At 53.9% G+C, this 121,896-nt stretch overlaps 17 long non-coding RNA genes across 25 annotated transcripts; 1 reads left to right on the forward strand and 16 right to left on the reverse strand.

Moving 5' to 3' along the window:
* Positions 1 to 4,405: 4,405 nt before the first annotated feature.
* LOC311432424 lies at positions 4,406 to 9,311 on the reverse strand. Of its 3 annotated transcripts, XR_014690055.1 has the most exons (4): positions 8,851 to 9,311; positions 8,275 to 8,420; positions 5,919 to 6,017; positions 4,406 to 5,495 (listed from the first exon to the last, which is right to left on the reverse strand). It is a non-coding gene; the product is annotated as an uncharacterized lncRNA (long non-coding RNA). The 3 variants fall into 3 exon arrangements; XR_014690056.1 differs by lacking the exons at positions 4,406 to 5,495; positions 5,919 to 6,017 and adding an exon at positions 6,578 to 7,205; XR_014690057.1 differs by lacking the exons at positions 4,406 to 5,495; positions 5,919 to 6,017 and adding an exon at positions 8,031 to 8,142.
* A 6,186-nt stretch (positions 9,312 to 15,497) lies between these two features.
* LOC311432645 lies at positions 15,498 to 49,560 on the reverse strand. 5 transcript variants are annotated; one of them, XR_014690205.1, is made up of 4 exons: positions 48,492 to 49,560; positions 42,467 to 42,629; positions 16,772 to 16,825; positions 15,498 to 16,671 (listed from the first exon to the last, which is right to left on the reverse strand). It is a non-coding gene; the product is annotated as an uncharacterized lncRNA (long non-coding RNA). The 5 variants fall into 5 exon arrangements; XR_014690206.1 differs by lacking the exons at positions 15,498 to 16,671; positions 16,772 to 16,825 and adding exons at positions 34,064 to 35,107; positions 36,498 to 36,679; XR_014690208.1 differs by lacking the exons at positions 15,498 to 16,671; positions 16,772 to 16,825 and adding exons at positions 34,065 to 35,107; positions 39,947 to 40,075.
* Positions 23,825 to 26,812, reverse strand: LOC311432650. Of its 2 annotated transcripts, none has more exons than XR_014690214.1 (3): positions 26,352 to 26,812; positions 25,776 to 25,921; positions 23,825 to 24,706 (listed from the first exon to the last, which is right to left on the reverse strand). It is a non-coding gene; the product is annotated as an uncharacterized lncRNA (long non-coding RNA). The 2 variants fall into 2 exon arrangements; XR_014690215.1 differs by lacking the exon at positions 23,825 to 24,706 and adding an exon at positions 25,532 to 25,643.
* On the reverse strand, positions 27,362 to 31,676 carry LOC311432653. Of its 2 annotated transcripts, XR_014690220.1 has the most exons (6): positions 31,637 to 31,676; positions 31,392 to 31,527; positions 30,549 to 30,678; positions 30,320 to 30,358; positions 29,497 to 29,642; positions 27,362 to 28,317 (listed from the first exon to the last, which is right to left on the reverse strand). It is a non-coding gene; the product is annotated as an uncharacterized lncRNA (long non-coding RNA). The 2 variants fall into 2 exon arrangements; XR_014690221.1 differs by lacking the exons at positions 31,392 to 31,527; positions 31,637 to 31,676 and adding an exon at positions 30,866 to 31,045.
* Positions 49,561 to 51,242: 1,682 nt separating the features above from the next.
* Positions 51,243 to 53,408, reverse strand: LOC311432658. The gene is made up of 2 exons (XR_014690226.1): positions 53,284 to 53,408; positions 51,243 to 52,588 (listed from the first exon to the last, which is right to left on the reverse strand). It is a non-coding gene; the product is annotated as an uncharacterized lncRNA (long non-coding RNA).
* Positions 53,409 to 55,041: 1,633 nt separating this feature from the next.
* LOC311432646 lies at positions 55,042 to 62,568 on the reverse strand. Its single transcript, XR_014690210.1, has 2 exons — positions 61,245 to 62,568; positions 55,042 to 55,629 (listed from the first exon to the last, which is right to left on the reverse strand). It is a non-coding gene; the product is annotated as an uncharacterized lncRNA (long non-coding RNA).
* On the reverse strand, positions 57,614 to 60,315 carry LOC311432660. The gene is made up of 2 exons (XR_014690228.1): positions 59,663 to 60,315; positions 57,614 to 58,967 (listed from the first exon to the last, which is right to left on the reverse strand). It is a non-coding gene; the product is annotated as an uncharacterized lncRNA (long non-coding RNA).
* A 1,439-nt stretch (positions 62,569 to 64,007) lies between the features above and the next one.
* On the reverse strand, positions 64,008 to 66,182 carry LOC311432657. The gene is made up of 2 exons (XR_014690225.1): positions 66,058 to 66,182; positions 64,008 to 65,362 (listed from the first exon to the last, which is right to left on the reverse strand). It is a non-coding gene; the product is annotated as an uncharacterized lncRNA (long non-coding RNA).
* A 1,647-nt stretch (positions 66,183 to 67,829) lies between these two features.
* On the reverse strand, positions 67,830 to 68,963 carry LOC311432654. Its single transcript, XR_014690222.1, has 2 exons — positions 68,719 to 68,963; positions 67,830 to 68,403 (listed from the first exon to the last, which is right to left on the reverse strand). It is a non-coding gene; the product is annotated as an uncharacterized lncRNA (long non-coding RNA).
* Positions 68,964 to 74,218: 5,255 nt separating this feature from the next.
* Positions 74,219 to 81,717, reverse strand: LOC311432648. The gene is made up of 2 exons (XR_014690212.1): positions 81,482 to 81,717; positions 74,219 to 75,111 (listed from the first exon to the last, which is right to left on the reverse strand). It is a non-coding gene; the product is annotated as an uncharacterized lncRNA (long non-coding RNA).
* On the reverse strand, positions 76,780 to 78,945 carry LOC311432659. Its single transcript, XR_014690227.1, has 2 exons — positions 78,821 to 78,945; positions 76,780 to 78,125 (listed from the first exon to the last, which is right to left on the reverse strand). It is a non-coding gene; the product is annotated as an uncharacterized lncRNA (long non-coding RNA).
* A 1,459-nt stretch (positions 81,718 to 83,176) lies between the features above and the next one.
* Positions 83,177 to 86,777, reverse strand: LOC311432652. Its single transcript, XR_014690219.1, has 2 exons — positions 85,228 to 86,777; positions 83,177 to 84,525 (listed from the first exon to the last, which is right to left on the reverse strand). It is a non-coding gene; the product is annotated as an uncharacterized lncRNA (long non-coding RNA).
* Positions 86,778 to 90,633: 3,856 nt separating this feature from the next.
* LOC311432656 lies at positions 90,634 to 93,151 on the reverse strand. The gene is made up of 2 exons (XR_014690224.1): positions 91,602 to 93,151; positions 90,634 to 90,891 (listed from the first exon to the last, which is right to left on the reverse strand). It is a non-coding gene; the product is annotated as an uncharacterized lncRNA (long non-coding RNA).
* Positions 93,152 to 95,280: 2,129 nt separating this feature from the next.
* LOC311432649 lies at positions 95,281 to 99,102 on the forward strand. Its single transcript, XR_014690213.1, has 2 exons — positions 95,281 to 95,447; positions 97,759 to 99,102. It is a non-coding gene; the product is annotated as an uncharacterized lncRNA (long non-coding RNA).
* Positions 95,935 to 98,114, reverse strand: LOC311432655. Its single transcript, XR_014690223.1, has 2 exons — positions 97,990 to 98,114; positions 95,935 to 97,283 (listed from the first exon to the last, which is right to left on the reverse strand). It is a non-coding gene; the product is annotated as an uncharacterized lncRNA (long non-coding RNA).
* A 658-nt stretch (positions 99,103 to 99,760) lies between the features above and the next one.
* LOC311432647 lies at positions 99,761 to 111,313 on the reverse strand. Its single transcript, XR_014690211.1, has 4 exons — positions 111,234 to 111,313; positions 108,760 to 108,872; positions 107,081 to 107,881; positions 99,761 to 100,653 (listed from the first exon to the last, which is right to left on the reverse strand). It is a non-coding gene; the product is annotated as an uncharacterized lncRNA (long non-coding RNA).
* On the reverse strand, positions 102,346 to 105,970 carry LOC311432661. The gene is made up of 2 exons (XR_014690229.1): positions 104,421 to 105,970; positions 102,346 to 103,694 (listed from the first exon to the last, which is right to left on the reverse strand). It is a non-coding gene; the product is annotated as an uncharacterized lncRNA (long non-coding RNA).
* Positions 111,314 to 121,896: the final 10,583 nt, after the last annotated feature.

The following is a 121,896-nucleotide window of genomic DNA, read 5'->3' on the forward strand; positions in this document are numbered from 1 at the left end:
CTTTCCTTTCCTTTCCTTTGTTTTTTAAAATCTGTTTTATCTCAAAAACATTCAGAGAGCAGACAAGAGACCTGTGGTGTTTCTAGAAGCAAAAATCCCCTTTTGCTTTTGCTGCAGCTTTTAATGTTGAACTGATAACGGCACCAAGCAAGTAACTGAAACTTCTTCAACTGGAATTAGTTTAAACACGCTCACCGTCATCTGCAAACACAGAGAACCAGCATTCACTAGCCCTAACCCTAACCCCAACCCTCACCCTAAACTCTAACCCTAGCCCCAGCCCTAGTCCCTAAGCCCAACCCTGGTTCCCGAGAACTTCATTTCCAGGCATGCTCTGGGCGCTCAACATGGCCTCCCGGAGGTCCGGAGGCCCAGAACTACATTGCCCGGCATGCTCCGGGCACCCAACATGGCCTCCCGGAAGTTCGGAGTCCCAGAACTACATCTCCCGGCATGCTCCGGGCAGTCAACACGGCCTACCGGAAGCCTGGTGCCGGAAAACTACACCTACCAGAATTCCCTGGACAGCCAGCACGGCCAATCAGAGGCCGAGTTTTCGAGAACTACATTTAACAGCACTCACTGTAACCCTAGCCCTTCCCGCCCTTACACAAAAAAGCCTCAAGCCCTATCCCTAAACATCCTCGAAACCCCTACGGACCTAACCCAAACTATTTACCACACTAAACCCCTGAAGTCCTATGCCTAAAACCCCTAACCCAATAAATTAAGACGCTCAAATCCCAAACCCGCAAAATTGAGATGCTCAAATCCCAAACCCCCTTCCAAAAAAGAAAAAGAAAAATCAAGAAGAAAAAAAAATCAAACAAAACAAAAACAACAAAAGGGGTAGATCTGGTGGCATCTGCCCTGTAACCCTGCAAAAATCACGAGGGACCTAGAACAACAAAGCAAACGCACAAAATAACATTGACATCCTATCCATAAATGTGCTATAACAATTAATCACCTCCAAAGAGCTTCAAGCAATAAATGCACATACTACTAGATCGGTTTCCTCTAAAAGATCGTACCAGACCCTGACCCACCAAAAGAACCCTGCATGTAGCTAACAGAAGCATCAACAAAGCACTGACCCCAAAGAGCAGCCCGGGCAGAAGGAGCTCTCTGATGCCGTGCCTGGGGCTCCTATACCATTTGGCCCCGCCCAGCACCCAAACCCAATCACCTGGGAAAGAGGAGGGGGCAAACCACAAGAAAGAGAGCAGGAGCAGCAGCAGCTGTGTTCTTTTATTTATTTATTTATTTGTTTTTTTTTGTGCCTATCCCTAGTTTACAGCATGCAGAGTGCAGACAAAAGAACTGGGGTGTTTCTAGAAGCAAAATTTACCGTATTTATGCCTCAGCTTTGAACATAGAAAGGACAATACAACCAAGAAAGTAAATGAAATATTTTCCACGGGAATTAGCTCAAACGTTAGTGTTAGGTCAGAGGTTGGACTCAATGATCTTGAGGTCTCTTCCAACCTAGAAGATCTGTGATTCTGTGTGATTTACATATGAAGAAAAATCTAGGAGCGTAGGAAATTACACAGCAAAAAAAACAACGACGTAATAAGCAACGCGCATGCACGGCCCCACGGCCGCCTGCAGTACTCGTTTTCCACCAGCAGGAGGCGGCAGAGGGCGCCCCCGGGCCCCACCGCGCATGCGCCCCCCTCGGCCGCCTGCAGTACTCGTTTTCCACCAGCAGGAGGCGGCAGAGGGCGCCCCCGGGCCTCACCGCGCATGCGCCCCCCTCGGCCGCCTGCAGTACTAGTTCTCCACCAGCAGGTGGCGGCAGAGGGCGCCCGCGGGCGTCACCGCGCATGCGCGCCCCCCGGACGCCTGCAATACCCGATTAAAACCAGCAGGTGGCGGCAGAGGGCGCCCCCGGGGCCCCACCGCGCATGCGCGCCCCCCGGCCGCCTGCAGTACCCGATTAAAACCAGCAGGTGGCGGCAGAGGGCGCCCGCGGGCGTCACCGCGCATGCGCGCCCCTCGGCCGCCTGCAGTACCCGATTAAAACCAGCAGGTGGCGGCAGAGGGCGTCCGCGGGCGTCACCGCGCATGCGCGCCCCCCGGCCGCCTGCAGTACCCGATTAAAACCAGCAGGTGGCGGCAGAGGGCGCCCGCGGGCGTCACCGCGCATGCGCGCCCCCCGGCCGCCTGCAGTACTCGCTTCCCACCAGCAGGTGGCGGTAGAGGGCGCACGCGGGCGTCACCGCGCATGCGCGCCCCCCGGCCGCCTGCAGTACTCGCTTCCCACCAGCAGGTGGCGGCAGAGGGCGCCCGCGGGTGCCAACGCGCATGCGCGTCCCCCGGCCGCCTGCAGTATTCGTTTTGCACCAGCAGGTGGCGGCAGAGGGCGCCACCGGACCCCACGGCGCATGCGCGTCCCCCGGCCGCCTGCAGTACTTGCTTCCCACCAGCAGGTGGCGGCAGAGGGCGCCCGCGGGCATCACCGCGCGTTGCGCGCCCCCCGGCCGCCTGCAGTACTCGTTTTCCACCAGCAGATGGCGGCAGAGGGTGCCCACGGGCGTCATGCGGCATTCGTGGCGCCCGGCAGCCTGCAGTACTCGCTTCCCACCAGCAGGTGGCGGCAGAGGGCGCCCCCCGGCTGCCTGCAGTACCCCTTCACCACCAGCAGGTGGCGGCAGGGGGCGCCACCGGACCCCCACCGCGCATGCGCGCCCCTCGGCCGCCTGCAGTACTCGTTTTCCACCAGCAGGTGGCGGCAGAGGGCGCCCGCGGGAGGCCTTGTCGGGCGGATCACAGCTCGCCTACTGTGCCATTCGGAGCTTGTGGCTGTATTTTTTCCAACGTATTTGCTACCCACACCCCGCGGGGCAGCTTGTCTTACAAAGAATTCTCTCTGTTAATATTCTCTTTAAGGCGGGCACGAAGCATCCACTGCTCTTCTAAGCAAGCAACCTTCCTTCTGTGCTCCCTTCGGGATGCAGGACTATGTGCACTCAGATTTATTCCACTCATTTTTCTTCCCCTTTTCATTGGCACAGTCTCCAAGGACGCCTGGCTTTCTTCTCACAGACTCGCGTCCGTTTCAGTGTAAGGCATCTTTTCCCTCCGCTGCTCTAATCCAAATTCAAATTATCCAGATAAAACAATAGAGATGTAAGAGAGAACTGTCTGAGTTAAAGTCACCATCTTTCTGTAACTAATTTAGCAGACAGCTGTACCACATCAGAGGAGGAGGTTTAGATGCTAACCAGGTCAGGCACATCACGGTCAAGTGAGCGCCCCCGGAATCACTAAAGAAACTTAAGGAAGAATCTACTAGAAGAAAGCTGTCTCCTCTTACCACCACCTATTTAAAAGATAGTGTAGTACAGGCAGTTCTACGTGCATAAAACCACATACACACAGTATACCTGACCCAAGTAAATTCCCTCTGAGAAGTCCACCATTAAGCAAAAGAGGTGTATTGTGGTGACATACAGCTGCCGTGTAATGATCCTGAAGGGATGAATCGCCCTATGTATTCCAAGGTACTCCTGTGGTTCGTTTGTTTTTTTTTTCAAGTACGTTCCCGCTAAGAAAAGAGTTCAGAATTGTTTATAACGAGTTCGTTCCAAGTGTCACTTTCTCACTTAACGTAGTAATAAAGATACGCTGCTGCTTTTGGATTTTATTTCCTTCTTGAATCTCACTGGTGTAATTCCAATGGTCAAACAACCTCTTCCAGAAAGACCAGCCCACTGCTTCACAGGAGAAGGAAAAGATGTCTCACACACGCTGGCTAGTACTAAAAAGAGTAATAGGAAGAGAAGTTCAGGCCATCAATGTAAGTATGTTTCCCTGCCTCTTCTGCTGGCTGGTCAAGTGGAATCCTCAGGACAGCCCCAGTACCTTGTGAAGAGCTTCTTAACGCCAGCACAACTTCAACCTGTCTTTTAAAAGAAAGCTGTTAAAGGAGCAGGAGACTGTTTTTAAATGAGAACAACCGAAAATAAAATTATCTGAAGAGCCACTTACTACTGGCATATTACCGTTTAAAAGGAAAATATTAATTACGTGCAGGTGCTCCAGTCTTCGTTGCATTTTCTGTGATTCACAACATTACCTTTGAACAAAAGAGTAAGAGGAACGGAAGGGAGGATATTAACTCGGGTAACCAAGGATTTGGTAAGCTGGAACTTGGTGTCTTTAACACTTTAGCCTTGGAGCAAAAATGTACACCCTGTACAGGCTGAGCTGACTGATGAGGCAGGTGCTCCAGGGTACGTGCTACCGGGAGGTAAGTAACAAACACATTCCGCAGCTATTACCAGAAGTGGGGTTTCAGGATATGCAGACTGGTTTCACAAAAAATATTAGCGGTCTGTTGGTGACAGACAATTTGAGGAATTCAGCGCTGCCCATTACAGACTCCTCAGATCGGCACTTAACGAGAATTAATAAAACGTTTTTTTTTTTTTTATATATATATATATACACACACACACACACACACACACACCTATGTTCAAAAAAATGCATACAGTTAAAATATCAAATTAGTGATCCGGTAACAACACTGTTCAAAACCAATCTCTTTTGTATGAACATTAAAATAAATGCACACTTTTAAAAGCATTTCTTTTTAGTGCTTCCAAAGCACAGCGTGTGCCAAGGCAAGGCCACCTGAAGAATCCCCGTCCTCCTCACGGGATGAAAGAGAACTGAAGTCAGGGACCTGGGAAGCCTCAGGTGCGCTTTCATAATGTCTGCAGATAAAAACAGAAGAGAGTCTGAGGTAGATTGTTTAGTAACCACCAAGTGGTAACAGTCACAGGGCTGTCTTTAGCTTTCATTAACACAACAGCAGTTTCTTTACTCTCGATCTATGCTGAATCTCAAGTTTAAAGGCATGGCTAGCAGTTCTCGGGAACAAGGCCCTCGTCTCTGTGCTGGCAACATGCAGTATTACCAGTGCAGGTGTTTCTGGGAGTTTTGGTTGGTTGGTTGGTTTTTTATTGGGGGGGGGGGGGGGGGGGGGGGGGGGGGGGGGACACAACAGATGGGATCTCTCCACAATGCAGACACTGTGTGCATTTGACAGTGCCCCATTTTAGTGCGATCCACTGCCTATTGCACGTAAAACGGCTAATGACAGTATTCAAGTGAGTAAATTCTCACCACCTGCAGGAGGGGCAGCAATGGTTATTTTTTTCAGCCTGTTGAGCAAAGAGCACCCTCCACAGGAAAAAAGCCACACCTTTCGTAGCACGTCCTTAAGGTTACAGCCCAGCTTCTGCCGATAGAGGTTCGTAAAGTTAAAGCTCTGCTGCTTCTTCTCGGACTCTGACAGTAAGATCACTTGACCGCCAGGATGGCGAGGGCAACAGCTACGTCCTCTTCCACTCTTCTGCGGCACAGCAAACTCATTCCCGGTCCGTATTCCTCTGGCTGGTACACTATTATCTACCGTTCACCTGATTAACTCTGTTGGGTAGGCTGTTGAACTCTAGCTCCTCTAGCGTTCTCTCTAAGTGCTGTATTAAGACACGATTTTTAAACCTAGGGAAGTAATTTCATTTCTTCTTCCAAAAACAGCAGTTAAATAACTCAGTATTATTTGGCCACGACAAACAGTATTAGCGGAGGCTCTCTGTTTCCAGCATGGAAGAGCTTCCCTCATTTCTGACATCAGAATGGCAAATTTAATTTGATACAGCCATCTTTCCCCAACCCACGCAAATTCTGGGTCTTTCTTCCATAACCACCCGTATCTTTCTATTTCACACTTCAGCTCTAGGTAACGACCATTTACTTCAGAAAATACAACGGCAGTTTGACCGCTGAAACTGTAATAATTTAAGTATGTCAAAACAAAACACTTGTTTTGGAAAAGACTGAGATTTGCTATCATGAACAACGTTAGCGTTTAACTCCGAATCATTCGTATCTATACAAACCTTGCTCCTTCCCTTATAGCAAATTCAATGAAATACTTCTGAGTTTCCATCCGTCCTTGTACGTACCTCCTCAAGAAGAGAGAAGATTTTTTTCACGATCTTAAACAAGAGATCCAAACAGATATTAGAAACAGATCTTGTAAATGCATTTTCAGTAAATCTCAACAGCCAAAGGAAAAACAACAAAGCCTAGAGTTTCCCATTTCTGCATACAGTAATGCACGTAAGAAAAAAAAGCCAGCATACCAATAATTTGAAGTGATATCGATTAGCTGATATTCAAATGTAACGCTGAATTTTCTTCTCTTAAAAGAGCAGTATCTAGAAACACCTGCCCTTGGAAAATGCAGACTAGGTTTAATCAGCAGAGAAGCCTTGTATCTCCACGAACACGCTGCCATGATCAGCAGTTAATAGAAACAAAGGGATACCGAGCCATGTTTCAACCTAGAGCTGTCATTTTTGAAAGCAGAGGTTTAAGATAACTACTCTTTACAAGATGACCGATCTATGTGGAGCATGAGCACGATTGTCTCGTATAAAGTTTAACAAAAAAAAAAAAAAAGTAGCGCAAAAGAATGAACCGGACACCTTAGATGTGAAACAACAGTATTTTTTCATTGGTTTCTGTGTTTTCTTCTCTGAAGCAACTATGAAAACACGAATGGTGCTGTGACTAAGCCTGCTTAAGAGTGCTGCAGTAAGGACGGTGAGGATATAAAGTTGGACTGTGAATACATGTACTTACTTTCTTGTTCTTCCACTACTTGTACACGAGTAATCAAAAATCATTCCAAATCTGAGGTTTTATTTTCAAAATAGATCCTCATTTCAAGAAAAAGTCTTCTGTACCCCTAGCCTATTTTTAATACACTAATAAAGAACTTACTTCTTCCACGTTTGCAAACCTCTTTCACCACTCTGATTTTAATACCAGCATCGCTTCCCTCCAACATTGTAGGTGTTATTTTAAATCAATTTGGCACAGATTCAGAAGTAGACTCCATCACTCGTTTTTGGTCATCTCCAGCCACGCTGTAATTTAGAGGCCCTCGAACAAGTGCATTGGTACCAGGTTTACGATCCAAGCCATCTTTGCATCATTTAAGCAATTGAACTCATCATGTAGAGAGTCTAAGTCACCAGGTGACATTTCATCCTCTCCCTTAACAGCTGGAACCGAAGAAGCCATTTGCACAGACAAGCCATCAATTTGCTCTTCCAGCAACTGACAGTTTTCTGCTTTCTTCTCTCCATTACCATCTTGGACAGTACTGATACCAGTGTCTGAAAATTAAGAAGGAGCTTAGTAGTGCATATAACTGCAGGATCAAAAAACACAGAAGGACATTATTCTGCATCCCTTCTTGTTGAAAGTACTGTGGAGAGAGTTACTCAGCACTGTCAGATCACTTCAGTAGTTTTATTCACCCTTTGACGCAACCACAGGAATACCTCCTTTTGGGCTGCTACCGTCTCATATGACTGTCGTGAAGTTATTTGCTGTATTCCCATTTCAGTGACTAAAGCAAACTAAAGTTTCCCCTCCTTCCCCCAGTTCCAGCAAATTTTTCTTTCGACTCTGCTGCAACAGGTGGGTAAATTACTATTTGTGAGAAATTTAAATTTTTTTTTTTTTTTTTTACACACTTTCCTTCCCCACTTCTCCCTTCCCCACTATAGAATACACAAATGAGAATTAAAAGCTGAAATGAAATCCTTGCTACCGCCAAACCATCGTGGTGAAAGGTTTCAGCACTTTTTAGAAACAGTTCCAAATTATTGCTCATTCAGGACTTCGTTACCTATAGCAACAGCCTGTTTGTCTAAGCCGACCAAAGAAATTCAGTCCCAATTAACTCTAAAACTTACGTGTCCTTTTGAATTAACACGGAAAGCACGGAGACCTTTTTTTTTTTTTCCTGCACACTATGTCCATTTATGACCACACAAGTTCCTGTACTACAACAACTCCAACACACCTTTATTTGTTGGCATGCCTTTGAGGTTCAGATATGGTGACGGAGATCCAGCAGCACAGGGTGGCCCTTTCCCACCAACATGGTTTGTCACAACAGTGACTGTGGCCGTCGCAATAGCGGCGACGTGCTACGCCTTCTCTCTTTAGTGATGCTGGAGTATTGGGCTCTCCAGGACGCTTGATCTTATTCTGAGGCCCAGCAACAAATTTATCTGCTTCATCTATCATCGTACCCTGAAAAGACTTTTTTTTTTTTTTTTTTAATATAAGTAAAAAACAATTGCTTCGTCAATTCACTACCAGAGTATTTGCCTCCGTGTTACAATTCAGTTACTTTTCAAATAATGATACAGCAGATAGCAAGACTTCTCCTACCTTCTCATCCTGTTTGAACAGACTGCCAAGTGTATGAAGAAGCCTTTTTGGTTGATCTGGATCAATCTCCCGAAGGGGTGAAGGCATCATTTTCAACTACTCCTGATGATTTCCCCTTTGAGCAACAGGAACGCCGTGAAGGCAGTCTGCAGCAGAACAAGGTATCTAAATTTAGTCTACCTTAAGACTAAGGAAATACAAGCCTCGCATGCTTCCATTTCCAGTGTTAGCATTTAAGATCTAGAAATCACTATTTCCTCCCTCTACAAAACAAAGGAAAAGCAAAAGGCAAATAAAGCCCCTCTTTCCTTTCACCATCACTATAAGAACATCTACTGCATCCTGTTGCACAGGAAAGCTCACCCATGAAACTGAATTTTCAAATTCCAAGCACGCACAACATGTTTTGTGACAGAAGGCAGAAATTTCATTCTTTTCCTTCGGAATCTAGGGAAGGACGACTGACCCAAGAAACGATGCAAAGTCTACTTCCTCTCCCACACCGAGGACAGAAACACTACTTAGGTGAATTAAATAGCTGTACCAGAATATTAATAAATAATTGTGTCCATTTACCTTCATCCTGCCCCACGATATCCCTGTGTGTTTTCAGAAGATTGGTTCTCATTCCGGTTAGCTGATCTAGAAGATTGTGACAAGACATATCATATGCATTTCTGAATGCCCGTGGCTTCAAATCCTAGTTTTATAATAAAACAAGTAACTTTCAGTTAACCCGCGAGTTCTCACGCACAAAGAAATTGCTCTGTGGGCTGTACTACCGTTAACTACTAAAAAAACAAAACAAAACAAAAAAAAATTCCAAAACAACTTCAGACATTCTGAACGTATTCTGAAACAACTTTCTTTCCATCTCTCCGGAAAGAGCTTTCCTCCTATCTGTGACAAAGGAAAAAAAAAAAAAAAAAGTTGTGATCGCGGGAGTCGTTACACAAAGCCACACTCTGTGAATTCACTACTACAGTTAAGATCATTTTTAGTCAAAAATACCTCGGCAGCAATGCTATCACTGCAAACATAGCGTTGCCAAAAAAAAAAAAAAAAAAAAGAAATTCAACTCAAGATATAGGAGAGGGCAAGCTAAAAGCACAAATAACATGACCGATGGAGGCTGCAACAACCACCTGGTAGATGGTTGTCCACAGCCCTCGGATTGCATGGTCGTCTTTCCTGACAAACGAATACTGGAAGAACAGAAAAGATACACCGTGTGTCCGCAAAAGCCTTCGGGGAGACTACTGAAAGGAAAACCAAACCAAAAAACTAGGAACAGCAAGTGGCGTATACGTCAGTTTTGTTAACAGAGCACCACTAATGTACCAGGAATTTCCACATTCTTCGCCCCTCCTCTACCTTGAAAATGTCACCCAATTCTGTCAGTGTCTTCACCATCAGCATTTATTTATTTATTTCGTTTTTCACGTGGACATCCGAGGAAAACATTGAGTACCCTGTCATCGAGGAAGAAGAGGAGAGGGGGGAAAAAAAAAAAAAAAAAAAAGAGAGATGAGGGGGGAAGAAGCACTGCCATTCCTTTCCTCGGTAATGCGAGCAAAAAGCTCAGGCGCTCAGCAACAATGTGCTTTGAAAGATAAAACACAGAAGAAACTGCACGTTATTTAGTCTCAGCTACAGAGTCACGTGTATTTGTACCTGCTCATTTATTCATCTGCCAGTGTATTTTAGTACAAACGCTACAGAACATAGAAACCGCAAGGTTACTACTACCTTTTGTGACCGACGCGATCTTTGGCAGGAACAGCTATCGAAAAAGAACCAACAAAATCCCCTTCGTCGACAGCCATCCGAACCTTTATCGTCTAACAGCAGTCCTACAAACATCCCCTGGGATGCTCAACTCCTGAAACTTTCTGTTCAACTTGAGGCAGAACAAGCCCTTACCCTGGGCACCTTCACCCAGCTCTCCACTGCTAGCAGAGTAGCACCCTGATACTGTCCAGGACGCGCTGCAGCAGCCTACTCGCTTACGCGTATTTACTGCAGCCTGGTTCGAGACGCGCACAGAGGGACCCACGAAAAATCCACCCTTTCCTTCAGAGAAGTAAATACATACATACATACGGACGACACGGTAAGGAAGAAAAGCTGAACACACAGCATGCGGTCCTTTACCGTGGGGCAGATCCAGCATCAGCACAAGGAGCTTTGGGGCACGTGAGCGATCATCTACACCGGCCATCGCGACAAGCCAAACTCACGCACACGAGCCTCGACCTAAAAACACAGAACACATTAAGTTCCTTTATAGCTTATGGAAGTAACAACCAGCATCTTAGATGCAGTTGGATAGTTGGATTGCATCAGCTTAGGGACTGCCTCCTTCAAAACGCACAGGGGGGTGGGGAAACCAGTCTTGGAAACCTGTTGCCTAACAGGAAGGAGACTGTTGTCTTCTCCTCCATAGGTGACGTTCTTCCAAGCATCGTCCTGCTCCTGGATTTTACCAGCCGCGACGGGATGGTCCTACCGGCGTGAGTCGGGAACGCTTCCCACGGGGTTTCTGTGACACTGAAGTAAGTTTTCCGCAGGTACAAGTAACGCAGCACGAGACGGCAAGGAAGCTAAGGCACCGTCTGCAGCACAGCACGTGTGCGATATTGGGCCTGAGGGGACCAGTCAAAGCCTGCAGTAATCGCTGAACAGGTGGGCAAGCAGGGAGCCCTACGGGAAACAAAGCTCACGTTCTGCAAAGCTCTTTTCCCGTCAAGAAGACGGCCTTTTCTATTCAGCGCATTTACTGAACTTTAGGCTACTTCCCATTCGCTTTGGCAAGTTAGCCTTTGCGTAAGCCAAGAGGTTTTAAACTGCCAAGCACCACTGATGGTTCTTGTTCTCCAACAACAGGGAATTTCAATCAGGGCACTCGTTAACAGGAAAGCCTGGCTCTGTTTCACACAAATCACGTACCTAAACCACGGAGACAGGAGTCTGCAGGAAGAACTCTTTAAAAGGTGAACTTAAAGAGAAGGATACTACTCATTTTTCCACAACTTCTGCAAGGACTGCGGCAAAAAAAGGCTGAACCAGGGACGTCTCTATCATCATCCCCTCTAGAATTCAGCAACTCCATACAGTTATGGGGCAAATACCACAGCTGCAGCGCAAGACAAACAAAGACCTCGAAGGTCACGTTTCTGCCTGCGTACCGAGTTCCGCTGGGAAGACCCCCCACCTCTGGAAAGACCCCCAGCCGCTCAACTCCCAAGCAACGTTGCCACGGCCAGTGCTTACGCAGAGTTTTGCTCTCTCTCGCTGCTCAGTACAGGCCCAAGGCCTCCTTTATTGCACACAGTTCAAGCAAAACTCTTGGGACATAACCAAGAGACAGACAGACAGACAGACAGAAATTGCCTCTCACGTCTGTCCTCACTGACCGCAACCAGCGTCCTGGAAAGCCCCGCAAGCACCGGTCTATTCCTAGGACAACTCCGAAAGCTGAGGCGGGACAAAGTTTAGCCTCTCGTACCAAAGACTGAGCAACAGACAGAGCCTGACAGGCCAGTTCATTCTAGGTCTAAGAGGCTACTACGACTCGGCAGGCACTACGTGCCTTCCTTCCCTTTGCGCTTCCCAGCGCCGAGCAGCTCGCGCTTCCGCAAATTCAATGAAGCCTTTGAGCCGGGGCTGCAGGAAGCTTACGAGCACGCCTTGATTCCACCCCGAGGTCGCTGCGACTTACCTGGGCAGTCGGGACGGACGGGCTGCTCTCTCTCCTGAGAACCCTGCGACCGCAGCACGCCAGCTGCGGCTTTCCTCGCTTTACCCGGTGCGCCACCTTCGCTCGGCAACAAACCCCGCAGGGGTCCTAGCGGCGGGGAGCTGCTTCTGCCCCGGTGAACCGCAGCACAAGGAGAGAGCCGGCTGTCAGGACGCAGGGAGAGGAAAGCCTCCGAGGCGCGGCGCGGCGCAGCCCAACGATCAAGCGCAGCGAGGACCCGCGCCCGGCCTCAACACCCCCCGCCCCTCCCGGCCCGACGCTCCGAGGAGGCACCCCCGGAGGCTCTCGCTCGCCTCACCGCCGGCAACCGCGCTCGCCGCCAGCGGCAACCTGCGCCTCCCGGCGCGCACGGCCCGGCCCCGGCCCGGCCCCGGCCCGGCCGCGCAGCCCGGAGCCCACGTGGCCGCCCGGCAGCGCAGAACTACAGCTCCCAGCATGCCTCGGGACGGAGCACTCCAGCCAATCCAGAGGGGCGTCGGCCACGCGCACGCAACGGCACCTCCTCCTGCTGCCCTCTCTGCCCCCCCCCGCCGCCGCAGCCGCCCCCCTCTCCCCTGTCCCCTCTCCCCCAGCCCCCCGAAGCCGCCCCAGCTCCTCTCGTGCTCCGAGCATCTCCAGCATTTCAGGAACTGGAACCCTGGAACCGCTGACGTCTGGCACGTGTCAGAAACGTGGCAGGAGACGTACTCTGCTGTCGCAAGGCACTTGCAAAGCCGGCCCGACAGCTGAAGCAGACTCACACAGTCCACCGAGCAACTCGGGGCCCCCACTGCTGTCCACTCACCCTCATGCTTCGTTCAAGCTTCCGTGCCTACGCCCTGAGCTACAAGAAACAAAGAGAGAAGGTCACATCCACAATGGATACGCAAACAGTGCGGCACATGCAGAGGACTCAAACACAGAGACCAGAGCCAGACAAATAAAACAAACAAACAAACAAACAAACAAACTGAAGTCCACAAATGCCACAAGGCCATGAATGCATAGCAGCCCCGGCAGGGGTAATGGCAGACATACCCTTTGCAGATGAAAAAGGTGACCCCGCTCAGTCTCTTGGTAATACTGCACCAACACGGTCAAGCCTCTTGTAGCATGTCATCAAGCTGGTTTTAGTCCTCTGGAGAGTTACACAAGTGGGTTGATTCATCTAGAGATTAAAATACAGATCAAACACAGGAGCGTATCCCACCATCCCAAAAAAAAAGTGAGCCAGCAACCTCTGCTACATATCCCTCTATGAAGTGAATTCCAAGCCCTTAGAATTCCAGAAATCCATAGACTCCAGCCTGCCTAGAGAACCCGGCAACTGACTGAAGGAAAAACAAAGCACTTACCCCCAAAGAGCAGCCCAGGCAGAAGGAGCTCTCTGACGGCATACTTGGGGCTCATATACCTTTTGGTCCCACCCAGCACCCAAACCCAATCACCTGGGAAAGGGGAGGGGCAAAGCACATGAAAGTAGAAAGAGGAGGAGCAGCAGCTGTGGTTTATTTACTTATTTATAAGGCTTAGCTCAACAGCATGCAGAGGGCAGACAGGAGAACTGGGGTGTTTCTAGAAGCAACAATCCCCATGCTTTTGCTGCAGCTTTGAATATTGAAAGGACAACACAACCAAGCAAGTAACTGAAGCTTTTTCAGCTCGAATTAGCTCAAACTTTTATTTACGCAGAAAGAAAAATCTAGGAGCAGAACAGATTATACGCCAACAAAATCAATTCCGTTCCACTCGCAGCAAAAATCACTTCCTTCAGCAGGCTATCTGAGAACCAAAAGGCTATGCTGATGGGTCAAAACACACTACAGGACACTGGGGCCGGGCCCTCCGCTGCACCCACTTAAAACCCATCCCTACACTCACCAAGGTGCAACCCCAACCCGAACACAGACGCAGCATTTCAGCCTCAACACAGTTTCCAGAACTGCTGGAAAGCAAGCTTCATCCTCAGCGAGGCGTGCTCAGGCTGCACAGGAGGGGGCTTCGGGCACCTCTTTGCCTACCGAAGAAGACCGCCATCAGCACCTGCTTTGTTCCGATCCTAAAGGCTAACATCACAGCCCACGTCGCCTGGGACACCTGATAAACAGAAGAGAAAGCAGCCATACCGTTTTCAAGCCGTCCCTGCACATGTCGCTCCTCGATGATCTGCAACCTCCTCTCAAATCCTCAACCGCTTCTGTGGAGAGCCTGCCATGGCACCTGCAAAGCAAGACCCTTCGCAGTCACCTCGTGCTACTTGGCAGTTCTGCTCCAATCCAGCTCACAAACAGCCCGCCCTTCCCGTGCTGCTCTTCAGAGTGCAGCTTGGCCCCTCTGAGCCTGTGCGACACACCTGTGAAACAAAAAGAAAAGCATAGGCTGAAGCAGCATCCAAAGCCACAGCACAGCTGGGACAGTTACTCTCATCTGCTCCCTAACCTCTGCTCCCTCACCTGCCCTCGAGGCAGATGCTTCCATCTGCTCTCTTAGGCCAGCTACAACACCCCTGAAATATCAACAGGATTTTTACTGTACTTTGTGCAGTTAAGTAACTGCAGTGACAACTGCACCCCTAAAGTACCTGCTACATCTGTTCATCGCTCACCTTGCCAAAAGCAGCTCCGGTCAAGTCCCGCGTTGTACACTGTGTTTCAGCTTTAACAAATGAAAACGGTCACAAGATAATCATTCAGCTGCCAGCATTAGCACCCATCCCTCAACAACACAAAGGGACCCCGCTTACAATATTATCATTTCAAAACAGCAGCCCCCATACCTCAGCACACCTCAGAAGTAGACCAAGCCAGTCACCGAGCTGCCTACGGAGCGCTGAACAGTTCCGGAAGGAGCTCTTTCCTGTGACAGGTTCCTCCAAAGGTTTACGCTCTACTGGGGACAGGAGAGAAATAAAAATAAAAGTTTCAAAAACCCCTTATCTGTAAGCTTTCAAGATTCCACAGACCTCCTCCTCAAGCACACCGTTCAAGCACTATGCGAGCAGCTGCTCACAAGCAGCTCAACTCTTCCCCCCCACACGCACATCTGACAAACACCACAGAGATGACTGTGCCTGCTGCCCTTCAGTACGTGCCCAGAGGCAGACCAGATGTCTTCGCCAACACAGTCCGGACAATGTATTAGCACACCCATGCACTGCCACGTTAGCTGTCATCACTAACTGCCAGGCAGGACAGCTCCAGACCAAACACATACACACACAGCCACGCCACAAACACTACAAACAAAACACACAACACAAGGCGCAAGAAAAAGTGACCCCCGGAGGGAAGCCCTATGGCAACAGCAAGTCACAACAGGTGCTCTGCACCAGACCCAAGGAGAGACTCAAATGTCACGACACGCGACTGGAAGACACTGCCAGAACTGGGGTGATGGAGGCCTAAAAAGCCTTCCTTCAAGACAAGAGACCAGAAGGATGGGGACTGAAAAACCCATATGATTCAAAGATCGAAGCCGAAATTCCTTTAAGCGGTATATTCTTTATTGCAGCGCTGGATGCACGGGGGGATCTCTCCACCTATCGTGCATACCCAAAGCAGAAAGCAGTCTTGAATTTATACAATCAATCTATCAATATTCTACCGGCGTCTATACATATTCATTGCCTACCCCCGCCTTCCCTCGCTTCTCATGCTAATTAGCCTTTTGGCACCTTGCGCCTGAGTAGAGCCTCCCAAGAACTGTGGGCAGGGGCCTTTGGGACGTGGGCAGGGGTCTTTGGGAGGAAGACCCCGAGTCTTCCTCACATTGTACTTTTCACCTTTGGTCAGGAATCCGCTGAGTTGGCATGTTTCTTAATCGCAAGAGCTGGCTGTTGCTAATTCTTCCCTTTGTTGTGTCTTTATAATGAATTCCAACGTCCAGTTTTGAGATTTATAGTCCTTACATTTGTTTCTCTGTCCGTCTGCCGCTTCCTTATCGTGAGTTCCGGTGTCTTGTTTCGAGATATACAGTCCTTGTCTGGGGACTGTCCTTGCCTCCCCAATACCTCCTTAATCACATAAGACGACGCTTAGGAAATCAATTCCCAAGCAAGAGCTCCTGATGCGGCCCAGATGACTTCCACAAGAGCGAGGATGGAAACAGATGCGATCTCAAACCGAATATGATGCACGAGACCTGAAACAGAACTGCACTTCAAGCAGCGACTGAAAGACAAGAAGTGCTCGGATCAGAGCCACGATGACAAAACAAGCACTGAGGCCCTTCAGCACCGCTACCAAGTCGCCTGTCTGGTCTGTCCAGTGTAAAAAGCTAGAAGGATATCAAGACCCGAGAAGCACAGAACAGACATTGCAGAAGCAACACTACAGGACAGACGAACAGAAGGAAACTGTCCTGCCTGGCGCACGCACTCACGCTACAAAATAATCCCGCTGCTTCTATTAGCCTGGTGACCCAACCACAAGCAGCCTGAACGTGACCCAGCCTGAACCACCCTCGCAGCGGCACCAAGTATTTTCAGCCAGCTGGCTCCACGCTGCTCTGGCTCCCAGCTCCCATTAGCCACCCCAGATATGCAAATACCAGGTGCCCCCCAACTTAGCTCTCAGGTTGCTGCATGGTAAATTCCCTCCGCCTCAAGAAATACACAGGCACTGGTCGTCATCTTAGTCAATTGCCAGGCTCATCATCAGCTGCAAAAACAGAGTACCAGCATTCACTAGCATGCCGGTCATGATGCCCACCTTCTCCACAACACTGACTACTGCTGATGCAACATACAACTATGCTCACCTGTTCCTCTCCAAATCCAAGCTCCAACAGTGCAACCAGTATCATCCACACCACCTGGGAAAACAAAGGGATTAAATGATCGTTGCGTTCACAACACATCACCCAATGGTGTGTTTTTTTTGTTGTTGTTGTTTTTGTTATTGTTGGTTTTTGTGTGTGTGTTTCCTGTATTTATTTATTTTTTAGTCTGCTTTAGCTCAACGGCATGCAGAGTGCAGACAAGAAAACTGGGGTGTTTCTAGAAGCAACAATCCCCACGCTTTTGCTGTAGCTTTGAATATTAAAAGGACAATACGACCCAGCAAGTAACTGGAACTTTCTTACCTGGAATTAGCTCAAACTTTTCTTCACATTGAAAGAAAAATCTAGGAGCAGAACAGATTATACACCAACAAAATTGAGTCCATTTCATCCCCAGAAAAAAAATCACATGCTCTCATCCCCTCCTGTACCTCAGCCGCTTGCCTACCCCACGTGGCACACGCTTCCATCTGTTCTCTTTACCCACTTATAGCACCTCTAAAAGGCAAACTGGAATTTTACTCTATTGGCTGTAGGAAAATAACTGCAGTGACAACCGCGCCCCAAACTGAGCCAGCAGCCCCTACTAAACATCCCTCTACTAAGTGAATTCCAAGCACTTAAAATCCAGAAATCCATAGACTCCAGCCTGCCTAAACAACCCTGCAACGGACAGAAGGAAAAACAAAGCACTGTCCCCAAAAGAGCAGCCCAGGCAGAAGGAGCTCTCTGATGGCATGCCTGGGGCTCATATAGCATTTAGCCCCGCCCAGCACCCAAACCCAATCACCTGGGAAAGGGGAGGGGCAAAGCACATGAAAGTAGGAAGAGAGCAAAAGGAGCAGCTGTGTTTTGTTTTGTTTTCCTTTCCTTTCCTTTCCTTTCCTTTGTTTTTTAAAATCTGTTTTATCTCAAAAACATTCAGAGAGCAGACAAGAGACCTGTGGTGTTTCTAGAAGCAAAAATCCCCTTTTGCTTTTGCTGCAGCTTTTAATGTTGAACTGATAACGGCACCAAGCAAGTAACTGAAACTTCTTCAACTGGAATTAGTTTAAACACGCTCACCGTCATCTGCAAACACAGAGAACCAGCATTCACTAGCCCTAACCCTAACCCCAACCCTCACCCTAAACTCTAACCCTAGCCCCAGCCCTAGTCCCTAAGCCCAACCCTGGTTCCCGAGAACTTCATTTCCAGGCATGCTCTGGGCGCTCAACATGGCCTCCCGGAGGTCCGGAGGCCCAGAACTACATTGCCCGGCATGCTCCGGGCACCCAACATGGCCTCCCGGAAGTTCGGAGTCCCAGAACTACATCTCCCGGCATGCTCCGGGCAGTCAACACGGCCTACCGGAAGCCTGGTGCCGGAAAACTACACCTACCAGAATTCCCTGGACAGCCAGCACGGCCAATCAGAGGCCGAGTTTTCGAGAACTACATTTAACAGCACTCACTGTAACCCTAGCCCTTCCCGCCCTTACACAAAAAAGCCTCAAGCCCTATCCCTAAACATCCTCGAAACCCCTACGGACCTAACCCAAACTATTTACCACACTAAACCCCTGAAGTCCTATGCCTAAAACCCCTAACCCAATAAATTAAGACGCTCAAATCCCAAACCCGCAAAATTGAGATGCTCAAATCCCAAACCCCCTTCCAAAAAAGAAAAAGAAAAATCAAGAAGAAAAAAAAATCAAACAAAACAAAAACAACAAAAGGGGTAGATCTGGTGGCATCTGCCCTGTAACCCTGCAAAAATCACGAGGGACCTAGAACAACAAAGCAAACGCACAAAATAACATTGACATCCTATCCATAAATGTGCTATAACAATTAATCACCTCCAAAGAGCTTCAAGCAATAAATGCACATACTACTAGATCGGTTTCCTCTAAAAGATCGTACCAGACCCTGACCCACCAAAAGAACCCTGCATGTAGCTAACAGAAGCATCAACAAAGCACTGACCCCAAAGAGCAGCCCAGGCAGAAGGAGCTCTCTGATGCCGTGCCTGGGGCTCCTATACCATTTGGCCCCGCCCAGCACCCAAACCCAATCACCTGGGAAAGAGGAGGGGGCAAACCACAAGAAAGAGAGCAGGAGCAGCAGCAGCTGTGTTCTTTTATTTATTTATTTATTTGTTTTTTTTTGTGCCTATCCCTAGTTTACAGCATGCAGAGTGCAGACAAAAGAACTGGGGTGTTTCTAGAAGCAAAATTTACCGTATTTATGCCTCAGCTTTGAACATAGAAAGGACAATACAACCAAGAAAGTAAATGAAATATTTTCCACGGGAATTAGCTCAAACGTTAGTGTTAGGTCAGAGGTTGGACTCAATGATCTTGAGGTCTCTTCCAACCTAGAAGATCTGTGATTCTGTGTGATTTACATATGAAGAAAAATCTAGGAGCGTAGGAAATTACACAGCAAAAAAAACAACGACGTAATAAGCAACGCGCATGCACGGCCCCACGGCCGCCTGCAGTACTCGTTTTCCACCAGCAGGAGGCGGCAGAGGGCGCCCCCGGGCCCCACCGCGCATGCGCCCCCCTCGGCCGCCTGCAGTACTCGTTTTCCACCAGCAGGAGGCGGCAGAGGGCGCCCCCGGGCCTCACCGCGCATGCGCCCCCCTCGGCCGCCTGCAGTACTAGTTCTCCACCAGCAGGTGGCGGCAGAGGGCGCCCGCGGGCGTCACCGCGCATGCGCGCCCCCCGGACGCCTGCAATACCCGATTAAAACCAGCAGGTGGCGGCAGAGGGCGCCCCCGGGGCCCCACCGCGCATGCGCGCCCCCCGGCCGCCTGCAGTACCCGATTAAAACCAGCAGGTGGCGGCAGAGGGCGCCCGCGGGCGTCACCGCGCATGCGCGCCCCCCGGCCGCCTGCAGTACTCGCTTCCCACCAGCAGGTGGCGGTAGAGGGCGCACGCGGGCGTCACCGCGCATGCGCGCCCCCCGGCCGCCTGCAGTACTCGCTTCCCACCAGCAGGTGGCGGCAGAGGGCGCCCGCGGGTGCCAACGCGCATGCGCGTCCCCCGGCCGCCTGCAGTATTCGTTTTGCACCAGCAGGTGGCGGCAGAGGGCGCCACCGGACCCCACGGCGCATGCGCGTCCCCCGGCCGCCTGCAGTACTTGCTTCCCACCAGCAGGTGGCGGCAGAGGGCGCCCGCGGGCGTCACCGCGCGTTGCGCGCCCCCCGGCCGCCTGCAGTACTCGTTTTCCACCAGCAGATGGCGGCAGAGGGTGCCCACGGGCGTCATGCGGCATTCGTGGCGCCCGGCAGCCTGCAGTACTCGCTTCCCACCAGCAGGTGGCGGCAGAGGGCGCCCCCCGGCTGCCTGCAGTACCCCTTCACCACCAGCAGGTGGCGGCAGGGGGCGCCACCGGACCCCCACCGCGCATGCGCGCCCCTCGGCCGCCTGCAGTACTCGTTTTCCACCAGCAGGTGGCGGCAGAGGGCGCCCGCGGGAGGCCTTGTCGGGCGGATCACAGCTCGCCTACTGTGCCATTCGGAGCTTGTGGCTGTATTTTTTCCAACGTATTTGCTACCCACACCCCGCGGGGCAGCTTGTCTTACAAAGAATTCTCTCTGTTAATATTCTCTTTAAGGCGGGCACGAAGCATCCACTGCTCTTCTAAGCAAGCAACCTTCCTTCTGTGCTCCCTTCGGGATGCAGGACTATGTGCACTCAGATTTATTCCACTCATTTTTCTTCCCCTTTTCATTGGCACAGTCTCCAAGGACGCCTGGCTTTCTTCTCACAGACTCGCGTCCGTTTCAGTGTAAGGCATCTTTTCCCTCCGCTGCTCTAATCCAAATTCAAATTATCCAGATAAAACAATAGAGAGGTAAGAGAGAACTGTCTGAGTTAAAGTCACCATCTTTCTGTAACTAATTTAGCAGACAGCTGTACCACATCAGAGGAGGAGGTTTAGATGCTAACCAGGTCAGGCACATCACGGTCAAGTGAGCGCCCCCGGAATCACTAAAGAAACTTAAGGAAGAATCTACTAGAAGAAAGCTGTCTCCTCTTACCACCACCTATTTAAAAGATAGTGTAGTACAGGCAGTTCTACGTGCATAAAACCACATACACACAGTATACCTGACCCAAGTAAATTCCCTCTGAGAAGTCCACCATTAAGCAAAAGAGGTGTATTGTGGTGACATACAGCTGCCGTGTAATGATCCTGAAGGGATGAATCGCCCTATGTATTCCAAGGTACTCCTGTGGTTCGTTTGTTTTTTTTTTCAAGTACGTTCCCGCTAAGAAAAGAGTTCAGAATTGTTTATAACGAGTTCGTTCCAAGTGTCACTTTCTCACTTAACGTAGTAATAAAGATACGCTGCTGCTTTTGGATTTTATTTCCTTCTTGAATCTCACTGGTGTAATTCCAATGGTCAAACAACCTCTTCCAGAAAGACCAGCCCACTGCTTCACAGGAGAAGGAAAAGATGTCTCACACACGCTGGCTAGTACTAAAAAGAGTAATAGGAAGAGAAGTTCAGGCCATCAATGTAAGTATGTTTCCCTGCCTCTTCTGCTGGCTGGTCAAGTGGAATCCTCAGGACAGCCCCAGTACCTTGTGAAGAGCTTCTTAACGCCAGCACAACTTCAACCTGTCTTTTAAAAGAAAGCTGTTAAAGGAGCAGGAGACTGTTTTTAAATGAGAACAACCGAAAATAAAATTATCTGAAGAGCCACTTACTACTGGCATATTACCGTTTAAAAGGAAAATATTAATTACGTGCAGGTGCTCCAGTCTTCGTTGCATTTTCTGTGATTCACAACATTACCTTTGAACAAAAGAGTAAGAGGAACGGAAGGGAGGATATTAACTCGGGTAACCAAGGATTTGGTAAGCTGGAACTTGGTGTCTTTAACACTTTAGCCTTGGAGCAAAAATGTACACCCTGTACAGGCTGAGCTGACTGATGAGGCAGGTGCTCCAGGGTACGTGCTACCGGGAGGTAAGTAACAAACACATTCCGCAGCTATTACCAGAAGTGGGGTTTCAGGATATGCAGACTGGTTTCACAAAAAATATTAGCGGTCTGTTGGTGACAGACAATTTGAGGAATTCAGCGCTGCCCATTACAGACTCCTCAGATCGGCACTTAACGAGAATTAATAAAACGTTTTTTTTTTTTTTTATATATATATATATACACACACACACACACACACACACCTATGTTCAAAAAAATGCATACAGTTAAAATATCAAATTAGTGATCCGGTAACAACACTGTTCAAAACCAATCTCTTTTGTATGAACATTAAAATAAATGCACACTTTTAAAAGCATTTCTTTTTAGTGCTTCCAAAGCACAGCGTGTGCCAAGGCAAGGCCACCTGAAGAATCCCCGTCCTCCTCACGGGATGAAAGAGAACTGAAGTCAGGGACCTGGGAAGCCTCAGGTGCGCTTTCATAATGTCTGCAGATAAAAACAGAAGAGAGTCTGAGGTAGATTGTTTAGTAACCACCAAGTGGTAACAGTCACAGGGCTGTCTTTAGCTTTCATTAACACAACAGCAGTTTCTTTACTCTCGATCTATGCTGAATCTCAAGTTTAAAGGCATGGCTAGCAGTTCTCGGGAACAAGGCCCTCGTCTCTGTGCTGGCAACATGCAGTATTACCAGTGCAGGTGTTTCTGGGAGTTTTGGTTGGTTGGTTGGTTTTTTATTGGGGGGGGGGGGGGGGGGGGGGGGGGGGGGGGGACACAACAGATGGGATCTCTCCACAATGCAGACACTGTGTGCATTTGACAGTGCCCCATTTTAGTGCGATCCACTGCCTATTGCACGTAAAACGGCTAATGACAGTATTCAAGTGAGTAAATTCTCACCACCTGCAGGAGGGGCAGCAATGGTTATTTTTTTCAGCCTGTTGAGCAAAGAGCACCCTCCACAGGAAAAAAGCCACACCTTTCGTAGCACGTCCTTAAGGTTACAGCCCAGCTTCTGCCGATAGAGGTTCGTAAAGTTAAAGCTCTGCTGCTTCTTCTCGGACTCTGACAGTAAGATCACTTGACCGCCAGGATGGCGAGGGCAACAGCTACGTCCTCTTCCACTCTTCTGCGGCACAGCAAACTCATTCCCGGTCCGTATTCCTCTGGCTGGTACACTATTATCTACCGTTCACCTGATTAACTCTGTTGGGTAGGCTGTTGAACTCTAGCTCCTCTAGCGTTCTCTCTAAGTGCTGTATTAAGACACGATTTTTAAACCTAGGGAAGTAATTTCATTTCTTCTTCCAAAAACAGCAGTTAAATAACTCAGTATTATTTGGCCACGACAAACAGTATTAGCGGAGGCTCTCTGTTTCCAGCATGGAAGAGCTTCCCTCATTTCTGACATCAGAATGGCAAATTTAATTTGATACAGCCATCTTTCCCCAACCCACGCAAATTCTGGGTCTTTCTTCCATAACCACCCGTATCTTTCTATTTCACACTTCAGCTCTAGGTAACGACCATTTACTTCAGAAAATACAACGGCAGTTTGACCGCTGAAACTGTAATAATTTAAGTATGTCAAAACAAAACACTTGTTTTGGAAAAGACTGAGATTTGCTATCATGAACAACGTTAGCGTTTAACTCCGAATCATTCGTATCTATACAAACCTTGCTCCTTCCCTTATAGCAAATTCAATGAAATACTTCTGAGTTTCCATCCGTCCTTGTACGTACCTCCTCAAGAAGAGAGAAGATTTTTTTCACGATCTTAAACAAGAGATCCAAACAGATATTAGAAACAGATCTTGTAAATGCATTTTCAGTAAATCTCAACAGCCAAAGGAAAAACAACAAAGCCTAGAGTTTCCCATTTCTGCATACAGTAATGCACGTAAGAAAAAAAAGCCAGCATACCAATAATTTGAAGTGATATCGATTAGCTGATATTCAAATGTAACGCTGAATTTTCTTCTCTTAAAAGAGCAGTATCTAGAAACACCTGCCCTTGGAAAATGCAGACTAGGTTTAATCAGCAGAGAAGCCTTGTATCTCCACGAACACGCTGCCATGATCAGCAGTTAATAGAAACAAAGGGATACCGAGCCATGTTTCAACCTAGAGCTGTCATTTTTGAAAGCAGAGGTTTAAGATAACTACTCTTTACAAGATGACCGATCTATGTGGAGCATGAGCACGATTGTCTCGTATAAAGTTTAACAAAAAAAAAAAAAAAGTAGCGCAAAAGAATGAACCGGACACCTTAGATGTGAAACAACAGTATTTTTTCATTGGTTTCTGTGTTTTCTTCTCTGAAGCAACTATGAAAACACGAATGGTGCTGTGACTAAGCCTGCTTAAGAGTGCTGCAGTAAGGACGGTGAGGATATAAAGTTGGACTGTGAATACATGTACTTACTTTCTTGTTCTTCCACTACTTGTACACGAGTAATCAAAAATCATTCCAAATCTGAGGTTTTATTTTCAAAATAGATCCTCATTTCAAGAAAAAGTCTTCTGTACCCCTAGCCTATTTTTAATACACTAATAAAGAACTTACTTCTTCCACGTTTGCAAACCTCTTTCACCACTCTGATTTTAATACCAGCATCGCTTCCCTCCAACATTGTAGGTGTTATTTTAAATCAATTTGGCACAGATTCAGAAGTAGACTCCATCACTCGTTTTTGGTCATCTCCAGCCACGCTGTAATTTAGAGGCCCTCGAACAAGTGCATTGGTACCAGGTTTACGATCCAAGCCATCTTTGCATCATTTAAGCAATTGAACTCATCATGTAGAGAGTCTAAGTCACCAGGTGACATTTCATCCTCTCCCTTAACAGCTGGAACCGAAGAAGCCATTTGCACAGACAAGCCATCAATTTGCTCTTCCAGCAACTGACAGTTTTCTGCTTTCTTCTCTCCATTACCATCTTGGACAGTACTGATACCAGTGTCTGAAAATTAAGAAGGAGCTTAGTAGTGCATATAACTGCAGGATCAAAAAACACAGAAGGACATTATTCTGCATCCCTTCTTGTTGAAAGTACTGTGGAGAGAGTTACTCAGCACTGTCAGATCACTTCAGTAGTTTTATTCACCCTTTGACGCAACCACAGGAATACCTCCTTTTGGGCTGCTACCGTCTCATATGACTGTCGTGAAGTTATTTGCTGTATTCCCATTTCAGTGACTAAAGCAAACTAAAGTTTCCCCTCCTTCCCCCAGTTCCAGCAAATTTTTCTTTCGACTCTGCTGCAACAGGTGGGTAAATTACTATTTGTGAGAAATTTAAATTTTTTTTTTTTTTTTTTACACACTTTCCTTCCCCACTTCTCCCTTCCCCACTATAGAATACACAAATGAGAATTAAAAGCTGAAATGAAATCCTTGCTACCGCCAAACCATCGTGGTGAAAGGTTTCAGCACTTTTTAGAAACAGTTCCAAATTATTGCTCATTCAGGACTTCGTTACCTATAGCAACAGCCTGTTTGTCTAAGCCGACCAAAGAAATTCAGTCCCAATTAACTCTAAAACTTACGTGTCCTTTTGAATTAACACGGAAAGCACGGAGACCTTTTTTTTTTTTTCCTGCACACTATGTCCATTTATGACCACACAAGTTCCTGTACTACAACAACTCCAACACACCTTTATTTGTTGGCATGCCTTTGAGGTTCAGATATGGTGACGGAGATCCAGCAGCACAGGGTGGCCCTTTCCCACCAACATGGTTTGTCACAACAGTGACTGTGGCCGTCGCAATAGCGGCGACGTGCTACGCCTTCTCTCTTTAGTGATGCTGGAGTATTGGGCTCTCCAGGACGCTTGATCTTATTCTGAGGCCCAGCAACAAATTTATCTGCTTCATCTATCATCGTACCCTGAAAAGACTTTTTTTTTTTTTTTTTTAATATAAGTAAAAAACAATTGCTTCGTCAATTCACTACCAGAGTATTTGCCTCCGTGTTACAATTCAGTTACTTTTCAAATAATGATACAGCAGATAGCAAGACTTCTCCTACCTTCTCATCCTGTTTGAACAGACTGCCAAGTGTATGAAGAAGCCTTTTTGGTTGATCTGGATCAATCTCCCGAAGGGGTGAAGGCATCATTTTCAACTACTCCTGATGATTTCCCCTTTGAGCAACAGGAACGCCGTGAAGGCAGTCTGCAGCAGAACAAGGTATCTAAATTTAGTCTACCTTAAGACTAAGGAAATACAAGCCTCGCATGCTTCCATTTCCAGTGTTAGCATTTAAGATCTAGAAATCACTATTTCCTCCCTCTACAAAACAAAGGAAAAGCAAAAGGCAAATAAAGCCCCTCTTTCCTTTCACCATCACTATAAGAACATCTACTGCATCCTGTTGCACAGGAAAGCTCACCCATGAAACTGAATTTTCAAATTCCAAGCACGCACAACATGTTTTGTGACAGAAGGCAGAAATTTCATTCTTTTCCTTCGGAATCTAGGGAAGGACGACTGACCCAAGAAACGATGCAAAGTCTACTTCCTCTCCCACACCGAGGACAGAAACACTACTTAGGTGAATTAAATAGCTGTACCAGAATATTAATAAATAATTGTGTCCATTTACCTTCATCCTGCCCCACGATATCCCTGTGTGTTTTCAGAAGATTGGTTCTCATTCCGGTTAGCTGATCTAGAAGATTGTGACAAGACATATCATATGCATTTCTGAATGCCCGTGGCTTCAAATCCTAGTTTTATAATAAAACAAGTAACTTTCAGTTAACCCGCGAGTTCTCACGCACAAAGAAATTGCTCTGTGGGCTGTACTACCGTTAACTACTAAAAAAACAAAACAAAACAAAAAAAAATTCCAAAACAACTTCAGACATTCTGAACGTATTCTGAAACAACTTTCTTTCCATCTCTCCGGAAAGAGCTTTCCTCCTATCTGTGACAAAGGAAAAAAAAAAAAAAAAAGTTGTGATCGCGGGAGTCGTTACACAAAGCCACACTCTGTGAATTCACTACTACAGTTAAGATCATTTTTAGTCAAAAATACCTCGGCAGCAATGCTATCACTGCAAACATAGCGTTGCCAAAAAAAAAAAAAAAAAAAAGAAATTCAACTCAAGATATAGGAGAGGGCAAGCTAAAAGCACAAATAACATGACCGATGGAGGCTGCAACAACCACCTGGTAGATGGTTGTCCACAGCCCTCGGATTGCATGGTCGTCTTTCCTGACAAACGAATACTGGAAGAACAGAAAAGATACACCGTGTGTCCGCAAAAGCCTTCGGGGAGACTACTGAAAGGAAAACCAAACCAAAAAACTAGGAACAGCAAGTGGCGTATACGTCAGTTTTGTTAACAGAGCACCACTAATGTACCAGGAATTTCCACATTCTTCGCCCCTCCTCTACCTTGAAAATGTCACCCAATTCTGTCAGTGTCTTCACCATCAGCATTTATTTATTTATTTCGTTTTTCACGTGGACATCCGAGGAAAACATTGAGTACCCTGTCATCGAGGAAGAAGAGGAGAGGGGGGAAAAAAAAAAAAAAAAAAAAGAGAGATGAGGGGGGAAGAAGCACTGCCATTCCTTTCCTCGGTAATGCGAGCAAAAAGCTCAGGCGCTCAGCAACAATGTGCTTTGAAAGATAAAACACAGAAGAAACTGCACGTTATTTAGTCTCAGCTACAGAGTCACGTGTATTTGTACCTGCTCATTTATTCATCTGCCAGTGTATTTTAGTACAAACGCTACAGAACATAGAAACCGCAAGGTTACTACTACCTTTTGTGACCGACGCGATCTTTGGCAGGAACAGCTATCGAAAAAGAACCAACAAAATCCCCTTCGTCGACAGCCATCCGAACCTTTATCGTCTAACAGCAGTCCTACAAACATCCCCTGGGATGCTCAACTCCTGAAACTTTCTGTTCAACTTGAGGCAGAACAAGCCCTTACCCTGGGCACCTTCACCCAGCTCTCCACTGCTAGCAGAGTAGCACCCTGATACTGTCCAGGACGCGCTGCAGCAGCCTACTCGCTTACGCGTATTTACTGCAGCCTGGTTCGAGACGCGCACAGAGGGACCCACGAAAAATCCACCCTTTCCTTCAGAGAAGTAAATACATACATACATACGGACGACACGGTAAGGAAGAAAAGCTGAACACACAGCATGCGGTCCTTTACCGTGGGGCAGATCCAGCATCAGCACAAGGAGCTTTGGGGCACGTGAGCGATCATCTACACCGGCCATCGCGACAAGCCAAACTCACGCACACGAGCCTCGACCTAAAAACACAGAACACATTAAGTTCCTTTATAGCTTATGGAAGTAACAACCAGCATCTTAGATGCAGTTGGATAGTTGGATTGCATCAGCTTAGGGACTGCCTCCTTCAAAACGCACAGGGGGGTGGGGAAACCAGTCTTGGAAACCTGTTGCCTAACAGGAAGGAGACTGTTGTCTTCTCCTCCATAGGTGACGTTCTTCCAAGCATCGTCCTGCTCCTGGATTTTACCAGCCGCGACGGGATGGTCCTACCGGCGTGAGTCGGGAACGCTTCCCACGGGGTTTCTGTGACACTGAAGTAAGTTTTCCGCAGGTACAAGTAACGCAGCACGAGACGGCAAGGAAGCTAAGGCACCGTCTGCAGCACAGCACGTGTGCGATATTGGGCCTGAGGGGACCAGTCAAAGCCTGCAGTAATCGCTGAACAGGTGGGCAAGCAGGGAGCCCTACGGGAAACAAAGCTCACGTTCTGCAAAGCTCTTTTCCCGTCAAGAAGACGGCCTTTTCTATTCAGCGCATTTACTGAACTTTAGGCTACTTCCCATTCGCTTTGGCAAGTTAGCCTTTGCGTAAGCCAAGAGGTTTTAAACTGCCAAGCACCACTGATGGTTCTTGTTCTCCAACAACAGGGAATTTCAATCAGGGCACTCGTTAACAGGAAAGCCTGGCTCTGTTTCACACAAATCACGTACCTAAACCACGGAGACAGGAGTCTGCAGGAAGAACTCTTTAAAAGGTGAACTTAAAGAGAAGGATACTACTCATTTTTCCACAACTTCTGCAAGGACTGCGGCAAAAAAAGGCTGAACCAGGGACGTCTCTATCATCATCCCCTCTAGAATTCAGCAACTCCATACAGTTATGGGGCAAATACCACAGCTGCAGCGCAAGACAAACAAAGACCTCGAAGGTCACGTTTCTGCCTGCGTACCGAGTTCCGCTGGGAAGACCCCCCACCTCTGGAAAGACCCCCAGCCGCTCAACTCCCAAGCAACGTTGCCACGGCCAGTGCTTACGCAGAGTTTTGCTCTCTCTCGCTGCTCAGTACAGGCCCAAGGCCTCCTTTATTGCACACAGTTCAAGCAAAACTCTTGGGACATAACCAAGAGACAGACAGACAGACAGACAGAAATTGCCTCTCACGTCTGTCCTCACTGACCGCAACCAGCGTCCTGGAAAGCCCCGCAAGCACCGGTCTATTCCTAGGACAACTCCGAAAGCTGAGGCGGGACAAAGTTTAGCCTCTCGTACCAAAGACTGAGCAACAGACAGAGCCTGACAGGCCAGTTCATTCTAGGTCTAAGAGGCTACTACGACTCGGCAGGCACTACGTGCCTTCCTTCCCTTTGCGCTTCCCAGCGCCGAGCAGCTCGCGCTTCCGCAAATTCAATGAAGCCTTGGAGCCGGGGCTGCAGGAAGCTTACGAGCACGCCTTGATTCCACCCCGAGGTCGCTGCGACTTACCTGGGCAGTCGGGACGGACGGGCTGCTCTCTCTCCTGAGAACCCTGCGACCGCAGCACGCCAGCTGCGGCTTTCCTCGCTTTACCCGGTGCGCCACCTTCGCTCGGCAACAAACCCCGCAGGGGTCCTAGCGGCGGGGAGCTGCTTCTGCCCCGGTGAACCGCAGCACAAGGAGAGAGCCGGCTGTCAGGACGCAGGGAGAGGAAAGCCTCCGAGGCGCGGCGCGGCGCAGCCCAACGATCAAGCGCAGCGAGGACCCGCGCCCGGCCTCAACACCCCCCGCCCCTCCCGGCCCGACGCTCCGAGGAGGCACCCCCGGAGGCTCTCGCTCGCCTCACCGCCGGCAACCGCGCTCGCCGCCAGCGGCAACCTGCGCCTCCCGGCGCGCACGGCCCGGCCCCGGCCCGGCCCCGGCCCGGCCGCGCAGCCCGGAGCCCACGTGGCCGCCCGGCAGCGCAGAACTACAGCTCCCAGCATGCCTCGGGACGGAGCACTCCAGCCAATCCAGAGGGGCGTCGGCCACGCGCACGCAACGGCACCTCCTCCTGCTGCCCTCTCTGCCCCCCCCCGCCGCCGCAGCCGCCCCCCTCTCCCCTGTCCCCTCTCCCCCAGCCCCCCGAAGCCGCCCCAGCTCCTCTCGTGCTCCGAGCATCTCCAGCATTTCAGGAACTGGAACCCTGGAACCGCTGACGTCTGGCACGTGTCAGAAACGTGGCAGGAGACGTACTCTGCTGTCGCAAGGCACTTGCAAAGCCGGCCCGACAGCTGAAGCAGACTCACACAGTCCACCGAGCAACTCGGGGCCCCCACTGCTGTCCACTCACCCTCATGCTTCGTTCAAGCTTCCGTGCCTACGCCCTGAGCTACAAGAAACAAAGAGAGAAGGTCACATCCACAATGGATACGCAAACAGTGCGGCACATGCAGAGGACTCAAACACAGAGACCAGAGCCAGACAAATAAAACAAACAAACAAACAAACAAACTGAAGTCCACAAATGCCACAAGGCCATGAATGCATAGCAGCCCCGGCAGGGGTAATGGCAGACATACCCTTTGCAGATGAAAAAGGTGACCCTGCTCAGTCTCTTGGTAATACTGCACCAACACGGTCCAGCCTCTTGTAGCATGTCATCAAGCTGGTTTTAGTCCTCTGGAGAGTTACACAAGTGGGTTGATTCATCTAGAGATTAAAATACAGATCAAACACAGGAGCGTATCCCACCATCCCAAAAAAAAAGTGAGCCAGCAACCTCTGCTACATATCCCTCTATGAAGTGAATTCCAAGCCCTTAGAATTCCAGAAATCCATAGACTCCAGCCTGCCTAGAGAACCCGGCAACTGACTGAAGGAAAAACAAAGCACTTACCCCCAAAGAGCAGCCCAGGCAGAAGGAGCTCTCTGACGGCATACTTGGGGCTCATATACCTTTTGGTCCCACCCAGCACCCAAACCCAATCACCTGGGAAAGGGGAGGGGCAAAGCACATGAAAGTAGAAAGAGGAGGAGCAGCAGCTGTGGTTTATTTACTTATTTATAAGGCTTAGCTCAACAGCATGCAGAGGGCAGACAGGAGAACTGGGGTGTTTCTAGAAGCAACAATCCCCATGCTTTCGCTGCAGCTTTGAATATTGAAAGGACAACACAACCAAGCAAGTAACTGAAGCTTTTTCAGCTCGAATTAGCTCAAACTTTTATTTACGCAGAAAGAAAAATCTAGGAGCAGAACAGATTATACGCCAACAAAATCAATTCCGTTCCACTCGCAGCAAAAATCACTTCCTTCAGCAGGCTATCTGAGAACCAAAAGGCTATGCTGATGGGTCAAAACACACTACAGGACACTGGGGCCGGGCCCTCCGCTGCACCCACTTAAAACCCATCCCTACACTCACCAAGGTGCAACCCCAACCCGAACACAGACGCAGCATTTCAGCCTCAACACAGTTTCCAGAACTGCTGGAAAGCAAGCTTCATCCTCAGCGAGGCGTGCTCAGGCTGCACAGGAGGGGGCTTCGGGCACCTCTTTGCCTACCGAAGAAGACCGCCATCAGCACCTGCTTTGTTCCGATCCTAAAGGCTAACATCACAGCCCACGTCGCCTGGGACACCTGATAAACAGAAGAGAAAGCAGCCATACCGTTTTCAAGCCGTCCCTGCACGTGTCGCTCCTCGATGATCTGCAACCTCCTCTCAAATCCTCAACCGCTTCTGTGGAGAGCCTGCCATGGCACCTGCAAAGCAAGACCCTTCGCAGTCACCTCGTGCTACTTGGCAGTTCTGCTCCAATCCAGCTCACAAACAGCCCGCCCTTCCCGTGCTGCTCTTCAGAGTGCAGCTTGGCCCCTCTGAGCCTGTGCGACACACCTGTGAAACAAAAAGAAAAGCATAGGCTGAAGCAGCATCCAAAGCCACAGCACAGCTGGGACAGTTACTCTCATCTGCTCCCTAACCTCTGCTCCCTCACCTGCCCTCGAGGCAGATGCTTCCATCTGCTCTCTTAGGCCAGCTACAACACCCCTGAAATATCAACAGGATTTTTACTGTACTTTGTGCAGTTAAGTAACTGCAGTGACAACTGCACCCCTAAAGTACCTGCTACATCTGTTCATCGCTCACCTTGCCAAAAGCAGCTCCGGTCAAGTCCCGCGTTGTACACTGTGTTTCAGCTTTAACAAATGAAAACGGTCACAAGATAATCATTCAGCTGCCAGCATTAGCACCCATCCCTCAACAACACAAAGGGACCCCGCTTACAATATTATCATTTCAAAACAGCAGCCCCCATACCTCAGCACACCTCAGAAGTAGACCAAGCCAGTCACCGAGCTGCCTACGGAGCGCTGAACAGTTCCGGAAGGAGCTCTTTCCTGTGACAGGTTCCTCCAAAGGTTTACGCTCTACTGGGGACAGGAGAGAAATAAAAATAAAAGTTTCAAAAACCCCTTATCTGTAAGCTTTCAAGATTCCACAGACCTCCTCCTCAAGCACACCGTTCAAGCACTATGCGAGCAGCTGCTCACAAGCAGCTCAACTCTTCCCCCCCACACGCACATCTGACAAACACCACAGAGATGACTGTGCCTGCTGCCCTTCAGTACGTGCGCAGAGGCAGACCAGATGTCTTCGCCAACACAGTCCGGACAATGTATTAGCACACCCATGCACTGCCACGTTAGCTGTCATCACTAACTGCCAGGCAGGACAGCTCCAGACCAAACACATACACACACAGCCACGCCACAAACACTACAAACAAAACACACAACACAAGGCGCAAGAAAAAGTGACCCCCGGAGGGAAGCCCTATGGCAACAGCAAGTCACAACAGGTGCTCTGCACCAGACCCAAGGAGAGACTCAAATGTCACGACACGCGACTGGAAGACACTGCCAGAACTGGGGTGATGGAGGCCTAAAAAGCCTTCCTTCAAGACAAGAGACCAGAAGGATGGGGACTGAAAACCCCATATGATTCAAAGATCGAAGCCGAAATTCCTTTAAGCGGTATATTCTTTATTGCAGCGCTGGATGCACGGGGGGATCTCTCCACCTATCGTGCATACCCAAAGCAGAAAGCAGTCTTGAATTTATACAATCAATCTATCAATATTCTACCGGCGCCTATACATATTCATTGCCTACCCCCGCCTTCCCTCGCTTCTCATGCTAATTAGCCTTTTGGCACCTTGCGCCTGAGTAGAGCCTCCCAAGAACTGTGGGCAGGGGCCTTTGGGACGTGGGCAGGGGTCTTTGGGAGGAAGACCCCGAGTCTTCCTCACATTGTACTTTTCACCTTTGGTCAGGAATCCGCTGAGTTGGCATGTTTCTTAATCGCAAGAGCTGGCTGTTGCTAATTCTTCCCTTTGTTGTGTCTTTATAATGAATTCCAACGTCCAGTTTTGAGATTTATAGTCCTTACATTTGTTTCTCTGTCCGTCTGCCGCTTCCTTATTGTGAGTTCCGGTGTCTTGTTTCGAGATATACAGTCCTTGTCTGGGGACTGTCCTTGCCTCCCCAATACCTCCTTAATCAATCCCCCTTTTTCTTTTCCCATGCAAATTCTTTTGCATCAGATGCTTTCATTATTTACAGTAACACAACAAAGCAGGCATCTAAACAACATGCACACAAATATTCCTAACACTACTAATGCGATTAGAGCAATGAACACTTGTTTCAACCATTGGAAATCGGGCAACCAGGAGGTTAACTTATTCCATATTTCACTAAAACTAAACTAAATATGAAAGATCATCTTTACTGATCTCATGTAGGATCCTTGTCTGCTTCCATATTTCTTCCAGGTCACTAGAGATCCTTCCACTCTGACTGCTTTCTTGCTTTTCTTTGGCTCCCATAAAAAGTAAAATGTGACAGATCAATAACAAAGCTCAGCTTCTTTGAAAGCATTTGAAAAAAGAATTTTAGATGTAGAGCTTAGGGATATGGTTTAGTGGGGACTGTTAGCGTTAGGTCAGAGGTTGGACTCGATGATCTTGAGGTCTCTTCCAACCTAGAAATTCTGTGATTCTGTGATCTACATACATACAACAACTTGTGTTTATTACTGTACAGACTCCCCCTTGAGTGGCCAATCACAAGTCTAGGGCCATCCGGTTTTGTAATACTACCTGTGATAAACTAGGTCTCTCTTCTTGTTGAGCCTTTATAGCATCCAGAATTTTGTTTTCTAACTTCTCTATAATTGCAGAAATATTAACTGTTGCCTTTTCCAATTCACTCACTCCTAACCATGTGATAAACCATCGCACAAAACTATGAAAAGGGGTGTGTCTCTCTATCAATGGATTGTTAATTTTTCCTCTGATTCTCCGGATATGATTTCTCAAGTAGGCTCGAGGCACTACATCGTGTACTGTCATACTGGGGACTACCGCTCCAAGAGTGCAAGTTCCCTTCCAATTCTCGGGCAAGACCTTATGGGCTGTATCATTGCATAGCCAATACCACCCTTTTCCTTCTGGTACTGGCCAGCTGGTTGAATTTGCCCAACTGCTAGTTGTACTAATATCAATTGTTCAATTACAAGATGTCTGATTCCCCACGTAAGTAGTACCTGTATTTATACAATCCTGTTTTCCCATACCCTTAGGCGGGTTACACCTTTGTACGCATACATAGTAAGATTCCAACGGCACAAAGCTACTAACTTCTAGTTCCAAAACTTCTTCGTATTTTCGACCCCAAGATGCGTTTTCCCACAAATTAGTCCAAGATAAGTTTGCAGGCGAGGGTATCCCGATTAACGATACACCCTTATTCCCATGCTGTGGCAGATGGGTGCATACCCAACAGTTCGTCTTATTGATTACTTGAGATATTGTTTGTATCAGGGACAGGTGTGAGTTCTCATCCCAAGCTGCCCACCCCAAATCCAAGAACCACACCCCTGCAATCATTAGGATCTGGAAAACCATAATTTTGTTGGTCCAATTGGAGTGGTGGTCCATATCCTCGCCGGGGCCTTCTTTACCCTTGAATTGTGGATCCAAACTGCTTGCTCCTTAATCTTAATGGCCGTGTGTGTTGTCAGTAATACCTGGTATGGTCCCGTCCACTTTCCTTCCATTTTTCCTCTAGGGGTTGTCCTGAAAAAGTCTTTTTATTTATATATACACACACACACACACACACACACATATATATATATACACACACACATATACACACACACAATCCCCGAGCTTAAAGGGGTGGATTGGTTGATCCAACCCTCTAGCCTTGGTCCCTAAAACAAATTTATGTACTTTATTTAATTGTTTCTGAAGTTCAGTTATATAAGCATATAAATATTCTGATCCTAACTGTGTTAGGTCCTCTCCACTAAATAGAAATTGATACGGCCTTCCATATAAGATTTTGAAGGGACTCAAATTACCTTTTATTCTAGGTTTAACTCTGATTCCAAGTAATGCTAAAGGGAGGGATCGAGGCCGTGACAAGTTAGCTTCTTGTCCAATTTTAGCTGTTTAATTAAATGGTTACCTGTCTGCGGTCTATAAGAGTATGCAGCTGTCTTCAGAATCTTACTTGTCTGTTGTACTACTTGCACACAAAAATGTGAAACTCTGTCAGAAGACATTGCTACTAGAATCCCAAAGCATGGTATTATTTCGTTTAACAAGACTTTAACCACCTCTCTTGCTTTGTTTGTTCAACAGGGAAAGGCTTTGGGCTTTCCTGAAAACGTGTCAGTCAGAACCAGTAAATAACGATACCCCCCTTTTCTAGGGAGTTCTGAAAAATCAATTTGCCACTGTTGCCCTTAATAATTTACTTTACCAATTATTCCCAATTTTATTCTATTCTCGGTATTGGGGTTATCGTGTAAGCAAATGCTACGTTGTTGAGTTACTTGTTTTATTGTTGTATATAAATTTCGTCCCACTAATGTCTGACTCAGGCTCTTATGCAGTGTGCCAGCTCCCCGGTGTGTTTTATCATGTTCTGTTAAGAACTATGGGCCATGTCAAATTAGAGGGTATTATTATGCGGTTATCGTTTAAATATACTCATCCATCTGATTTCGTTTTACCTTTCAAATCTTCAATTAATTTTAAGTCTTCTTTTGTGTAATTTGGATATAGTTTGGATTTTACTGTCTGGTATCAAAGACAATGCCTTCACCTCGGTTATTTCAGCTGCCTGCTTAGCCTCTGCCAATCGATTTCCAATTTCAAAATCAGTGTTCCCCTTTTGGTGTCCCCGACAATGCATGATAGCTACCTTTTCTGGTTGTTTTACAGCCTCTAACAATTTTAAAATTTCTTCAGCATACTTTATGTGTTTTCACTGAGCAGTCAGCAATCCATGTTCTTTCCAAATTGCTCCATGAGCACGTACCACGCCAAATGCATATTTAGAATCTGTCCAAATATTTATTTTCCTTCCTGCTGCTAGTTCCAGTGCTCATGTAAGAGCAATTATCTCTGCTTTCTGGGCGGACGTCCCAGGGGGTAATGGTTTGGACTCAATTACCTGTTGAGTGGTTGTAACGGCGTACCCTGCCTTATGTTGTCCTTTTTACACAAAGCTGCTTCCATCAGTATATCAAGATTCGTCAGCATCTTCTGAAGGTCCTTCCTTAAGATCAGGTCGACTAGAATACAGTCTCCATTGTTTTTATGCAATCATGGGTTATGAGTTCATCCAGAGTTCTGCTAAGGAAAGAAGCTGGATTTACGATGTTAGTGACCACAATTTCCACATCATCTTGTTCTACTAATATTGCTTGATATTTTAAAAACCTCTGTGGTGAAAGCCAATGGTTTCCTTTTTGTTCCAAAACTGCTGAGACCTTATGGGAGACTAACACTGTCATTCTCTGTCCCATTGTAAACTTCCAAGCTTCTTGTATATTGATAACAGCTGCAACAGCCCAAAGGCATCCGGGCCATCCTTTACTTACTTCATCTAATTGTTTAGAGAAGTAAGCTACTGCTCGTTTATAGGGACCCAATCTTTGTGCTAGTACACCCAAAGCTATCCCTTGTCTCTCATGAGAGAACAACCAAAAGGGTTTTGAGAGATCCGGTAATCCCAAAGCCAGAGCTTGCATCAATTCTCATTTAAAGGCTTTTCGTGCTTCTCCAGTCCAGACTAACTTTGACTGATTACTCTTTATCAATTCATATAGAGGCTTTACCATTAGTCCATAATTATAAATCCAAAGGCGACACCAACCTGTCATTCCTAAAAAGGTTCATAGCTCCTTTACCGTTTGGGGTTCTGGAGTCCAGCAAATGACTTCCTTACGTTCAGTTCCTAGTTCTCGTTGTCCTCCCGAAATTTCAAATCCCAAATAGGTCATGCATTGTTGAACTAGCTGGGCTTTCTGTTGAGAGACTCGATATCCATTTAAACCCAGAAAATTAAGGAGACTTATAGTCCATTGAATACAACTCTCTTTAGTTTCAGTAGCTATTAAGAGATCATCTACATATTGTAACAAAGCCCCTTCAGTGTCCAGAGGCATCCAAGTCTCGAGTTCCTTTGCTAATTGGTTTCCAAAAATGGTGGGGCTATTCTTGAATCCTTGAGGTAGTACTGTCCACATAAGCTGTGTCTTTCTGCCTGAGTCATGGTTTTCCCATTCAAAGGCGAATAGGTTTTGGCCTTCTGTGGCTAAGGCTAGGCAGAAGAAGGCATCTTTTAAATCCAGTACAGTAAACCAAACTTGACTATTCTTTAATTTAGTTAGCAAAGTATAAGGGTTTGCCACTACTGGATGTATATCCTCGGTGATTTTATTTACGGCTCTCAAATCCTGAACTTGCCTATAGCTTTTTCATCTGCCTGTTAAAAAGGCAGATATGGGTGTATTGTATTCCGATTCACATTCAACCAATAATCCATACTGTAGAAATCTATCAATTATTTCTTTAATTCCTTTCCTATCTTCCATCCTCAAAGGATATTGCTTAACCTTAACGGGTTTCTCTCCTGGCTTTAATTTAATAATTATTGGGGTCACATTTTTAGCTCTTCCAGGGACTTTGGTGGCCCAAACTCCTGGATATACTTGATCTGTGATCTCTAAGGGTATTTCACTTTTAGGGTCAGTTTGTATTAGTGACAAGCTCAACACATTCATTAGTTGTTCTTCTCCTATCCTTAATTCCATTTTCCCTTTTTCAAAGACAATTTCTGCTCCTAATTGCTCTAATAAATCTCTACCTAAGAGTGCCCATGAGGAGTTAAGCATATATAGAAATCTGTGTATGCCCCATTGTTTCCCTAACTTGTACTTCAAAGGTTCACAAAAATATGCCTTTTCAGGTTGATCAGTTGCACCTTTTGCCCTAACATAATCATTCCATAAAGGCATTAATACTTGATTTAGAACCGAATACGTTGCCCCCATATCAACAAGAAATTTCACTTCCATTCCGCCCCTAACTTCATTATAACCAGTGGAGGATCTGCTAGGGTAGATTCCCCAGGTCCCCGTTATTCCTGTTGAAATCAGGGGCCGATGATTACCCTAGGAAAAGGCTAGTCAATTTGTCCTACAAAGCTAGGTCCAAATCATTTTTTTGCTTGTTTTGTTTTTCTTCCATTACATTTCAGAGTTGGTCCAAAAATTCCATAGGGGTTTCTTTTGGACCTTGTCGGAAGCATATTCTCAATTCCCAATTCAACCAGATTTTAGTATTTACTTAACTGTTCATAATTTTCAGGATGATTAGGGTCTCAGTAGGGGTCTGTCAGGGGAATGCAGTTGTTCACAATTCCCTGAGCAGTCCCATTGGCAATCTGAGCTCGCACATGAACTCCGGTTTTCTGTTTCCATGACAACTGTCTTGGACCCATCATGATTCCTTTGCCCCAGAGGGCTAACACCCCTGATTTTGAGATCTCAGCCTCGGGCTGAGGCAGAACTATTAACATTCCTACATCCTCTTTCCCTGCTCATTCAACTTCAAACACCTTTAACACTTTCAACAACCCTTTTAACAATTCCTTTATCTTTCTCCAGCCTGTACTTTTCTAATGCCAACATCAAAGGCTCAGTCAGGGGCCAACTTAATTCCGTACCTTTTCCCTCCAAGATGCTGAAACAACATCAGTATCCAACATTTCATCCTGTTCTCCTTCTCAAAAACAACATTGACTATAATATGGTATTATAATTATTAGTTCCATTTAGGGGCCACTTTTCTCCACATTCCAGCTTATAAAGCAGCCACCATTGATAACAATATTTTATCAATGTTTACCTGTTCACGTTTCCAGCAGCAGATCCTCCAATATCCTTCCAATGACTCAAAACACGTCCTAAAGGGCTTTTCTTTAAAATCCCACCACTTTGCTGTTCTCCCATTTTCCCAGTTCACACTTTCAGAATACACTTATCACTTATCATAGAATCATAGAATCATAGAATCATAGAATATCCTGAGTTGGAAGGGACCCTTAAGGATCATCAAGTCCAACTCTTGACACCGCACAGGTCTACCCAAAAGTTCAGACCATGTGCCTAAGTTCACAGTCCAATCTCTTCTTAAATTCAGACAGGCTCGGTGCAGTGACCACTTCCCTGGGGAGCCTGTTCCAGTGTGCAACCATATGCACTTATGAAATGCAGCATGCAGGTATCTTTCTATAGCAACGCCAAGAACCTACTATTATTTCCAAGAATATAGCCAAAATCACAATAACAATAATCAGAGTCAAATTCCATATGCGATGAGTCAGAAAACCAAAATAAGTAACACTATAACAAATGAACCTTATAAGCAAATTTACCAGGTTCCAAATGGCAATTGAATGCCAACAAAATCAAACGTACATGTATACTTAAGGTGGTAGCCACAAAAGTATACACCACTCTGCAGACCTTTTATCTTCTGACTTATGGGCGGTTTCAAATGACCGGTCTACCAAACAAACAAACCAAAACCAAAATAAAGAATACTGTCACTTACAGCAATGGGGTCCTTGTCTGCCTCCACAGCGATCCGTTGAGTCAAGGAGTCCCTCCGAGAAATCCCAGAGGTACCCTAGGGAGTCCCATTCCCAGCAGGTCCTGCAGTCCGGCAGAGTGGGTGTCCCATCTGGGGTGCCAGATTGATTCAAAGAACAATGCCAAAATTTCAAAGTGACAAGGTATCTTTTATTATCAGCACTGGATGCATGGGGGATCCTTCCGCCTAATGTGCATGTTCAAAGTGACAAACTATCTTGTATTTATACAGCAAAACAATAACCGTAGGTCTTCCTCATGGTGTACTTTTCACCTTTTGCTAAAGAATGCCGAGTTGGCTGAATTGGTTGTTTTTCCAAGCCGCAGGAATGCCAAGTTGGCTCAAGTTAGCTCAAGTTTCAGCATAACTGAAGGTCAACAGATAACAAGATGTTATATATTTTGTTCTCATTACATTTTTAGCTACAATCACAGAATCACAGAATTTCTAGGTTGGAAGAGACCTCAAGATCATCGAGTCCAACCTCTGACCTAACACTAACAAGTCCGCCACTAAACCATATCACTAAGCTCTACATCTAAACATCTTTTAAAGACCTCCAGGGACGGTGACTCCACCACTTCCCTGGGCAGCCTGTTCCAATGCCTAACAACCCTTTTGGTGAAGAAGTTCTTCCTAACATCCAACCTAAAACTTTCTGGGCACAACTTAAGTCCATTCCCCCTCGTCCTGTCACCAGGCACGTGGGAGAACAGACCAACCCCCACCTCGCTACAGCCTCCTTTTAAGGTACCTGTAGAGAGCGATAAGGTCACCCCTGACCCTCCTTTTCTCCAGGCTGAACAAGCCCAGCTCCCTCAGCCGCTCCTCGTAAGACTTGTTCTCCAGACCCCTCACCAGCTTTGTCAGCCTTCTCTGGACTCGCTCGAGCACCTCAATGTCCTTCTTGTAGCGAGGGGCCCAAAACTGAACACAGTACTCGAGGTGCAGCCTCACCAGAGCTGAGTACAGGGGAACAATCACTTCCCTAGACCTGCTGGCCACACACTGTCAACCATCACTCCCAGGTCCTTCTCCACCAGGCAGCTTTCCAACCACTCCTCTCCCAGCCTGTAGCTCTGCTTGGGGTTATTGCGCCCCAGGTGCAGGACCCGGCACTTGGCCTTGTTGAACTTCATACAGTTGACCTCAGCCCATCGGTCCAGCCTATCCAGATCCTCCTGCAGAGCTTTCCTACCCTTGAGCAGATCAACACACGCACCTAACTTGGTGTCATCTGTGAACTTACTGAGGGTGCACTCAATGCCCTCATCCAGATCATTGATGAAGATATTAAAGAGGACCGGCCCCAGCACCGAGCCCTGGGGAACGCCACTAGTGACCAGCCTCCAACTGGATTTGACTCCATTCACCACAACTCTTTGGGCCCGGCTATCCAGCCAGTTTCTAACCCAATGAAGTGTATGCCAGTCCAAGCCAAGAGCAGCCAGTTTCTTGAGGAGAATGCTGTGGGAAACTGTGTCAAAAGCCTTGCTGAAGTCAAGGTAGACCACATCCGCAGCCTTTCCCTCATCCACCAAGCACGTCACTTTGTCATAGAAGGAGATCAGGTTCATCAAGCAGGACCTGCCTTTCATAAACCCATGCTGACTGGGCCTGATCACCTGCTTGCCCTGAAAGATTTATTCTATCCTAAAATGAGTTTATACAATGTCACCATAAACTCCTCCCAACTGTGCTTGCACAGTGCCTTCTGGTGGTGGTCGTTGGGGAGTCATGGGGATGAAGTCCGATAACTCCCCTTCATCACCACTAGCTGACCCCCTGCCTTGTACAGACTCAGCTGCTCCTTGGCTCTTGTCCAATCCACAAGGTTGGTCTCAAGTGGTTTTTGAGACAGGTTCCCCATTCTGTCTGGAATCATCCTCTGTGAGGGGCCCCGAGACTCCTTGTTTCAGTTAATTTGCACAGTGGTAAGCAAAGACACTTAGCAGTATCTATTTTAACGTGATTAAGCGAGCCCCCATTCTTCCATTCCTGGCTTTAATAATTACAATTGTTTTATTCAGAAATCATTAATGTGATTAAACAAGCCCCCATTCTATCCCTAGCTTCACTGTCATGACTAGAGGCTCTGTGGTTTTTGTTTTTACTGATTTTGCATTGCTCATCCTGTTTTTCTTACCTATCCTCCTTATTTTAGGACAGCAGGACCTTCCCCTTATCTTCTTAATATATTCCCTGCTGCTATTGAGATGGGAAAGATGCTAAAACTTATCCGAATTAGTATTTAGCTACATATATGGTAAAATATCCCAGTTATCGGGGATGTAAATGAGAACCTAAAAATATCATAATTATCCGGGATGTAGATGAGAACCTTACGAGAAGCACATGTAAAAAGCAGATATCACTCAAGGCCAACAGATAAGGGAAGAACAAACATCTCGTTAGGGAAGGATGAACAACTTGTTGGCAGAAAACAAGGCAAAGATAAGCAAAAAAGGCATAAATACCTACCAACAGAAGGTCAAAGTCCACAAAGGTAAAAAGTTGAACCTCCTCTTCCTCATTGCCTTCATCCTGAAAGACCCCTGCCCACGACCACCAGACTACATTGCACAGGCGCAACTGGGAGGAGATAAGGGAGGAGTATGGAAATGAGTATTTGGAAGAGGTCCACCTGTTCAGGGAAATTAATGAATATGCATTAGAGCTCATGTAAAATGGAATAGTATTCATGTATAACACTGTGAGAGATGACTGAGAAGGTGCACATTTTTTGAGGGAAGCTATTCCCCAGGCTGGTGCGCACTTTTGGAGGGAAGCTATTCCCAGTGCACCACAATAGGGGCCAGCAACCCCCTCCAGCCCCCCCCGCCCCCGACATCTCTGTCGGCCAGCGACCCCCCACCCTCGACATCTCCATCGAAGCAAGCCAAAGAAAACCTTCAGAACCATGCTGCCCCCGCCGCGCCCCGGGCCGCCCCGGCCACTGGAGGCGGCCGCTTCCCCAGCGCAAAGGGGCGGCATGCGCTGGCGGGAGCGCGAGGGGGCAGAGAGCCGTTCCGCCCCGTGCAAGGGGCAGCGAGGCGGGAAGCGAGCGCACGCGCTGCGCTGGGCCGGGCCGGGCCGCGCCGAGCCCCCCGCGGAGCCGGGAAGCCTGCGGCGGCCGGGCGGCGGCTGCTCAGGGGCCGCTGCCCCGTCCCGCGCCGCGGAAGCGCCGCGCGAACCCCCGCCCAACACCCGCCTGCCAGCTCTGTCTTTGCACAGCCACAGCAGCCTCCCGAGGGAGGTGCACCGTTCCCGGAGGTACTGCAATACCGGGACGATGCGCGGAGCGGAGGGAGCAAGCTCCGGATCCAACTCCCGAGCCCAAAAATCCGTTTAATATAAAGTCCTCTCATCGAGGACGTATCAGATATTAAACTGATAAGAACAGATACTACACTTGATCTTAGCCAAAAGGCCGAGAAGCGATGCCGACCGCCGCCTCCCCCGCGACACCCGCTCCCGCGCCCACCACCCCGACCTCACGGCCACCGCTCCACCGCCCGCCCCCGCCCTCCCGGGCCTCAACCCGCCGCCCTCGCCCGCCCTCGCCGACGCTCCGCTCGCGGCCGCGACCCCCAAGCGCCCCGCCGCCGCGTCGCCGGGGCCTCCCAGCGGCCCGTTCGGGCCCCCAAGCGCCCGATTAGCCGGGCCCCGCGACCGATTTGCATGCCCCGCCCCGCGCACCGCCTCTCCCTCCCCGCGCCGCGCCTCGCCTCGCCTCGCCGGCCGCGGGCCCCGCCCACGAAGCCTCTGCGCCCGGCCTTCGCTCCGCGCTCATTGGCGCAGCTCCGCCTCTCCTCGCAGTCGCCCCGCCCCTTACCTTCGCCCGCCCTCCCGCCCCCTCCCCTCCGGCGGGATTTGCATGCCCCGCCCATCTCCCCGGAGCCGCGCCGCTAGCTGCCGCCTCATTGGCCGGGGCCCCAGGCCGCCCGCCCCGGCGGCACCGAGCAGCGCCGCGGGAGCTGCGCGCGGCCGGCCGGCCGGCCGGGGAAGCTGTGGCCGGGAGGGCCCGGCCGGCCGGGCGCGGCACGACGCTGCCGCCGGCGGGGGTCCTCCGCCCTGCCGTTCAGCGCCTGCGGACGCCTCCGGAGCGAGGCACGGGGCCGCGGGGCTCGGCCCGGCGACCGGGGGACCGGCGGAGCGGAGCGGAGCGGAGCCGCCGCACGAGGAGGGGCCGCGAGCTCTGGGCGCGCTCGAGCCGGAGAGGAGACGCTGTGTGTGCCCCGGGAGCCGGGAGGAGACGCGAGCGGGACAGCGACCCGAGCTGGCCACAAAGGGCTGTCCGGAACGCACGCCATCACGCGGAGCACCGGCCGGGAAGGATGGCCGGGGGGCGGCTGCTGCTCAGGAAGCGGCTGGGCCGTCGGACACGCGTGTGGTGAGCAACTGCAGCGTGCATCAGGAGTTCGGTGCCTGCGTGCACGTTGTTGTCATTACTTTCTCTTAATTTTCTGTCCTATTGAACTGTCTTTATCTCAGCCGGCACGCGTTACCCACCCCACCCCACCCCCGATTCTCCCCCCTTTCCCGGAGGGGTGAGATTGAGGCAGCGAGGAAACGGCTGCGTGGCGCTGAGCTGTGCTGAAGCTCGGCAGCTGCAGGGGCTCCCCCTGCCCCGGCATCGCGGCCAGGCCCTGTCGCCTTCCCCTCCTCCCCCCCCACCCCCCCGCTACAGAACCTGCTCCCGTGAAGCTGGCGAGCGCCGTGTGCTTGGGGTGCTGGAAGCAGCCACTGCACGGCTGGAGACGTAGCTTTCCACCCGGAACACCGTCCTGGGCTTCGAAAGGCAAGTCTTGTGAGGGGAGGAAAAAAAGAAAGAATATAATAATTATAAATCAATAAAGAAATAACTTGCTCGGACGGGGTCTTCTGCAAAGCTGTTTTATTCACGATTGCAGCGGCGGGGGTCCTGCAAGCGGGAGCAACCAGCAAAAGTATATCATAACCTTATATTATAACCCTCTTACCCAAGGCTTGATTCCTCCCGTTTCCTCCCTGGCTGAGTGCAACAGGTTCACGAGCTACTCAACGCTTGTCACTGTACCGCACAGGTCCAGTTTTACTTGACCAACCGTTAATTTCTCCTTCCGCCCCATCTTCTCTTGTGACCACAGGGCCCACGATCTTTTGCTTTCAGTCATTTTGCACTGCTCGCCCTGCTTTTCTTACCCGTCCTCCGTATTTTGGGACAGTGGGAACCTTCCCCTTATCTGCTTAGCGTACTCTCCACTGCTGGGCTGCTGTCGTGCCTGCACAAGCACTTCTGGATATGCAAGCCTAGTGGAATTTTCCACTGCAAAAACACATTCTACTGCAAAGACGCAACGTTTTCTCACAGTCCCATGTCAACCCGGCACGCCAGAAATAATTGAATCAGGCAATGGGATTCATTTCCACAATGACCTCATAAACACCTGGACCAAAGAGCATGGCATTGAATGGGTATACCACATCCCTTCTCCTGCACCAGCGTCCAGGGAAAACAAACAAACAAACAAACAAACAAACAACAACAGACTGACAAAGAGTACGCTGAAAGCAATGGGTGCTGAGACATTCAACCGTTGGGGTGCTGTACTGGGTGTGGCTGGGACGGAGATAACTTTCCCCGCGGCAGCCCACACGGTGCTGTGCTCTGCACTTGTAGCTAGAACGGCACTGGTATCGCACCAGAGTTGTGTCTACTGCTGAGCAATACTGGCACAGGGTCAGGATTCCCTCAACCCCCGCCCCGAGCCAGCAGGCCTGGGGGTGGGCGAGAGGGGAGGAAGGAACATCAGCAGGGCAGCCGACGTAAAGCAACCGAAGGGCTATTCCATACATACCGTATGGCGTCACACTCAGCAATAAAAGTGGAAGAAGAGGGGAGGGGTGGGCTCTCGTGGGGAGAACATCTGTCCTCCCGAACAACGGCTATGAGCATTGAGGCCCTGCTTCAAGGACGTGCTCAAGCATCGCTCACTGGGGGGAAGTAGAGAGTAATTTCTTTCCTCTGCACTTCCACACAGCCTTTACTTCTGTTTTCCTTTTTTTTTTTTTCCCCCCTTTCCCTTTAGGGGAATTATTTAATAACAGTTTTCCCTTGATATTTTTTTTTTCCTTTACTTAAATTATCCTTATCTCAACCCGCGAGTTGTTCCTTTCCTTTTCTTCTTCCCCTCCTCTTCTGAGGAAGGGGAGTGAGAGAGCTGTTGCGGTGGAGTTCGTCAGCTGCCTAGAAAGGTAAAGCCACCACAGATCACAGAATTGTAGGGCTTGGAAGGGACCTCGAAATATCATCGGGTCCAACCCCCCTGCCAAAGCAGGTTCCTTAGAGCAGGCTGCCCAGGTAGGATGCACATGTAGCAACAGCCACCTGGTTAGTCTGCCAATCGAGCTAGCCCTGCCCAATGAAAACTCCTACACACGGAGAAAGGGATAAAGTTCTTGCAGTGCATATTAAAAAAAAAAAAAAAAAAAAAAAAGCCATGCTGGTGAAGACGGTCTGACTTACGCCTGCCTCAGGCAAAGGCAAAGCCGTCCATGGGGCTGCTTTTGCTCAAGGACGTGGGTGCGCTTGGCAGCTGATGCAGAAGTATGGGGCAGTGTGAAAACCCTCAAGAGCATCTGGGGTGAGAACAGGCAGTCCTTTGGGTCGTACAATGTTAGTTGCTGTATAATGCTGCATGTCGTCTGCAGTTGCCGTGTGTCGACTCAAGGGCGTTACAGGAAGAGTCGCTCAGATTCATGAGGAATGACAGCACGTGCACAGACGTGCGGGGCTTTCCTCGCATACGGGGCTCGCTGTGCCTGCGCGCGCCCAGCCGCCCACCCCAGCTTTCGGCGAGTCCTCCCCCACCCAGCCTCAGCACACAGGCAGCCCTGCTGCCCAGGACTTCCACGATCCCAGGAACTCCTGCTTGCACGCACCTTCTTCCTTGCCACGGTCCCAGCAACGCTCAGTAAGCTCACCGTGCTCCGAGGTTTCTCTAAAGACCTTTCCGGACCCAGCTTGGCTGCCCCAAGCAGCAGAGGGGCCGCAAGGCAGACAAACTGCAACTACAGCCCCCTCATCGCCTTCCTCCTCCACCAGCCCCGCAGCTGCCACCCCCGCCCAGGTGCAGCCCTTTTATGAGGAGGGGCTGCCCAGATCACTACCCACCCTCATTAGCCGCACCTGGGGCTCCAGTGACTGGGGGTCCAGCGACAGGTTTTCACTCTCTTTTCCTAATCTTCTTCCCAAATGTCCCAGTTCTCTGGGATTCAACTCTTCTGTCCACGTACAAACGTTACTATTTCAGATGATTGATGAGCCCCGTTCCAATGAGAAATCCACAGGACTTCGGGAGGACACCTGAAGCACTCAGCCCTCCGTCTTCTAGACAAACAATACCACCTTTTCCACAAAATTTACATTTCAGCAGGACCGAAATTCAAGCCGAGTGCCAGTTTTTCTCATGCACTTTGTTAGCAAGCTCACACAAAACAAGGAATCACTCCTACGGATCCATCGATATGGGGGTTTGAAAAGGTATTGAGGCCTAAATAAATTCGCTCTCCCCCTTCTAACCAAATTCCCAAGGGCTCAAGCCCAAACCACCGCAGACGCGACTCCCTCCGTTCTGCCTCTTTGATAATCGGTCAGCCCCTCTCCCCCGATACCCGGGAAACCGACCGAACACCACAGCGAATATATCCAAACTTCTAAACTGTCACTTAGATAATGCCGCCACCTTCCTCCTTGTCACGCTCCAAACATTTAAGAACAAAAATGGGATTACGAGATGCACCGCCGGGCGCATAGATTGGGCACCACCAGTCAACCCTTGGATAAAACAGCACTTCCTTTCGGTCTGTCGTGCGCTTCGTTCGTCCCCGGCCGCTCCCCTCGCGGAGGATACGGGACCGCGGATCGGAACGCCGCACTCGCTTCGCGGCGATGCTGCGTCTCGCTCACCCAGCACAATCACGCCGTCACGCAAAGAGGCCCCCTGCGCTCCTCGCTCATGCCACAAGAATATATCACTTAAAACAACCACCAAACGTGTTCGTAAGTCACTTCACAACAGCACTTTGTCTCAAACACACACACTGACGCCAATGCTTTCGACATGACATACCCAGACATCTACAAAGAAGACACGCAGTTATTACCACTCCACTTAACATCCCTCCAGCAGCTGCTACTATTACCCAGGTAACCTTGTCACAATTGTGAGAGGCCCGCTTCCCCTTCTCCTGCTTCTTATGCGGTCTTTAGCAGGTCCGTCCTGGCTCCCAACACTGGGACGCAGCGGTAACCTCGCATTTGCTCCATCTACTCCCAAGATCTCTAGCGGCCGCTCTAGCGGCCAGCAACCCCCCCCCCTCCCCGACATCTCCATCGGTCAGCCTGTAGCGTACCCTCCTCCCACACGGGGACTCTGCTGCACGCCAGACGTCTCTGCGCGACTTACCAGCCGCCCCGGCCACCCGCACGACTTACAGGCCCTTCCTGTACCCTAAAACTTACCGTTTGTCCGCGGCCTCAGGAGGTCTTTGTCTGCTCCCGCGGTGAGCGGCTCAGAGCGGAGGCTCCCCCGAGGAAAATGCTCGGGGTGCACCTAGGGGCGTCCGCTCCGCAGCCGATCCCGCAGCCGAGCGGAACGTCTCTCCCGGCCGGCTCGCCAAACTGCCTTGCGGCAAACAGAGTCCACAGTCAGTAAGACTGCAAAAGTAGGTCTGTTTATTCAGCGCTGGGCAGCACGGGGGGATGGTCCCGCCAAAGTCGTGTGCAGCGCACGCGGCAATTTGCCGCGGTTATACGCAGCCAGCAAAGAGATACATTTGCACGAAGTTTCACAGCGCGCCTATACGTATTCACAACCCGTCCCCGCCTCACGGTAAAAGTAGTTCAAGAAGTCATTTCCACAGGCACCCCCCACCCGCGCTTGCGCAGTGTCTCCCGGTGGCGGTCGTCGGGGGTCATGGGGACGAAGGTTGGTGGCTCTTCCTCGTCCCCGCTAGTTGACCTCTTGTCTTTGCGCAGAGTCGGTTGCTCCTTGGCTCCTGCCCATCCGCAGGACCGGTTTCTGCCAGTTTCTTAAGGCAGGCTCCCACTCTTATTAATAAGAGACTGACCTCGGTAAGGGGCCCAAGGCTTCTGGCTTTAGTTATTTTGCACAACGCAGCGTAGTTGGCAGAGACACCAGGTAGCATCCTAGTGGCATGCTATGCTGTCAGCGCTCTCTCTCTACCTGATGCGATTCTCCTAAGTGCCTCTGTCGCCAGCGCCAGCTGCAAGCCAAAGAAAACCTTCAGAACCATGCTGCCCCCGCCGCGCCCCGGGCCGCCCCGGCCACTGGAGGCGGCCGCTTCCCCAGCGCAAAGGGGCGGCATGCGCTGGCGGGAGCGCGAGGGGGCAGAGAGCCGTTCCGCCCCGTGCAAGGGGCAGCGAGGCGGGAAGCGAGCGCACGCGCTGCGCTGGGCCGGGCCGGGCCGCGCCGAGCCCCCCGCGGAGCCGGGAAGCCTGCGGCGGCCGGGCGGCGGCTGCTCAGGGGCCGCTGCCCCGTCCCGCGCCGCGGAAGCGCCGCGCGAACCCCCGCCCAACACCCGCCTGCCAGCTCTGTCTTTGCACAGCCACAGCAACCTCCCGAGGGAGGTGCACCGTTCCCGGAGGTACTGCAATACCGGGACGATGCGCGGAGCGGAGGGAGCAAGCTCCGGATCCAACTCCCGAGCCCAAAAATCCGTTTAATATAAAGTCCTCTCATCGAGGACGTATCAGATATTAAACTGATAAGAACAGATACTACACTTGATCTTAGCCAAAAGGCCGAGAAGCGATGCCGACCCCCCCCTCCCCCGCGACACCCGCTCCCGCGCCCACCACCCCGACCTCACGGCCACCGCTCCACCGCCCGCCCCCGCCCTCCCGGGCCTCAACCCGCCGCCCTCGCCCGCCCTCGCCGACGCTCCGCTCGCGGCCGCGACCCCCAAGCGCCCCGCCGCCGCGTCGCCGGGGCCTCCCAGCGGCCCGTTCGGGCCCCCAAGCGCCCGATTAGCCGGGCCCCGCGACCGATTTGCATGCCCCGCCCCGCGCACCGCCTCTCCCTCCCCGCGCCGCGCCTCGCCTCGCCTCGCCGGCCGCGGGCCCCGCCCACGAAGCCTCTGCGCCCGGCCTTCGCTCCGCGCTCATTGGCGCAGCTCCGCCTCTCCTCGCAGTCGCCCCGCCCCTTACCTTCGCCCGCCCTCCCGCCCCCTCCCCTCCGGCGGGATTTGCATGCCCCGCCCATCTCCCCGGAGCCGCGCCGCTAGCTGCCGCCTCATTGGCCGGGGCCCCAGGCCGCCCGCCCCGGCGGCACCGAGCAGCGCCGCGGGAGCTGCGCGCGGCCGGCCGGCCGGCCGGGGAAGCTGTGGCCGGGAGGGCCCGGCCGGCCGGGCGCGGCACGACGCTGCCGCCGGCGGGGGTCCTCCGCCCTGCCGTTCAGCGCCTGCGGACGCCTCCGGAGCGAGGCACGGGGCCGCGGGGCTCGGCCCGGCGACCGGGGGACCGGCGGAGCGGAGCGGAGCCGCCGCACGAGGAGGGGCCGCGAGCTCTGGGCGCGCTCGAGCCGGAGAGGAGACGCTGTGTGTGCCCCGGGAGCCGGGAGGAGACGCGAGCGGGACAGCGACCCGAGCTGGCCACAAAGGGCTGTCCGGAACGCACGCCATCACGCGGAGCACCGGCCGGGAAGGATGGCCGGGGGGCGGCTGCTGCTCAGGAAGCGGCTGGGCCGTCGGACACGCGTGTGGTGAGCAACTGCAGCGTGCATCAGGAGTTCGGTGCCTGCGTGCACGTTGTTGTCATTACTTTCTCTTAATTTTCTGTCCTATTGAACTGTCTTTATCTCAGCCGGCACGCGTTACCCACCCCACCCCACCCCCGATTCTCCCCCCTTTCCCGGAGGGGTGAGATTGAGGCAGCGAGGAAACGGCTGCGTGGCGCTGAGCTGTGCTGAAGCTCGGCAGCTGCAGGGGCTCCCCCTGCCCCGGCATCGCGGCCAGGCCCTGTCGCCTTCCCCTCCTCCCCCCCCACCCCCCCGCTACAGAACCTGCTCCCGTGAAGCTGGCGAGCGCCGTGTGCTTGGGGTGCTGGAAGCAGCCACTGCACGGCTGGAAACGTAGCTTTCCACCCGGAACACCGTCCTGGGCTTTGAAAGGCAAGTCTTGTGAGGGGAGGAAAAAAAGAAAGAATATAATAATTATAAATCAATAAAGAAAGAAATAACTTGCTCGGACGGGGTCTTCTGCAAAGCTGTTTTATTCACGATTGCAGCGGCGGGGGTCCTGCAAGCGGGAGCAACCAGCAAAAGTATATCATAACCTTATATTATAACCCTCTTACCCAAGGCTTGATTCCTCCCGTTTCCTCCCTGGCTGAGTGCAACAGGTTCACGAGCTACTCAACGCTTGTCACTGTACCGCACAGGTCCAGTTTTACTTGACCAACCGTTAATTTCTCCTTCCGCCCCATCTTCTCTTGTGACCACAGGGCCCACGATCTTTTGCTTTCAGTCATTTTGCACTGCTCGCCCTGCTTTTCTTACCCGTCCTCCGTATTTTGGGACAGTGGGAACCTTCCCCTTATCTGCTTAGCGTACTCTCCACTGCTGGGCTGCTGTCGTGCCTGCACAAGCACTTCTGGATATGCAAGCCTAGTGGAATTTTCCACTGCAAAAACACATTCTACTGCAAAGACGCAACGTTTTCTCACAGTCCCATGTCAACCCGGCACGCCAGAAATAATTGAATCAGGCAATGGGATTCATTTCCACAATGACCTCATAAACACCTGGACCAAAGAGCATGGCATTGAATGGGTATACCACATCCCTTCTCCTGCACCAGCGTCCAGGGAAAACAAACAAACAAACAAACAACAACAGACTGACAAAGAGTACGCTGAAAGCAATGGGTGCTGAGACATTCAACCGTTGGGGTGCTGTACTGGGTGTGGCTGGGACGGAGATAACTTTCCCCGCGGCAGCCCACACGGTGCTGTGCTCTGCACTTGTAGCTAGAACGGCACTGGTATCGCACCAGAGTTGTGTCTACTGCTGAGCAATACTGGCACAGGGTCAGGATTCCCTCAACCCCCGCCCCGAGCCAGCAGGCCTGGGGGTGGGCGAGAGGGGAGGAAGGAACATCAGCAGGGCAGCCGACGTAAAGCAACCGAAGGGCTATTCCATACATACCGTATGGCGTCACACTCAGCAATAAAAGTGGAAGAAGAGGGGAGGGGTGGGCTCTCGTGGGGAGAACATCTGTCCTCCCGAACAACGGCTATGAGCATTGAGGCCCTGCTTCAAGGACGTGCTCAAGCATCGCTCACTGGGGGGAAGTAGAGAGTAATTTCTTTCCTCTGCACTTCCACACAGCCTTTACTTCTGTTTTCCTTTTTTTTTTTTTTTTTTCCCCCCTTTCCCTTTAGGGGAATTATTTAATAACAGTTTTCCCTTGATATTTTTTTTTTCCTTTACTTAAATTATCCTTATCTCAACCCGCGAGTTGTTCCTTTCCTTTTCTTCTTCCCCTCCTCTTCTGAGGAAGGGGAGTGAGAGAGCTGTTGCGGTGGAGTTCGTCAGCTGCCTAGAAAGGTAAAGCCACCACAGATCACAGAATTGTAGGGCTTGGAAGGGACCTCGAAATATCATCGGGTCCAACCCCCCTGCCAAAGCAGGTTCCTTAGAGCAGGCTGCCCAGGTAGGATGCACATGTAGCAACAGCCACCTGGTTAGTCTGCCAATCGAGCTAGCCCTGCCCAATGAAAACTCCTACACACGGAGAAAGGGATAAAGTTCTTGCAGTGCATATTAAAAAAAAAAAAAAAAAAAAAAAAGCCATGCTGGTGAAGACGGTCTGACTTACGCCTGCCTCAGGCAAAGGCAAAGCCGTCCATGGGGCTGCTTTTGCTCAAGGACGTGGGTGCGCTTGGCAGCTGATGCAGAAGTATGGGGCAGTGTGAAAACCCTCAAGAGCATCTGGGGTGAGAACAGGCAGTCCTTTGGGTCGTACAATGTTAGTTGCTGTATAATGCTGCATGTCGTCTGCAGTTGCCGTGTGTCGACTCAAGGGCGTTACAGGAAGAGTCGCTCAGATTCATGAAGAATGACAGCACGTGCACAGACGTGCGGGGCTTTCCTCGCATACGGGGCTCGCTGTGCCTGCGCGCGCCCAGCCGCCCACCCCAGCTTTCGGCGAGTCCTCCCCCACCCAGCCTCAGCACACAGGCAGCCCTGCTGCCCAGGACTTCCACGATCCCAGGAACTCCTGCTTGCACGCACCTTCTTCCTTGCCACGGTCCCAGCAACGCTCAGTAAGCTCACCGTGCTCCGAGGTTTCTCTAAAGACCTTTCCGGACCCAGCTTGGCTGCCCCAAGCAGCAGAGGGGCCGCAAGGCAGACAAACTGCAACTACAGCCCCCTCATCGCCTTCCTCCTCCACCAGCCCCGCAGCTGCCACCCCCGCCCAGGTGCAGCCCTTTTATGAGGAGGGGCTGCCCAGATCACTACCCACCCTCATTAGCCGCACCTGGGGCTCCAGTGACTGGGGGTCCAGCGACAGGTTTTCACTCTCTTTTCCTAATCTTCTTCCCAAATGTCCCAGTTCTCTGGGATTCAACTCTTCTGTCCACGTACAAACGTTACTATTTCAGATGATTGATGAGCCCCGTTCCAATGAGAAATCCACAGGACTTCGGGAGGACACCTGAAGCACTCAGCCCTCCGTCTTCTAGACAAACAATACCACCTTTTCCACAAAATTTACATTTCAGCAGGACCGAAATTCAAGCCGAGTGCCAGTTTTTCTCATGCACTTTGTTAGCAAGCTCACACAAAACAAGGAATCACTCCTACGGATCCATCGATATGGGGGTTTGAAAAGGTATTGAGGCCTAAATAAATTCGCTCTCCCCCTTCTAACCAAATTCCCAAGGGCTCAAGCCCAAACCACCGCAGACGCGACTCCCTCCGTTCTGCCTCTTTGATAATCGGTCAGCCCCTCTCCCCCGATACCCGGGAAACCGACCGAACACCACAGCGAATATATCCAAACTTCTAAACTGTCACTTAGATAATGCCGCCACCTTCCTCCTTGTCACGCTCCAAACATTTAAGAACAAAAATGGGATTACGAGATGCACCGCCGGGCGCATAGATTGGGCACCACCAGTCAACCCTTGGATAAAACAGCACTTCCTTTCGGTCTGTCGTGCGCTTCGTTCGTCCCCGGCCGCTCCCCTCGCGGAGGATACGGGACCGCGGATCGGAACGCCGCACTCGCTTCGCGGCGATGCTGCGTCTCGCTCACCCAGCACAATCACGCCGTCACGCAAAGAGGCCCCCTGCGCTCCTCGCTCATGCCACAAGAATATATCACTTAAAACAACCACCAAACGTGTTCGTAAGTCACTTCACAACAGCACTTTGTCTCAAACACACACACTGACGCCAATGCTTTCGACATGACATACCCAGACATCTACAAAGAAGACACGCAGTTATTACCACTCCACTTAACATCCCTCCAGCAGCTGCTACTATTACCCAGGTAACCTTGTCACAATTGTGAGAGGCCCGCTTCCCCTTCTCCTGCTTCTTATGCGGTCTTTAGCAGGTCCGTCCTGGCTCCCAACACTGGGACGCAGCGGTAACCTCGCATTTGCTCCATCTACTCCCAAGATCTCTAGCGGCCGCTCTAGCGGCCAGCAACCCCCCCCCCTCCCCGACATCTCCATCGGTCAGCCTGTAGCGTACCCTCCTCCCACACGGGGACTCTGCTGCACGCCAGACGTCTCTGCGCGACTTACCAGCCGCCCCGGCCACCCGCACGACTTACAGGCCCTTCCTGTACCCTAAAACTTACCGTTTGTCCGCGGCCTCAGGAGGTCTTTGTCTGCTCCCGCGGTGAGCGGCTCAGAGCGGAGGCTCCCCCGAGGAAAATGCTCGGGGTGCACCTAGGGGCGTCCGCTCCGCAGCCGATCCCGCAGCCGAGCGGAACGTCTCTCCCGGCCGGCTCGCCAAACTGCCTTGCGGCAAACAGAGTCCACAGTCAGTAAGACTGCAAAAGTAGGTCTGTTTATTCAGCGCTGGGCAGCACGGGGGGATGGTCCCGCCAAAGTCGTGTGCAGCGCACGCGGCAATTTGCCGCGGTTATACGCAGCCAGCAAAGAGATACATTTGCACGAAGTTTCACAGCGCGCCTATACGTATTCACAACCCGTCCCCGCCTCACGGTAAAAGTAGTTCAAGAAGTCATTTCCACAGGCACCCCCCACCCGCGCTTGCGCAGTGTCTCCCGGTGGCGGTCGTCGGGGGTCATGGGGACGAAGGTTGGTGGCTCTTCCTCGTCCCCGCTAGTTGACCTCTTGTCTTTGCGCAGAGTCGGTTGCTCCTTGGCTCCTGCCCATCCGCAGGACCGGTTTCTGCCAGTTTCTTAAGGCAGGCTCCCACTCTTATTAATAAGAGACTGACCTCGGTAAGGGGCCCAAGGCTTCTGGCTTTAGTTATTTTGCACAACGCAGCGTAGTTGGCAGAGACACCAGGTAGCATCCTAGTCGCATGCTATGCTGTCAGCGCTCTCTCTCTACCTGATGCGATTCTCCTAAGTGCCTCTGTCGCCAGCGCCAGCTGCAAGCCAAAGAAAACCTTCAGAACCATGCTGCCCCCGCCGCGCCCCGGGCCGCCCCGGCCACTGGAGGCGGCCGCTTCCCCAGCGCAAAGGGGCGGCATGCGCTGGCGGGAGCGCGAGGGGGCAGAGAGCCGTTCCGCCCCGTGCAAGGGGCAGCGAGGCGGGAAGCGAGCGCACGCGCTGGGCCGGGCCGAGCCCCCCGCGGAGCCGGGAAGCCTGCGGCGGCCGGGCGGCGGCTGCTCAGGGGCCGCTGCCCCGTCCCGCGCCGCGGAAGCGCCGCGCGAACCCCCGCCCAACACCCGCCTGCCAGCTCTGTCTTTGCACAGCCACAGCAACCTCCCGAGGGAGGTGCACCGTTCCCGGAGGTACTGCAATACCGGGACGATGCGCGGAGCGGAGGGAGCAAGCTCCGGATCCAACTCCCGAGCCCAAAAATCCGTTTAATATAAAGTCCTCTCATCGAGGACGTATCAGATATTAAACTGATAAGAACAGATACTACACTTGATCTTAGCCAAAAGGCCGAGAAGCGATGCCGACCGCCGCCTCCCCCGCGACACCCGCTCCCGCGCCCACCACCCCGACCTCACGGCCACCGCTCCACCGCCCGCCCCCGCCCTCCCGGGCCTCAACCCGCCGCCCTCGCCCGCCCTCGCCGACGCTCCGCTCGCGGCCGCGACCCCCAAGCGCCCCGCCGCCGCGTCGCCGGGGCCTCCCAGCGGCCCGTTCGGGCCCCCAAGCGCCCGATTAGCCGGGCCCCGCGACCGATTTGCATGCCCCGCCCCGCGCACCGCCTCTCCCTCCCCGCGCCGCGCCTCGCCTCGCCTCGCCGGCCGCGGGCCCCGCCCACGAAGCCTCTGCGCCCGGCCTTCGCTCCGCGCTCATTGGCGCAGCTCCGCCTCTCCTCGCAGTCGCCCCGCCCCTTACCTTCGCCCGCCCTCCCGCCCCCTCCCCTCCGGCGGGATTTGCATGCCCCGCCCATCTCCCCGGAGCCGCGCCGCTAGCTGCCGCCTCATTGGCCGGGGCCCCAGGCCGCCCGCCCCGGCGGCACCGAGCAGCGCCGCGGGAGCTGCGCGCGGCCGGCCGGCCGGCCGGGGAAGCTGTGGCCGGGAGGGCCCGGCCGGCCGGGCGCGGCACGACGCTGCCGCCGGCGGGGGTCCTCCGCCCTGCCGTTCAGCGCCTGCGGACGCCTCCGGAGCGAGGCACGGGGCCGCGGGGCTCGGCCCGGCGACCGGGGGACCGGCGGAGCGGAGCGGAGCCGCCGCACGAGGAGGGGCCGCGAGCTCTGGGCGCGCTCGAGCCGGAGGGGAGACGCTGTGTGTGCCCCGGGAGCCGGGAGGAGACGCGAGCGGGACAGCGACCCGAGCTGGCCACAAAGGGCTGTCCGGAACGCACGCCATCACGCGGAGCACCGGCCGGGAAGGATGGCCGGGGGGCGGCTGCTGCTCAGGAAGCGGCTGGGCCGTCGGACACGCGTGTGGTGAGCAACTGCAGCGTGCATCAGGAGTTCGGTGCCTGCGTGCACGTTGTTGTCATTACTTTCTCTTAATTTTCTGTCCTATTGAACTGTCTTTATCTCAGCCGGCACGCGTTACCCACCCCACCCCACCCCCGATTCTCCCCCCTTTCCCGGAGGGGTGAGATTGAGGCAGCGAGGAAACGGCTGCGTGGCGCTGAGCTGTGCTGAAGCTCGGCAGCTGCAGGGGCTCCCCCTGCCCCGGCATCGCGGCCAGGCCCTGTCGCCTTCCCCTCCTCCCCCCCCACCCCCCCGCTACAGAACCTGCTCCCGTGAAGCTGGCGAGCGCCGTGTGCTTGGGGTGCTGGAAGCAGCCACTGCACGGCTGGAAACGTAGCTTTCCACCCGGAACACCGTCCTGGGCTTTGAAAGGCAAGTCTTGTGAGGGGAGGAAAAAAAGAAAGACTATAATAATTATAAATCAATAAATAAATCAATAAAGAAAGAAATAACTTGCTCGGACGGGGTCTTCTGCAAAGCTGTTTTATTCACGATTGCAGCGGCGGGGGTCCTGCAAGCGGGAGCAACCAGCAAAAGTATATCATAACCTTATATTATAACCCTCTTACCCAAGGCTTGATTCCTCCCGTTTCCTCCCTGGCTGAGTGCAACAGGTTCACGAGCTACTCAACGCTTGTCACTGTACCGCACAGGTCCAGTTTTACTTGACCAACCGTTAATTTCTCCTTCCGCCCCATCTTCTCTTGTGACCACAGGGCCCACGATCTTTTGCTTTCAGTCATTTTGCACTGCTCGCCCTGCTTTTCTTACCCGTCCTCCGTATTTTGGGACAGTGGGAACCTTCCCCTTATCTGCTTAGCGTACTCTCCACTGCTGGGCTGCTGTCGTGCCTGCACAAGCACTTCTGGATATGCAAGCCTAGTGGAATTTTCCACTGCAAAAACACATTCTACTGCAAAGACGCAACGTTTTCTCACAGTCCCATGTCAACCCGGCACGCCAGAAATAATTGAATCAGGCAATGGGATTCATTTCCACAATGACCTCATAAACACCTGGACCAAAGAGCATGGCATTGAATGGGTATACCACATCCCTTCTCCTGCACCAGCGTCCAGGGAAAACAAACAAACAAACAAACAAACAAACAACAACAGACTGACAAAGAGTACGCTGAAAGCAATGGGTGCTGAGACATTCAACCGTTGGGGTGCTGTACTGGGTGTGGCTGGGACGGAGATAACTTTCCCCGCGGCAGCCCACACGGTGCTGTGCTCTGCACTTGTAGCTAGAACGGCACTGGTATCGCACCAGAGTTGTGTCTACTGCTGAGCAATACTGGCACAGGGTCAGGATTCCCTCAACCCCCGCCCCGAGCCAGCAGGCCTGGGGGTGGGCGAGAGGGGAGGAAGGAACATCAGCAGGGCAGCCGACGTAAAGCAACCGAAGGGCTATTCCATACATACCGTATGGCGTCACACTCAGCAATAAAAGTGGAAGAAGAGGGGAGGGGTGGGCTCTCGTGGGGAGAACATCTGTCCTCCCGAACAACGGCTATGAGCATTGAGGCCCTGCTTCAAGGACGTGCTCAAGCATCGCTCACTGGGGGGAAGTAGAGAGTAATTTCTTTCCTCTGCACTTCCACACAGCCTTTACTTCTGTTTTCCTTTTTTTTTTTTTTTTTTCCCCCCTTTCCCTTTAGGGGAATTATTTAATAACAGTTTTCCCTTGATATTTTTTTTTTCCTTTACTTAAATTATCCTTATCTCAACCCGCGAGTTGTTCCTTTCCTTTTCTTCTTCCCCTCCTCTTCTGAGGAAGGGGAGTGAGAGAGCTGTTGCGGTGGAGTTCGTCAGCTGCCTAGAAAGGTAAAGCCACCACAGATCACAGAATTGTAGGGCTTGGAAGGGACCTCGAAATATCATCGGGTCCAACCCCCCTGCCAAAGCAGGTTCCTTAGAGCAGGCTGCCCAGGTAGGATGCACATGTAGCAACAGCCACCTGGTTAGTCTGCCAATCGAGCTAGCCCTGCCCAATGAAAACTCCTACACACGGAGAAAGGGATAAAGTTCTTGCAGTGCATATTAAAAAAAAAAAAAAAAAAAAAAAAGCCATGCTGGTGAAGACGGTCTGACTTACGCCTGCCTCAGGCAAAGGCAAAGCCGTCCATGGGGCTGCTTTTGCTCAAGGACGTGGGTGCGCTTGGCAGCTGATGCAGAAGTATGGGGCAGTGTGAAAACCCTCAAGAGCATCTGGGGTGAGAACAGGCAGTCCTTTGGGTCGTACAATGTTAGTTGCTGTATAATGCTGCATGTCGTCTGCAGTTGCCGTGTGTCGACTCAAGGGCGTTACAGGAAGAGTCGCTCAGATTCATGAAGAATGACAGCACGTGCACAGACGTGCGGGGCTTTCCTCGCATACGGGGCTCGCTGTGCCTGCGCGCGCCCAGCCGCCCACCCCAGCTTTCGGCGAGTCCTCCCCCACCCAGCCTCAGCACACAGGCAGCCCTGCTGCCCAGGACTTCCACGATCCCAGGAACTCCTGCTTGCACGCACCTTCTTCCTTGCCACGGTCCCAGCAACGCTCAGTAAGCTCACCGTGCTCCGAGGTTTCTCTAAAGACCTTTCCGGACCCAGCTTGGCTGCCCCAAGCAGCAGAGGGGCCGCAAGGCAGACAAACTGCAACTACAGCCCCCTCATCGCCTTCCTCCTCCACCAGCCCCGCAGCTGCCACCCCCGCCCAGGTGCAGCCCTTTTATGAGGAGGGGCTGCCCAGATCACTACCCACCCTCATTAGCCGCACCTGGGGCTCCAGTGACTGGGGGTCCAGCGACAGGTTTTCACTCTCTTTTCCTAATCTTCTTCCCAAATGTCCCAGTTCTCTGGGATTCAACTCTTCTGTCCACGTACAAACGTTACTATTTCAGATGATTGATGAGCCCCGTTCCAATGAGAAATCCACAGGACTTCGGGAGGACACCTGAAGCACTCAGCCCTCCGTCTTCTAGACAAACAATACCACCTTTTCCACAAAATTTACATTTCAGCAGGACCGAAATTCAAGCCGAGTGCCAGTTTTTCTCATGCACTTTGTTAGCAAGCTCACACAAAACAAGGAATCACTCCTACGGATCCATCGATATGGGGGTTTGAAAAGGTATTGAGGCCTAAATAAATTCGCTCTCCCCCTTCTAACCAAATTCCCAAGGGCTCAAGCCCAAACCACTGCAGACGCGACTCCCTCCGTTCTGCCTCTTTGATAATCGGTCAGCCCCTCTCCCCCGATACCCGGGAAACCGACCGAACACCACAGCGAATATATCCAAACTTCTAAACTGTCACTTAGATAATGCCGCCACCTTCCTCCTTGTCACGCTCCAAACATTTAAGAACAAAAATGGGATTACGAGATGCACCGCCGGGCGCATAGATTGGGCACCACCAGTCAACCCTTGGATAAAACAGCACTTCCTTTCGGTCTGTCGTGCGCTTCGTTCGTCCCCGGCCGCTCCCCTCGCGGAGGATACGGGACCGCGGATCGGAACGCCGCACTCGCTTCGCGGCGATGCTGCGTCTCGCTCACCCAGCACAATCACGCCGTCACGCAAAGAGGCCCCCTGCGCTCCTCGCTCATGCCACAAGAATATATCACTTAAAACAACCACCAAACGTGTTCGTAAGTCACTTCACAACAGCACTTTGTCTCAAACACACACACTGACGCCAATGCTTTCGACATGACATACCCAGACATCTACAAAGAAGACACGCAGTTATTACCACTCCACTTAACATCCCTCCAGCAGCTGCTACTATTACCCAGGTAACCTTGTCACAATTGTGAGAGGCCCGCTTCCCCTTCTCCTGCTTCTTATGCGGTCTTTAGCAGGTCCGTCCTGGCTCCCAACACTGGGACGCAGCGGTAACCTCGCATTTGCTCCATCTACTCCCAAGATCTCTAGCGGCCGCTCTAGCGGCCAGCAACCCCCCCCCCTCCCCGACATCTCCATCGGTCAGCCTGTAGCGTACCCTCCTCCCACACGGGGACTCTGCTGCACGCCAGACGTCTCTGCGCGACTTACCAGCCGCCCCGGCCACCCGCACGACTTACAGGCCCTTCCTGTACCCTAAAACTTACCGTTTGTCCGCGGCCTCAGGAGGTCTTTGTCTGCTCCCGCGGTGAGCGGCTCAGAGCGGAGGCTCCCCCGAGGAAAATGCTCGGGGTGCACCTAGGGGCGTCCGCTCCGCAGCCGATCCCGCAGCCGAGCGGAACGTCTCTCCCGGCCGGCTCGCCAAACTGCCTTGCGGCAAACAGAGTCCACAGTCAGTAAGACTGCAAAAGTAGGTCTGTTTATTCAGCGCTGGGCAGCACGGGGGGATGGTCCCGCCAAAGTCGTGTGCAGCGCACGCGGCAATTTGCCGCGGTTATACGCAGCCAGCAAAGAGATACATTTGCACGAAGTTTCACAGCGCGCCTATACGTATTCACAACCCGTCCCCGCCTCACGGTAAAAGTAGTTCAAGAAGTCATTTCCACAGGCACCCCCCACCCGCGCTTGCGCAGTGTCTCCCGGTGGCGGTCGTCGGGGGTCATGGGGACGAAGGTTGGTGGCTCTTCCTCGTCCCCGCTAGTTGACCTCTTGTCTTTGCGCAGAGTCGGTTGCTCCTTGGCTCCTGCCCATCCGCAGGACCGGTTTCTGCCAGTTTCTTAAGGCAGGCTCCCACTCTTATTAATAAGAGACTGACCTCGGTAAGGGGCCCAAGGCTTCTGGCTTTAGTTATTTTGCACAACGCAGCGTAGTTGGCAGAGACACCAGGTAGCATCCTAGTGGCATGCTATGCTGTCAGCGCTCTCTCTCTACCTGATGCGATTCTCCTAAGTGCCTCTGTCGCCAGCGCCAGCTGCAAGCCAAAGAAAACCTTCAGAACCATGCTGCCCCCGCCGCGCCCCGGGCCGCCCCGGCCACTGGAGGCGGCCGCTTCCCCAGCGCAAAGGGGCGGCATGCGCTGGCGGGAGCGCGAGGGGGCAGAGAGCCGTTCCGCCCCGTGCAAGGGGCAGCGAGGCGGGAAGCGAGCGCACGCGCTGCGCTGGGCCGGGCCGGGCCGCGCCGAGCCCCCCGCGGAGCCGGGAAGCCTGCGGCGGCCGGGCGGCGGCTGCTCAGGGGCCGCTGCCCCGTCCCGCGCCGCGGAAGCGCCGCGCGAACCCCCGCCCAACACCTGCCTGCCAGCTCTGTCTTTGCACAGCCACAGCAACCTCCCGAGGGAGGTGCACCGTTCCCGGAGGTACTGCAATACCGGGACGATGCGCGGAGCGGAGGGAGCAAGCTCCGGATCCAACTCCCGAGCCCAAAAATCCGTTTAATATAAAGTCCTCTCATCGAGGACGTATCAGATATTAAACTGATAAGAACAGATACTACACTTGATCTTAGCCAAAAGGCCGAGAAGCGATGCCGACCCCCCCCTCCCCCGCGACACCCGCTCCCGCGCCCACCACCCCGACCTCACGGCCACCGCTCCACCGCCCGCCCCCGCCCTCCCGGGCCTCAACCCGCCGCCCTCGCCCGCCCTCGCCGACGCTCCGCTCGCGGCCGCGACCCCCAAGCGCCCCGCCGCCGCGTCGCCGGGGCCTCCCAGCGGCCCGTTCGGGCCCCCAAGCGCCCGATTAGCCGGGCCCCGCGACCGATTTGCATGCCCCGCCCCGCGCACCGCCTCTCCCTCCCCGCGCCGCGCCTCGCCTCGCCTCGCCGGCCGCGGGCCCCGCCCACGAAGCCTCTGCGCCCGGCCTTCGCTCCGCGCTCATTGGCGCAGCTCCGCCTCTCCTCGCAGTCGCCCCGCCCCTTACCTTCGCCCGCCCTCCCGCCCCCTCCCCTCCGGCGGGATTTGCATGCCCCGCCCATCTCCCCGGAGCCGCGCCGCTAGCTGCCGCCTCATTGGCCGGGGCCCCAGGCCGCCCGCCCCGGCGGCACCGAGCAGCGCCGCGGGAGCTGCGCGCGGCCGGCCGGCCGGCCGGGGAAGCTGTGGCCGGGAGGGCCCGGCCGGCCGGGCGCGGCACGACGCTGCCGCCGGCGGGGGTCCTCCGCCCTGCCGTTCAGCGCCTGCGGACGCCTCCGGAGCGAGGCACGGGGCCGCGGGGCTCGGCCCGGCGACCGGGGGACCGGCGGAGCGGAGCGGAGCCGCCGCACGAGGAGGGGCCGCGAGCTCTGGGCGCGCTCGAGCCGGAGAGGAGACGCTGTGTGTGCCCCGGGAGCCGGGAGGAGACGCGAGCGGGACAGCGACCCGAGCTGGCCACAAAGGGCTGTCCGGAACGCACGCCATCACGCGGAGCACCGGCCGGGAAGGATGGCCGGGGGGCGGCTGCTGCTCAGGAAGCGGCTGGGCCGTCGGACACGCGTGTGGTGAGCAACTGCAGCGTGCATCAGGAGTTCGGTGCCTGCGTGCACGTTGTTGTCATTACTTTCTCTTAATTTTCTGTCCTATTGAACTGTCTTTATCTCAGCCGGCACGCGTTACCCACCCCACCCCACCCCCGATTCTCCCCCCTTTCCCGGAGGGGTGAGATTGAGGCAGCGAGGAAACGGCTGCGTGGCGCTGAGCTGTGCTGAAGCTCGGCAGCTGCAGGGGCTCCCCCTGCCCCGGCATCGCGGCCAGGCCCTGTCGCCTTCCCCTCCTCCCCCCCCACCCCCCCGCTACAGAACCTGCTCCCGTGAAGCTGGCGAGCGCCGTGTGCTTGGGGTGCTGGAAGCAGCCACTGCACGGCTGGAAACGTAGCTTTCCACCCGGAACACCGTCCTGGGCTTTGAAAGGCAAGTCTTGTGAGGGGAGGAAAAAAAGAAAGACTATAATAATTATAAATCAATAAATAAATCAATAAAGAAAGAAATAACTTGCTCGGACGGGGTCTTCTGCAAAGCTGTTTTATTCACGATTGCAGCGGCGGGGGTCCTGCAAGCGGGAGCAACCAGCAAAAGTATATCATAACCTTATATTATAACCCTCTTACCCAAGGCTTGATTCCTCCCGTTTCCTCCCTGGCTGAGTGCAACAGGTTCACGAGCTACTCAACGCTTGTCACTGTACCGCACAGGTCCAGTTTTACTTGACCAACCGTTAATTTCTCCTTCCGCCCCATCTTCTCTTGTGACCACAGGGCCCACGATCTTTTGCTTTCAGTCATTTTGCACTGCTCGCCCTGCTTTTCTTACCCGTCCTCCGTATTTTGGGACAGTGGGAACCTTCCCCTTATCTGCTTAGCGTACTCTCCACTGCTGGGCTGCTGTCGTGCCTGCACAAGCACTTCTGGATATGCAAGCCTAGTGGAATTTTCCACTGCAAAAACACATTCTACTGCAAAGACGCAACGTTTTCTCACAGTCCCATGTCAACCCGGCACGCCAGAAATAATTGAATCAGGCAATGGGATTCATTTCCACAATGACCTCATAAACACCTGGACCAAAGAGCATGGCATTGAATGGGTATACCACATCCCTTCTCCTGCACCAGCGTCCAGGGAAAACAAACAAACAAACAAACAAACAAACAACAACAGACTGACAAAGAGTACGCTGAAAGCAATGGGTGCTGAGACATTCAACCGTTGGGGTGCTGTACTGGGTGTGGCTGGGACGGAGATAACTTTCCCCGCGGCAGCCCACACGGTGCTGTGCTCTGCACTTGTAGCTAGAACGGCACTGGTATCGCACCAGAGTTGTGTCTACTGCTGAGCAATACTGGCACAGGGTCAGGATTCCCTCAACCCCCGCCCCGAGCCAGCAGGCCTGGGGGTGGGCGAGAGGGGAGGAAGGAACATCAGCAGGGCAGCCGACGTAAAGCAACCGAAGGGCTATTCCATACATACCGTATGGCGTCACACTCAGCAATAAAAGTGGAAGAAGAGGGGAGGGGTGGGCTCTCGTGGGGAGAACATCTGTCCTCCCGAACAACGGCTATGAGCATTGAGGCCCTGCTTCAAGGACGTGCTCAAGCATCGCTCACTGGGGGGAAGTAGAGAGTAATTTCTTTCCTCTGCACTTCCACACAGCCTTTACTTCTGTTTTCCTTTTTTTTTTTTTTTTTTTCCCCCCTTTCCCTTTAGGGGAATTATTTAATAACAGTTTTCCCTTGATATTTTTTTTTTCCTTTACTTAAATTATCCTTATCTCAACCCGCGAGTTGTTCCTTTCCTTTTCTTCTTCCCCTCCTCTTCTGAGGAAGGGGAGTGAGAGAGCTGTTGCGGTGGAGTTCGTCAGCTGCCTAGAAAGGTAAAGCCACCACAGATCACAGAATTGTAGGGCTTGGAAGGGACCTCGAAATATCATCGGGTCCAACCCCCCTGCCAAAGCAGGTTCCTTAGAGCAGGCTGCCCAGGTAGGATGCACATGTAGCAACAGCCACCTGGTTAGTCTGCCAATCGAGCTAGCCCTGCCCAATGAAAACTCCTACACACGGAGAAAGGGATAAAGTTCTTGCAGTGCATATTAAAAAAAAAAAAAAAAAAAAAAAAGCCATGCTGGTGAAGACGGTCTGACTTACGCCTGCCTCAGGCAAAGGCAAAGCCGTCCATGGGGCTGCTTTTGCTCAAGGACGTGGGTGCGCTTGGCAGCTGATGCAGAAGTATGGGGCAGTGTGAAAACCCTCAAGAGCATCTGGGGTGAGAACAGGCAGTCCTTTGGGTCGTACAATGTTAGTTGCTGTATAATGCTGCATGTCGTCTGCAGTTGCCGTGTGTCGACTCAAGGGCGTTACAGGAAGAGTCGCTCAGATTCATGAAGAATGACAGCACGTGCACAGACGTGCGGGGCTTTCCTCGCATACGGGGCTCGCTGTGCCTGCGCGCGCCCAGCCGCCCACCCCAGCTTTCGGCGAGTCCTCCCCCACCCAGCCTCAGCACACAGGCAGCCCTGCTGCCCAGGACTTCCACGATCCCAGGAACTCCTGCTTGCACGCACCTTCTTCCTTGCCACGGTCCCAGCAACGCTCAGTAAGCTCACCGTGCTCCGAGGTTTCTCTAAAGACCTTTCCGGACCCAGCTTGGCTGCCCCAAGCAGCAGAGGGGCCGCAAGGCAGACAAACTGCAACTACAGCCCCCTCATCGCCTTCCTCCTCCACCAGCCCCGCAGCTGCCACCCCCGCCCAGGTGCAGCCCTTTTATGAGGAGGGGCTGCCCAGATCACTACCCACCCTCATTAGCCGCACCTGGGGCTCCAGTGACTGGGGGTCCAGCGACAGGTTTTCACTCTCTTTTCCTAATCTTCTTCCCAAATGTCCCAGTTCTCTGGGATTCAACTCTTCTGTCCACGTACAAACGTTACTATTTCAGATGATTGATGAGCCCCGTTCCAATGAGAAATCCACAGGACTTCGGGAGGACACCTGAAGCACTCAGCCCTCCGTCTTCTAGACAAACAATACCACCTTTTCCACAAAATTTACATTTCAGCAGGACCGAAATTCAAGCCGAGTGCCAGTTTTTCTCATGCACTTTGTTAGCAAGCTCACACAAAACAAGGAATCACTCCTACGGATCCATCGATATGGGGGTTTGAAAAGGTATTGAGGCCTAAATAAATTCGCTCTCCCCCTTCTAACCAAATTCCCAAGGGCTCAAGCCCAAACCACTGCAGACGCGACTCCCTCCGTTCTGCCTCTTTGATAATCGGTCAGCCCCTCTCCCCCGATACCCGGGAAACCGACCGAACACCACAGCGAATATATCCAAACTTCTAAACTGTCACTTAGATAATGCCGCCACCTTCCTCCTTGTCACGCTCCAAACATTTAAGAACAAAAATGGGATTACGAGATGCACCGCCGGGCGCATAGATTGGGCACCACCAGTCAACCCTTGGATAAAACAGCACTTCCTTTCGGTCTGTCGTGCGCTTCGTTCGTCCCCGGCCGCTCCCCTCGCGGAGGATACGGGACCGCGGATCGGAACGCCGCACTCGCTTCGCGGCGATGCTGCGTCTCGCTCACCCAGCACAATCACGCCGTCACGCAAAGAGGCCCCCTGCGCTCCTCGCTCATGCCACAAGAATATATCACTTAAAACAACCACCAAACGTGTTCGTAAGTCACTTCACAACAGCACTTTGTCTCAAACACACACACTGACGCCAATGCTTTCGACATGACATACCCAGACATCTACAAAGAAGACACGCAGTTATTACCACTCCACTTAACATCCCTCCAGCAGCTGCTACTATTACCCAGGTAACCTTGTCACAATTGTGAGAGGCCCGCTTCCCCTTCTCCTGCTTCTTATGCGGTCTTTAGCAGGTCCGTCCTGGCTCCCAACACTGGGACGCAGCGGTAACCTCGCATTTGCTCCATCTACTCCCAAGATCTCTAGCGGCCGCTCTAGCGGCCAGCAACCCCCCCCCCTCCCCGACATCTCCATCGGTCAGCCTGTAGCGTACCCTCCTCCCACACGGGGACTCTGCTGCACGCCAGACGTCTCTGCGCGACTTACCAGCCGCCCCGGCCACCCGCACGACTTACAGGCCCTTCCTGTACCCTAAAACTTACCGTTTGTCCGCGGCCTCAGGAGGTCTTTGTCTGCTCCCGCGGTGAGCGGCTCAGAGCGGAGGCTCCCCCGAGGAAAATGCTCGGGGTGCACCTAGGGGCGTCCGCTCCGCAGCCGATCCCGCAGCCGAGCGGAACGTCTCTCCCGGCCGGCTCGCCAAACTGCCTTGCGGCAAACAGAGTCCACAGTCAGTAAGACTGCAAAAGTAGGTCTGTTTATTCAGCGCTGGGCAGCACGGGGGGATGGTCCCGCCAAAGTCGTGTGCAGCGCACGCGGCAATTTGCCGCGGTTATACGCAGCCAGCAAAGAGATACATTTGCACGAAGTTTCACAGCGCGCCTATACGTATTCACAACCCGTCCCCGCCTCACGGTAAAAGTAGTTCAAGAAGTCATTTCCACAGGCACCCCCCACCCGCGCTTGCGCAGTGTCTCCCGGTGGCGGTCGTCGGGGGTCATGGGGACGAAGGTTGGTGGCTCTTCCTCGTCCCCGCTAGTTGACCTCTTGTCTTTGCGCAGAGTCGGTTGCTCCTTGGCTCCTGCCCATCCGCAGGACCGGTTTCTGCCAGTTTCTTAAGGCAGGCTCCCACTCTTATTAATAAGAGACTGACCTCGGTAAGGGGCCCAAGGCTTCTGGCTTTAGTTATTTTGCACAACGCAGCGTAGTTGGCAGAGACACCAGGTAGCATCCTAGTGGCATGCTATGCTGTCAGCGCTCTCTCTCTACCTGATGCGATTCTCCTAAGTGCCTCTGTCGCCAGCGCCAGCTGCAAGCCAAAGAAAACCTTCAGAACCATGCTGCCCCCGCCGCGCCCCGGGCCGCCCCGGCCACTGGAGGCGGCCGCTTCCCCAGCGCAAAGGGGCGGCATGCGCTGGCGGGAGCGCGAGGGGGCAGAGAGCCGTTCCGCCCCGTGCAAGGGGCAGCGAGGCGGGAAGCGAGCGCACGCGCTGCGCTGGGCCGGGCCGGGCCGCGCCGAGCCCCCCGCGGAGCCGGGAAGCCTGCGGCGGCCGGGCGGCGGCTGCTCAGGGGCCGCTGCCCCGTCCCGCGCCGCGGAAGCGCCGCGCGAACCCCCGCCCAACACCTGCCTGCCAGCTCTGTCTTTGCACAGCCACAGCAACCTCCCGAGGGAGGTGCACCGTTCCCGGAGGTACTGCAATACCGGGACGATGCGCGGAGCGGAGGGAGCAAGCTCCGGATCCAACTCCCGAGCCCAAAAATCCGTTTAATATAAAGTCCTCTCATCGAGGACGTATCAGATATTAAACTGATAAGAACAGATACTACACTTGATCTTAGCCAAAAGGCCGAGAAGCGATGCCGACCCCCCCCTCCCCCGCGACACCCGCTCCCGCGCCCACCACCCCGACCTCACGGCCACCGCTCCACCGCCCGCCCCCGCCCTCCCGGGCCTCAACCCGCCGCCCTCGCCCGCCCTCGCCGACGCTCCGCTCGCGGCCGCGACCCCCAAGCGCCCCGCCGCCGCGTCGCCGGGGCCTCCCAGCGGCCCGTTCGGGCCCCCAAGCGCCCGATTAGCCGGGCCCCGCGACCGATTTGCATGCCCCGCCCCGCGCACCGCCTCTCCCTCCCCGCGCCGCGCCTCGCCTCGCCTCGCCGGCCGCGGGCCCCGCCCACGAAGCCTCTGCGCCCGGCCTTCGCTCCGCGCTCATTGGCGCAGCTCCGCCTCTCCTCGCAGTCGCCCCGCCCCTTACCTTCGCCCGCCCTCCCGCCCCCTCCCCTCCGGCGGGATTTGCATGCCCCGCCCATCTCCCCGGAGCCGCGCCGCTAGCTGCCGCCTCATTGGCCGGGGCCCCAGGCCGCCCGCCCCGGCGGCACCGAGCAGCGCCGCGGGAGCTGCGCGCGGCCGGCCGGCCGGCCGGGGAAGCTGTGGCCGGGAGGGCCCGGCCGGCCGGGCGCGGCACGACGCTGCCGCCGGCGGGGGTCCTCCGCCCTGCCGTTCAGCGCCTGCGGACGCCTCCGGAGCGAGGCACGGGGCCGCGGGGCTCGGCCCGGCGACCGGGGGACCGGCGGAGCGGAGCGGAGCCGCCGCACGAGGAGGGGCCGCGAGCTCTGGGCGCGCTCGAGCCGGAGAGGAGACGCTGTGTGTGCCCCGGGAGCCGGGAGGAGACGCGAGCGGGACAGCGACCCGAGCTGGCCACAAAGGGCTGTCCGGAACGCACGCCATCACGCGGAGCACCGGCCGGGAAGGATGGCCGGGGGGCGGCTGCTGCTCAGGAAGCGGCTGGGCCGTCGGACACGCGTGTGGTGAGCAACTGCAGCGTGCATCAGGAGTTCGGTGCCTGCGTGCACGTTGTTGTCATTACTTTCTCTTAATTTTCTGTCCTATTGAACTGTCTTTATCTCAGCCGGCACGCGTTACCCACCCCACCCCACCCCCGATTCTCCCCCCTTTCCCGGAGGGGTGAGATTGAGGCAGCGAGGAAACGGCTGCGTGGCGCTGAGCTGTGCTGAAGCTCGGCAGCTGCAGGGGCTCCCCCTGCCCCGGCATCGCGGCCAGGCCCTGTCGCCTTCCCCTCCTCCCCCCCCACCCCCCCGCTACAGAACCTGCTCCCGTGAAGCTGGCGAGCGCCGTGTGCTTGGGGTGCTGGAAGCAGCCACTGCACGGCTGGAAACGTAGCTTTCCACCCGGAACACCGTCCTGGGCTTTGAAAGGCAAGTCTTGTGAGGGGAGGAAAAAAAGAAAGACTATAATAATTATAAATCAATAAATAAATCAATAAAGAAAGAAATAACTTGCTCGGACGGGGTCTTCTGCAAAGCTGTTTTATTCACGATTGCAGCGGCGGGGGTCCTGCAAGCGGGAGCAACCAGCAAAAGTATATCATAACCTTATATTATAACCCTCTTACCCAAGGCTTGATTCCTCCCGTTTCCTCCCTGGCTGAGTGCAACAGGTTCACGAGCTACTCAACGCTTGTCACTGTACCGCACAGGTCCAGTTTTACTTGACCAACCGTTAATTTCTCCTTCCGCCCCATCTTCTCTTGTGACCACAGGGCCCACGATCTTTTGCTTTCAGTCATTTTGCACTGCTCGCCCTGCTTTTCTTACCCGTCCTCCGTATTTTGGGACAGTGGGAACCTTCCCCTTATCTGCTTAGCGTACTCTCCACTGCTGGGCTGCTGTCGTGCCTGCACAAGCACTTCTGGATATGCAAGCCTAGTGGAATTTTCCACTGCAAAAACACATTCTACTGCAAAGACGCAACGTTTTCTCACAGTCCCATGTCAACCCGGCACGCCAGAAATAATTGAATCAGGCAATGGGATTCATTTCCACAATGACCTCATAAACACCTGGACCAAAGAGCATGGCATTGAATGGGTATACCACATCCCTTCTCCTGCACCAGCGTCCAGGGAAAACAAACAAACAAACAAACAAACAAACAACAACAGACTGACAAAGAGTACGCTGAAAGCAATGGGTGCTGAGACATTCAACCGTTGGGGTGCTGTACTGGGTGTGGCTGGGACGGAGATAACTTTCCCCGCGGCAGCCCACACGGTGCTGTGCTCTGCACTTGTAGCTAGAACGGCACTGGTATCGCACCAGAGTTGTGTCTACTGCTGAGCAATACTGGCACAGGGTCAGGATTCCCTCAACCCCCGCCCCGAGCCAGCAGGCCTGGGGGTGGGCGAGAGGGGAGGAAGGAACATCAGCAGGGCAGCCGACGTAAAGCAACCGAAGGGCTATTCCATACATACCGTATGGCGTCACACTCAGCAATAAAAGTGGAAGAAGAGGGGAGGGGTGGGCTCTCGTGGGGAGAACATCTGTCCTCCCGAACAACGGCTATGAGCATTGAGGCCCTGCTTCAAGGACGTGCTCAAGCATCGCTCACTGGGGGGAAGTAGAGAGTAATTTCTTTCCTCTGCACTTCCACACAGCCTTTACTTCTGTTTTCCTTTTTTTTTTTTTCCCCCCTTTCCCTTTAGGGGAATTATTTAATAACAGTTTTCCCTTGATATTTTTTTTTTCCTTTACTTAAATTATCCTTATCTCAACCCGCGAGTTGTTCCTTTCCTTTTCTTCTTCCCCTCCTCTTCTGAGGAAGGGGAGTGAGAGAGCTGTTGCGGTGGAGTTCGTCAGCTGCCTAGAAAGGTAAAGCCACCACAGATCACAGAATTGTAGGGCTTGGAAGGGACCTCGAAATATCATCGGGTCCAACCCCCCTGCCAAAGCAGGTTCCTTAGAGCAGGCTGCCCAGGTAGGATGCACATGTAGCAACAGCCACCTGGTTAGTCTGCCAATCGAGCTAGCCCTGCCCAATGAAAACTCCTACACACGGAGAAAGGGATAAAGTTCTTGCAGTGCATATTAAAAAAAAAAAAAAAAAAAAAAAAGCCATGCTGGTGAAGACGGTCTGACTTACGCCTGCCTCAGGCAAAGGCAAAGCCGTCCATGGGGCTGCTTTTGCTCAAGGACGTGGGTGCGCTTGGCAGCTGATGCAGAAGTATGGGGCAGTGTGAAAACCCTCAAGAGCATCTGGGGTGAGAACAGGCAGTCCTTTGGGTCGTACAATGTTAGTTGCTGTATAATGCTGCATGTCGTCTGCAGTTGCCGTGTGTCGACTCAAGGGCGTTACAGGAAGAGTCGCTCAGATTCATGAGGAATGACAGCACGTGCACAGACGTGCGGGGCTTTCCTCGCATACGGGGCTCGCTGTGCCTGCGCGCGCCCAGCCGCCCACCCCAGCTTTCGGCGAGTCCTCCCCCACCCAGCCTCAGCACACAGGCAGCCCTGCTGCCCAGGACTTCCACGATCCCAGGAACTCCTGCTTGCACGCACCTTCTTCCTTGCCACGGTCCCAGCAACGCTCAGTAAGCTCACCGTGCTCCGAGGTTTCTCTAAAGACCTTTCCGGACCCAGCTTGGCTGCCCCAAGCAGCAGAGGGGCCGCAAGGCAGACAAACTGCAACTACAGCCCCCTCATCGCCTTCCTCCTCCACCAGCCCCGCAGCTGCCACCCCCGCCCAGGTGCAGCCCTTTTATGAGGAGGGGCTGCCCAGATCACTACCCACCCTCATTAGCCGCACCTGGGGCTCCAGTGACTGGGGGTCCAGCGACAGGTTTTCACTCTCTTTTCCTAATCTTCTTCCCAAATGTCCCAGTTCTCTGGGATTCAACTCTTCTGTCCACGTACAAACGTTACTATTTCAGATGATTGATGAGCCCCGTTCCAATGAGAAATCCACAGGACTTCGGGAGGACACCTGAAGCACTCAGCCCTCCGTCTTCTAGACAAACAATACCACCTTTTCCACAAAATTTACATTTCAGCAGGACCGAAATTCAAGCCGAGTGCCAGTTTTTCTCATGCACTTTGTTAGCAAGCTCACACAAAACAAGGAATCACTCCTACGGATCCATCGATATGGGGGTTTGAAAAGGTATTGAGGCCTAAATAAATTCGCTCTCCCCCTTCTAACCAAATTCCCAAGGGCTCAAGCCCAAACCACCGCAGACGCGACTCCCTCCGTTCTGCCTCTTTGATAATCGGTCAGCCCCTCTCCCCCGATACCCGGGAAACCGACCGAACACCACAGCGAATATATCCAAACTTCTAAACTGTCACTTAGATAATGCCGCCACCTTCCTCCTTGTCACGCTCCAAACATTTAAGAACAAAAATGGGATTACGAGATGCACCGCCGGGCGCATAGATTGGGCACCACCAGTCAACCCTTGGATAAAACAGCACTTCCTTTCGGTCTGTCGTGCGCTTCGTTCGTCCCCGGCCGCTCCCCTCGCGGAGGATACGGGACCGCGGATCGGAACGCCGCACTCGCTTCGCGGCGATGCTGCGTCTCGCTCACCCAGCACAATCACGCCGTCACGCAAAGAGGCCCCCTGCGCTCCTCGCTCATGCCACAAGAATATATCACTTAAAACAACCACCAAACGTGTTCGTAAGTCACTTCACAACAGCACTTTGTCTCAAACACACACACTGACGCCAATGCTTTCGACATGACATACCCAGACATCTACAAAGAAGACACGCAGTTATTACCACTCCACTTAACATCCCTCCAGCAGCTGCTACTATTACCCAGGTAACCTTGTCACAATTGTGAGAGGCCCGCTTCCCCTTCTCCTGCTTCTTATGCGGTCTTTAGCAGGTCCGTCCTGGCTCCCAACACTGGGACGCAGCGGTAACCTCGCATTTGCTCCATCTACTCCCAAGATCTCTAGCGGCCGCTCTAGCGGCCAGCAACCCCCCCCCCTCCCCGACATCTCCATCGGTCAGCCTGTAGCGTACCCTCCTCCCACACGGGGACTCTGCTGCACGCCAGACGTCTCTGCGCGACTTACCAGCCGCCCCGGCCACCCGCACGACTTACAGGCCCTTCCTGTACCCTAAAACTTACCGTTTGTCCGCGGCCTCAGGAGGTCTTTGTCTGCTCCCGCGGTGAGCGGCTCAGAGCGGAGGCTCCCCCGAGGAAAATGCTCGGGGTGCACCTAGGGGCGTCCGCTCCGCAGCCGATCCCGCAGCCGAGCGGAACGTCTCTCCCGGCCGGCTCGCCAAACTGCCTTGCGGCAAACAGAGTCCACAGTCAGTAAGACTGCAAAAGTAGGTCTGTTTATTCAGCGCTGGGCAGCACGGGGGGATGGTCCCGCCAAAGTCGTGTGCAGCGCACGCGGCAATTTGCCGCGGTTATACGCAGCCAGCAAAGAGATACATTTGCACGAAGTTTCACAGCGCGCCTATACGTATTCACAACCCGTCCCCGCCTCACGGTAAAAGTAGTTCAAGAAGTCATTTCCACAGGCACCCCCCACCCGCGCTTGCGCAGTGTCTCCCGGTGGCGGTCGTCGGGGGTCATGGGGACGAAGGTTGGTGGCTCTTCCTCGTCCCCGCTAGTTGACCTCTTGTCTTTGCGCAGAGTCGGTTGCTCCTTGGCTCCTGCCCATCCGCAGGACCGGTTTCTGCCAGTTTCTTAAGGCAGGCTCCCACTCTTATTAATAAGAGACTGACCTCGGTAAGGGGCCCAAGGCTTCTGGCTTTAGTTATTTTGCACAACGCAGCGTAGTTGGCAGAGACACCAGGTAGCATCCTAGTGGCATGCTATGCTGTCAGCGCTCTCTCTCTACCTGATGCGATTCTCCTAAGTGCCTCTGTCGCCAGCGCCAGCTGCAAGCCAAAGAAAACCTTCAGAACCATGCTGCCCCCGCCGCGCCCCGGGCCGCCCCGGCCACTGGAGGCGGCCGCTTCCCCAGCGCAAAGGGGCGGCATGCGCTGGCGGGAGCGCGAGGGGGCAGAGAGCCGTTCCGCCCCGTGCAAGGGGCAGCGAGGCGGGAAGCGAGCGCACGCGCTGCGCTGGGCCGGGCCGGGCCGCGCCGAGCCCCCCGCGGAGCCGGGAAGCCTGCGGCGGCCGGGCGGCGGCTGCTCAGGGGCCGCTGCCCCGTCCCGCGCCGCGGAAGCGCCGCGCGAACCCCCGCCCAACACCCGCCTGCCAGCTCTGTCTTTGCACAGCCACAGCAACCTCCCGAGGGAGGTGCACCGTTCCCGGAGGTACTGCAATACCGGGACGATGCGCGGAGCGGAGGGAGCAAGCTCCGGATCCAACTCCCGAGCCCAAAAATCCGTTTAATATAAAGTCCTCTCATCGAGGACGTATCAGATATTAAACTGATAAGAACAGATACTACACTTGATCTTAGCCAAAAGGCCGAGAAGCGATGCCGACCCCCCCCTCCCCCGCGACACCCGCTCCCGCGCCCACCACCCCGACCTCACGGCCACCGCTCCACCGCCCGCCCCCGCCCTCCCGGGCCTCAACCCGCCGCCCTCGCCCGCCCTCGCCGACGCTCCGCTCGCGGCCGCGACCCCCAAGCGCCCCGCCGCCGCGTCGCCGGGGCCTCCCAGCGGCCCGTTCGGGCCCCCAAGCGCCCGATTAGCCGGGCCCCGCGACCGATTTGCATGCCCCGCCCCGCGCACCGCCTCTCCCTCCCCGCGCCGCGCCTCGCCTCGCCTCGCCGGCCGCGGGCCCCGCCCACGAAGCCTCTGCGCCCGGCCTTCGCTCCGCGCTCATTGGCGCAGCTCCGCCTCTCCTCGCAGTCGCCCCGCCCCTTACCTTCGCCCGCCCTCCCGCCCCCTCCCCTCCGGCGGGATTTGCATGCCCCGCCCATCTCCCCGGAGCCGCGCCGCTAGCTGCCGCCTCATTGGCCGGGGCCCCAGGCCGCCCGCCCCGGCGGCACCGAGCAGCGCCGCGGGAGCTGCGCGCGGCCGGCCGGCCGGCCGGGGAAGCTGTGGCCGGGAGGGCCCGGCCGGCCGGGCGCGGCACGACGCTGCCGCCGGCGGGGGTCCTCCGCCCTGCCGTTCAGCGCCTGCGGACGCCTCCGGAGCGAGGCACGGGGCCGCGGGGCTCGGCCCGGCGACCGGGGGACCGGCGGAGCGGAGCGGAGCCGCCGCACGAGGAGGGGCCGCGAGCTCTGGGCGCGCTCGAGCCGGAGAGGAGACGCTGTGTGTGCCCCGGGAGCCGGGAGGAGACGCGAGCGGGACAGCGACCCGAGCTGGCCACAAAGGGCTGTCCGGAACGCACGCCATCACGCGGAGCACCGGCCGGGAAGGATGGCCGGGGGGCGGCTGCTGCTCAGGAAGCGGCTGGGCCGTCGGACACGCGTGTGGTGAGCAACTGCAGCGTGCATCAGGAGTTCGGTGCCTGCGTGCACGTTGTTGTCATTACTTTCTCTTAATTTTCTGTCCTATTGAACTGTCTTTATCTCAGCCGGCACGCGTTACCCACCCCACCCCACCCCCGATTCTCCCCCCTTTCCCGGAGGGGTGAGATTGAGGCAGCGAGGAAACGGCTGCGTGGCGCTGAGCTGTGCTGAAGCTCGGCAGCTGCAGGGGCTCCCCCTGCCCCGGCATCGCGGCCAGGCCCTGTCGCCTTCCCCTCCTCCCCCCCCACCCCCCCGCTACAGAACCTGCTCCCGTGAAGCTGGCGAGCGCCGTGTGCTTGGGGTGCTGGAAGCAGCCACTGCACGGCTGGAAACGTAGCTTTCCACCCGGAACACCGTCCTGGGCTTTGAAAGGCAAGTCTTGTGAGGGGAGGAAAAAAAGAAAGAATATAATAATTATAAATCAATAAAGAAAGAAATAACTTGCTCGGACGGGGTCTTCTGCAAAGCTGTTTTATTCACGATTGCAGCGGCGGGGGTCCTGCAAGCGGGAGCAACCAGCAAAAGTATATCATAACCTTATATTATAACCCTCTTACCCAAGGCTTGATTCCTCCCGTTTCCTCCCTGGCTGAGTGCAACAGGTTCACGAGCTACTCAACGCTTGTCACTGTACCGCACAGGTCCAGTTTTACTTGACCAACCGTTAATTTCTCCTTCCGCCCCATCTTCTCTTGTGACCACAGGGCCCACGATCTTTTGCTTTCAGTCATTTTGCACTGCTCGCCCTGCTTTTCTTACCCGTCCTCCGTATTTTGGGACAGTGGGAACCTTCCCCTTATCTGCTTAGCGTACTCTCCACTGCTGGGCTGCTGTCGTGCCTGCACAAGCACTTCTGGATATGCAAGCCTAGTGGAATTTTCCACTGCAAAAACACATTCTACTGCAAAGACGCAACGTTTTCTCACAGTCCCATGTCAACCCGGCACGCCAGAAATAATTGAATCAGGCAATGGGATTCATTTCCACAATGACCTCATAAACACCTGGACCAAAGAGCATGGCATTGAATGGGTATACCACATCCCTTCTCCTGCACCAGCGTCCAGGGAAAACAAACAAACAAACAAACAACAACAGACTGACAAAGAGTACGCTGAAAGCAATGGGTGCTGAGACATTCAACCGTTGGGGTGCTGTACTGGGTGTGGCTGGGACGGAGATAACTTTCCCCGCGGCAGCCCACACGGTGCTGTGCTCTGCACTTGTAGCTAGAACGGCACTGGTATCGCACCAGAGTTGTGTCTACTGCTGAGCAATACTGGCACAGGGTCAGGATTCCCTCAACCCCCGCCCCGAGCCAGCAGGCCTGGGGGTGGGCGAGAGGGGAGGAAGGAACATCAGCAGGGCAGCCGACGTAAAGCAACCGAAGGGCTATTCCATACATACCGTATGGCGTCACACTCAGCAATAAAAGTGGAAGAAGAGGGGAGGGGTGGGCTCTCGTGGGGAGAACATCTGTCCTCCCGAACAACGGCTATGAGCATTGAGGCCCTGCTTCAAGGACGTGCTCAAGCATCGCTCACTGGGGGGAAGTAGAGAGTAATTTCTTTCCTCTGCACTTCCACACAGCCTTTACTTCTGTTTTCCTTTTTTTTTTTTTTTTTTCCCCCCTTTCCCTTTAGGGGAATTATTTAATAACAGTTTTCCCTTGATATTTTTTTTTTCCTTTACTTAAATTATCCTTATCTCAACCCGCGAGTTGTTCCTTTCCTTTTCTTCTTCCCCTCCTCTTCTGAGGAAGGGGAGTGAGAGAGCTGTTGCGGTGGAGTTCGTCAGCTGCCTAGAAAGGTAAAGCCACCACAGATCACAGAATTGTAGGGCTTGGAAGGGACCTCGAAATATCATCGGGTCCAACCCCCCTGCCAAAGCAGGTTCCTTAGAGCAGGCTGCCCAGGTAGGATGCACATGTAGCAACAGCCACCTGGTTAGTCTGCCAATCGAGCTAGCCCTGCCCAATGAAAACTCCTACACACGGAGAAAGGGATAAAGTTCTTGCAGTGCATATTAAAAAAAAAAAAAAAAAAAAAAAAGCCATGCTGGTGAAGACGGTCTGACTTACGCCTGCCTCAGGCAAAGGCAAAGCCGTCCATGGGGCTGCTTTTGCTCAAGGACGTGGGTGCGCTTGGCAGCTGATGCAGAAGTATGGGGCAGTGTGAAAACCCTCAAGAGCATCTGGGGTGAGAACAGGCAGTCCTTTGGGTCGTACAATGTTAGTTGCTGTATAATGCTGCATGTCGTCTGCAGTTGCCGTGTGTCGACTCAAGGGCGTTACAGGAAGAGTCGCTCAGATTCATGAAGAATGACAGCACGTGCACAGACGTGCGGGGCTTTCCTCGCATACGGGGCTCGCTGTGCCTGCGCGCGCCCAGCCGCCCACCCCAGCTTTCGGCGAGTCCTCCCCCACCCAGCCTCAGCACACAGGCAGCCCTGCTGCCCAGGACTTCCACGATCCCAGGAACTCCTGCTTGCACGCACCTTCTTCCTTGCCACGGTCCCAGCAACGCTCAGTAAGCTCACCGTGCTCCGAGGTTTCTCTAAAGACCTTTCCGGACCCAGCTTGGCTGCCCCAAGCAGCAGAGGGGCCGCAAGGCAGACAAACTGCAACTACAGCCCCCTCATCGCCTTCCTCCTCCACCAGCCCCGCAGCTGCCACCCCCGCCCAGGTGCAGCCCTTTTATGAGGAGGGGCTGCCCAGATCACTACCCACCCTCATTAGCCGCACCTGGGGCTCCAGTGACTGGGGGTCCAGCGACAGGTTTTCACTCTCTTTTCCTAATCTTCTTCCCAAATGTCCCAGTTCTCTGGGATTCAACTCTTCTGTCCACGTACAAACGTTACTATTTCAGATGATTGATGAGCCCCGTTCCAATGAGAAATCCACAGGACTTCGGGAGGACACCTGAAGCACTCAGCCCTCCGTCTTCTAGACAAACAATACCACCTTTTCCACAAAATTTACATTTCAGCAGGACCGAAATTCAAGCCGAGTGCCAGTTTTTCTCATGCACTTTGTTAGCAAGCTCACACAAAACAAGGAATCACTCCTACGGATCCATCGATATGGGGGTTTGAAAAGGTATTGAGGCCTAAATAAATTCGCTCTCCCCCTTCTAACCAAATTCCCAAGGGCTCAAGCCCAAACCACCGCAGACGCGACTCCCTCCGTTCTGCCTCTTTGATAATCGGTCAGCCCCTCTCCCCCGATACCCGGGAAACCGACCGAACACCACAGCGAATATATCCAAACTTCTAAACTGTCACTTAGATAATGCCGCCACCTTCCTCCTTGTCACGCTCCAAACATTTAAGAACAAAAATGGGATTACGAGATGCACCGCCGGGCGCATAGATTGGGCACCACCAGTCAACCCTTGGATAAAACAGCACTTCCTTTCGGTCTGTCGTGCGCTTCGTTCGTCCCCGGCCGCTCCCCTCGCGGAGGATACGGGACCGCGGATCGGAACGCCGCACTCGCTTCGCGGCGATGCTGCGTCTCGCTCACCCAGCACAATCACGCCGTCACGCAAAGAGGCCCCCTGCGCTCCTCGCTCATGCCACAAGAATATATCACTTAAAACAACCACCAAACGTGTTCGTAAGTCACTTCACAACAGCACTTTGTCTCAAACACACACACTGACGCCAATGCTTTCGACATGACATACCCAGACATCTACAAAGAAGACACGCAGTTATTACCACTCCACTTAACATCCCTCCAGCAGCTGCTACTATTACCCAGGTAACCTTGTCACAATTGTGAGAGGCCCGCTTCCCCTTCTCCTGCTTCTTATGCGGTCTTTAGCAGGTCCGTCCTGGCTCCCAACACTGGGACGCAGCGGTAACCTCGCATTTGCTCCATCTACTCCCAAGATCTCTAGCGGCCGCTCTAGCGGCCAGCAACCCCCCCCCCTCCCCGACATCTCCATCGGTCAGCCTGTAGCGTACCCTCCTCCCACACGGGGACTCTGCTGCACGCCAGACGTCTCTGCGCGACTTACCAGCCGCCCCGGCCACCCGCACGACTTACAGGCCCTTCCTGTACCCTAAAACTTACCGTTTGTCCGCGGCCTCAGGAGGTCTTTGTCTGCTCCCGCGGTGAGCGGCTCAGAGCGGAGGCTCCCCCGAGGAAAATGCTCGGGGTGCACCTAGGGGCGTCCGCTCCGCAGCCGATCCCGCAGCCGAGCGGAACGTCTCTCCCGGCCGGCTCGCCAAACTGCCTTGCGGCAAACAGAGTCCACAGTCAGTAAGACTGCAAAAGTAGGTCTGTTTATTCAGCGCTGGGCAGCACGGGGGGATGGTCCCGCCAAAGTCGTGTGCAGCGCACGCGGCAATTTGCCGCGGTTATACGCAGCCAGCAAAGAGATACATTTGCACGAAGTTTCACAGCGCGCCTATACGTATTCACAACCCGTCCCCGCCTCACGGTAAAAGTAGTTCAAGAAGTCATTTCCACAGGCACCCCCCACCCGCGCTTGCGCAGTGTCTCCCGGTGGCGGTCGTCGGGGGTCATGGGGACGAAGGTTGGTGGCTCTTCCTCGTCCCCGCTAGTTGACCTCTTGTCTTTGCGCAGAGTCGGTTGCTCCTTGGCTCCTGCCCATCCGCAGGACCGGTTTCTGCCAGTTTCTTAAGGCAGGCTCCCACTCTTATTAATAAGAGACTGACCTCGGTAAGGGGCCCAAGGCTTCTGGCTTTAGTTATTTTGCACAACGCAGCGTAGTTGGCAGAGACACCAGGTAGCATCCTAGTGGCATGCTATGCTGTCAGCGCTCTCTCTCTACCTGATGCGATTCTCCTAAGTGCCTCTGTCGCCAGCGCCAGCTGCAAGCCAAAGAAAACCTTCAGAACCATGCTGCCCCCGCCGCGCCCCGGGCCGCCCCGGCCACTGGAGGCGGCCGCTTCCCCAGCGCAAAGGGGCGGCATGCGCTGGCGGGAGCGCGAGGGGGCAGAGAGCCGTTCCGCCCCGTGCAAGGGGCAGCGAGGCGGGAAGCGAGCGCACGCGCTGCGCTGGGCCGGGCCGGGCCGCGCCGAGCCCCCCGCGGAGCCGGGAAGCCTGCGGCGGCCGGGCGGCGGCTGCTCAGGGGCCGCTGCCCCGTCCCGCGCCGCGGAAGCGCCGCGCGAACCCCCGCCCAACACCCGCCTGCCAGCTCTGTCTTTGCACAGCCACAGCAACCTCCCGAGGGAGGTGCACCGTTCCCGGAGGTACTGCAATACCGGGACGATGCGCGGAGCGGAGGGAGCAAGCTCCGGATCCAACTCCCGAGCCCAAAAATCCGTTTAATATAAAGTCCTCTCATCGAGGACGTATCAGATATTAAACTGATAAGAACAGATACTACACTTGATCTTAGCCAAAAGGCCGAGAAGCGATGCCGACCCCCCCCTCCCCCGCGACACCCGCTCCCGCGCCCACCACCCCGACCTCACGGCCACCGCTCCACCGCCCGCCCCCGCCCTCCCGGGCCTCAACCCGCCGCCCTCGCCCGCCCTCGCCGACGCTCCGCTCGCGGCCGCGACCCCCAAGCGCCCCGCCGCCGCGTCGCCGGGGCCTCCCAGCGGCCCGTTCGGGCCCCCAAGCGCCCGATTAGCCGGGCCCCGCGACCGATTTGCATGCCCCGCCCCGCGCACCGCCTCTCCCTCCCCGCGCCGCGCCTCGCCTCGCCTCGCCGGCCGCGGGCCCCGCCCACGAAGCCTCTGCGCCCGGCCTTCGCTCCGCGCTCATTGGCGCAGCTCCGCCTCTCCTCGCAGTCGCCCCGCCCCTTACCTTCGCCCGCCCTCCCGCCCCCTCCCCTCCGGCGGGATTTGCATGCCCCGCCCATCTCCCCGGAGCCGCGCCGCTAGCTGCCGCCTCATTGGCCGGGGCCCCAGGCCGCCCGCCCCGGCGGCACCGAGCAGCGCCGCGGGAGCTGCGCGCGGCCGGCCGGCCGGCCGGGGAAGCTGTGGCCGGGAGGGCCCGGCCGGCCGGGCGCGGCACGACGCTGCCGCCGGCGGGGGTCCTCCGCCCTGCCGTTCAGCGCCTGCGGACGCCTCCGGAGCGAGGCACGGGGCCGCGGGGCTCGGCCCGGCGACCGGGGGACCGGCGGAGCGGAGCGGAGCCGCCGCACGAGGAGGGGCCGCGAGCTCTGGGCGCGCTCGAGCCGGAGAGGAGACGCTGTGTGTGCCCCGGGAGCCGGGAGGAGACGCGAGCGGGACAGCGACCCGAGCTGGCCACAAAGGGCTGTCCGGAACGCACGCCATCACGCGGAGCACCGGCCGGGAAGGATGGCCGGGGGGCGGCTGCTGCTCAGGAAGCGGCTGGGCCGTCGGACACGCGTGTGGTGAGCAACTGCAGCGTGCATCAGGAGTTCGGTGCCTGCGTGCACGTTGTTGTCATTACTTTCTCTTAATTTTCTGTCCTATTGAACTGTCTTTATCTCAGCCGGCACGCGTTACCCACCCCACCCCCGATTCTCCCCCCTTTCCCGGAGGGGTGAGATTGAGGCAGCGAGGAAACGGCTGCGTGGCGCTGAGCTGTGCTGAAGCTCAGCAGCTGCAGGGGCTCCCCCTGCCCCGGCATCGCGGCCAGGCCCTGTCGCTTCCCCTCCTCCCCCCCCGGCAGCTGAAGGGCCGCCCCGCTACAGAACCTGCCCCGCTACAGAACCTGCTCCCGTGAAGCTGGCGAGCGCCGTGTGCTTGGGGTGCTGGAAGCAGCCACTGCACGGCTGGAAACGTAGCTTTCCACCCGGAACACCGTCCTGGGCTTCGAAAGGCAAGTCTTGTGAGGGGAGGAAAAAAAGAAAGAATATAATAATTATAAATAAATAAATAAATCAATAACTTGCTCGGACGGGGTCTTCTGCAAAGCTGTTTTATTCACGATTGCAGCGGCGGGGGTCCTGCAAGCGGGAGCAACCAGCAAAAGTATATCATAACCTTATATTATAACCCTCTTACCCAAGGCTTGATTCCTCCCGTTTCCTCCCTGGCTGAGTGCAACAGGTTCACGAGCTACTCAACGCTTGTCACTGTACCGCACAGGTCCAGTTTTACTTGACCAACCGTTAATTTCTCCTTCCGCCCCATCTTCTCTTGTGACCACAGGGCCCACGATCTTTTGCTTTCAGTCATTTTGCACTGCTCGCCCTGCTTTTCTTACCCGTCCTCCGTATTTTGGGACAGTGGGAACCTTCCCCTTATCTGCTTAGCGTACTCTCCACTGCTGGGCTGCTGTCGTGCCTGCACAAGCACTTCTGGATATGCAAGCCTAGTGGAATTTTCCACTGCAAAAACACATTCTACTGCAAAGACGCAACGTTTTCTCACAGTCCCATGTCAACCCGGCACGCCAGAAATAATTGAATCAGGCAATGGGATTCATTTCCACAATGACCTCATAAACACCTGGACCAAAGAGCATGGCATTGAATGGGTATACCACATCCCTTCTCCTGCACCAGCGTCCAGGGAAAACAAACAAACAAACAAACAAACAAACAACAACAGACTGACAAAGAGTACGCTGAAAGCAATGGGTGCTGAGACATTCAACCGTTGGGGTGCTGTACTGGGTGTGGCTGGGACGGAGATAACTTTCCCCGCGGCAGCCCACACGGTGCTGTGCTCTGCACTTGTAGCTAGAACGGCACTGGTATCGCACCAGAGTTGTGTCTACTGCTGAGCAATAGTGGCACAGGGTCAGGATTCCCTCAACCCCCGCCCCGAGCCAGCAGGCCTGGGGGTGGGCGAGAGGGGAGGAAGGAACATCAGCAGGGCAGCTGACGTAAAGCAACCGAAGGGCTATTCCATACATACCGTATGGCGTCACACTCAGCAATAAAAGTGGAAGAAGAGGGGAGGGGTGGGCTCTCGTGGGGAGAACATCTGTCCTCCCGAACAACGGCTATGTGCATTGAGGCCCTGCTTCAAGGACGTGCTCAAGCATCGCTCACTGGGGGGAAGTAGAGAGTAATTTCTTTCCTCTGCACTTCCACACAGCCTTTACTTTTGTTTTCCTTTTTTTTTTTTTTCCCCCCTTTCCCTTTAGGGGAATTATTTAATAACAGTTTTCCCTTGATATTTTTTTTTCCTTTAATTAAATTATCCTTATCTCAACCCACGAGTTGTTCCTTTCCTTTTCTTCTTCCCCTCCTCTTCTGAGGAAGGGGAGTGAGAGAGCTGTTGCGGTGGAGTTCGTCAGCTGCCTAGAAAGGTAAAGCCACCACAGATCACAGAATTGTAGGGCTTGGAAGGGACCTCGAAATATCATCGGGTCCAACCCCCCTGCCAAAGCAGGTTCCTTAGAGCAGGCTGCCCAGGTAGGAGGCACATGTAGCAACAGCCACCTGGTTAGTCTGCCAATCGAGCTAGCCCTGCCCAATGAAAACTCCTACACACGGAGAAAGGGATAAAGTCCTTGCAGTGCATATTAAAAAAAAAAAAAAAAAAAAAAAAAAAAAAAGCCATACTGGTGAAGACGGTCTGACTTATGCCTGCCTCAGGCAAAGGCAAAGCCGTCCATGGGGCTGCTTTTGCTCAAGGACGTGGGTGCGCTTGGCAGCTGATGCAGAAGTATGGGGCAGTGTGAAAACCCTCAAGGGCATCTGGGGTGAGGACAGGCAGTCCTTTGGGTCGTACAATGTTAGTTGCTGTATAATGCTGCATGTCGTCTGCAGTTGCCGTGTGTCGACTCAAGGGCGTTACAGGAAGAGTCGCTCAGATTCATGAGGAATGACAGCACGTGCACAGACGCGCGGGGCTTTCCTCGCATACGGGGCTCGCTGTGCCTGCGCGCGCCCAGCCGCCCACCCCAGCTTTCGGCGAGTCCTCCCCCACCCAGCCTCAGCACACAGGCAGCCCTGCTGCCCAGGACTTCCACGATCCCAGGAACTCCTGCTTGCACGCACCTTCTTCCTTGCCACGGTCCCAGCAACGCTCAGTAAGCTCACCGTGCTCCGAGGTTTCTCTAAAGACCTTTCCGGACCCAGCTTGGCTGCCCCAAGCAGCAGAGGGGCCGCAAGGCAGACAAACTGCAACTACAGCCCCCTCATCGCCTTCCTCCTCCACCAGCCCCGCAGCTGCCACCCCCGCCCAGGTGCAGCCCTTTTATGAGGAGGGGCTGCCCAGATCACTACCCACCCTCATTAGCCGCACCTGGGGCTCCAGTGACTGGGGGTCCAGCGACAGGTTTTTACTCTCTTTTCCTAATCTTCTTCCCAAATGTCCCAGTTCTCTGGGATTCAACTCTTCTGTCCACGTACAAACGTTACTATTTCAGATGATTGACGAGCCCCGTTCCAATGAGAAATCCACAGGACTTCGGGAGGACACCTGAAGCACTCAGCCCTCCGTCTTCTAGACAAACAATACCACCTTTTCCACAAAATTTACATTTCAGCAGGACCGAAATTCAAGCCGAGTGCCAGTTTTTCTCATGCACTTTGTTAGCAAGCTCACACAAAACAAGGCATCACTCCTACGGATCCATCAATATGGGGGTTTGAAAAGGTATTGAGGCCTAAATAAATTCGCTCTCCCCCTTCTAACCAAATTCCCAAGGGCTCAAGCCCAAACCACCGCAGACGCGACTCCCTCCGTTCTGCCTCTTTGATAATCGGTCAGCCCCTCTCCCCCGATACCTGGGAAACCGACCGAACACCACAGCGAATATATCCAAACTTCTAAACTGTCACTTAGATAATGCCGCCACCTTCCTCCTTGTCACGCTCCAAACATTTAAGAACAAAAATGGGATTACGAGATGCACCGCCGGGCGCATAGATTGGGCACCACCAGTCAACCCTTGGATAAAACAGCACTTCCTTTCGGTCTGTCGTGCGCTTCGTTCGTCCCCGGCCGCTCCCCTCGCGGAGGATACGGGACCGCGGATCGGAACGCCGCACTCGCTTCGCGGCGATGCTGCGTCTCGCTCACCCAGCACAATCACGCCGTCACGCAAAGAGGCCCCCTGCGCTCCTCGCTCATGCCACAAGAATATATCACTTAAAACAACCACCAAACGTGTTCGTAAGTCACTTCACAACAGCACTTTGTCTCAAACACACACGCTGACGCCAATGCTTTCGACATGACATACCCAGACACCTACAAAGAAGACACGCAGTTATTACCACTCCACTTAACATCCCTCCAGCAGCTGCTACTATTACCCAGGTAACCTTGTCACAATTTTGAGAGGCCCGCTTCCCCTTCTCCTGCTTCTTATGCGGTCATTAGCAGGTCCGTCCTGGCTCCCAACACTGGGACGCAGCGGTAACCTCGCATTTGCTCCATCTACTCCCAAGATCTCTAGCGGCCGCTCTAGCGGCCAGCAAACCCCCCCCCCCCCAACATCTCCATCGGTCAGCCTGTAGCGTACCCTCCTCCCACACGGGGACTCTGCTGCACGCCAGACGTCTCTGCGCGACTTACCAGCCGCCCCGGCCACCCGCACGACTTACAGGCCCTTCCTGTACCCTAAAACTTACCGTTTGTCCGCGGCCTCAGGAGGTCTTTGTCTGCTCCCGCGGTGAGCGGCTCAGAGCGGAGGCTCCCCCGAGGAAAATGCTCGGGGTGCACCTAGGGGCGTCCGCTCCGCAGCCGATCCCGCAGCCGAGCGGAACGTCTCTCCCGGCCGGCTCGCCAAACTGCCTTGCGGCAAACAGAGTCCACAATCAGTAAGACTGCAAAAGTAGGTCTGTTTATTCAGCGCTGGGCAGCACGGGGGGATGGTCCCGCCAAGGTCGTGTGCAGCGCACGCGGCAATTTGCCGCGGTTATACGCAGCCAGCAAAGAGATACATTTGCACGAAGTTTCACAGCGCGCCTATACGTATTCACAACCCGTCCCCGCCTCACGGTAAAAGTAGTTCAAGAAGTCATTTCCACAGGCACCCCCCACCCGCGCTTGCGCAGTGTCTCCCGGTGGCGGTCGTCGGGGGTCATGGGGACGAAGGTTGGTGGCTCTTCCTCGTCCCCGCTAGTTGACCTCTTGTCTTTGCGCAGAGTCGGTTGCTCCTTGGCTCCTGCCCATCCGCAGGACCGGTTTCTGCCAGTTTCTTAAGGCAGGCTCCCACTCTTATTAATAAGAGACTGACCTCGGTAAGGGGCCCAAGGCTTCTGGCTTTAGTTATTTTGCACAACGCAGCGTAGTTGGCAGAGACACCAGGTAGCATCCTAGTGGCATGCTATGCTGTCAGCGCTCTCTCTCTACCTGATGCGATTCTCCTAAGTGCCTCTGTCGCCAGCGCCAGCTGCAAGCCAAAGAAAACCTTCAGAACCATGCTGCCCCCGCCGCGCCCCGGGCCGCCCCGGCCACTGGAGGCGGCCGCTTCCCCAGCGCAAAGGGGCGGCATGCGCTGGCGGGAGCGCGAGGGGGCAGAGAGCCGTTCCGCCCCGTGCAAGGGGCAGCGAGGCGGGAAGCGAGCGCACGCGCTGCGCTGGGCCGGGCCGGGCCGCGCCGAGCCCCCCGCGGAGCCGGGAAGCCTGCGGCGGCCGGGCGGCGGCTGCTCAGGGGCCGCTGCCCCGTCCCGCGCCGCGGAAGCGCCGCGCGAACCCCCGCCCAACACCCGCCTGCCAGCTCTGTCTTTGCACAGCCACAGCAACCTCCCGAGGGAGGTGCACCGTTCCCGGAGGTACTGCAATACCGGGACGATGCGCGGAGCGGAGGGAGCAAGCTCCGGATCCAACTCCCGAGCCCAAAAATCCGTTTAATATAAAGTCCTCTCATCGAGGACGTATCAGATATTAAACTGATAAGAACAGATACTACACTTGATCTTAGCCAAAAGGCCGAGAAGCGATGCCGACCGCCGCCTCCCCCGCGACACCCGCTCCCGCGCCCACCACCCCGACCTCACGGCCACCGCTCCACCGCCCGCCCCCGCCCTCCCGGGCCTCAACCCGCCGCCCTCGCCCGCCCTCGCCGACGCTCCGCTCGCGGCCGCGACCCCCAAGCGCCCCGCCGCCGCGTCGCCGGGGCCTCCCAGCGGCCCGTTCGGGCCCCCAAGCGCCCGATTAGCCGGGCCCCGCGACCGATTTGCATGCCCCGCCCCGCGCCTCGCCGGCCGCGGGCCCCGCCCACGAAGCCTCTGCGCCCGGCCTTCGCTCCGCGCTCATTGGCGCAGCTCCGCCTCTCCTCGCAGTCGCCCCGCCCCTTACCTTCGCCCGCCCTCCCGCCCCCTCCCCTCCGGCGGGATTTGCATGCCCCGCCCATCTCCCCGGAGCCGCGCCGCTAGCTGCCGCCTCATTGGCCGGGGCCCCAGGCCGCCCGCCCCGGCGGCACCGAGCAGCGCCGCGGGAGCTGCGCGCGGCCGGCCGGCCGGCCGGGGAAGCTGTGGCCGGGAGGGCCCGGCCGGCCGGGCGCGGCACGACGCTGCCGCCGGCGGGGGTCCTCCGCCCTGCCGTTCAGCGCCTGCGGACGCCTCCGGAGCGAGGCACGGGGCCGCGGGGCTCGGCCCGGCGACCGGGGGACCGGCGGAGCGGAGCGGAGCCGCCGCACGAGGAGGGGCCGCGAGCTCTGGGCGCGCTCGAGCCGGAGAGGAGACGCTGTGTGTGCCCCGGGAGCCGGGAGGAGACGCGAGCGGGACAGCGACCCGAGCTGGCCACAAAGGGCTGTCCGGAACGCACGCCATCACGCGGAGCACCGGCCGGGAAGGATGGCCGGGGGGCGGCTGCTGCTCAGGAAGCGGCTGGGCCGTCGGACACGCGTGTGGTGAGCAACTGCAGCGTGCATCAGGAGTTCGGTGCCTGCGTGCACGTTGTTGTCATTACTTTCTCTTAATTTTCTGTCCTATTGAACTGTCTTTATCTCAGCCGGCACGCGTTACCCACCCCACCCCCGATTCTCCCCCCTTTCCCGGAGGGGTGAGATTGAGGCAGCGAGGAAACGGCTGCGTGGCGCTGAGCTGTGCTGAAGCTCAGCAGCTGCAGGGGCTCCCCCTGCCCCGGCATCGCGGCCAGGCCCTGTCGCTTCCCCTCCTCCCCCCCCGGCAGCTGAAGGGCCGCCCCGCTACAGAACCTGCCCCGCTACAGAACCTGCTCCCGTGAAGCTGGCGAGCGCCGTGTGCTTGGGGTGCTGGAAGCAGCCACTGCACGGCTGGAAACGTAGCTTTCCACCCGGAACACCGTCCTGGGCTTCGAAAGGCAAGTCTTGTGAGGGGAGGAAAAAAAGAAAGAATATAATAATTATAAATAAATAAATAAATCAATAACTTGCTCGGACGGGGTCTTCTGCAAAGCTGTTTTATTCACGATTGCAGCGGCGGGGGTCCTGCAAGCGGGAGCAACCAGCAAAAGTATATCATAACCTTATATTATAACCCTCTTACCCAAGGCTTGATTCCTCCCGTTTCCTCCCTGGCTGAGTGCAACAGGTTCACGAGCTACTCAACGCTTGTCACTGTAGCGCACAGGTCCAGTTTTACTTGACCAACCGTTAATTTCTCCTTCCGCCCCATCTTCTCTTGTGACCACAGGGCCCACGATCTTTTGCTTTCAGTCATTTTGCACTGCTCGCCCTGCTTTTCTTACCCGTCCTCCGTATTTTGGGACAGTGGGAACCTTCCCCTTATCTGCTTAGCGTACTCTCCACTGCTGGGCTGCTGTCGTGCCTGCACAAGCACTTCTGGATATGCAAGCCTAGTGGAATTTTCCACTGCAAAAACACATTCTACTGCAAAGACGCAACGTTTTCTCACAGTCCCATGTCAACCCGGCACGCCAGAAATAATTGAATCAGGCAATGGGATTCATTTCCACAATGACCTCATAAACACCTGGACCAAAGAGCATGGCATTGAATGGGTATACCACATCCCTTCTCCTGCACCAGCGTCCAGGGAAAACAAACAAACAAACAAACAAACAACAACAGACTGACAAAGAGTACGCTGAAAGCAATGGGTGCTGAGACATTCAACCGTTGGGGTGCTGTACTGGGTGTGGCTGGGACGGAGATAACTTTCCCCGCGGCAGCCCACACGGTGCTGTGCTCTGCACTTGTAGCTAGAACGGCACTGGTATCGCACCAGAGTTGTGTCTACTGCTGAGCAATAGTGGCACAGGGTCAGGATTCCCTCAACCCCCGCCCCGAGCCAGCAGGCCTGGGGGTGGGCGAGAGGGGAGGAAGGAACATCAGCAGGGCAGCTGACGTAAAGCAACCGAAGGGCTATTCCATACATACCGTATGGCGTCACACTCAGCAATAAAAGTGGAAGAAGAGGGGAGGGGTGGGCTCTCGTGGGGAGAACATCTGTCCTCCCGAACAACGGCTATGTGCATTGAGGCCCTGCTTCAAGGACGTGCTCAAGCATCGCTCACTGGGGGGAAGTAGAGAGTAATTTCTTTCCTCTGCACTTCCACACAGCCTTTACTTTTGTTTTCCTTTTTTTTTTTTTTCCCCCCTTTCCCTTTAGGGGAATTATTTAATAACAGTTTTCCCTTGATATTTTTTTTTCCTTTAATTAAATTATCCTTATCTCAACCCACGAGTTGTTCCTTTCCTTTTCTTCTTCCCCTCCTCTTCTGAGGAAGGGGAGTGAGAGAGCTGTTGCGGTGGAGTTCGTCAGCTGCCTAGAAAGGTAAAGCCACCACAGATCACAGAATTGTAGGGCTTGGAAGGGACCTCGAAATATCATCGGGTCCAACCCCCCTGCCAAAGCAGGTTCCTTAGAGCAGGCTGCCCAGGTAGGAGGCACATGTAGCAACAGCCACCTGGTTAGTCTGCCAATCGAGCTAGCCCTGCCCAATGAAAACTCCTACACACGGAGAAAGGGATAAAGTCCTTGCAGTGCATATTAAAAAAAAAAAAAAAAAAAAAAAAAAAAAAAAAAAAAAAGCCATACTGGTGAAGACGGTCTGACTTATGCCTGCCTCAGGCAAAGGCAAAGCCGTCCATGGGGCTGCTTTTGCTCAAGGACGTGGGTGCGCTTGGCAGCTGATGCAGAAGTATGGGGCAGTGTGAAAACCCTCAAGGGCATCTGGGGTGAGGACAGGCAGTCCTTTGGGTCGTACAATGTTAGTTGCTGTATAATGCTGCATGTCGTCTGCAGTTGCCGTGTGTCGACTCAAGGGCGTTACAGGAAGAGTCGCTCAGATTCATGAGGAATGACAGCACGTGCACAGACGCGCGGGGCTTTCCTCGCATACGGGGCTCGCTGTGCCTGCGCGCGCCCAGCCGCCCACCCCAGCTTTCGGCGAGTCCTCCCCCACCCAGCCTCAGCACACAGGCAGCCCTGCTGCCCAGGACTTCCACGATCCCAGGAACTCCTGCTTGCATGCACCTTCTTCCTTGCCACGGTCCCAGCAACGCTCAGTAAGCTCACCGTGCTCCGAGGTTTCTCTAAAGACCTTTCCGGACCCAGCTTGGCTGCCCCAAGCAGCAGAGGGGCCGCAAGGCAGACAAACTGCAACTACAGCCCCCTCATCGCCTTCCTCCTCCACCAGCCCCGCAGCTGCCACCCCCGCCCAGGTGCAGCCCTTTTATGAGGAGGGGCTGCCCAGATCACTACCCACCCTCATTAGCCGCACCTGGGGCTCCAGTGACTGGGGGTCCAGCGACAGGTTTTTACTCTCTTTTCCTAATCTTCTTCCCAAATGTCCCAGTTCTCTGGGATTCAACTCTTCTGTCCACGTACAAACGTTACTATTTCAGATGATTGACGAGCCCCGTTCCAATGAGAAATCCACAGGACTTCGGGAGGACACCTGAAGCACTCAGCCCTCCGTCTTCTAGACAAACAATACCACCTTTTCCACAAAATTTACATTTCAGCAGGACCGAAATTCAAGCCGAGTGCCAGTTTTTCTCATGCACTTTGTTAGCAAGCTCACACAAAACAAGGCATCACTCCTACGGATCCATCGATATGGGGGTTTGAAAAGGTATTGAGGCCTAAATAAATTCGCTCTCCCCCTTCTAACCAAATTCCCAAGGGCTCAAGCCCAAACCACCGCAGACGCGACTCCCTCCGTTCTGCCTCTTTGATAATCGGTCAGCCCCTCTCCCCCGATACCTGGGAAACCGACCGAACACCACAGCGAATATATCCAAACTTCTAAACTGTCACTTAGATAATGCCGCCACCTTCCTCCTTGTCACGCTCCAAACATTTAAGAACAAAAATGGGATTACGAGATGCACCGCCGGGCGCATAGATTGGGCACCACCAGTCAACCCTTGGATAAAACAGCACTTCCTTTCGGTCTGTCGTGCGCTTCGTTCGTCCCCGGCCGCTCCCCTCGCGGAGGATACGGGACCGCGGATCGGAACGCCGCACTCGCTTCGCGGCGATGCTGCGTCTCGCTCACCCAGCACAATCACGCCGTCACGCAAAGAGGCCCCCTGCGCTCCTCGCTCATGCCACAAGAATATATCACTTAAAACAACCACCAAACGTGTTCGTAAGTCACTTCACAACAGCACTTTGTCTCAAACACACACGCTGACGCCAATGCTTTCGACATGACATACCCAGACACCTACAAAGAAGACACGCAGTTATTACCACTCCACTTAACATCCCTCCAGCAGCTGCTACTATTACCCAGGTAACCTTGTCACAATTTTGAGAGGCCCGCTTCCCCTTCTCCTGCTTCTTATGCGGTCATTAGCAGGTCCGTCCTGGCTCCCAACACTGGGACGCAGCGGTAACCTCGCATTTGCTCCATCTACTCCCAAGATCTCTAGCGGCCGCTCTAGCGGCCAGCAAACCCCCCCCCCCCCAACATCTCCATCGGTCAGCCTGTAGCGTACCCTCCTCCCACACGGGGACTCTGCTGCACGCCAGACGTCTCTGCGCGACTTACCAGCCGCCCCGGCCACCCGCACGACTTACAGGCCCTTCCTGTACCCTAAAACTTACCGTTTGTCCGCGGCCTCAGGAGGTCTTTGTCTGCTCCCGCGGTGAGCGGCTCAGAGCGGAGGCTCCCCCGAGGAAAATGCTCGGGGTGCACCTAGGGGCGTCCGCTCCGCAGCCGATCCCGCAGCCGAGCGGAACGTCTCTCCCGGCCGGCTCGCCAAACTGCCTTGCGGCAAACAGAGTCCACAATCAGTAAGACTGCAAAAGTAGGTCTGTTTATTCAGCGCTGGGCAGCACGGGGGGATGGTCCCGCCAAGGTCGTGTGCAGCGCACGCGGCAATTTGCCGCGGTTATACGCAGCCAGCAAAGAGATACATTTGCACGAAGTTTCACAGCGCGCCTATACGTATTCACAACCCGTCCCCGCCTCACGGTAAAAGTAGTTCAAGAAGTCATTTCCACAGGCACCCCCCACCCGCGCTTGCGCAGTGTCTCCCGGTGGCGGTCGTCGGGGGTCATGGGGACGAAGGTTGGTGGCTCTTCCTCGTCCCCGCTAGTTGACCTCTTGTCTTTGCGCAGAGTCGGTTGCTCCTTGGCTCCTGCCCATCCGCAGGACCGGTTTCTGCCAGTTTCTTAAGGCAGGCTCCCACTCTTATTAATAAGAGACTGACCTCGGTAAGGGGCCCAAGGCTTCTGGCTTTAGTTATTTTGCACAACGCAGCGTAGTTGGCAGAGACACCAGGTAGCATCCTAGTGGCATGCTATGCTGTCAGCGCTCTCTCTCTACCTGATGCGATTCTCCTAAGTGCCTCTGTCGCCAGCGCCAGCTGCAAGCCAAAGAAAACCTTCAGAACCATGCTGCCCCCGCCGCGCCCCGGGCCGCCCCGGCCACTGGAGGCGGCCGCTTCCCCAGCGCAAAGGGGCGGCATGCGCTGGCGGGAGCGCGAGGGGGCAGAGAGCCGTTCCGCCCCGTGCAAGGGGCAGCGAGGCGGGAAGCGAGCGCACGCGCTGCGCTGGGCCGGGCCGGGCCGCGCCGAGCCCCCCGCGGAGCCGGGAAGCCTGCGGCGGCCGGGCGGCGGCTGCTCAGGGGCCGCTGCCCCGTCCCGCGCCGCGGAAGCGCCGCGCGAACCCCCGCCCAACACCCGCCTGCCAGCTCTGTCTTTGCACAGCCACAGCAACCTCCCGAGGGAGGTGCACCGTTCCCGGAGGTACTGCAATACCGGGACGATGCGCGGAGCGGAGGGAGCAAGCTCCGGATCCAACTCCCGAGCCCAAAAATCCGTTTAATATAAAGTCCTCTCATCGAGGACGTATCAGATATTAAACTGATAAGAACAGATACTACACTTGATCTTAGCCAAAAGGCCGAGAAGCGATGCCGACCGCCGCCTCCCCCGCGACACCCGCTCCCGCGCCCACCACCCCGACCTCACGGCCACCGCTCCACCGCCCGCCCCCGCCCTCCCGGGCCTCAACCCGCCGCCCTCGCCCGCCCTCGCCGACGCTCCGCTCGCGGCCGCGACCCCCAAGCGCCCCGCCGCCGCGTCGCCGGGGCCTCCCAGCGGCCCGTTCGGGCCCCCAAGCGCCCGATTAGCCGGGCCCCGCGACCGATTTGCATGCCCCGCCCCGCGCACCGCCTCTCCCTCCCCGCGCCGCGCCTCGCCTCGCCTCGCCGGCCGCGGGCCCCGCCCACGAAGCCTCTGCGCCCGGCCTTCGCTCCGCGCTCATTGGCGCAGCTCCGCCTCTCCTCGCAGTCGCCCCGCCCCTTACCTTCGCCCGCCCTCCCGCCCCCTCCCCTCCGGCGGGATTTGCATGCCCCGCCCATCTCCCCGGAGCCGCGCCGCTAGCTGCCGCCTCATTGGCCGGGGCCCCAGGCCGCCCGCCCCGGCGGCACCGAGCAGCGCCGCGGGAGCTGCGCGCGGCCGGCCGGCCGGCCGGGGAAGCTGTGGCCGGGAGGGCCCGGCCGGCCGGGCGCGGCACGACGCTGCCGCCGGCGGGGGTCCTCCGCCCTGCCGTTCAGCGCCTGCGGACGCCTCCGGAGCGAGGCACGGGGCCGCGGGGCTCGGCCCGGCGACCGGGGGACCGGCGGAGCGGAGCGGAGCGGAGCCGCCGCACGAGGAGGGGCCGCGAGCTCTGGGCGCGCTCGAGCCGGAGGGGAGACGCTGTGTGTGCCCCGGGAGCCGGGAGGAGACGCGAGCGGGACAGCGACCCGAGCTGGCCACAAAGGGCTGTCCGGAACGCACGCCATCACGCGGAGCACCGGCCGGGAAGGATGGCCGGGGGGCGGCTGCTGCTCAGGAAGCGGCTGGGCCGTCGGACACGCGTGTGGTGAGCAACTGCAGCGTGCATCAGGAGTTCGGTGCCTGCGTGCACGTTGTTGTCATTACTTTCTCTTAATTTTCTGTCCTATTGAACTGTCTTTATCTCAGCCGGCACGCGTTACCCACCCCACCCCACCCCCGATTCTCCCCCCTTTCCCGGAGGGGTGAGATTGAGGCAGCGAGGAAACGGCTGCGTGGCGCTGAGCTGTGCTGAAGCTCGGCAGCTGCAGGGGCTCCCCCTGCCCCGGCATCGCGGCCAGGCCCTGTCGCCTTCCCCTCCTCCCCCCCCACCCCCCCGCTACAGAACCTGCTCCCGTGAAGCTGGCGAGCGCCGTGTGCTTGGGGTGCTGGAAGCAGCCACTGCACGGCTGGAGACGTAGCTTTCCACCCGGAACACCGTCCTGGGCTTTGAAAGGCAAGTCTTGTGAGGGGAGGAAAAAAAGAAAGAATATAATAATTATAAATCAATAAAGAAATAACTTGCTCGGACGGGGTCTTCTGCAAAGCTGTTTTATTCACGATTGCAGCGGCGGGGGTCCTGCAAGCGGGAGCAACCAGCAAAAGTATATCATAACCTTATATTATAACCCTCTTACCCAAGGCTTGATTCCTCCCGTTTCCTCCCTGGCTGAGTGCAACAGGTTCACGAGCTACTCAACGCTTGTCACTGTACCGCACAGGTCCAGTTTTACTTGACCAACCGTTAATTTCTCCTTCCGCCCCATCTTCTCTTGTGACCACAGGGCCCACGATCTTTTGCTTTCAGTGATTTTGCACTGCTCGCCCTGCTTTTCTTACCCGTCCTCCGTATTTTGGGACAGTGGGAACCTTCCCCTTATCTGCTTAGCGTACTCTCCACTGCTGGGCTGCTGTCGTGCCTGCACAAGCACTTCTGGATATGCAAGCCTAGTGGAATTTTCCACTGCAAAAACACATTCTACTGCAAAGACGCAACGTTTTCTCACAGTCCCATGTCAACCCGGCACGCCAGAAATAATTGAATCAGGCAATGGGATTCATTTCCACAATGACCTCATAAACACCTGGACCAAAGAGCATGGCATTGAATGGGTATACCACATCCCTTCTCCTGCACCAGCGTCCAGGGAAAACAAACAAACAAACAAACAAACAAACAACAACAGACTGACAAAGAGTACGCTGAAAGCAATGGGTGCTGAGACATTCAACCGTTGGGGTGCTGTACTGGGTGTGGCTGGGACGGAGATAACTTTCCCTGCGGCAGCCCACACGGTGCTGTGCTCTGCACTTGTAGCTAGAACGGCACTGGTATCGCACCAGAGTTGTGTCTACTGCTGAGCAATAGTGGCACAGGGTCAGGATTCCCTCAACCCCCGCCCCGAGCCAGCAGGCCTGGGGGTGGGCGAGAGGGGAGGAAGGAACATCAGCAGGGCAGCTGACGTAAAGCAACCGAAGGGCTATTCCATACATACCGTATGGCGTCACACTCAGCAATAAAAGTGGAAGAAGAGGGGAGGGGTGGGCTCTCGTGGGGAGAACATCTGTCCTCCCGAACAACGGCTATGTGCATTGAGGCCCTGCTTCAAGGACGTGCTCAAGCATCGCTCACTGGGGGGAAGTAGAGAGTAATTTCTTTCCTCTGCACTTCCACACAGCCTTTACTTTTGTTTTCCTTTTTTTTTTTTTTCCCCCCTTTCCCTTTAGGGGAATTATTTAATAACAGTTTTCCCTTGATATTTTTTTTTCCTTTAATTAAATTATCCTTATCTCAACCCACGAGTTGTTCCTTTCCTTTTCTTCTTCCCCTCCTCTTCTGAGGAAGGGGAGTGAGAGAGCTGTTGCGGTGGAGTTCGTCAGCTGCCTAGAAAGGTAAAGCCACCACAGATCACAGAATTGTAGGGCTTGGAAGGGACCTCGAAATATCATCGGGTCCAACCCCCCTGCCAAAGCAGGTTCCTTAGAGCAGGCTGCCCAGGTAGGAGGCACATGTAGCAACAGCCACCTGGTTAGTCTGCCAATCGAGCTAGCCCTGCCCAATGAAAACTCCTACACACGGAGAAAGGGATAAAGTCCTTGCAGTGCATATTAAAAAAAAAAAAAAAAAAAAAAAAAAAAAAAAAAAGCCATACTGGTGAAGACGGTCTGACTTATGCCTGCCTCAGGCAAAGGCAAAGCCGTCCATGGGGCTGCTTTTGCTCAAGGACGTGGGTGCGCTTGGCAGCTGATGCAGAAGTATGGGGCAGTGTGAAAACCCTCAAGGGCATCTGGGGTGAGGACAGGCAGTCCTTTGGGTCGTACAATGTTAGTTGCTGTATAATGCTGCATGTCGTCTGCAGTTGCCGTGTGTCGACTCAAGGGCGTTACAGGAAGAGTCGCTCAGATTCATGAGGAATGACAGCACGTGCACAGACGCGCGGGGCTTTCCTCGCATACGGGGCTCGCTGTGCCTGCGCGCGCCCAGCCGCCCACCCCAGCTTTCGGCGAGTCCTCCCCCACCCAGCCTCAGCACACAGGCAGCCCTGCTGCCCAGGACTTCCACGATCCCAGGAACTCCTGCTTGCACGCACCTTCTTCCTTGCCACGGTCCCAGCAACGCTCAGTAAGCTCACCGTGCTCCGAGGTTTCTCTAAAGACCTTTCCGGACCCAGCTTGGCTGCCCCAAGCAGCAGAGGGGCCGCAAGGCAGACAAACTGCAACTACAGCCCCCTCATCGCCTTCCTCCTCCACCAGCCCCGCAGCTGCCACCCCCGCCCAGGTGCAGCCCTTTTATGAGGAGGGGCTGCCCAGATCACTACCCACCCTCATTAGCCGCACCTGGGGCTCCAGTGACTGGGGGTCCAGCGACAGGTTTTCACTCTCTTTTCCTAATCTTCTTCCCAAATGTCCCAGTTCTCTGGGATTCAACTCTTCTGTCCACGTACAAACGTTACTATTTCAGATGATTGATGAGCCCCGTTCCAATGAGAAATCCACAGGACTTCGGGAGGACACCTGAAGCACTCAGCCCTCCGTCTTCTAGACAAACAATACCACCTTTTCCACAAAATTTACATTTCAGCAGGACCGAAATTCAAGCCGAGTGCCAGTTTTTCTCATGCACTTTGTTAGCAAGCTCACACAAAACAAGGAATCACTCCTACGGATCCATCGATATGGGGGTTTGAAAAGGTATTGAGGCCTAAATAAATTCGCTCTCCCCCTTCTAACCAAATTCCCAAGGGCTCAAGCCCAAACCACCGCAGACGCGACTCCCTCCGTTCTGCCTCTTTGATAATCGGTCAGCCCCTCTCCCCCGATACCTGGGAAACCGACCGAACACCACAGCGAATATATCCAAACTTCTAAACTGTCACTTAGATAATGCCGCCACCTTCCTCCTTGTCACGCTCCAAACATTTAAGAACAAAAATGGGATTACGAGATGCACCGCCGGGCGCATAGATTGGGCACCACCAGTCAACCCTTGGATAAAACAGCACTTCCTTTCGGTCTGTCGTGCGCTTCGTTCGTCCCCGGCCGCTCCCCTCGCGGAGGATACGGGACCGCGGATCGGAACGCCGCACTCGCTTCGCGGCGATGCTGCGTCTCGCTCACCCAGCACAATCACGCCGTCACGCAAAGAGGCCCCCTGCGCTCCTCGCTCATGCCACAAGAATATATCACTTAAAACAACCACCAAACGTGTTCGTAAGTCACTTCACAACAGCACTTTGTCTCAAACACACACGCTGACGCCAATGCTTTCGACATGACATACCCAGACACCTACAAAGAAGACACGCAGTTATTACCACTCCACTTAACATCCCTCCAGCAGCTGCTACTATTACCCAGGTAACCTTGTCACAATTTTGAGAGGCCCGCTTCCCCTTCTCCTGCTTCTTATGCGGTCATTAGCAGGTCCGTCCTGGCTCCCAACACTGGGACGCAGCGGTAACCTCGCATTTGCTCCATCTACTCCCAAGATCTCTAGCGGCCGCTCTAGCGGCCAGCAAACCCCCCCCCCCCCAACATCTCCATCGGTCAGCCTGTAGCGTACCCTCCTCCCACACGGGGACTCTGCTGCACGCCAGACGTCTCTGCGCGACTTACCAGCCGCCCCGGCCACCCGCACGACTTACAGGCCCTTCCTGTACCCTAAAACTTACCGTTTGTCCGCGGCCTCAGGAGGTCTTTGTCTGCTCCCGCGGTGAGCGGCTCAGAGCGGAGGCTCCCCCGAGGAAAATGCTCGGGGTGCACCTAGGGGCGTCCGCTCCGCAGCCGATCCCGCAGCCGAGCGGAACGTCTCTCCCGGCCGGCTCGCCAAACTGCCTTGCGGCAAACAGAGTCCACAATCAGTAAGACTGCAAAAGTAGGTCTGTTTATTCAGCGCTGGGCAGCACGGGGGGATGGTCCCGCCAAGGTCGTGTGCACCGCACGCGGCAATTTGCCGCGGTTATACGCAGCCAGCAAAGAGATACATTTGCACGAAGTTTCACAGCGCGCCTATACGTATTCACAACCCGTCCCCGCCTCACGGTAAAAGTAGTTCAAGAAGTCATTTCCACAGGCACCCCCCACCCGCGCTTGCGCAGTGTCTCCCGGTGGCGGTCGTCGGGGGTCATGGGGACGAAGGTTGGTGGCTCTTCCTCGTCCCCGCTAGTTGACCTCTTGTCTTTGCGCAGAGTCGGTTGCTCCTTGGCTCCTGCCCATCCGCAGGACCGGTTTCTGCCAGTTTCTTAAGGCAGGCTCCCACTCTTATTAATAAGAGACTGACCTCGGTAAGGGGCCCAAGGCTTCTGGCTTTAGTTATTTTGCACAACGCAGCGTAGTTGGCAGAGACACCAGGTAGCATCCTAGTGGCATGCTATGCTGTCAGCGCTCTCTCTCTACCTGATGCGATTCTCCTAAGTGCCTCTGTCGCCAGCGCCAGCTGCAAGCCAAAGAAAACCTTCAGAACCATGCTGCCCCCGCCGCGCCCCGGGCCGCCCCGGCCACTGGAGGCGGCCGCTTCCCCAGCGCAAAGGGGCGGCATGCGCTGGCGGGAGCGCGAGGGGGCAGAGAGCCGTTCCGCCCCGTGCAAGGGGCAGCGAGGCGGGAAGCGAGCGCACGCGCTGCGCTGGGCCGGGCCGGGCCGCGCCGAGCCCCCCGCGGAGCCGGGAAGCCTGCGGCGGCCGGGCGGCGGCTGCTCAGGGGCCGCTGCCCCGTCCCGCGCCGCGGAAGCGCCGCGCGAACCCCCGCCCAACACCCGCCTGCCAGCTCTGTCTTTGCACAGCCACAGCAACCTCCCGAGGGAGGTGCACCGTTCCCGGAGGTACTGCAATACCGGGACGATGCGCGGAGCGGAGGGAGCAAGCTCCGGATCCAACTCCCGAGCCCAAAAATCCGTTTAATATAAAGTCCTCTCATCGAGGACGTATCAGATATTAAACTGATAAGAACAGATACTACACTTGATCTTAGCCAAAAGGCCGAGAAGCGATGCCGACCGCCGCCTCCCCCGCGACACCCGCTCCCGCGCCCACCACCCCGACCTCACGGCCACCGCTCCACCGCCCGCCCCCGCCCTCCCGGGCCTCAACCCGCCGCCCTCGCCCGCCCTCGCCGACGCTCCGCTCGCGGCCGCGACCCCCAAGCGCCCCGCCGCCGCGTCGCCGGGGCCTCCCAGCGGCCCGTTCGGGCCCCCAAGCGCCCGATTAGCCGGGCCCCGCGACCGATTTGCATGCCCCGCCCCGCGCACCGCCTCTCCCTCCCCGCGCCGCGCCTCGCCTCGCCTCGCCGGCCGCGGGCCCCGCCCACGAAGCCTCTGCGCCCGGCCTTCGCTCCGCGCTCATTGGCGCAGCTCCGCCTCTCCTCGCAGTCGCCCCGCCCCTTACCTTCGCCCGCCCTCCCGCCCCCTCCCCTCCGGCGGGATTTGCATGCCCCGCCCATCTCCCCGGAGCCGCGCCGCTAGCTGCCGCCTCATTGGCCGGGGCCCCAGGCCGCCCGCCCCGGCGGCACCGAGCAGCGCCGCGGGAGCTGCGCGCGGCCGGCCGGCCGGCCGGGGAAGCTGTGGCCGGGAGGGCCCGGCCGGCCGGGCGCGGCACGACGCTGCCGCCGGCGGGGGTCCTCCGCCCTGCCGTTCAGCGCCTGCGGACGCCTCCGGAGCGAGGCACGGGGCCGCGGGGCTCGGCCCGGCGACCGGGGGACCGGCGGAGCGGAGCGGAGCGGAGCCGCCGCACGAGGAGGGGCCGCGAGCTCTGGGCGCGCTCGAGCCGGAGGGGAGACGCTGTGTGTGCCCCGGGAGCCGGGAGGAGACGCGAGCGGGACAGCGACCCGAGCTGGCCACAAAGGGCTGTCCGGAACGCACGCCATCACGCGGAGCACCGGCCGGGAAGGATGGCCGGGGGGCGGCTGCTGCTCAGGAAGCGGCTGGGCCGTCGGACACGCGTGTGGTGAGCAACTGCAGCGTGCATCAGGAGTTCGGTGCCTGCGTGCACGTTGTTGTCATTACTTTCTCTTAATTTTCTGTCCTATTGAACTGTCTTTATCTCAGCCGGCACGCGTTACCCACCCCACCCCCGATTCTCCCCCCTTTCCCGGAGGGGTGAGATTGAGGCAGCGAGGAAACGGCTGCGTGGCGCTGAGCTGTGCTGAAGCTCAGCAGCTGCAGGGGCTCCCCCTGCCCCGGCATCGCGGCCAGGCCCTGTCGCTTCCCCTCCTCCCCCCCCGGCAGCTGAAGGGCCGCCCCGCTACAGAACCTGCCCCGCTACAGAACCTGCTCCCGTGAAGCTGGCGAGCGCCGTGTGCTTGGGGTGCTGGAAGCAGCCACTGCACGGCTGGAGACGTAGCTTTCCACCCGGAACACCGTCCTGGGCTTTGAAAGGCAAGTCTTGTGAGGGGAGGAAAAAAAGAAAGAATATAATAATTATAAATCAATAAAGAAATAACTTGCTCGGACGGGGTCTTCTGCAAAGCTGTTTTATTCACGATTGCAGCGGCGGGGGTCCTGCAAGCGGGAGCAACCAGCAAAAGTATATCATAACCTTATATTATAACCCTCTTACCCAAGGCTTGATTCCTCCCGTTTCCTCCCTGGCTGAGTGCAACAGGTTCACGAGCTACTCAACGCTTGTCACTGTACCGCACAGGTCCAGTTTTACTTGACCAACCGTTAATTTCTCCTTCCGCCCCATCTTCTCTTGTGACCACAGGGCCCACGATCTTTTGCTTTCAGTCATTTTGCACTGCTCGCCCTGCTTTTCTTACCCGTCCTCCGTATTTTGGGACAGTGGGAACCTTCCCCTTATCTGCTTAGCGTACTCTCCACTGCTGGGCTGCTGTCGTGCCTGCACAAGCACTTCTGGATATGCAAGCCTAGTGGAATTTTCCACTGCAAAAACACATTCTACTGCAAAGACGCAACGTTTTCTCACAGTCCCATGTCAACCCGGCACGCCAGAAATAATTGAATCAGGCAATGGGATTCATTTCCACAATGACCTCATAAACACCTGGACCAAAGAGCATGGCATTGAATGGGTATACCACATCCCTTCTCCTGCACCAGCGTCCAGGGAAAACAAACAAACAAACAAACAAACAAACAACAACAGACTGACAAAGAGTACGCTGAAAGCAATGGGTGCTGAGACATTCAACCGTTGGGGTGCTGTACTGGGTGTGGCTGGGACGGAGATAACTTTCCCCGCGGCAGCCCACACGGTGCTGTGCTCTGCACTTGTAGCTAGAACGGCACTGGTATCGCACCAGAGTTGTGTCTACTGCTGAGCAATAGTGGCACAGGGTCAGGATTCCCTCAACCCCCGCCCCGAGCCAGCAGGCCTGGGGGTGGGCGAGAGGGGAGGAAGGAACATCAGCAGGGCAGCTGACGTAAAGCAACCGAAGGGCTATTCCATACATACCGTATGGCGTCACACTCAGCAATAAAAGTGGAAGAAGAGGGGAGGGGTGGGCTCTCGTGGGGAGAACATCTGTCCTCCCGAACAACGGCTATGTGCATTGAGGCCCTGCTTCAAGGACGTGCTCAAGCATCGCTCACTGGGGGGAAGTAGAGAGTAATTTCTTTCCTCTGCACTTCCACACAGCCTTTACTTTTGTTTTCCTTTTTTTTTTTTTTCCCCCCTTTCCCTTTAGGGGAATTATTTAATAACAGTTTTCCCTTGATATTTTTTTTTCCTTTAATTAAATTATCCTTATCTCAACCCACGAGTTGTTCCTTTCCTTTTCTTCTTCCCCTCCTCTTCTGAGGAAGGGGAGTGAGAGAGCTGTTGCGGTGGAGTTCGTCAGCTGCCTAGAAAGGTAAAGCCACCACAGATCACAGAATTGTAGGGCTTGGAAGGGACCTCGAAATATCATCGGGTCCAACCCCCCTGCCAAAGCAGGTTCCTTAGAGCAGGCTGCCCAGGTAGGAGGCACATGTAGCAACAGCCACCTGGTTAGTCTGCCAATCGAGCTAGCCCTGCCCAATGAAAACTCCTACACACGGAGAAAGGGATAAAGTCCTTGCAGTGCATATTAAAAAAAAAAAAAAAAAAAAAAAAAAAAAAAAAAAAAAAAAAAAAAAAAAAAAAAGCCATACTGGTGAAGACGGTCTGACTTATGCCTGCCTCAGGCAAAGGCAAAGCCGTCCATGGGGCTGCTTTTGCTCAAGGACGTGGGTGCGCTTGGCAGCTGATGCAGAAGTATGGGGCAGTGTGAAAACCCTCAAGGGCATCTGGGGTGAGGACAGGCAGTCCTTTGGGTCGTACAATGTTAGTTGCTGTATAATGCTGCATGTCGTCTGCAGTTGCCGTGTGTCGACTCAAGGGCGTTACAGGAAGAGTCGCTCAGATTCATGAGGAATGACAGCACGTGCACAGACGCGCGGGGCTTTCCTCGCATACGGGGCTCGCTGTGCCTGCGCGCGCCCAGCCGCCCACCCCAGCTTTCGGCGAGTCCTCCCCCACCCAGCCTCAGCACACAGGCAGCCCTGCTGCCCAGGACTTCCACGATCCCAGGAACTCCTGCTTGCATGCACCTTCTTCCTTGCCACGGTCCCAGCAACGCTCAGTAAGCTCACCGTGCTCCGAGGTTTCTCTAAAGACCTTTCCGGACCCAGCTTGGCTGCCCCAAGCAGCAGAGGGGCCGCAAGGCAGACAAACTGCAACTACAGCCCCCTCATCGCCTTCCTCCTCCACCAGCCCCGCAGCTGCCACCCCCGCCCAGGTGCAGCCCTTTTATGAGGAGGGGCTGCCCAGATCACTACCCACCCTCATTAGCCGCACCTGGGGCTCCAGTGACTGGGGGTCCAGCGACAGGTTTTCACTCTCTTTTCCTAATCTTCTTCCCAAATGTCCCAGTTCTCTGGGATTCAACTCTTCTGTCCACGTACAAACGTTACTATTTCAGATGATTGATGAGCCCCGTTCCAATGAGAAATCCACAGGACTTCGGGAGGACACCTGAAGCACTCAGCCCTCCGTCTTCTAGACAAACAATACCACCTTTTCCACAAAATTTACATTTCAGCAGGACCGAAATTCAAGCCGAGTGCCAGTTTTTCTCATGCACTTTGTTAGCAAGCTCACACAAAACAAGGCATCACTCCTACGGATCCATCAATATGGGGGTTTGAAAAGGTATTGAGGCCTAAGTAAATTCGCTCTCCCCCTTCTAACCAAATTCCCAAGGGCTCAAGCCCAAACCACCGCAGACGCGACTCCCTCCGTTCTGCCTCTTTGATAATCGGTCAGCCCCTCTCCCCCGATACCTGGGAAACCGACCGAACACCACAGCGAATATATCCAAACTTCTAAACTGTCACTTAGATAATGCCGCCACCTTCCTCCTTGTCACGCTCCAAACATTTAAGAACAAAAATGGGATTACGAGATGCACCGCCGGGCGCATAGATTGGGCACCACCAGTCAACCCTTGGATAAAACAGCACTTCCTTTCGGTCTGTCGTGCGCTTCGTTCGTCCCCGGCCGCTCCCCTCGCGGAGGATACGGGACCGCGGATCGGAACGCCGCACTCGCTTCGCGGCGATGCTGCGTCTCGCTCACCCAGCACAATCACGCCGTCACGCAAAGAGGCCCCCTGCGCTCCTCGCTCATGCCACAAGAATATATCACTTAAAACAACCACCAAACGTGTTCGTAAGTCACTTCACAACAGCACTTTGTCTCAAACACACACGCTGACGCCAATGCTTTCGACATGACATACCCAGACACCTACAAAGAAGACACGCAGTTATTACCACTCCACTTAACATCCCTCCAGCAGCTGCTACTATTACCCAGGTAACCTTGTCACAATTTTGAGAGGCCCGCTTCCCCTTCTCCTGCTTCTTATGCGGTCATTAGCAGGTCCGTCCTGGCTCCCAACACTGGGACGCAGCGGTAACCTCGCATTTGCTCCATCTACTCCCAAGATCTCTAGCGGCCGCTCTAGCGGCCAGCAAACCCCCCCCCCCCCAACATCTCCATCGGTCAGCCTGTAGCGTACCCTCCTCCCACACGGGGACTCTGCTGCACGCCAGACGTCTCTGCGCGACTTACCAGCCGCCCCGGCCACCCGCACGACTTACAGGCCCTTCCTGTACCCTAAAACTTACCGTTTGTCCGCGGCCTCAGGAGGTCTTTGTCTGCTCCCGCGGTGAGCGGCTCAGAGCGGAGGCTCCCCCGAGGAAAATGCTCGGGGTGCACCTAGGGGCGTCCGCTCCGCAGCCGATCCCGCAGCCGAGCGGAACGTCTCTCCCGGCCGGCTCGCCAAACTGCCTTGCGGCAAACAGAGTCCACAATCAGTAAGACTGCAAAAGTAGGTCTGTTTATTCAGCGCTGGGCAGCACGGGGGGATGGTCCCGCCAAGGTCGTGTGCAGCGCACGCGGCAATTTGCCGCGGTTATACGCAGCCAGCAAAGAGATACATTTGCACGAAGTTTCACAGCGCGCCTATACGTATTCACAACCCGTCCCCGCCTCACGGTAAAAGTAGTTCAAGAAGTCATTTCCACAGGCACCCCCCACCCGCGCTTGCGCAGTGTCTCCCGGTGGCGGTCGTCGGGGGTCATGGGGACGAAGGTTGGTGGCTCTTCCTCGTCCCCGCTAGTTGACCTCTTGTCTTTGCGCAGAGTCGGTTGCTCCTTGGCTCCTGCCCATCCGCAGGACCGGTTTCTGCCAGTTTCTTAAGGCAGGCTCCCACTCTTATTAATAAGAGACTGACCTCGGTAAGGGGCCCAAGGCTTCTGGCTTTAGTTATTTTGCACAACGCAGCGTAGTTGGCAGAGACACCAGGTAGCATCCTAGTGGCATGCTATGCTGTCAGCGCTCTCTCTCTACCTGATGCGATTCTCCTAAGTGCCTCTGTCGCCAGCGCCAGCTGCAAGCCAAAGAAAACCTTCAGAACCATGCTGCCCCCGCCGCGCCCCGGGCCGCCCCGGCCACTGGAGGCGGCCGCTTCCCCAGCGCAAAGGGGCGGCATGCGCTGGCGGGAGCGCGAGGGGGCAGAGAGCCGTTCCGCCCCGTGCAAGGGGCAGCGAGGCGGGAAGCGAGCGCACGCGCTGCGCTGGGCCGGGCCGGGCCGCGCCGAGCCCCCCGCGGAGCCGGGAAGCCTGCGGCGGCCGGGCGGCGGCTGCTCAGGGGCCGCTGCCCCGTCCCGCGCCGCGGAAGCGCCGCGCGAACCCCCGCCCAACACCCGCCTGCCAGCTCTGTCTTTGCACAGCCACAGCAACCTCCCGAGGGAGGTGCACCGTTCCCGGAGGTACTGCAATACCGGGACGATGCGCGGAGCGGAGGGAGCAAGCTCCGGATCCAACTCCCGAGCCCAAAAATCCGTTTAATATAAAGTCCTCTCATCGAGGACGTATCAGATATTAAACTGATAAGAACAGATACTACACTTGATCTTAGCCAAAAGGCCGAGAAGCGATGCCGACCGCCGCCTCCCCCGCGACACCCGCTCCCGCGCCCACCACCCCGACCTCACGGCCACCGCTCCACCGCCCGCCCCCGCCCTCCCGGGCCTCAACCCGCCGCCCTCGCCCGCCCTCGCCGACGCTCCGCTCGCGGCCGCGACCCCCAAGCGCCCCGCCGCCGCGTCGCCGGGGCCTCCCAGCGGCCCGTTCGGGCCCCCAAGCGCCCGATTAGCCGGGCCCCGCGACCGATTTGCATGCCCCGCCCCGCGCACCGCCTCTCCCTCCCCGCGCCGCGCCTCGCCTCGCCTCGCCGGCCGCGGGCCCCGCCCACGAAGCCTCTGCGCCCGGCCTTCGCTCCGCGCTCATTGGCGCAGCTCCGCCTCCTCCTCGCAGTCGCCCCGCGGGTTTACAGGGAGGGGGTCCTCGGACCACCACCCTCATTATTTACACCTGAGTCTCCAGGTGCAACTGAAACAAAGAGTAACCCTGCGGAAACGTCCTCCCTGGCAGCCCAGTATTTGATCTGCTTTCCTGGACTCTGGAGATGGGCACTTATCCATTGCGGCAGGAGATGGCATGCGCTGCAAGGAGTGCAAGTGAGAAAACAGCTGTTAATTAATTCATGCCGATTACTTCTGCAATAGCCTCAGCTCCCCACACTCTCCACCTTCACGTGGGGCATCTTAGAAGCCAGTGCTGGAGCAGCATTCATATGCACACACCCATGGGGAGTGGTTGCTTGCTGTAGCTATGGGTTGCAGGTCAGAGGTAGAGGAATTAAAAACAAGAGTTACAAAATATGGAGCCACAGGTCTTTGCCTGGTTCTGCAACGTGAGGGTGACCAAGGGAGCAGCGCTGCTGTACTGGGAAGGTACTCTGAGCACTGAGCATGATTGTGCTGGAGGGGAGACAGTTCTGGCCACTTATTGCATGCATGGACTCTGGAGGCCTTTCTAGGCGTGTGGGCACAGGTCACAATTGAAGCCAGCATGAATTAGTCAGAAAAGGGGTGTTTTTGCCCAACCATGGAGCAGCTTCATGTGCTGTGAGACTCCCAGAGTACACATATCGTGTGGGATTATGGCTCACATCAATTGTGTCCTGTCTCTGTTTTCTGAAAGGACTCCCATGGAACATGTAGAATGTTTTCATTGACACTATGTCAACAGAACAATACATACAGCTACATAACATGTGCTCTAAATCTAGCTCTTTACCTCCACCATTACATTAACAGAAAGCCCTCTCACCATCCACTTGCCAGACATTAAAAGCTAAAAAATAATACTCATGCCTCCCTATCCCCCATCTGCATTTAGTCTCTGCGAAGCTGCCTGCTTTGTCATCTGCTTCTGGTGCATGGCTGCTTCCTGTTCGTGTTGTGTCCTGCAGAGATCCAGGTGTCTGACTCTTCTGCTCTCACTGCCATTTGTGTTGTTAACAGCCCTGAGAACAGACCTTGCCATTGCAGTGAGAGAGTTCCTTTGGCAGCGTTGTATGTACACCTGGTCTCCATTTGCCAGGAAGCAACAGCGCTCTGGATTCATATGGGCCAAGAAGACTTCTTCCATCTGTGAATGACATTTACCAATAATTTGACAGAAGTTACTGAAACGCTATCATGAAGATTCACGTCTGCTGTTGTCCCAAGATGCAATGCGGATCTCACTGGCTGGCCAGTAAGTACCTCATAGGCATTTCAAGCTGATTGATGGCTGTGGCACATGCTAAGAAAAGGGATGGGAATAACCTCAACCCTACTCTTTCCTGTCCATTAATATAATTTAGCTTATATTTTTTCCTGAATTCCCAAGTTTTTCCACTTTTTCTGAACTTTGGAGAGACTAGAGATGATGAAAAGTCTTAATGCAATAAAAGATCATATTAAATATTGTATTATTTTCCTCATCAAGTGTGCACCCCTATCTGATCAAACAGCAGCAGGGATCCCCCCAGTGAAAGAAATAAGGGTTTGGAAAGCCCCACGAAGGGACAGTCAGCCAGGCAGGTGGATAGAGAGCCAGGGCAGTGAAGATGAGCACAAGAAAGAGATGGAGGCAGGAGCAGGTGGAAGGGTGAAAGATGCAGGAGGAAGGAGGGGAGTGGGAATGGGCTGGGCAGTAGGACACTCATCACAGTTCCTGTACTTGGTTCTGCTGGGGAGAATTTCTAACTCAAACTTTCTCACTCTCTCTGGCTTCCTCTGTAAGTAACCGTTGGCTGCTCTGTCACCCACTCAAAAGAACACAGTGGAGTCTTGCACACCTTACATGGGCCAAAGCTCTATGAGCCTCAGGCAGACACAGACAACTGGCAGCTGCAGGGGACAACAGGACCTTTCAGCTCTCAGTGCCAGCCGTGGAAAAGAAGGAATAAGCTGCTGGTAGTTTTACTTCTTCCCAGAACCTGCCCCGGGCTCATAGCCCTCCTCCAGCTGACTGGTAAGCTATCCAAGTGGTCACTTGGAAACTTCCCTGGGCAGGCAGACCTGGGTCCCAGTCTGCTGTCCTTCTGCCGTGCCCCAGGGCTTCTGCCGCTTCCTGCCATGAGCACATGGGAAGCAGCCACCCACACCCAGAGGGTTCACCCCCTCTGCTTTCCACCCAGGTGGGACCCAAAAGCTCTTCCGAGTGTAGACTCTACTGCACTGCGCTGTAGTCCAGCATGACACAGCCCCTGCCACTGCCCTGAGCTGGCACAACGGTCATCTCCCCAGGAGCCATGGATCATGCAGCACTCCCGCCTGCCCGGTGCCTGGCCCCGCACAACGTCTCGAGGTGCCCAAAACCACCAACTTTGCGTCACTATTGCCTCAGCCACCCGTCCCACCACCACCACAGCTAAAGAGAACAGCTCCCACGGTACAACCACGGTGCAGCGAGCGAGGAGCACTGCTGGGCACGGCCCTGACAGCGGTGCTACCGCCCCTGGTCGGTACCTTCGGCACCGCGGCGCCCCCCCGCACGCCCACACCCAGCGGCGGAGCCGCGCGCGCTCCGGGAGTGCCGCGCACACGCGGGGGCACGTTCCACGCCCGCGGACGGGCGCTCGTGCGCGTGCGTCGGGGTACACGGCCGCGCGTACTCGTGTGGGGCACTACCGCACGCATCCGGTAGGCGGCGCTACTGCACACGCTCACCACGGGGTGCTGCCGCGCATGCTCGCGAGGACGGGGCGCTACTGCGCGTTCCCGAACAGTGTCGTTCTCCGTGCTGCCTGCAGTACCCCATTTCGGCCAGCAGGTGGCAGCAGAGCGCGAACAGGCGCCACGCTGCCGCTTCTTGCCTGCATTTCCGCGTTGTGGCCAGCAGGCGGCAGCACGGCGCGGCGCGGCGCTACTGCACCTTGCTGGGCCACCCGGCTGCAGTGCCAGTCCTGATTTCTCGGGCTCACAGCCTGTTTTCTCATTAAAAGAAGCGGAGAGAACTGCGCAGAAAATCACACGAAACCGGCAGAAAAACGCACGCACCGCCACTGCCGAGGAAATAAGTGCTCTTGGCCACGGGACACTCCGGGCCTGGAAGGTGAGCAGCAGTGGAAAACTAAACTACATTTCCCGGCATGCCCCGGAAACCAACGCGGCCGACCGGGAGCCCGGAGCCTGGGGACAGGCGCTGCCAGCACGCGGCGGAGCAGGCCTGGCCCTGCAGGCAGCGGGCCGGCGGCCGCCTCCTCCCGCACTCCCTCACCCTGCTCTGGGGCCAGCCCGGTGCCCGCCCCCGTTTCACGGCTCCCCCCTAACCCGCGGCTTTCTGTGCCCCAGCTGCCGATTGCACAGCAGAGGTCCCCCGAGCCTGACGCTGAGCCCCTCCCTTTGTCCTTCCCGGGGTCACAGACCTCCAGCCCCAGCCACCCCTTCCCCTGTAGCAGCTGCAGCCCTGGCCACGCTTGGCGGCCGCCCCCTCATCACAGACCAGCCCCAGCACACCCACCGCATGCAGTGAAGACAGCTGACTGCCACTGCTGTTGCTCCCTTCTCCTCTGCTGGACCCACAGCCTGCACCCACCGCAGCTGGATAGCACCCATATCTAGAGGGGGTGTCCCCATCAGCACCCTCATAGCCTCACCTGGGGCCCCTCCAGCCCCAGCCCACAGCTGCCACCCTTCAGGAACATGGAGCAACCACCCCCCAGCACCTGCCCCCTCCACACACCCTAATACAGAACCTGCACTGATAGGTGCAGGTGACAGCCATTTACCAAGGGCCAGAGACTGCAAACACAACAATACAAGCAGAAGAACCAAAATCTTACTGTCTCATGCACAGAACTCCCAGGAAGGAGGCTGTAGCAGGGCTCTGTCCCTGTACATTTCCCCCTTCTCCTGGAGGGCCAGACATCTATCCCATGGGGAACAGTTGCTTCCTGCACCCATGGGCTGCAAGACAGAGAAGAAGGAAGAAAAATTGAGGAAAATGGTGTACAGCACAAGCAATGAGAGAGAAAATTGACAGCCAGAGGGAGAAAAGAAGAACCCATGGGATAGGGAGCTGGACAGGGATGATCAGAGGGTAGAGCAGGGAGGAGAACAGAGGAACAGAAAGGAGGACAGCAGTGGAGGAAAAAACAACTGCAACAGGCAGCAGGACAAAGATTGAGAAAGTAAAACAAAGGCTGGTCAGGGGGTTATAGCTAGAAAGATGAGACAGGGAACAGCACAGAAAGACAAAAAAAAGACAAGGAGAGGAAGCAGAACGGTGACAGAGTAAAAATAATAATAGGTATAGTGAGAAACAACAGGGCAGGGGAAGAAAGACAGAATGACAGACAGAAGCAAGGAAGGGAACAACTGGGTTAGGGTTGGAGGCAAAGACAGATAAGGAAAGGAATAGGAATCAGGACAAAGGGATGGAGAAGGATAAAATAGTGATGGTCACCAGGACAGAGAAAGCAAGAAAGAGGGAGAGAGGAGAACGACAGGGAGGCAGAGAGAGAAAGGCCAGCACAGGGACAGAGGTGGGATTGGGAGAGGGGACAGGGAACACAATGGCTGAACTGAAAGAGAGTGGTGGAGAGCAAAAAAGCACAATACAGACAGTGGAACAGAGCAGGATGCAAGAACATGGAAAAGCAGAGGTAGACAAAGTGGTAAAATTTGTCAGAAAGAGAAATTGAGAAATGAGGAGCAGGAAAGACAGACTGAGAAAAATCAAATAGTGATGGGCACCAGAAATGAGAAATGGAGAAGAACTGATGAGAGATGGAGAACTGAAAAGTCCTTAAAGGGGGCAGAACACCTGAGATCAGAGTGCTGTAATTGAGAGAGAGGTGCAGAATGGGACAGAGATGGAGAAAGGAGAGACAGCAGTGTGGAGCAAGGCTGAGACAGCAAAAGAGCATAAAGGGAAGGGGAGCAGGACAGAGGCACAGAGAGAAGGATAAGAGGTGAGCTGGGTGGACAAGGGGCTAGAACGATGGCAGAGGCAGCAGGACAGAGAGATGCAGACCAATAGAACAGAGAGTGGAAGGAGGGTGGAGGGACCACAACAACAAGAGCAGTGCAGACATGGGGAGTGAAACATTAGGGAGGGAGAAAAATTGAGAAAGCCAGGAAGAAGGACAGAGTGGGGAAAAGAAAGACAAGCCTGGGATGGGTTGCAAGCAAGAGAGGAAAAGGTGTGTGTGTGGGTGGGGGGGGGGGAGAATGGGGAGCAGGGACAAGCTGGACTGAGAGATCCTGGTGGGGAGCTGGACAGAGGGAGAGAGTGAAAACAAGAAGGATAGGAAGCAGGGCAGTAAGGTTGGAGATGGAGGACAAGCAAGAAGGAACAGGGGAGCACGACAGGAGCCATACCAGTGTGTAACAGAGCTTGTGAGTGTGACAGTTCTTGCAGCTGATGCAAGAAGGCCTTGTCAACAGACTCCCCCTGATCAGGTGGCCTGTAGCAGACCCCAACCACTAGATATCCTTTACTGTACTGGTCCTTGATTTTCACCCACAAGCTCTCAACCTGGTCACAGCTGTTTCTCAGGCATAGCTCTTCACAATCTATCCACTTCCTAAAACAGAGGGCAACTTCTCCTCCCCTCCTTCCTCGTCTATCCCTTCTGAACAGTTTGTAGCCATCAATGGCCACACTCCAGTCATGGGAATCATCCCACCAGGTTTCAGTGGTGGCAACTACATCATAGTTTCCTACTAGCATGGTGGGCTCCAGCTCCTCCTGTTTGCTATTAGTGTAAATGCACCTCAGCTGGGCCACCTTTTGGGAGGGAGAAGCCCTAACACCCTCTTGACCATACTCAGGTGTTTCCATAGTAACCAACCTCTCACCAACCCTTGTGTCCTTCCTGCAAAATGTTATGTCATCCTCCTTCACCAAGACACAAGTCTGCAAGGTCTTGCTAGCACGCTCCTCAACCAAAAGAACTGGTATGTTACATTCAGGCTCCTTTCTAGTGACCCTGGTTTCACTGCCAACCCCCCTTCATAGCTAGTTTAAAGCTCTGTCAACGAACCTTGCCAACTCCCATCCTAAAACCATTTTCTGCCAGTGGAATAAGCTGTTCCTGTCTGTTTTCAGCAGGCCTGGTCTCCTGTAAATCGAGCCAAGGTCAAAAAACCCAAACCCCTGCTGGTGACACCAGGCTCAGAGCCAAGTAGTAATCCACTGTCTCATCATGTCCAGTCCCTTATTATTTCCTATAACCGGAGGGATAGAGGAGAACGACTTGTGCTCCTGAACCCTTGAACAGTCACCCCATGGCTCTGAAGTCCTTCATAGTCCTTAAAGAAGTTCTCTCTGTTTCATCACTGCCTACCTGAAACAACTAAAGAGGATAATAATCCGAGGGCTGTACTAGCAAAGGAAGTTTCTTCCTTACATCTTTAACCCAGGTCCCCAGGAGGCAGCAGACCTCCCTGTGTAGTGGGTCTAGTCTACATATCAGGCCTTCCTTCCCCTTCTCCTTTTCATGGATAGTGTACAGTATTTTCACTGGTCATGAAGAAATACATTTTTATGAGTTTTATTATTACTGACTTCAGACATTTTTGGTTTGGGGAAAAAAAAAAAACAACACATACCAGAGGTGACTCCATTTAATAGTCTCAAATAGTATTTGAAAGGAAAAGTTGCAAGGGTAAGTGCAAAAGTATGTAGTTATTACCAAAAGAGACAATGTAAGTAGTCTCAATATTGCTTTTGGTATTTCATGGGGAAAAACATTGAGACTAAGATTCCTCATCCATAATATCTTGGGGGAAGGGGAGGGGGAGGGAGGCAGGCAGAGAAGAAACCTCATGCTCTTAGTATGTCACCTGACTATCACTGCTTACAGGTACTCAGTGTCTTCTGGTCTCAAAAGATGAGGTGGAGATATAATTGATTTCTTCTCCATATCTCTGGAAAGAGCTTTTCTCATATCTGTGGCAAAAGAAAAAAATGTTACTATAATGAGAGTCATTGTGCAAAGCCATATTAAGTGAATTCACTATTGCAGTAAGATTATTTTTAACCAAGAACACTTCAGCAGCAATGTTACCAATTTGAATGTAGCACTGCACAAAATTCAACTGAAAGTAAAGGAAACGGCAGGCTAAAAGGACAAATACGTGACTTAAGGCATCTACAACAATGGTAGATGTCTGTCTACAGCCTTTGTATGTTGTAGCACTCTTTCATACCAAATGAATAATGGAAGAACAGCAAAGATACACAGCATGTCCACAAAAGCCTTTGTGGAGGATATTTAAGGGGAAAAAAAAATCTCAAACAGCAAGCAACTAGTACTTCAGCCTTATTAACAGAGTAACATTAATATACATGAAATTTCCATGTTCTTTACCCTTTAAATTGAAAATGCCACCCAATCCTCTGACACTGTTGACCATTAACATTTTAATATTTCAATTTGGACCTCTAAGGAAAAAAAAAAAATCAAGTCCCTGTTATCAAGAGAGAAAAGGAAAAAAAGTGGGGGAGGAAAAAGAAGGGCAGGGGAGGGGGGGGGTGGAGAACAGAAGAAAAAAGAAAGCACAGCCATTCCTTTCCCCAGTCACATTAGCAAAAACCTCACGTACTTGGCAGGAGCGTTCTCTGAAAATAAAAACTGAATAAGTAACTGTGTGTTATTTAATCTTATCTGTAGAATAACATGTCTTTGTACTTGCTAATTTACTCTTGTCTTGCAGTTTATTTTGCCACAGATACTACAAAATGTATAAACAGCAAGATTTTTTACAACTGATGCAATCTTTAGTAGGAAAAGATAACAGAGTAAACAAAATCCCATTCATCAACAATCACCTACACTTTTTTTCATATTAAAAAAAAATAATTCAAACAGTCCCTGGCATGCTCAATATCAGTATCTTTCCATTCAACTTGAGGCAGAACAAGCACTTACCTTAAGCATCTTCCTCTGGTTTGCTATTGCTAACAGAGTTGCAGTCTAATACTGATTGGTACACACTGTAGGCTAGTTGCTTATACATATTTACTGGATCCTGATTTGATACTCTCACGAAGATTTCAATAAAAAAACAAAACAAAACAAACAAACAAAAAAAAAAACAAAAAAAACCCCAAACACTCTAGTTGAAAAAAAAAAAATAAAACACAGTAAGGAAGAGCTGAACATATTTCCAATTAAGAGCCCACAACATGTAATCAGACCAAGAATAGGTCTGATGTGGTCTTATGCTAATCAGACATCTGTCACGCTGTAATAACAGGTGTACTCATTTACCAAGGCACAAATCCAGTATCACCACAAAAAATATTTCAGCCATGTGACCTATCTTCTACACCAGCCAGTGGGTTTAGAATTATTAACAGAAAGAACAGGAAAAGCTAAACATTCACACAAGCCTCATTTCCGTAAAACATTATTATTATTATTATTATTATTATTATTATTATTATATATTAACAATCCACAGTCTAGATGCATCTAGATGGCATTAGCTGAGGGACTGCCTCGAGGGAATTAGAAAAATAAATAAATCAGTCTCTTGACTGCACATTTCCCGTTTTGCACTCCTTGCTTTCTTTGTCTCATGCCTGAAATTGAGTTTCTCGATATACTTTCCATCTCTGTCCCATCATTCCTTCTTCCTAACAGAGCTGCCATCATAAGAAAAAAGTAGAATTTTCTTTAGCACTATGTGTCAGTCTAAACTTTGCAATAAGCACTTCAGCAGCCAAGCAAGCTATCTACCCACTTAAGTGTCACCTATTGAGTAGCTTAGAATCATGAAATGCTACAACATACTCTTCAGTCCCAATCATAATTTCACATTGCTAACAGACTATGCAAAATGGCTAGTGTTCTCATTCATAGGGTTGATAAATCTAATCCTCTGCTACAGAAGTAGCATCTGGGATAGGTACTTTCAAATCCTCTGCATATCTACATGAATGTTTACCAAAAAATCCCTTACCAACTTCCTGAACAGAAGCTTCATAAGAACTCTGCTGCAACAGGAAGAGAAAACAAATAAACTTTTAATGAAACACTCTAAAACCAGCAAAAGATTTATTCTTATATATTAAATGTTGAAGTCAAATGCATAATTATATAATACTTTATAGTTAAAAAATATTTGAAAAAAAAGTCAATCCTGACTATTTATGTGCAACTGCTGTAAAACTTCTAGGTATTATATATATAATCATGGAGCTTTCCTATAATAATAAATTTTTAAAAAGAAAAGAATGCAATCATCCAAGTATTTAGGAGTTAACCGATGCCTTGCATTAGACAATCTTGTCAAACCCATGGTGGTGAAACAGAACACTTACCAGAGAGCTTATGGAAGTATTTGATTTAAATAAATATATGTTACAGAAAGTGGCATTTGCCTAAAGGATGAGTTTAAGAAGATGGGTTTCTGAACGCTACAGGAACAGATTTGCAGAGGCCCACAGTATGCTTCATTTCAAGAATCTGTGGTACAAGAAATTCAGCTTCATGGGCTGTTAAATACTCTGGCTGAATATTCTCAAAAAATTGACATACGCATGGTTTACATGTGGTTTTGTAAGCAATGCTGTAAGCATCTGCACATTTTACTAAGCATTTATGGCTTAAAACCTGCTTAGACTTTTATGGCAGGAATCCTAATGAGATGTTCTCAACAGTTAGCAAGTAACAGAAATTAAACTATAAATTACAGCTTTGAAAAGTCAGAGTCGTCATTGTTTTGAAAAATGGCACCATAAGGATTGTTTTTAATGCGCTTATGGACATCAAAATGTAAATATTGTGAAAGTCATCAGGTGGCGGTAGCGAGCACCATGTCTTTTCCACACACATGCAGAGCTGGCCGACAACCACACGTGCACAAAAGTGTATTTGTTTTCCAGACTTGTTAACAAGGGGAGTAGGAACCATGCAAAAAAAATCAAATGAAAGTTGCAGGAAATTGCAAATTCCCACGCTGCCACAGAGGGAGGAACTACTCTTTGGTGCAAGTGACTCCTTGCCCACAAGCCTAGTGGCAACAAAATAACTTTAATTTCCCAGCAGGCTTCAAAAAATAGCATGGCCAACTGGAACCCTGGGTCAGAAGACCACAACTCTCAGCATGCTGCAGGATGCAACACTCTCCATAGTCTTGACACTGGAGGGACACAGTACTCCCTACCACCACCCCACTTTGCTGCCAGACCCACGTAGCCTGGAGTGCTGCCCTGCTGCTGTCTCCTGCCCCAGCATGGTGCCACAGTCCCACTCTGCAGCTCCCCACACAGGACTTTTCCTGCCATAGCCAACAGACACCAAGTCTCCCTGCTGCCCTCCCACAGACACCCCAGCCCCACTCAGTTTCTCCCTTGATGAAGCTGCAGCCTTGGTAATACCAGACCAGACCAGACCAGCCTCCTTGGGGCAGTAAAAGTAGCCCAAAGCAACCCCCTAGTGACTCCCTGCTCCACTGACCCAACAACTGCTGCTCATCCTCCCTGGGGCAGCTCCTTTATGCAGAGGGGCTGTATCTACCAGCACCCTCACTGCCACACCTGGGGTTCCTCCCACTACACCCCACAGCTGCAGCCCTTCAGCAATACAGGGCCACAACCCACAGCACCACCACATACCCCAGAATGGAACTGGCACCACATGAGGTTGTCTGTGGTGGTTTCATACTGATGAGGCAACTAAACACCACCACACTGCCCTCTCACCTCTTCCCCTCTTCTCCCCCTTAAAAAGAACAGGGAGGGAAAACATGATGAAAAAAAGCTGAAGAGTTAAGTACAGAGAAATCACTCACCAGTTACCATCACGAGCAAGACAGAGTCAGCACAGGGAGGTTAATGTAATTTATTACCTACTAATAACAGGTTAGAGCAGTGAGAACCAAAAATACACTGAAAGCACCTTCCCCACAACCACCCTCTTATACCTCCTCCCCCTGAATGGCACAAGGCAACAAAGAATGGGGTTTGCAGTCAGTCCCTAACACTTCATAACTTTCCGCTCCTTTATGGTCAGTCTCTTCCCTTGCTCCATTATGGGGTCCCTCCCGCAGGATGCTGTCCTTCCTAAACTGATCTTATGTGAGCTTCACACAGACTGAGAGTCTTCAAGAACTGCTCCGATATGGGTCTGTACCATGGGGTCCATCTTTTAGGAGCAGAGTGCTCCAGCATGGGTCCTCCACAGATGTCAGTTCCTGCCAGATCACCTGGTCCACTGTGGGCTCCTCTCCATGGGGTTGCAGTTTAGAGATCTGGTACACCATGGACTGCAGGGGGACAGCCTGCTCCAGCTTGGTCCTCTTTCAGTGGCTGCAGGAGAACTTCTGCTCTAGTGCCTGGAACACCTCCTCGCCCTCCTTCTTCACTGACCGTGGTGTCTGTGGGATTGTTTCTCTACATTTTTCACTTCTGTCTCCCAGTTGCCCCTATGCAGCAGGTGTTTGTTTGTTTGTTTGTTTTTGTTTGTTTTCCCTTTCTTAACTATGTTCTCACAGTGGCACAACCAGCAGCATTCATGGCTCAGCTTTTGCCAGCAACAGGTTGCTTTTGGAACCAGCTGGAACTGGCTCTTATCTAATGTGGGTCAGCTTCTGAACTTCCCACAGAGGCTACCCCTGAATCTCCCACTACCTAAACCTTGCCACGTAAACCAAATACACCTCATGACAAAATCTGTGCACCATGCAGACCTTCTCTTACTGTTTCCCCAAGCATTCTTTTGTCTCTCTGGCCTCACCCATCCTCTCCATCACAATGCCTCCTGGAAACTCTCTTAGGTTCCTAGAGTGCTTCTCACTCCACAACCTTCTTTGGCTCTTTCTTGCTCAGTCAGCACCCCTCCTCAGAACTTCTTTGTTCCCCAGAGCACTCTTTTCCCTCTATCTGTTTTAAATGACTGCCAATTAAAAAACAAAATAAAACAACAACAAAAAAAACTGTTTAATTTTTAATAGGTAAACCAAATACAGATGATAGGCACTTCCCCAGTGCAGAGTGACAGTGTCAGGGCTCTGTGCCCGTATGCTTCCAGTTTGCCTGGGGAACTGCAGACCTTAGGCCTGGAGTAGTGTTCATTCATACATCTGATGGGGAAGTTGCCTTCTGCAGTCATAGGCTGCAGAACAGAGAAGGTGATGTGAGACAGAGGAAGTAAAAAAATAATAATAATACTGAAGAAGAAAGAGTGGAGAAGAGAAAGACAAGGGTTTCAGGGTCAGACCTGTCTTTCTGCTGGGAACTGATGGAATATCAGCCATTCCTATTGGCCATCTTGTGCCCTCTCCCCACAGTCCACTGAGGGCAAGCCCTTGTCCTTCCCCTTGGCAGCCCACACTACCCATCTCTAGGGGTCTCTGGGGCTATTCTTTGACAATGCATGTTGTCCTAGGCCAGTGTATGCCTTGAACAGTATCCTATCATTTGAGGGCTGGACAGGAAGCGGGTTTTTTCCAATGGTTCTCCACAAAACCACTGGGTTCTTCCACTTTCAATTTTATGGGGAACCTGGGTAGAAGAACATGGATAGAAAGGATGTCTGAGGAGAGATTAAATCACAAAAGCTCTTAGGCCACCCTTTACTACACCTAGTTGTAATTCTATGGGGGGAAGGTAAGGACTGTGTAATAACGCACAGCCCTGACCTACAAGGACGAGAAACCTACTCCCTCACAACCATCCATCATTGTCTACGTGCCAGCATTGGACATACTGCAATGAAAATTTTGGCCAGGGCCACTGCTTCAGTACAGGTCTTAAGGCTGTGCTCCCATACACAGTACTGCACCTCCAGGGACAGGATGCTCAAGAACTGCTCCAGCATCAGCTGCTTCTTGGTGTGTCACAGGGATGGCAGACAGCATCAGTGCAGTGCACAGCTATGCACCTTCTTTGGCTTCACAGGCTTCCAAAATCCTATACCTTGCCTTCTCTATTCAAATCCTAAATTAATCCTGTTCCTTATCTGTAATCTGAATTCTTAATTAATCCCAACTCCCAATTTAAAGCCTAATTTGAACCCTATTCCAACTCCAAATCCTAACCCTTTTTCTAAATTCAACTACCCCTCAATCTGTTTGAATCCTTAACCCTTTACCTTAAACCCAAAATTTCCATCAGTGCAGCCTTCCTCACTGATTTCTTCTCATGCTCAAATCTGCCTCATGTAGAGTATAAGAAACTGGTCTTACAGAATCACAGAATCATCCAGGTTGGAAGAGACCTCCAAGATCACCTAGTCTAACCTCTGACCTAATGCTAACAAGTCCTCCACTAAACCGTATCACTAAGCTCTACATCTAAATGTCTTATAAAGACCTCCAGGGACACTGACTCAACCACTTCCCTGGGCAGCCCATTCCAATGCCTAACAACCCTTTTAGTGAAGTTTTTCCTAATATCCAACCTAAACCTCCCCTGATGCAACTTCAGCCCCTTTCCCCTTGTCCTATCACTGGGCACATGGGAGAATAGGCCAACCCCCACCTCACTACAGCCTCCTTTAAGGTACCTGCAGAGAGCAATAAGGTCTCCCCTGAGCCTCCTTTTCTCCAGACTGGACAAGCCCAGCTCTCTCAGCCGCTCCTCGTAGGACTTGTTCTCCAGGCCCCTCACCAGCTTCATCGCCCTTCTCTGGACATGCTTGAGCACCTCGATGTTCTTCTTGTAGTTAGGGGCCCAAAACTGAACACAGTACTCAAGGTAAACAAGTACCTCTGTCCCTTCACAGTCTTATCAAATATCTGTTTGTTTCACTACTTCGTTCCCACTGTCATTTCTTGTTCTACTTCTAGAAAGGCAATTTGTCCTAGATTACAGAATCAAAGTAAGAAAGGACCAGATTCTTGAATTAATTAATTGTCCTGGAGTGGAACTAGACATGTGTCCTGGTTTCAGCTAGGATAGAGTTAATTTTCCTCTTAGTAGCTGGTAAGGTGCTGTTTTCGGAATTTAGGATGAGAATAATGTTGATATCACACTGATGTTTCAATTGTTGCAGAGCAGTGCTTACACTAAGCCAAGGACTTTTCAGCTTCTCACACTGTTCTGCGGGCAGGCTGGGGGGTGCAGCAGAAGCTGGGAGGGGACAGACACAGGACAGCTGACCCAAACTGGCCAAAGGGGTATTCCATCCCATCTGGGGTCATGCTGAACAATTAATATGGAGGGGGCT

The sequence above is a fragment of the Aythya ferina genome, assembly GCF_964211825.1.
Source record: "Aythya ferina genome assembly, chromosome: 2".
Classification (NCBI taxonomy): Eukaryota; Metazoa; Chordata; class Aves; order Anseriformes; family Anatidae; genus Aythya; species Aythya ferina.